The sequence below is a fragment of the Anolis carolinensis genome, unplaced genomic scaffold, assembly GCF_035594765.1.
Source record: "Anolis carolinensis isolate JA03-04 unplaced genomic scaffold, rAnoCar3.1.pri scaffold_23, whole genome shotgun sequence".
In the NCBI taxonomy this organism is placed as follows: domain Eukaryota; kingdom Metazoa; phylum Chordata; class Lepidosauria; order Squamata; family Dactyloidae; genus Anolis; species Anolis carolinensis.
In genome coordinates this window covers 757,023-901,201 of record NW_026943832.1, presented here as the reverse complement: position 1 = coordinate 901,201, position 144,179 = coordinate 757,023, and the positions used below count along the sequence as shown (strand labels likewise).

General features: G+C 42.2%; 4 protein-coding genes and 2 long non-coding RNA genes across 11 annotated transcripts in view; 3 read left to right on the top strand and 3 right to left on the bottom strand.

Annotated features, from left to right (window-relative positions):
• Window positions 1–11,444: 11,444 nt before the first annotated feature.
• Window positions 11,445–17,917, top strand: LOC134294811 (ectonucleoside triphosphate diphosphohydrolase 6-like). Its single transcript, XM_062966549.1, has 5 exons — window positions 11,445–11,762; window positions 12,728–12,804; window positions 14,608–14,751; window positions 15,653–15,728; window positions 17,652–17,917. Exons 1-5 carry the CDS (start codon window positions 11,546–11,548, stop codon window positions 17,708–17,710), a joined length of 573 nt encoding a protein of 190 aa, XP_062822619.1. The 5' UTR covers window positions 11,445–11,545; the 3' UTR covers window positions 17,711–17,917.
• A 16,568-nt stretch (window positions 17,918–34,485) lies between these two features.
• LOC134294786 (DNA excision repair protein ERCC-6-like) lies at window positions 34,486–66,891 on the bottom strand. Of its 3 annotated transcripts, none has more exons than XM_062966511.1 (3): window positions 66,576–66,891; window positions 38,693–40,798; window positions 34,486–37,319 (listed from the first exon to the last, which is right to left on the bottom strand). In XM_062966511.1, exons 2-3 carry the CDS (start codon window positions 40,783–40,785, stop codon window positions 35,213–35,215), a joined length of 4,200 nt encoding a protein of 1,399 aa, XP_062822581.1. In that variant the 5' UTR covers window positions 40,786–40,798; window positions 66,576–66,891; the 3' UTR covers window positions 34,486–35,212. The 3 variants fall into 3 exon arrangements, with proteins under 3 accessions (XP_062822581.1, XP_062822580.1, XP_062822579.1); XM_062966510.1 differs by lacking the exon at window positions 66,576–66,891 and adding an exon at window positions 47,918–48,107; XM_062966509.1 differs by lacking the exon at window positions 66,576–66,891 and adding an exon at window positions 45,353–45,426.
• On the top strand, window positions 60,830–91,136 carry LOC134294788 (uncharacterized). Of its 2 annotated transcripts, none has more exons than XR_010001487.1 (3): window positions 60,830–60,940; window positions 81,924–81,966; window positions 85,182–91,136. It is a non-coding gene; the product is annotated as an uncharacterized LOC134294788 (long non-coding RNA). The 2 variants fall into 2 exon arrangements; XR_010001486.1 differs by lacking the exon at window positions 60,830–60,940 and adding an exon at window positions 81,138–81,824.
• A 22,123-nt stretch (window positions 91,137–113,259) lies between these two features.
• LOC134294801 (dual specificity protein phosphatase 4-like) lies at window positions 113,260–119,046 on the bottom strand. The gene is made up of 2 exons (XM_062966530.1): window positions 118,024–119,046; window positions 113,260–116,216 (listed from the first exon to the last, which is right to left on the bottom strand). The coding sequence occupies exons 1-2, from the start codon at window positions 118,556–118,558 to the stop codon at window positions 115,831–115,833; spliced, it is 921 nt and encodes a 306-aa protein (XP_062822600.1). The 5' UTR covers window positions 118,559–119,046; the 3' UTR covers window positions 113,260–115,830.
• A 43-nt stretch (window positions 119,047–119,089) lies between these two features.
• LOC134294802 (uncharacterized) lies at window positions 119,090–125,259 on the top strand. The gene is made up of 2 exons (XR_010001491.1): window positions 119,090–121,201; window positions 122,190–125,259. It is a non-coding gene; the product is annotated as an uncharacterized LOC134294802 (long non-coding RNA).
• Window positions 125,260–142,064: 16,805 nt separating this feature from the next.
• Window positions 142,065–144,179, bottom strand: part of LOC134294808 (germ cell nuclear acidic protein-like) — a 16,238-nt gene continuing 14,123 nt past the window's right edge. For all 3 annotated transcript variants that reach the window (XM_062966545.1, XM_062966546.1, XM_062966547.1), the window contains one exon: window positions 142,065–143,751. In XM_062966545.1, coding sequence (XP_062822615.1) covers window positions 143,499–143,751 — 253 coding nt within the window. In that variant the 3' untranslated portion in view covers window positions 142,065–143,498. The remainder of the gene's footprint in view (window positions 143,752–144,179) is intronic.

Sequence of the window (144,179 nt, the reverse complement as noted above, 5' to 3'; positions counted from 1 at the left end):
GAGGATAAAAAAGCATCCGGTAGGGGAGGCGGAAGGAGTGACTGTGGTGCCTCCCTCACAGATCAGTTTTGCAATGCTGCAAAGCTGTATGGCTTGTGCAGAATTGCAAAATAAAATTTGGAAAAAGAGCAGTGTCAAATGTAGAAACTGAAAAAATACTTTAAAACTTATGGATGCAAGCTCATTTTCATAATTCGTCCTGCTCCTCGAAATATGAACTGGATTATATGGCAATGTAGATATAGACGGCAGGACTGTATACTTTCACCCTACATATTAAACTTGTATGCAGAATACATCATGTATTGAATAGGGCGCTCACTCTGCTCCCGGGATTTGAACCTGGGACCTTTCGGTCTGCACGTTCAACTCTAAATGTCAGAAACAGAATCCTATTTAATTATCTTACTACCGCAGCAAGAATGAATTTTGCCAAATACTGGAAAGACAAAGAAATACCGGAAGTAAGATGTTGGATAAATAAGATCTGGGAAATAATGATAAATTAACATATTTATTACAAAATAGCCAAGGCAGACCGAAAAAACAGACAGACTGGGAAATGGTTAAAAACTATTTGAAGGAAGAGGAAAACAAGGTGATTATTTAACCAAACTGTATTAGAAGATAAAGTCTGCAAAGCAACTGAGAATGTAAATAAAAGGCAATATGCAATATAGAGACACTAGATAGAGATGGTTGAGAAAAAGATTGTAAAACTGTTTTCATATAAGATACTGTGCAAAAGATGGAAGTCAATTTTGCCCGCCGGGTTTGGAAAATCCTCAAATTTTCCAGAAAAAGTGACCTCTGCCAAATCTGAAAAAACTTGCCAAATTTTCATTTTTCTGACCCGCCGGGTTTGGAAAATGATGAAATTTTCCAGAAAAAGTGACCTCTGCCAAATCTGAAAAACTTGCCAAATTTTCATTTTTCTGACCCGCCGGGTTTGGAAAATGATGAAATTTTCCAGAAAAAGTGACCTCTGCCAAATCTGGAAAACTTGCCAAATTTTCATTTATTAATAATTTAAGACTGTTCTTCAAGGTGAAATTATTCATCCTTTGTGTCCATCCTATAGACTACAAATTTTCCTCAGAAGGAGAAGATAACTGTCTGGATGCATGTAATATAAATTCAGAGCTTGGAAAAATTATTTTGAACAAATGATATTTACCATAATTCCCCTAGCTCCCTTCCTCCATAATATTTTCAAGCTCTGTCTAAATGCCATTTAGTGTCCCCTCACCTGAAGATACTGATTAATATGCCACATAAAAATGAAAGTTCATAAACATTTAGAGATTGCCAAAGACTTCTGGAGCTTGTTATTGTCCTGCTGCTTTTGTCAGCAGCTGTGTTCATGAGATATGTTATTTCAACACTGTAAACATTTTTTTAATTGTGGCAAACTAATAACATTTCTAGTATGGGCAGTGTAAAAATAAATCTGTGCATAAGAGTAATATAGCTACTTTCCCCCACTCAAATGACACCTGAAATCTTCCTTAACAAGAATGGCTTACAATTATTAGCATTTTGTGGAAAGAACTATACTAACTAAAACCTTTGATTATCATGCTTTATTTTTAAAAGACTTGTTCTGCTTTTTTAGGTGCACCATTGCAATGAGGGATAAAGAAGGCAAACAGGATTATCGGTAACTATATTTGGGTGAAGGAGCTCTACCTGCATATTTTAACAACTTAAATTACCACTGGAATAGGTAACCCACAGAAAGAATCTTCATAGTTCCCATATAGCAGTACCATTACACACCCTCCAGCTGTCCCAGTTGGTAGAGATCATCTCAATTCATCCTCTATCATCTCACCTTTTCAGCTGCTTTTAAAATATCCACGTTTCTTTTTCCTTTCCTTTTTACTCCTTCACCGCCATCATACTTCATTCTTCAAAAAAAGTTGAAAGTGTCAAAGTATTTTGCACTTAATTAATTCAGTTGAAGTGTCATAGAGGAAGGTGTGGACTCTTAACTTTCTGAGTAGGTTCAGGTTAAACAAAATAGCTACAACCTCTCCTAGCTATGTGTTTTCTTCCTCATTAAAAATGTTCACTCCCTTGACCACACTCTGATGTTATTTGACCATGTGTTTTCTAGCTCCATCTGTGCAATGATGGAACATATAGCATTTAGGAGCTCTGAAACATAACAGAACACAAGTAGCACCACATGGGCCAAAACTGGAATGTAGTGATTCCCGGCTACTCTGAAAATGGCCATAATGATCTAGCATCAGGAATTTATATAAGAAGAATACAGGATGGAAGAGGAAGGATTTCTGGGGTTAATGAAATTATCTGAGACATAAAGAAAAATAAAAAGAAGGGCAAGAAATAGTTTTGTCTCCTCATTTTGGCCTGAGGGTTCTGGAAGGTATATATAAAGAGATAGGGTCTTTCAGATAGTTTGGACCTAAACTGGACATTATGGGTCATGACCAGCACTTTGAATTGTGTTCTGGAAATGAGCCAGTAACCAATTCTGCTGTTTTAAGAAGGAAGTTCTCTGTACCTGACCTCGATCAGTCTTTTGGCCATAGCATTCTGGACCCGCTGTAGTTTCTGAAAAATTTCTAAAGACCTATGTAGAGTGCATTACAGAGATCCAAATGGAATACAATCAAAGAATGTGTCATGGTGGCCACCAGATTTTATAATGTCTCAAGAAATGAGTGCAACTGGCATACCAGTTGTAGTGGTGGTAATGCATTCCTGGGCACTGCTGAAACCTGGCCATTCAGGCTCAGAGCAGAGTCTGGGAAAACATCCAACCTATGGACCTAAGATTTCAAAGGGAGGGTAACCTCACCTAGCACAGACAGAATCCCTGTTTCTGATCTGCCTTTCAACTGACCAGCAGCATGTTCTTCAAAAGCAGAATATTGCCTCTGAGTATTAATGAACCAAAAGACAGGAGCACTGGAAATCACAGTTCAGTGCTATGAACTGTTTTTTTTACAGCCATGGATACTTTAAGGCCATGGAAATGGAATAACCCAAGTTCTAATGAACTGGGACTTAATTCTTTGAGGCTTTCACTTTCAAAAGATATAAACCTTTTGCATTGGACAACAACTGACAAGCTTTCTCTATATAGCATTTAAATTGTTTTTTAAAAAAATAGATGTAACAGTATAGAAATTTCTTGACAAATTAAATGTTCTCTGCTTACCAAAGGATCAGTTCACTTTGCAGAGACAGCTGGATTTCAAGGAAGGTTGTTGGTAATGTAGTTAAAATTTTATTACCTGCCTTTTACTGCCCTTTGTTGCTGGTTAAAATCATACAATCATATAGTTGGAAAAGACCACAAGGATCATCCAATACAACCCCCCCCCCCCCCCCCCAGCCATAAAGAAACACACAAAGCACTCCCTACAGGGTCAAGAAGGAGTGACTTCTGCTTGCACTGAAAACTTTCAATACCAACTTAACTACCAATAGAGTAACATCTGGGACAGAATGTAGGACTGTGACACTATTATCTTCACTTACCTTCTCTGTATATTTGTCTTTGTCTGATGAAGAAGCCAGTTAAACTTTAAAAGCTTATATGATGCATTTTCAGCATTTTGGTTGCCCAATAAAGGTAGCTCTCTTTTGTGGAGTTTATATTTTATTGTATTTTCCAGTTTTAACAGTGCTACTATGGTGGCTTTCAAGGTGATGGATGTAATGGTCATGCTAAGGTTGATAGGGAGTTATACTACTTTAACGTCTCTACATGAGCAACCCTATTCTTGATGATGAAGGAGCTCATTGTCATAATGCACTGTTGAAAGACTTCTGAAAAATGCTGATTTAGACAAGCTTTACTGTACACATTGATTTAGATAAAAGGTTTCATTAACCACATATTCATTGCATTGAAATGTGTGGCACATTTTACCAGATATCAGTGCAGATTCCATTACTTGGATGACATGTATATCAATCACCCTAATACTGCGGCATTTCATATTCAAAGAACTTTTAAAACATTCAATTAATTTTCAAAACTCCAGAGATTATGGTGGCAAGGTAAGTGAGAGATGTGACTTGACAACTGAATACTGGAGCCTAAGGATTCAGCAATATGCTGAATCACTTTTTAATTAAGATAAACAGGGTAAAAGTCCACACAGAATCTTTGAAAGGTTACTTCTTTGGACTTTAACTTCCAGAATCCTCCAGCCAACATCACTGCTACAAAAAATTCATTGTAAGTGATGAATATTTTTCCATAAAGAAGCACATCACAGTTTCAAACTTCCAACATCAAACTGCTTATTCAGCTTTCAAAGGCTGTGAGGATGAAGAGTTATCAGAATTCCATTCATTTCTCTGCATGTAGCTCAAAGCACAACTTTATTGTATTCAAATCTAATAAAAAAAAGTTCAGTGAAGCTTTTTCCTATGAAAGTTATGTATTATATGACAGTCAGATAGGCATCTGCTATGGATTGGAGTGAGCCCCCAGTGGCGCAGCATGTTAAAGCATTGAGATGCTTAACTTGTGGACCAAAAGGTTGCAGGTTCGAGTGAGCACTCACTGTTAGCCCCAGCTTCTGCCCACCTAGCAGTTTGAAAACATGCAAATGTGAGCAGATCAATAGGTACTGCTCCGGTGGGAAGGTAACAGTACTCCATGCAGTCATGCCGGCCACTTGACCTTGGAGGTGTCTACGGACAATGCCGGCCCTTCAACTTAGAAATGGAGATGAGCACCAACCCCCAGAGTCAGACATGAGTGGACTTAATGTCAGGGAGACACCTTTACTTTTACTATGGATTGGAGTGCCACTTTTGGCACTAGGCAACCCTGTCACTACATGTTATGATTTGGGTTGATCGAGTGATATTTATTTATTTCCAATATTTCTACCCCGCCCTTCTCCCTGAGGGGACTCATAGAGGGGATATACATAGAATCATAGATTGATAGAATCATTGAGTTGGAAAAGACCACATCGAATATCAAGTCCAACCCCCTGCCATGCAGGAAAAGCACAACCAAAGCACCCCAAACAGATAGCCATCCAGCCTCTGTTTGAAAGCCTCCAAAGAAGGAACTTCCACAACACTCGGAGTCAGAGAGTTCCACTTACAAATGGTTGCTTTGGGGACATCTCTGGGATTTTTCTTTGTTGTTTCAGGGTGACTCATCCAATAGTATTTTAGAACAAGAACTGTTCCCTGGGGACTTATTTTTCAACTGAGAAATTGTTTTTTATTGAAGTTGATTACTGGGCATTTTAGGAAGTCAATGGGAACCTGACGTACCAAGGGCTCACAAGATTCACCCAATGCTGCATCTGACCGATTAGTAGCATGATTCCCAATATAGAATTTAATATAAAATTGCCCTCTGAGTGATTTACCAAAAAAAAATTTTCAAGATATTTTGAAAAATGTTTTAAAAATATTTTCAAGGAAGTACAATTTCAAAATTACTAAAACAGAAAACTAACTTCTTCTAGTCACTGCTAGGCTAATTAGCCAATAATCTCAACCCTGATCTTTCTATATAGATATGCTAAATGTTGATCTAATATGATATATGCTATGTCATACAGCTTCATTTTCCCTTAGCTATGATTCCCTTTCCTGGAATATTAGTAGAATCAACTCTTCTAGAGTTATGAAACATAAGTAACAAGCAACTACTTAATGCCTTACACTGAATATGTCCTTACATTTGCATTGGTACCGTGAGAAGTTCCTTATACTGGTGAAAATCCACCATACTATCAATATCTTTAAGATATTAGCCCTGTGCACATGTTGATCAGGGAAATATGATAGTTGCAGTGACATAGAGAAATCTGCCTCAATTTGGGCACTCAGTTGGATTTTTACCTGAATATGAACTTCCCACTCTGAAAATAAGCAAGGTTTCCTCCCTGTTATGTTCACATACTTTAGGGACTTGTTCCCCAAATTGTCTTGAAGAGCTAAGAATATTTAAACTGCATATATATAATGGCCTGATTACACTGAATCTTGGGAGATGGGTAAAACTCCTCCTTGAAAGTATTGGCAGAAAACTTAAAGAGAATTCAGAGTTGTTCTCAATAAGAGAAAGAAATGTACTTTACAAAGATAGTAATGACTGGCCTGTGGATCTCTGTCAGAATTGCCCACCAGCAGTGACTTCTGATGTGGACATTATATTCTTCCTCAGAATGTGAAATTGCCCAAGATACTTATTTTAGTTTTTGAAATTAAGTGAAATTTCAGAGAGAATAGGCAATGCTGAGGATGCATTCAAAGGAACAATAAGGTACCCACCAGCCTACATTCTGCATGAGATTGGTCTAATGAAGCATCCTTGGCTATTCTGAGTAATTTTACTTTCTATCCCTTTGCTCACAGAGAAGTCAAAAGAATAATCAACCAACAGGCTGTCTGCTTTTCATTAAAATAATGGTTTTCTTGGTCAGTTAATAAATTTTCAACCTGTAATTTTATATTCTGTCACAAAGATTTTAATGAAATAAAAAGTCAGTGGTAGGATTGGGGACGAGAGGAGATAAGTATTTGCATTTGTGTCTGTAATCTTCATTTTTTTCTGCAGATACCGAATCTGGGAATTTAAGCCTTAATTCTGGAATATTTTCCACAGCAGTATTCTTTGCAATATGTTTAATTGTATAACCACAATGAAATAAAAAAGAAGCATTAATGTTAGTGTTAGCACTAGTAGTACAAGATAGCCGACCCCACCTAATAATAGGAAAGTCTGCTAATGTTAGCAGGAATCACTGTGGGTTGTTGTGATGTTGCTGATGAATAAAAAAGTGATGGAAAAATGTACTCCTGCTGCTTACTGGTTGGAAGGCACAAAATTTTCTTGATAATGGATGTTGGACAGAGAAATCCTAGCTGTCTATGCATCCAGTTTTTGAGCAGAATGTCTGGAGCAAATCAGGAAAAATGACAGGGGATAGAAATGATATTTTCAGGACTGTTTATTTATATTTATTTCTACTGTAGGGAAATTAGAAATATATTTCCCATATCTTTAGTCACAATAGTAAAATGTCACTTATTTAATGCAGGTAAGAAAAGAAATGATATCTTAGGGATACAGGTGGGAATAGGGGAGGAAGACTCATGACTTCTCCATTTGGCCATCCCATGCCAAACATTGCAAAACTGGACAGTGTTTTCCTTTTTCAAACCTTCATAAATGAGACATTGATACAGATTACTGTGACCTAAAGGGTAAACATTCTATGACAATGTCTCATAAACAGTTGTAAACTGCTTCCCCAAATTTTATCCAGTTCACGTGTACACTTTTTAGAAAATTTACCAAAACAAACAAAAACTTTTAAGACAAAGAAAAAGGCCCAACAAATTTATTTCTTTTTGCCACTGCAATACTTTTTTGTCCTAGTAATTGTTAAGAGATAAAGATAAATGCTTTTGGCAAACTGTGATGCAGGAAAACAGAAATGAAGGGGTTCATTGGTCATCTTCTCACTTAGGAGATAGAGGAATTCTCATTGAGTCAGGACACAGAAGTTTTCAATATCGCCTCCGTATCTATGGGGGATATATTTTAAGACCCTTCTCCTTTGTGGATGTCTGGAACCATGAATAATAGTGAACTCTATATTTTAACTTTACCTGAGCCAGAAGCATGTCATAGAATCACACTGGAGGACCTAGAGGGGTCTACAAATATTTCTGATGTATGGGTATTTAATTTGTGGATCAAGGAGTCATATTCTACACCAGTGGTTCTCAATCTTTGGCTCCCCAGATGTTTTGGCCTACAACTCCCAGAAATCCCAGCCAGTTTACCAGCTGTTAGGATTTTTGGGAGTTGAAGACCAAAACTTCTGGGGACCCACAAGTTGAGAACCACTGCTCTACACAGTCAATTTACTGAAATTCTCAATGGGATTAGAAAACCATGACTCACTCAATGCAAGTTTTTTTCTTATAATCTGAATCAGATTAACAATTTGATGCATGGATTCAGTGTCCATGTCTTTTGATGTTCATTATTAGGTTACCATGCCATTAGTTCTGATGTTTGTCAATAAGGCTTGCACCAACCAGTACAAGACACATGCAGAAATACACACAGCATGGTTTGCAAGACTGCCCTTCTGTGCAGCAAAGCAACACAATGTGTTTCTTTGAGAAAAATTCACAATAGAATTTAATTTTCCCACTTCAGTCCTCATGTCTGCTTTTTGTAAATATTTTCTGTCTTCAGTCATGAAAAAGGGCATCTCTTTGATATTTTGGGGACTGAAAATGTAAGACATAAAAAACAAATGGTAAGGTGTAACTACAGGTATCTCCACAGTTTCAGAAGATAATTCAAAGGTCAGTTAGATATGAATCAGTATTGAGCAGATTCCTTTGCAGATTCTGTAAAGGAAATATTTTTCCACTGACATCAACATCTTCTTTATGTGTCATTAAAAAGTTACTGACCTTGAGATGTCATGCTGACTTCTCTTAAGGTGCAAATATTTCTAAGATAGGCAATGTATTGTCAACATTAATGTTATTTTAAAGCCAGTATTCCAGCTAAATTTCTTATGGAGCTTGTCTATTCAGTTAGACTTTTGAATCTGAAATTGTCACAGTTTCAGGCAATCTGTGGTTATTACTCTCCAGTCACATGGATGTATTTCAGATTCAAGATATATACTTTCTTCCCTTGCATCCTAATCTCCTTGTTGCTACAAGAATGAATTTTTATGAGCTGCCGAACTTGCAAAGTGGACAGACGTTGTGTCATGGATCAACACCATCAACACAATTCTGTCACTTCAAGCAGTTCACTGCTATTTTCCCCCAACCTATTTTCTTTCTTCTTACTTTTGTAAGCTTCACAGTCATGCTCTCCTAGACAATTCATATTCTATTTAAGTTCGAAAAATAAGCTGCAGGGGAAAAAAATCATGTGATATCTGCAACTACACTTCATCAAGCTATACAACTTTGCTTCACAACTTTTGCTAGTATGAGAGTTAATAGTCTTGATGAAAATGATAATGTTGAGTGCTTTGAAATTCCTATGTTTTTATCATACCTTTCCTCGAAAGAACAAAGGGCAGTGTACATAATCTTCCTTATTTTAACCTCAGAAAGTGAAGTAGGTTATATTGACTCACCCACAAGTTACCAAGTCAGCAATGTTGCTAAGCAAATTAACCAAAAGGAACACTGTAGAAAGAAAATGCTATTTTTCCTATTTATACTTTTTTTTTCTCCTTGGTACTTTTTTGCTCTGGGAAGGACTGTAATGGCCATTGGAAATCATATAGCCCTGAAGATGTTCTTGGACTCCATGTCTAAGGAGACCAAACCATCACAGCCTACAGCAAAGAATGCTGGAAATTGTAGTCCATCAACATCTTGCGGACTGTATGAGTTTGAACTCAGATATCTCCCCTTCCCATCAAAACATGCTAAGAAACACTGTGCTAGATTCACCTTAGAATTTCCATAAATCAGAAATAGATTTTATATTGTTTTAATTTCAACTTAGTAATATTTTAACTATATGTTTTATTGTAATTTTATGCCTTTTGTAAGCCTCCTTGAATTCTAATAGGGGAAGAAAGGTGGGATATAAATGAGGACTTTGGTAAGTGTGGAGCTTAGAACAAAAAGTCAAATCTAGCAGAATTAATGGCATACCACTCCTTTAATGTCTTTCATTAAAAATCTTTCAGACAAAAAAAATCTTATAAATAAGTCTTAATTTTAAAGAAGTAATGTTGACATTGACTCCCAGGTTAGTAGTTTCTGATCATGCCATCCACTTCAGGTAAGCCTATTTCCCCCATTAATGGAAGCAGCAGTCTTGTTCAACACCCAAAGAAGAAATCCAGGAGACTTGCAAAACAAAACAAAACAACAACAATTTGGTGATGCTTTGAATATGACTCCCCAGGATGTTATGACAGCATCCATTTTCCCATCCCATCACTCTCCACTCTTCTCCCTATAGCCTTGCTATACTATTCAATTCTCTAAGCCTCCAGTGTAATTTCTACATTTTCATCAATCTCAAAGACAGCAAAGGCTCAGCCCATTTCTACCATACATCACACATGGGTTTTAATGGACATTGGTGATGCCATCAGAATATTTACTAGAACGCATTAGAGGTTTTTTTTTTAATGCATACTTAACTGTTGTTATACCATGGATGGATGGAGATTAATGACTGGCAAAAGCGAATTCAGCACATATTTGAACGGTATAATTGACTGACACAAGATGTAGTTAGTTACCAACAAGAGTAGTTGAAAAAAGGATTAGATTGCCAATTACTTTATTTGTACTATACCTTTCCTCCAAAATCTGAGACTCACAGTGGCTAAATTTACAGAGAAAATATAGTTATCCCAAGCCAATTGCCCGTCCCCTGAGGACAAGATTGAAAAGCCAACAGTTTATTAAGGAAACCTTGAAGTGTTATTTGACTCCTTGAAGATTTATTATTTGTTCATCAATAAAGACTTTGTTATTTCATTAAAGACTCAAAAGGCCATCCTTTTCAGGGAAATCCTTAAGAACCTCTCTTTAGGTGCCCTGGCTTCCCGCTGGGCATAAAGTATATGTCCTATACAAAAGACAATAGTTACAGGCCCAGCGCGTGACAGAACCTAGCCTATTCCTACTGATCAACTGTTGCTAAGAGTACAGAAACAATATACAGTAGAGTCTCACTTATCCAACATTCTGGATTATCCAACGTATTTTTGTAGTCAATGTTTTCAAAACATCGTGATATTTTGGTGCTAAATTCGTAAATACAGTAATTATTACATAGCATTACTGCGTACGTAATTCATTAATTCATAATGAGATTCTATACCCCGACGACCCGAAACAACTCCGATGGTCTGTCAGTTGCAGACGCTATGCGGGCAGTCGTGAAGGTCTTCCTGGCTGCCCGCAAAGCCGCGGAGTAGGCCCTAATAGCGGCTCTAGCCCGTGCACATTCACATTTGCCTCAAACAGACAAGAGTTCTTTCTCTCACCCTGGATATTCCACAGATATATAAACCCCACTTGCTTAGGTGAAATGTCAGAAGAGAATGCTTCCGGAACATGGCCATGCAGCCTGGAAAACTCACAGCAACCCAGTGATTCCGGCCGTGAAATCCTTCAACAACATATATGAAGGCCTTCTTTGTTACAGCTGCTATCTTTGTCCCATTTCCTTAATAGATAATGCTGTTTTATTTGATAAATACGCCTTTAAGGGTAATGATGTGTGGAAGACTAAGAGGTTGTTGTTAGTTAATTCACAATACGTGGTGACAGATTGGGTTGTGTTTGTACTGGTAACTATTTGGTAATGAACAGAAACTCTTAGCAGCTTCCTAATAATTTTAGGGAAATCTTAAGAGAAAGCTGTAGAAAGTTTCCACATCTTATTTCAACAGCCAAATGTTATTATTTTTGCACATTTGCTCATTTATCCGTTTTCTTTTTGTTTTAAATACAGAGGTGCCATGGGGAACTCTGGTTTGAAGTGAAAGGAGGATTATCAGAAGAAATGAAGATACCAAAACTGTTCTGGGTTTTTGCTGCTTTCATGTGTGCTGCTATGTTTGCTATATACATAAAATGGAATTTGAATGTCAAAACAAGAGATCTTCCTGATGACTTGAACAATCAGCTTGACGGCGAGACGATTTTCTACGGCATCATGTTCAATGCTGGAAGCACTGGGACACGCATACATGTATTTAAGTTCTCACAGAAACCAAAAGGTAGAATGACCTTTTTCAAATGAACATCCTTTGCTAACATTTACTAATTAGATGAAAATGTAGGTATGGCGGTCGCTTTTTTAAAAAATCATTGTGTACAGTGGGCATGGTCTAACTTCGGCCCTCTGAGTGTTTTGGACTCGAACTCCCACAATTCCTAACAGCCTACCGGCTGTTAGGAATTGTGGGAGTTGGAGTCCAAAACACCCGGAGGGCCGAAGTTAGAACATGCCTGTTGTACAATAATGGCAATGGCTACCTCTTGATATTTTGTAACTGCTTGAACTTGGTACACTATGAAAGCATTGAGATAAGTAATATTCTTCAATGTTCTGTATGCAATTAAAGGGAAGGAACACATTGGAGAATTTGATCTAGAAATAAAACTGGAGAACAACTTACAGAGTTTTGTCAACTCACTTTTTTTGTGCTGCAAGCACATTCTTCTGGCAGCTAAACAGAGGACTGCATATGTGAACCTCATTGAACAGCCAGTATATTTATATACACATAATAAGCGTGAAAGTGTGCATGTGTGTATGTGGCAGAGGTGTCCACTTACACAGACAGCCTCCCACCTCTACAAACAGCTACAACCCACAGTGCTGAGGAGCCAACAGAAGCACTCCCTCCTATCACATTGCAGGTTACAGTGAGCGCCACATCCCAGTGTTCCTTTCTCTCTCCATTGGTGTGGAATTTGCATGACCCTGCCCACTGCCTCTCCCTTAACCCTTTCCTACAGCAAACAGAGGAATTGATCAGCTTAAGCGGCTGAGGGGGAAAAGGAAGGGGCCTGAGGCTGTTAGGAATGATGGGAATTGAAGTCCAAAACACCTGGAGGGCCCAAGTTTGGCCGTGCCTTTCTAATTAGTATAGTTTTTCCATTTTGGTGTTTTCTAAATTTAGAAACCATTGGATTATATGTGGATTACTTTCATTAATATTTGTTTCCTTTTTAACAGAAATTCCCAGACTAATCCATACCACATTCAGAGCAATAAAACCAGGACTTTCTGCTTACGCTGACAATGTTGATAAGGTAATTTGAGTCATACAGTCCAGGAGGACATGCATTTGTGATTCTCTCTTTCTCTGCTCTATAAAATGAGCACTTTAAGCCATACTCCTGTGTACACTGACCTCTTGGGCACTGCGATAATTGTTTCTGAGTAAATATGTGTACGAATATAGTGTCAGATTACAGATTGCTTTCCAGTTGACATTAAAATTAATGTGCATTATGCTCTGTTGGATAATAGCTATTTCTGTAAGATGCTAAAGTCTTACGGTTTGTAAGGTTTCTAGAGATCCTGTGCTTTTCGAGACAAGGTGATATTATGCCAGATGGACAGAGTTGTGAGATCAACATTTTTATAACTCTTGAGACGTCACACAGTCTACCCCCATATTTGCTCTCCAGTCCTCAGCATCTATAAAAAGTTTAAAGCTGTCAGAAGATTGGTTTAAAAAAAATGTGATAATCTCAGGATAATATCTAGACCAGGGGTCCCCAAACTAAGGCCCGGGGGCCAGATGCGGCCCTCCAAGGTCATTTACCTGGCCCCTGTCCTGAACTTTAGACTTAGGGTTGACCTAAGTCTACCTGGTCTTTTGAGGTCTTTTTGCTTACCTATGGTCTTATGAGATTGTCTAGATGGTCTTTGAAGGTCTCTTTGCTTAGCTACGACCTTATGAGACCATCTAGCTGGCTTTTGGAGGTCACTTTCCTTACCTATGGTCCTATGAGACCATCTAGATGGCCTTTGAGGGTCCCTTTCCTTACCTATGGTTTTATGAGATTGTCTAGATGGCCTTTGGGGGGACCTTTCCTTACCTATGGTCTTATGAAACCATCTAGATGGTCTTTGAGGGCCCCTTTCCTTATCTATGGTCTTCTGATGGCCTGATGAGATCATCAACAATCTTAATTTTGGACTATTTCATCCTAGTCCGGCCCCCTAACATTCTGAGGGACTGTGAATCGGCCCTCCGCTTAAAAAGTTTGAGGACCCCTGATCTAGACTACTACCAAAAATTTTTTGAGAATGATTGGGGATATTTTGAATTGTATATGACAGGTCATTTAGATTATTTCTACCACACACTTTTGAATTGTATGACAGGAAATTTAGATGCATAGGAATTATTCTTATTCTTATTATTTACTTTATTTGTATCCTTTCTTTCTCCCATAGGGACTCAAGGTGGCTAACAATGACGTGACGCAATACAATTGAATTTAAAAACAAGGCAAATACACGCACACACACGTGTGTGTGTGTGTGTGTGTGCTGCCTCATGCAGCTATTTGTCCATCTGTGATATTATTGTGTGTTCTCATAGGTCTTGAGTGAAGTTTCTTTCCATCACTTGCAAACTCAGAGATGGGAGAACTTTGGGTTCTCCATGTGCTTTGGCTTGCAATACCCTTGAGTGCTAGTAAGCATAGCCAATTGTAATAAATTGTGAGAAGTATAATCTAAAACAGTGGTTCTCAACCTGGGGTCCCCAGAAGTTTTGGGCCTTCAACTCCCAGAAATCCTAACAGTTGGTAAACTGGCTGGGATTTCTGGGAGTGATAGGCCAAAACCATCTGAGGACCCCAGGTTGAGAACCACTGATCTAAAACATCTGGAAGGCCGGGTGTTGTTCAAACCTGTAGTACCTGAACTTTCTGCTTGGAGATGTTATATTCTCTCATATCATGTCCCTTCTTCCCAGATTATTTGAAATGAGTTCAAGCACAGCTCATATCAGGATTTGAATATTAGTGTATGCTCATCTTTTCCAAGTATGTTCTTCTCTTAAACTGCTAAAATACAGTCCTTTTTTGTCTCTCCAGAGTGCTGAAGGAATAAATGAGCTACTGGCGGTTGCTAAAGAGGATGTCCCTGAGAATTTGTGGAAGTCAACCCCTTTGGTCCTCAAAGCAACAGCTGGGTTAAAGCTTTTGCCAGGAGAAAAGGCTCAGGAACTGTTGGACAAGGTACTTTTTCTTTTTTTCTGTTATTGTCATATAATTTATGTAACTAGTGCACTTGTGATTTTGTTGAAACCGTTCTCATCAGAAATGTTGGGAATAAAAAATGATAGAAACATACAGATAGAAGCTGCATTAGAAATGTATTCTGATCTTAGAGGACACCATTCATATTCATATGCTATCCAAAATTTTGAAGTTGGGTAGTACAGTGTAATAGTAGGAATTTTGTCAGTAACTACAAAAAGACATTGGGGAAACAGCATTCATAGTCATGGCTAGCTGCTCTGTGGTTGTGGCTTAATGGTTCTTGTATCTTATAGATTCCAATCCAGATTAGCAATTGGTGTGCATCTGTACTGTACAATTAATGTAGTTCAACACACTACTTTAACTGCCATGGCTCAATGCTATGGAATACTGGGAGTTGTAATTTGGTGAGGCACACCAGCAGTCTTTGGCAGAAAAATCTGAAGACTTTGTAAAAGTATTCCATAGCCATGACAGTTAAAGTGGTGTCAAACAGCATTAATGCTGCCGTGTAGATGCATCCCTGGAGCATCATGTGAAGCAACATGGTGTCGCGTTACAGCTTTCCAAAAACGAAACACTCCTTGTCTTCAAATTTACATATAGAAAAAATAACAACAATGTAGCAATATAGGCTTGGCTGGTTTTTTTTCCTCTTAAAGATCATAGGTGCTCTTCTGAAAGATAAATCCATTTCCTGTGTACATGTGTAAGAGAATGTTTACTGTGTATCTGCATTTCAAAATAGGGAAGACCATCATAGTGTGAGAATATTTGCTAGAAGTCAAAAATCTAGCTGCAAAAGGTCATCGTATTTTCTGGGGGATGTTTCTGCTTTGCATAATATATTTCTAAATAAATCTTATTTTACATTTAGGTGAAGTCTGTTTTTCAACAATCTCCATTCTTAGTAGGGGATGATTGTGTCTCCATAATGGATGGAACGGATGAAGGTACGTGACTTTGTTTTCACACAGTTACTTTGATTCTACGGCCGCTGTAGCTCAATGGGTATAAACCCTTGTGCTGGTGAACTGCTGATCTGAAGGTTGGAAGTTCAAATTTGCGAGACAGGGTGAGATCCCCCTGTTAGCCCTAGCTCCTGCCAACCTAGCAGTTCAAAAATATGCAAATGTGAGTAGATCAATAGGTACCCCTCTGGCAAGAAAAAGCAAAAAAATGCCGTGATGCTGGCCACACAACCAGGAGGTGTCTACACATGCAGCCTCCTCAGCTTGGAAATGGAGAAAGAGCACCTCCCTCAGAGCCAGAGATGAGCATCGCCTCCAGAGAAAGAAATGAAAGGATAAGCCTTTGTCTGTGTATTTGTGTCTCATTGTATGTCATGTAACAAAGCATTGAATGTTTGCCTCCGTCTGTATATACTGTAATTCACTCTAAGTCCTTTCAGGGAGAAGGGCGTAATATAAATAAAGTATTATTATTATTATTATTATTATTATTATTATTATTATTATTATTATTATTATTGGCCCCTGGTGGCACAGCGGATTAAACTGCTGAACTGCTGAACTTGCTGACTGAAAGGTTGGTGGTTCAAATCCGGAGAGCGGGGTGAGGTCCCGCTGTTAGCCCCAGCTTCTGCCAACCTAGCAGTTCAAAAACATGCAAATGTGAGTAGATCAATAGGTACCGCTCCGGTGGAAAGCTAACAGCACTCCATACAGTCATGCTGACCGCATGACCTTGGACATGTCTACAAACTACCGATCCTTCAGCTTAAAAATGGAGAGGAGCACCACCCCCCCAGTCGGACACCAAGAGACTTAATGTCAGGAGAAAACCTTTACTACCTATTATTATTATTATTATTATTATTATTATTATTATTATTATTATTATTATTATATGGCAGGGACAGTTGTGTTCCTGCAAGTAGTTTCTGACTTATAGAAACCCTATTGTGGCATGATCTTGGCAAGATTTGTTCAGAGAAGGTTTTGTTTTTGCCTTCCTCTGAAGCAGAGAGAGTGAGATTTGGCCAAGGTGACCCAGTGGGTTTCCATGGCTGAGCAGGAATTTAAACCCTGGTTTCCAAAGCCATAGTCCAACACCCAAACTGCTTTACCATGTCAGCTTTCTCTTCTTGGGAGCTTTAGAGAGCAAATATGATTTTGTTGAAATAACTCCAATTTTTCTGGGATGGGGCGCATGCAGGTGTGTGTGTGTGTCTTTTCAAGATCCTATGATCTTCCCCTGATCTAATGCCAAACAAAGAAGGTGACTGAGTGAAAATGAGAAAGCTGCAAGTGACAAGAAAATAATGTGATCATTACTTTCCCAAATGCGGATAATCTGGTGTTCATGCCAGTTCATGTACAGCTTTCAGTAAATTGCCTCAGTACATAAGGGAAGGAAAGAGAGGCAGCATCCGGTAGATATGGTATCTTCTGTTTTATTTAAGGAGTTACTCAGCATAGTTTAACAAACAATAATTTCCTTATGCACATATCACTTGTGAGACAGAAAAAGTAGTTACACCCTTACTTTAGACAAATACGGCCTTGCATACATAAAAGCAGGATTCTTAGCTTGCATTCCTACCTATATAAAGAATCCTGTCATCAAAGAGCCCCCTGTGATGATTTTTTAAATAAACATTTCTTTTAGCTCACCAAAGTCTTCCTGGTCTAAGCATAGCCAATTTAGACTGCATATTTGGTGACTGACTTCCTGTATCTTTTGCTTGCAGTTGCTATCTAAAATGATTGCCAACTGAATTTTTAAATGTGCAGCAAAAACACAATTAGTTATACAAAATAAATCTGTAGCAAACCCAAATTATGATAAAAGAAAGGTTTGTATAAGTTGCAAAAGATTTTTTAAAATTTCCCTTGAATCTCTTTTTATACCAGGTATTTCTGCGTGGGTTACTGTCAACTTTTTAACAGGTATGTGCTTAAATAAACTGTAATATGTTGCTATTTTTCTGAAATATATATTGAATTGAAATAAACCTCAAGATTCATAGCACTATATGTACTTATTTAGATGTAAGTGCTATCTTTTCCTCAAGGACTGATGCTTAGATTGCATTTAATGAAATATCCTGTATTCACGTACCGGCTGTTAGGAATTGTAGAAATTGAATTCCAAAACACCTGGAGGTCTGAAGTTTGCCCAGAAGACAGGAGCAGAATTCAAAACGATCTTGACAGACTAGAGAGATGGGCCAAAGCTAACAAAATGAAGTTCAACAGGGACAAATGCAAGATACTTCACTTCGGCAGAAAAAATGGAAATCAAAGATACAGAATGGGGGACGATGCCTGGCTTGACAGCAGTGTGTGCGAAAAAGACCTTGGAGTCCTCGTGGGGAGGAAGATGAACATGAGCCAACAATGTGATGCGGCTGCTAAAAAAGCCAATGGGATTCTGGCCTGCATCAATAGGGGAATAGCGTCTAGATCCAGGGAAGTCCTGCTCCCATTATTCTATTCTGCCTTGGTCAGACCACACCTGGAATCACACTGAGTCCAATTTTGGGCACCACAGTTGAAGGGAGATGTTGACAAGCTGGAAAGCGTCCAGAGGAGGGCGACTAAAATGATTAAGGGTCTGGAGAACAAGCCCTATGAGGAGCGGCTTAAAGAGCTAGGCATGTTTAGCCTGCAGAAGAGAAGGCTGAAACATGATAGCTATGTATAAATATGTGAGGGGAAATCATAGGGAGGAGGGAGCAAGCTTGTTTTCTGCTGCCCTGCAGACTAGGACACGGAACAATGGCTTCAAACTACAGGAAAGGAGATTCCACCTGAACATCAGGAAGAACTTCCTCACTGTGAGAAGGGCTGTTCGGCAGTGGAACTCTCTCCCCCGGAATGTGGTGGAGGCTCCTTCTTTGGAAGCTTTTAAGCAGAGGCTGGATGGCCATCTGTCGGGGGTGCTTTGAATGCGATTTCCTGCTTCTTAGCGGGGGGTTGGACTAGATGGCCCTTGAGGTCTCTTCCAACTCTACTATTCTATGATTCTATGATTCTATGATTCTATAAAAATAGAAATAATATTTCCTATATGATGAGTATGTATGTGTATGGGGGTGGTGGAGGAAAATCTATTGTAAACAAAAGGCTGATCAAATTACTCCATGGATAAGTTCATGAGTCTGGTCTCATTATTTCAGGGTTAGTCTAAAGGCAGTCCTAAGCAAATAAACCTCTAGAATCAAGTTGGACAAACCCTTTTATCACCCCAGGTTTTTCTTTTTTAGCTAGCGAACCATGTACCCGTATTTATTTGAGCATAATATGCAATTGATTGTAATGCACACCTCAATTAACGTGTCAGGAGCAACTTGAGAAACTCAGATCAGCAAAGCCGGTGTAAAAAAAACCAGGCAGAACTGTGTGGCTATAGTTATAATGGGTAGGTAGAAGACAAAGGCTTCCCTTAGAAAAGACTGCCTGCTCATCAAGGAATAATAAATTAAATGGCAACGTGAGGACAAGGCTGATGTTAAACTTTCAATCTCAATCATGGCACAAGCCCCAGGATGACCAACAGCAATGTATTTACAGCTTCCCACAAGCTGGTGACTATAATGACTATGGTGATTATCTTTTCTCCCACTTTATTAAGCAGGTAATGGAGTAGGTTTGAACTGTAAGTGTAAAGAAGCAGTGTTGGCACACAAACATGAGTGGTGAGATGGCAGACTGGAAGTTAACTGCTTTCCAAAGGGAGGTACTTGAAGAGGTAGCTAATGCCTTCTCTTTCTTTCAACATTATAAAGCATATTTCATCATACAGTAGAGTCTCACTTATCCAACATAAACGGGCCAGCAGAATGTTGGATAAGCAAATATGTTGGATAATAAGGAGAGATTAAGATAGCAAACTTGCCCTCATTGACGTCTATCCAAATTTTAAAATGATAAGGGAATCAAAAGCAGGGGTTCTATATCTGGGTTCTACTCTGGGAAAAGGGTGGCATACAGTTGTAATAAAACAAATAACCAAACAAACAAATTGTATCAGGCCACAGTGGATATAGCCCGGTAGATATAGCCAAAGTAGATCTTTAGGTACTCTGGGCTTAGAAAGTTCAGGGCTTTAAAAAATATATAAATATTTTATTCTTTGGTAACAATATCAAACTTTTAAAATTTCAGAAATAATGTTGTGGGTGAAATTGAAAAGATTGTGTTGTCGAAGGCTTTCATGGCCGGGATCACAGGGTTGTTGTATGTCTTTCGGGCTGTGTGGCCATGTTCCAGAAGCATTCTCTCCTGACGTTTCGCCCACATCTATGGCAGGCATCCTCAGAGGATGGAGAAAACTAAGCAAAGAGGTTAATATATATCTGTGGAAAGTCTAGGGTGAGAGAGGTCAGTGTGAATGTTGTGTAGTTAATCACTTTAATTAGCATTGAAAAGCTTATCTGCTGTCTTCTTCCTGCCTCTGGGGCATCCTTTGTTTAGAGTCGTTAACTGCCCTTGGTTGATTCATGTCTGGAAATCCTCTGTTTTCAGAGTATTGCTTTTTATTTACTGTTCTGATTTTTGAGTTTTGTAATACTGGTAGCCAGATTTTGTTCATTTTCATGGTTTCTTCCTTTCTGTTGAAGTTGTCCACATGCTTGTGGATTTCAATGGCTTCTCTGTGTAGTCTGACATGATAGTTGTTAGAATGGTCCAGCATTTTTGTGTTCTCAAATAGTAATCTCTAAGAATGTCAGGTCTGCCATAATGCCCTCATCGCGCCAATCCCCTGGCCAGCTGCCAATCCTGTAAGTCTGACCTAATAGCCCTGGTGATTCTGATGTGGTGATGCATCCTAGTGGTGCCTGTTATGGCATCACATAGCCTCCTCAGGAAAGCCCTCCCTGGCGCTACAACCCGGCAAGAAAAGTTCAAAGGTAGGTAGGATAGGTGGTGAATGAGCCGATATTCTCCTGGGACCTTCCTGGGCACAATCTCTAATGGTGACACCCTCAGGTTGGGGGATGGAGGTGAAGAAAAGGGGCCTAAAACCCTACCTTCCTTAACCCCCTTCTCAATCTTATGTGTGACTATTGCCTCCATTCCAAGTGGACTTTAAATTTGTTGACCTGAAAGAGGTCCTAGGACCATGTGCTGGAATCCAAAAACCGTTGCTATAACCGTCAAGATACTCAGCTGCCGTGGTGTTTGGGTAAGTCCTCAGCCACTGGTCCAATTTTGGTATATTAATTGGGCTGGGTCCCTTTGGGAAGAAACTGGTTGTCTCTCCGGGCTGGCCGAAATGATCTAATTCTTCCACAGTTTTTTTATGGAATGGGCACCATTGCATATGGTACAGCTGTGCTGAAATCCACAGCCCTTGCGAGAACAAGCCCCATGCGAGGCAAATTCCCAGCATGGCGCTCGCTGCTGGTGTGATGCGCTGGCTCCCTGATGACAGGGCTGCCCTCCATTTGCACCGTGAATTGTGTGGCCACTGTCTGCTTTAACTCCTGTGAGTGCCCTAGCCTTGGACATGACCCACATCCATATCTGGTTGTCAATAACCTCCCAACGTATTGTGGGATCGGTTGCTGCCTCTGACCGAAAACACTTATCGTACTCCAACCAACCGTCACCCGAAAAGTTACGGTGGGCCGAATATATAATGTTCTGGTATTGGAAAAGAGAGGGGGCCCTAGCGGGGTACTTCCTGACAATTACCCCTGCATATATGGTGTAACAAGCTAACCAATTCTGGTCCACTTTCCTCTTCTTCATCCTCTCTTTATATTCCTCATCAACTCGTTCCTCAATATCTTATCGACTGTTTTTTGATTGAGGTGTGACCCCAAATGCATTGCCCGCATAGGAGGTGCAGAGCCACTTCTCTGTTCCCCAGTATTGGTTTTGCTCATCGTCAATGACTGACGACCCTGAAGTACCTGTGCTACTACTTGAAGTGGGTTGACTCGAGCTCTGTGCCTGGCTGTGCATGGGAGCAGGTGCCAATGAGGCTGGGAACTCCTCTAACTGAGTTTGAACTTGGGAACTCACTTGTGACCCTTGCTGGTCCCAAGGCCAGGTGCATCGTCATTACCAACCACTGGTCCCGGCCGTCTGTGTCTGCGCTGTCGTCTCGGGTTAGCCCGCCCCTGTCGGCTGGTTGGGTGGTGCTGCTGGCTGGATGCTAGGCTGCCTTCCATCACCTGTGCCAGAGACCCTGCGCTCGTTCTCTAGAGCGGAAACACAGGATAGCAAAACGTTAAACACATGCTCACTAGCCACGGTTGGTGGCGATGCCCTTCTCTCCTGCTCTCAGGCCTGCAGCGTAACATTATGTTCATTGCGGATCCTTATTTCATTGCAAACAGAACTACCATCACATTGCGTTCCAAACAGACCCACCATCACATTGGGATCCAAACAGACACACAATCACATTGGGATCCAAACAGACACAGCATCACATTGGGATCCAAAAGGCTATCACATTGGTATCCAAATAAACACACAATCACATGGGTTTCTGAACAAGCACACCATCTCATTGGGATCCAAACAGACACATCTTCAGATTTGGATCCAAATAGACCCATGATAACATTGCGTTCCAAACAGACCCAACAACACATTGGGATCCAAACAGACACACAATCACATTGGGATCCAAAAAGATTATCACATTATGGAATGCTGCGTACACAATGCTACGTACTGCGCTTTACAGAATGAACCAGTTGCAATGAAATAAGGGTCCACAATGAACATAATGCTATGTACTGGGCTTTACAAAGTGAACCACTTGCAATGACATAAGGGTCCACAATTGCGGAATGAACCAGTTGCAAAGAAATAAGGGTCCACAATGAAAACGATGCTATGTACCGGGTTTGCAGAATAAACTAGGCATGAAATAGGGGTCCACATTGAACATAATGATATCTACTGGGTTTATCGCATGAACCAGTTGCAATGAAATAAGGGTCCACAATGAACATAATGTTATGTACTGGGTTTGCAGAATAAACCAGTTGCAAAGAAATAAGGGTCCACAATGAAAACAATGCTATGTAACGGGTTTTCAGCATGAACCAGTTGTAATGAAATAAGGGTCCAAAATGAACACAATGCTACGTACTGGGCTTTGTAGAATGAATCAGTTGCAATGAAATAAGGGTCCACAAGCATCACAATGCTATGAACTGAGCATTACAGAATGAACCAGTTGAAATGAAATAAGGCTCCACAATGAACATAATGTTATGAACCAGTTGAAAAGAAATAAGGGTCTACAATGATCACAATGCTATGTACTGGGCTTTGCAGAATAACCCAGGGTTGCAATGAAATCAGGGTCCACAATGCACAAAATGTTATGTATTGGTTGATTCTGTAAAGCCCAGTACGTAGCTATGCGACCTTTGTGGAACCTTATTTGATTGCAACTGGTTCAATCCTCAAACCCCTTAAATACCCCTGTGATCATTAGGGACCCTTCTTCCATTGCAAGTGGTTGCTTCTGTAAAGCCCAGTTCAAATTATTATGTTCATTTGTGGATCTTGCTTTCATTGCAAGGGGTCATTCTATAAAGCCCAGTACTTACCATAGTGATTGCCAGTGGTTTCATTGCCAGTGGTTGATTCTGTAAAGCCCACTAGGTAGCATTGTGACCTTTGTGGAACCTTATTTCATTGCAACTGGTTAAATCTTCAAAGACCATTCAATACCATTGTGATAATTGTGGACCCTTGTTTCATTGCAATTGGTTCATTCTGTAAAGCCCAGTACGTAGCATGTGATCATTATGGACCCTTATTTCATTGCAAGTGGTTGATTCTGTAAAATCCAGGACATAGCATTGTGATCATTAGGGACCCTTCTCTCATTGCAAGTAGTTGCTTCTGTAAAGCCCAGTTCAAAGCATTATCTTCATTTGTGGATCTTGCTTTCCTTGCAAGAGGTTCATTCTGTAAAGACCAGTACATAGCATTTTGTTCATTGTGGATCCTGCTTTCATTGCAAGTGGTTCATTCTATAAAGCCAGTACTTACCATTGTGCTAATAATGGATCCTTATTACATTGCAATTGGTTCATTGTGCAAAGCCCAGTATGTAGCATGTGATCATTATGGACCCTTATTTCATTGCTAGTGGTTGATTCTGTAAAGCCCAGTACGTAGCAGTGTGACCTTTGTGGAACCTTATTTCATTGCAACTGGTTCAATCTTCAAAGACCATTCAATAGCATTGTGATAATTGTGGACCCTTATTTCATTGCAACGGGTTCATTCTGTAAAGCCCAGTACATAGCATTGTGATCATTTGTGGATCTTGCTTTCATTGCAATTGGTTCATTCTGTAAAGCCCAGTACGTAGCAGGTGATCATTATGGATCCTGCTTTCATTGCCAGTAGTTGATTCTGTAAAGCCCAGTAGGTAGCATTGTGACGTTTGTGGAACCTTATTTCATTGCAACTAGTTCAATCTTCAAAGACCATTCAATACCATTGTGATAATTGTTTCATTGCAACTGGTTCAGTCTTCAAACCCATTAAATACCATTGTGATCATTAGGGAACCCTCTTCCATTGCAACTGGTTGCTTCTGTAAAACCCAGTTCAAATCATTATGTTCATTTGTGGATCTTGGTTTCATTGCAGGGGGTCATTCTATAAAGCCCAGTACTTACCATTGTGCTAATTATGGTCCCTTCTTTCATTGCAATTGGTTCATTGTGCAAAGTCCAGTACGTAGCATGTGATCAGTATGGACCCATCTTTCATTGCTAGTGGTTGATTATGTAAAGCCCAGTACGTAGCAAGTGGTCATTATGGACCCTTCTTTCATTGTTAGTGGTTGATTCTCTAAAGCCCAGTACATGGCATTCTGACCTTTGTGGAACCTTATTACATTGCAACTGGTTCAATCTTCAACCCCTTAAATACCATTGTGATAATTAGGTACCCTTCTTACATTGCAAGTGGTTGCTTCTGTAAAGCCCAGTCCATAGGATTGTGCTCATTGTGGACTCTTGTGTCATTGCAAGTGCTTAATTCGATAAAGCCCAGCGCATGGCATTGTGTTCATTGTGGACCCTTTCATTGCAACTGGTTCATTCTGGAAAGTCCAGTACATAGGATCATGTTCCTTATGGACCCTTATTTCATTGCAACTAGTTCATTCTGTAAAGCCCAGTACATAGCATTGTGTTCATTATGTACGTTTAATTCATTGCAACTGGATCATACTACAACGCCCAGTACATAACATTTTGTTAATTGTGGATCTTGCTTTCATTGCAACTGGTTCATACTACAACGCCCAGTACATAACATTTTGTTCATTTTGGATCCTTATTTCATTGCAACTTGTTCAATCTTCAAAGACCATTCAATAACATTGTGATAATTGTGGACCCTTATTTCATTGCAACGGGTTCATTCTGTAAAGCCCCGTACGTAGCATGTGATCATTATGGACCCTTCTTACATTGCAAGTGGTTGCTTCTGTAAAGCCCAGTCCATAGGATTGTGCTCATTGTGGACCCTTATTTCATTGCAAGTGGTTCATTCTGTAAAGCCCAGTACATAGCATTGTGTTCATTATGTACGCTTAATTCATTGCAACTGGTTCATACTACAACACCCAGTACATAACATTTTGTTCATTTTGGATCCTTATTTCACTGCAAGTGGTTCATTCGATGAAGCCCAGTGCATGGCATTCTGTTCATTGTGGACCCTTCCTTTGCAACTGGTTCATTCTGTAAAGCCCAGTACTTATCATTGTGCTAATTATGGACCCTTATTTCATTGCAACTGGTTCATTCTGCAAAGCCCAGTACGTAGCATGTGATCACCCTTCTTTCATTGCTAGTGGTTGATTCTGTAAAGCCCAGTACGTAGCATTCTGACCTTTGTGTAACCTTATTTCATTGCAACTGGTTCATTCTGTAAAGCCCAGTACATAGGATTGTGCTAATTGTGGACCCTTATTTCATTGCAACTGGTTCATTCTGTAAAGCCCAGTACGTAGTATTGGGATGTGGTGGCAAATTATAGCCTCATTGCTGGGAAATAAATTAGATCTTTGCTCTTTGTATTGTGGCCAAACAGTGGCAAGATATTTGGGTGCATCTATGCTGCAGAATCAATGCATTTTGGCACCACTTGAACCCCAATTTGCCAAGTCCATGAACAATACAGCTTTTAAATGAAGAAGGCGAAGCAGATAGGATCGATCTGGTTGGAAGGAAGTAAACAACAGCCAAGCCCAGCGATGAATCACAAGGAAAGTGGGCACGGAAGCCTCCCAACCCAACCTTCAAGCTCCCTTTATGGGACTGAGTCAGCCTGGGATTTAAAAGCTTCGTTATGTTATGTTTTTCCTCGTTTGGTTGCATAAGACACCTGAGAAAAGGTGCCTCTCGTTTTGTTATCTGACAATAGCCTTGTGTTGCATGGCATAATGGGTAACGTAATACTTTGCGTTCAGGTTTATTATTCCAAAAAGGTGAGGCTACACTAGGCACGGGCAAACTTGGGCCCTCCAGGTGTTTTGGACTCCAACTCCCACAATTCCTAACAGCCTGTGATCCTGACCATGAAAGCCTTCGACAACACATATAAAGGAACTGTTTATTCCGCTGTTCTCTGTGTGAATTCAGAGAGACTGCTGTATATATTGTTGCCCTGTTTGACCTTTTGAACTGAAGTATTTATTTATTTATTTACCCTATTTATACCCCGCCTTTCTCACCCCGAAGGGGACTCAAGGCGGCTTACATATGGCAACAGTCCAATGCCTTAAAACATATATAAAATAGAAGCTTGAAATGTTTAAAGATTAAACATTTAAAACATATCGACATTTAAAACATTGCATTCAGTTAAAATCATGCCATCCAAAAATCATAGTCTAAAACCATTCCATGGTCATTATACATATTAAATATCTATTACTGCACTGCGCAATTAAGTTAATTAAATTAAGTAAAGTTACTGTTACTTGTTTCGCAAGCCTGAGTGACACTTTATTATACTGCAGGGTATATTTTGGTTCAGGAACTTTGGCAATGCTTCTATTTATTTATATCTACAAACTATAACACCCTAGTGCCTCACCATGCTATATCTCTTTAGGATACAGCCATGATGGTGGAAGTGCATTCAGACTGTTGCAATGGTCAATAATGAAAGAGACTATGGTTGGTTCCATATTGCAGAAAGAAAGAATGTGTTTGTTTTTTTTTGTGGTAAATTTTTATTAATAATAAATTTAAGGATAAAAATAAAAAAATTACATGGAAAGTGGGAGAACAATATGGGTGGAGAGAAAGAAAGAAAGAAAAATGAAGAAAAAGAATGAAAGTAAGAACAAGGAGGAAAAAAAAGTATGTGGGAGGGGTTGACTTCCATCTATTCCTTGGTGTTTGTATTGTGACTTTCTGTATTTTAGTATTTTATAGTCCAAACCGTCTTCTTCCCCTTTGTCTCTAATATTTTCTTGTTGTTCTTATCATTTCAAATTATAAGCTCCATTTTAAGTTGATTAAAATATTCTTTTACCGTGTCCCAGTTCGTTTGTTTTTTCGGTAATCCTTGATTCGGAGAGAGCCAGTAAGTTAATTTATCCATATTCATTATTTCTAGGACTTTATTTTGCCATTCTTCTCTTTTCGGTATTTCTTTTGATCTCCACTTCTTCGTATATGTTATTCTGGCTGCTATTGTCAGGTGGTTAAATAGAATCTCTTTGTCTTTGTCTTTATCCAAATCCAACATTCCTAGCAAGAAATATTCTGGCTCCTTTTTAATGTTAGTCTTTAATATTTTTTTGTATTTCTCCGTGTATATCTTTCCAAATTTTTTTAGCTTTTGGGCAGGTCCACCATGTATGAAAAAAGTACCTACCTGTTGTTCACATTTCCAACATTTGTTGGAGACATTTTTGTAAAATTTTGAAATTTTTTGTGGTGTAATATACCATCTATATATCACTAGCTGTGCCCGGCCATGTGTTGCTGTGGCAAAGTGGCGGTGGTATTGGTTAAAAATTGTTGTGTAATTTTTATTTGACGTTATTTGTATTTTTTTAATTAATTTTATTGTAAGTTATCTTTTTATTTATTATATTTTATTATTGTATTGTATTAATTTTTAGTGTCTTAAATTATTTTTTAGTGTTTTTTATTATTTTTTATTGGGTTGCTAGGAGACCAAGTTGGAGGAGCTTAGCCTTCTAACTGGCAGCAATTGGATAAAAGCAATTATTCCTCTCTCTCTAATTAGGACTTTATTTTTCTTTTCTTTTTGTTGTATCAACCTAGAGGCATGGATGATGGGTTGTGTTGTCAAATTTCGAGGTTGGGGGGCCGGAATTTTTGCTGTTTTGTGGGTCGCCGTGATGCCATCACTCTTTTATATATATAGATTTTATACCAGTTCTCTCTTAAGTCAAATGCATATGTGTATTTGGAATGTGGTTTGATGCCAGATTAACTACCGTGGCTCAGTGCTTTCTAATCCAGCACCTAGCCATACTATAAATCCCTGGATTCTAGAGTCATAGTTTGAACCACTTCCTTATGCTGCAAGAATGGCTTGCTTTTTTGTGCATGCGAAGATCCATGCTATGCAAACCCAATATCACATCTCGGCCCATGTGAATGCTGCTTAATCCTAGGCAAATAGTCTCATGTGGATTGTTCCAATGTCTCTCGGCTCGGCACGTGACAAAGACATACAAAGGATAAATTTTAATTCTGCTTATTTTTAGTGCACGGGTGCGGCATCACCGTACCACGCTCTCATGAGGCTTTTGTTTGTTGTTCTTCTGCAACGGGATTCATTGTGATGAGAGTCCAGGAAACGCGTGGCTGAGGATCTCTGACCCGGGACCCTGCCACACAAAAGGAGAATTTGTCAGAACTGAAGCTGACCTTCTCTGGGGTGTGTGTGTGTGTTTTATATAGAAAGGAATCAGCCAATAAAAGAGAAAGTCAAGCAGCCAATCAGGAAAGGATGCCAAGTGAGCTACGATCAATATCTGAAGCAGGAGCAAAATATGGGCATTTCCATTAACCATTTGCATGGGCAAACTTTGGCCCTCCAAGTGTTTTGCACTTCAACACCCACAATGGGTTGCTGTGAGTTTTTCAGGCTGTACAGCCATGTCCAAGCAGCATTCTCTCCTGACGTTTCGCCTGCATCTGTAGCTAATGGCATCTTCAAAGGTACAGCCATCTCCAAGCAGCATTCTCTCCTGACATTTTGCCTGCATCTATGGCTAATGGCACCTTCAGAGGTTTTGATTATTTATTTATTTGCAGTACAGTACAGTCTCATTTATCTAACATAAACTGGCCGGCAGAATGTTGGATAAGCGAATATGTTGGATAATAAGGAGGGATTAAGGAAAAGCCTATTAAACGTCAAATTACATTATGATTTTACAAATTAAGCACCAAAAAACATCATGTTTTACAACAAATCGACAGAAAAAGTAGTCCAAAAATGGTAACGTTATGTAGTAATGACTGTATTTATGAATTTAGAGCCAAAGCATTGCATTATATTGAAAACATTGACAACAAAAACATTGGCTACTAACAAATTGACTACAAATAAAGATAGGTAAAGGTAAAGGTTTTCCCCTGACGTTAAGTCCAGTCATGTCTGACTCTGGGAGTTGGTGCTCATCTCCATTTCTAAGCCCAAGAGCCGGTGTTGTCCATAGACACCTCCAAGGTTATGTGGCCACTGGCATGACTGCATGGAGCACCGTTACTTTCCCGCCGGAGAAGTACCTATTGATCTACTCACATTTGCATGTTTTCGAACTGCTAGGTTGGCAGGAGCTGGAGCTAACAGCGGGTGCTCAAGCCGCTCCCGGGATTTGAACCTGGGACCTTTCGATCTGCTAGTTCAGCAGCTCAGCGCTTTAACGCACTTTGCCATTGGGGCAAATTACATTATGATTTTACAAATTAAGCACCAAAAAACGTCATGTTTTACAACAAATCGACAGAAAAAGTAGTCCAAAACATGGTAACGTTATGTAGTAATGACTGTATTTATGAATTTAGCACCAAAGCATTGCATTATATTGAAAACACTGACTACAAAAGCATATGGCTACTAACAAATTGACTACAAAAAAGATAGAATTTCAAAAAAATGAACTTACAGTAGCAAGATTGTCAGAAATTAAATCCATAAAAATTTCAATCCTTGCTGTCTAGAGAAACAGCTGTGGATCGGGGCGGGAAGCAAACTGCATTGGATAATCCAGAACGTTGGATAAGCGAATGTTGGATAAGTGAGACTCTACTGTATTTATTATTCCACCCTTCTCACCGCAAAGGGAACTCAGGGCGGATCACAATGTACTTATACATGGCAAACATTCAATGCCATTAGACATACGACATATATAGACAGACACAGAGGCAATTTAACATTTTCCAGCTTCCGGCTTCATGAGGGTATGCTCGATTCCGGCCACAGGGGGAGCTGCTGCTCCATCGTCCACTTGTGACACCGAGTCCTTGATGGAGTACTTCCTCATTCCTTTCTGCATGCTGCTGGAAGTTTAATGGTGTCGTAAATTAGTTAAATTAGCCTCCCCCCTTAAAGTGGTACCTACAATTTCTACTTGACAGATTTATTTATTTATTTACAACATTTTTACCCCGCCTTTCTCACCTGTAGGGACTCAAGGCGGCTTTCTTTCGCTGTCTTTCGAGCTGCTTAGGTCAACAGCGAGCTAAGCTATTAATGGTTGGGCTTCGATCTCATGACCTCTTAATCATGAACAACCCGGGCTTCGATCTCATGACCTCTTGATCAGTAGTGATTGATTGCAGCTGGCTATAGCTCAAAAAAACTCACAGCAACCCCGTGGTTCCGGCCACGAGAGCCTTCAACAATACATATACACTCCACTTGCCAACAGAACCTCTGAGGACATTTGCCACAGATGCAGGCAAAACATCAGGAGGGACTGCTCCTGGAACATGGCCAGACAGCCTAATAAAACTCACAGCAACCCAGTGAAAGCCTTTAGAAACACAACTCCAACAATTCCTAACAGAAATTGTGGGAGCTGAAGTCCAAAAAACTTGGAGGGCCAAAGTTGGCCCATGCCTGGTGTATCTCCTTTGGTGCCTCTTGGGTGGGCGCACAGGCTTCTTTCTCCTCCTTGCGTGTTCCACTAAGCAAACATCAATTTGGAACGAATTAATTCTGTTTCTCCTCCGCACGCACACCAACACCTGAAATGCATTAGCCGGCCTGTGCGTCCACCTAAGTCAATTACGTTCTGGCCGGGAAGCAGCAAAACAGCACGTAGCCGGGGACGTAACCACATTAAAGTGAATATAACGAAATTTGAAGGAAAACCAGCAGAAGGGAGACGGCACAAAAGAACACGGACCCGGAACCAAGATGGCACACATACAAAGCAGGGCTCCTGGCCAGACTTGACCCCAAATTTCAGCTTTTGGTGACTATAACCGCCATCATCCCCAGCAAGCCAAAGTGGTGGCCTGTGTTCTGAATAATCTAGACTTATAGGTAGGTAAAGGTAAAGGTTTCCCCTGATGTTAACTTAAGGTTAACTTTGGCCCTCCAAGTGTTTTGCACTTCAACCCCCACAATGGGTTGCTGTGAGTTTTTCAGGCTGTACAGCCATGTCCAAGCAGCATTCTCTCCTGACGTTTTGTCTGCATCTATGGCAAATGGTACTTTCAGAGGTTTTGATTATTTATTTATTTGCAGTACAGTAGAAACTCACTTATCCAACATAAAATGGCCGGCAGAATGTTGGATAATGAGGGATTAAGGAAAAGCCTATTAAACATCAAATTACATTAAAGGTAAAGGTTTTCCCCTGACATTAAGTCCAGTCATGTCTGACTCTGGGAGTTGGTGCTCATCTCCATTTCTAAGCCAAAGAACCAGCGTTGTCCGTAGACACCTCCAAGGTCATGTGGCCGGCATGACTGCATGGAACACCGTTACCTTCCCGCCGGAGTGGTACCTGTTGATCTACTCACATTGGCCGGAGTGGTACCTATTGATCTACTCACATTTGCATGTTTTCGAACTGCTAGGTTGGCAGAAGCTGGGGCTAACAGCGGGCGCTCACTCCGCTCCTCGGATTTGAACCTGGGACCTTTTAGTCTGCAAGTTCAGCAGCTCAGTGCTTTAACACGCTGCACCACCTGGGGCTCCAATCTAGACTTATAGAGGGTGCAAAGTCTTCTGTGCCTTTAATTTAGGGATGTGTAGCTATTGGAAGGGGGAAAAGTGTGGGCAGACAAAGTGAAAACGCCCAACAACAAAAACAGCAACCAACCATTTTTCTACACTGTGGAGTTAATGCAGTTTGACTCTGCTTTGTACCTGCCATGGCTCAATGCTATGGGATCCTGGAAGCTGTAGTTTTACAAGGTCTTTAGTCTTTCTCTGCCCAAGAAGGCCTGTGAAGGTCTGTCTTTCCAAAGTGTATTCCTGTATGGCAGCGGGGAGGACTAGATGACCTTCGGGGGTCCCGATTCAGATTTTAATTCACTCAGTTACAACCTAGATGAAAGGCTTGATCTGCACAACATGCGCTTAACCCAGACAAGGTAAAATAGCCCACTGATGTATCTTTAAATCGACCTCATATCACCACTAAATTCACAGGTTTAGATGTGGATCATGGCCTCCGAAGAAAGCACAATCCCATATGAAACATTATATGCAAAACAGATGTACTGGTGGTGTGCTTTATCTCATTGCTGGCAAGCATTTGTGTTTTGTCTACGAATGTATCCCGGCCCTTTGTTCACCGGGGTGGTCGGCATTCAGACCCCAAAGGCGGTTTCTTTGCAAATGAAATTAATTTGAATAGGTTGCAGGGATGTGTCCTACCTATCAAATTCAAAACCAGAAGTAGACCGGGTTTCAATATGCTTATTGATATGGATGAATCCTTAGTTTCTAGAACCCTAGAGTTAGAAGAGACCTAAGGGCTATCCAGTCCACCCTTTCTGCCAGGCAGGAAGACACAATCCAAGCCCTCCTGACAGATGGCCATCCAGCCTCCATTATGTCAGTGCTAGTTGATTTCAATCAAGTTGTTGCAACTTGCAGAAACTTCAGGTGTACTGTGTGTTTACGTTGATTATCTAAGGACTTGGAGCCTCCGGTGGCCTAGGGGATAAAAGCCTTGTGACTTGAAGGTTGGGTTGCTGACCTCAAAGCTGCCAGGTTCGAATCCCACCCGGAGAGAGTGCGGATGAGCTCTCACTTTCAGCTCCAGCTCCATGCGGGGACATGAGAGAAGCCTCTCACAAGGATGGTAAAAACATCAAAACATCCGAGCATCCCCTGGGCAATGTCCTTGCAGACGGCCAATTCTCTCACTCCAGAAGCAACTCTGGTTGCTCCTGACACGAAAAAAAAATATCTAAGGACTTCATCACATGGGATATGTAAAGCATTTGGGATAGTTGGTTTTCCCTTAAGCTTCGCAATTTCATTTGGAAATTAAACAAATTATAACCCTACCCCTATCTCACCCTTCTCCTTCTCCGCTTTCTTTGGGATTTATCCGTTTGATTTGTCATCACATGGTAAAGACTCCCACTGTCCCTCCTTGTATTCTTTCTGTCCTTGTAATCTCAGGAGGTCAATTTACAGCCCCAAAAACTCACAACATATACAGAGGGGTTATTCTTAGGTTGCAGAATTGAGAACAGGAGGGAGGGGGGAAATGAAGCTTTAGCTCTCTTATATGTCTGTCTCTGCTAGCCTTTTGATAAGCAAAACAAAAGCCTGACAGCACAGCATGAGTTTCAGAAAGGCAATAGAGAAAATAGTAAGATGTCAAAAGGACTTTTATGAGAAGGAAAATAACACAGGAAGAGGGGGGAATGTTGAAAGAGGGGGCTCAGAAACAAGTGCAAAACAACTGAATGTTTTGAATATCTTTGAATGTTTGCTATACTTCCTCAATCCCAAAATGGTAATGGTGGAAGAAAGGTTTCAATACTGCCTATCTTAGCTCTTCCCTCCATAGTGACGTCATAGTTATGTTAACAAACAGGTGAGGAGGAATTCCCATCACATGTTAAATTGGGCATGCTAACACATCTCTACATAGGGAATTAAAGAATAAGTCACTTGCCAAACAGCTTGGAAATCGTCAGGAAAACCCACACTTTAGAAATGGCAAGATACCTCTACCCCACACTTGAAAATTGTGTCATGTGAAGGGCACCATCGGTTGCAGTTTCTTAAGTGTATAGAAACATTGATTTTATTGCATGTGATGAAGTCATAGGTTTCCTCTCTCCTCCTCATGTCATCACGAAGGGTCAGATTTTGGGACAGAATATCTCAACTCATAATTTGAAATAACCAGAGATGACAATGGGTGCATCTACACTATCACATTAATGCAGTTTGATGCCATTTTAACTACCATGGCTGAGAACTGTAATTTGATAAGGTACCATCACTCTTTGGCAGAGAGGACTAAACTCCTGTAGCATTAAACCATGGCAATTAAAGTGATACCAAACTGCATGAATTCTACAGTGCAGATGCACCCAATATCAAAGGTGGTTTATAGTAATTTTGATGAAATGTATAAGGAAGATTCCAGTACCCAATAGAGGTATCAAACCGCCTTAGTTCTACAGTGTAGATGCACCCATAGTAGCCTGTGGCATTATCCTACTAAGAAAACACAATAGATCAGAGAAGACACAAGTTTTTGAAAATAGGGAAAAACTTTACTAATAGTAGAAAAGACAGTAGGAAACATTAACCATATATAAATACTTGATTTTTCAAAAAGTTAAAGTGCAGGGAAGAAAAGAAACAATCTTGAGGAGCAACCAATTTCTTCCCTTCTGGGCTTCATTTCACAGACTTCCTCCCTAAATGGAGGAAGATAATATCAGACCACGATGCATAACAACTTCTTTAGCTTAATATCTTCCATTGGGTCCAATACAACTCTTGCGCCAGCTGCAAGCTTTCCTCATCACTTCACTTTTTGGAGCAAGAAATAGCGCTGGAGTATATACACAATCGTGCCATTATATTTAAGTAGAACTGTATCTTCTCCCTAAAGTCCACTTAGCCTTCGTCAAGGAACACCACAAAGCTCAAACCAAAAATGGTTCAGTCTTCTCAGCTACGGCTTTCCCAAATAAATGCAAAGGACATCCTATGGACCTTGTCACTGCCATGGCCAAAAGAAGGCCAATCCTAGTTCTAATAAAATCAGAGTGAAACTTGTCCTTGCTTAGTCTTTAAAAAAGGAGACCAAGCTGCTGAGCAAACAATAAACTGGATTATGAAGAACATCTTGAATAGATAATCGAGACAAAAAGCATCCAGATTGGTGTACTATGCAGTCACTGGGAACGATTTCTTCGGCAAGAAATGAAAACAGAGGTTAATTCCATTGGACTCGATGGGATACATGAGACTCACGAGTAGCGGGACTTCTGGTATTTTTTATCCTTGAGCTGCGACTCCAACTGGACCAACTCCTGGGCTTTCTTGACCCTGTGTTCAATGTACTGATGCGCCTCGTCATCTTCTGCTTCTTCTTCTTCCTCCTCTTGACCTGTTTCGCAGGTGTACATCAGGTCGTGGTCCGATATGCCAAACATCTCCAAGGTATGGAGATACGCAATGTGTTTGTCCAGTTCCAGGTCCGAATTCCTCTGTGTGGCATGCAAGGACTGGAGCTGCAGTTGTGTTGCAGAGCTTGTGGTGTCCTCCAGCGTGAAGAGCTCCCTCAGTTCCTGTTGGGTGAAATATCGATACGGGTTTTTCTTATCCCCGGTGCTTTGCTGGATCAACGAGTCCTTGAAGACTTGACGCCTGTAGATTTTCTCTTCCACTGTCCCGCAGGTGATGAGTCGGTAGATGACGACGTTCTCTTTTTGTCCAATCCGGTAGGCTCGGTCTACCGCTTGGGCATCAGTTGCAGGGTTACAGCTGGGATCAAAAATGACCACCCGGGTGGCCGAGGTCAAGGTCAGACCAACGCCTCCAACTTGGGTGGTCAGAAGGAAGACCGAATAGCTTTTGTCCATCTGAAACTGCCTGACCCTCTTCTCCCGTTCTGCTAAACACGTCACTGTCCCATCGACACGCATCATCCGGAAGCTCCGTTTGGTTAAGATGTGCTCTATGATGTCCAGCATTTTTCTCGACTGGGAGAAGACAAGGGTTTGGTGTCCTTCCTCCTGAAGTTTCTCCAACAATGCAACAAGGAAAACAAGCTTTCCCGACTCCTCGATGAGAAGTTTATCAGAAACCCGTTTGATGTCTTGGGTCATGCTCAAAGTCGATTGATCTGTTGGCTCAGAGTATTCCGACACCTCCAAACCAAGATTGGCACACGCTTGTGCGGACAACAACCTGGGGTGATCACAGAGTTTCTTCAAGACGGTCAACTCAGCTAATGGGGAACGCGTTGTCATGAGAAGCTCCTTGATATGATCCAAGGAGAGAAAATTCCTGTAGATGTCTTCTTGCATAGGGGCCAAGTACACCCAGACAATAAAGTCATTTTTCCTTGGTAGAGACGGCATTTCCAGAGCAATGTAGTCTCTCTCTTCACCGGTCAGGCAGACGGATCGCTCCAAATTCAGCTTCAGTATCTCCCCTTTACTCCGGCGCAAGAAATAGGGCTTGATCATTGCCATCAAGTTCTGTGAGATCTTCAGCCCAAGGGCTTTCTCGCCCAGAGTTGCATCCTTCTCTCTGGCCTTCATGATGGGACTCTCATATTCCATCTTGAAGGTTTTTGCGGTGCCAAGGAGGGACCCCTGACAAGCGAAATCAAAGAGAGCCCAAAGCTCTCTGAGGTTATTTTGCACCGGCGTCCCAGTGAGAAGGATACGATTGACAGCCGGGATGCCATACACAGACTTGGTGGTTTTTGCAGAAGGGCTTTTGATTTTGTGGGCCTCATCCAAGATGACGTAGTTCCAAACAAAAGGCTGCCCGTCGAGATTGGAGAGCTGTTCCCAGTTGGCCAGGACCATCTGGTAGGAGGTGAGCAAGACCCCAGTTCTCCTCTGGATCTGCTCAAGGTTTTGCTCTCGTTCCTTCTTGCTGGTCCCATGGAAGACCTTCACTCTAATTCCAGGGACCCAGTTGGCAAACTCCCGCATCCAGTTGTTAACAAGCGTAGCCGGCATGATGAGCAACACAGAACGGACGAGTCCAGCACCAAACATCCCCGAAAGGAAAGCGATGATCTGGATGGTCTTCCCGAGGCCCATGTCATCGGCCAAAATGCCGCCCTGTCTCTTCTTGTGATAGAGATTGTAAAGGAAGGCCACCCCTTCCTTCTGATGCTCGAATAGTTTGTCATGGAGCTCTCGACAGATCATAAGTCCACTCTGGCACACGTCCACAAATTCGTCTCCGTCCCCATCTTTATCCAAAGCCAGTGACATAAGCTTCTCCTCTGCATCTTGGACATCCTCCGTCGGGTGTTCTTTGGGTTGGATTTTGTGAACCTTGCTGGAACGTTTGCGGGTTTTCGGGGTTTTCTGCTCCATCTGCACCACAGCTCTGTGAAACATAGCACAACATGGCCAGTTAGTGGATGGAGAACTTCCCCAAAATAGGTCCTGTATCTTATAAAAATCGAAATTGTTCTACACTACAACCCCCAAATCTACAGGATAGGTAAATCTACAGGATATCTGACAAAATATGACCGCTGGAGTATATACACAATCGTGCCATTATATTTAAGTAGAACTGTATCTTCTCCCTAAAGTCCACTTAGCCTTCGTCAAGGAACACCACAAAGCTCAAACCAAAAATGGTTCAGTCTTCTCAGCTACGGCTTTCCCAAATAAATGCAAAGGACATCCTATGGACCTTGTCACTGCCATGGCCAAAAGAAAGGTTAAATCCAATCCTAGTTCTAATAAAATCAGAGCAGGGCCGGCCCCACTATTGAGGCCCCTGACGCCGCCGCCTCGGGCGCAGGCCCGGGGGGGCGCCGTCAGGCTGGGCGGGAGGCGGGGCACCGCCCTGACGGTGCCCCGCCTCCCGCCCAGTGCGCCCTGGCCCGTCTGGCCTTTCCTAGCTGGCCAGACTGCAGCGGAGGTCCCTGCAGGCCGCAATTGCGGCCTGCAGGGACCTCCGCTGCAGTCTGGCCTGCTACAAAAGGCCAGACGGGCGAGCGGGAGTAGCGTGGGAGGCGGGGCCAGCTCTGACGCCGCTCCCCCCCGCCCAGCGTGCCTTGGCCCTGCCTCCCACGCAGCGTGGGAGGCGGGGCCAAGGCACGCTGGGCGGGGGGGGGGAGCAGCCTCAGAGCTGGCCCCGCCTCCCCCGCTACCCCCGCTCGCCCGTCTGGCCTTTTGTAGCAGGCCAGACTTCAGCGGAGGAACCTCCGCTGAAGTCTGGCCTGCTACAAAAGGCCAGACGGGCGAGCGGGGGTAGCGTGGTGGGAGGCGGGGCCAGCTCTGAGGCCGCTCCCCCCCCGCCCAGCGTGCCCTGGCCCCGCCTCCCACGCTGCGTGGGAGGCGGGGCCAGGGCACGCTGGGCGGGGGCGGGGCCAACTCTGGCCCCGCCCCCCTCACTATTCTCCCTGGCCCCGCCTCCCACGCAGCGTGGGAGGCGGGGCCAGGGCACGCTGGGCGGGGCCATGGCGCCGGTGGCGGGGGCGCTTTTCAGCACCCCCGCTTCCCATCAAAAAATTTCTCCGGCCGGCCCTGAATCAGAGTGAAACTTGTCCTTGCTTAGGCTTTAAAAAAAGGAGACCAAGCTGCTGAGCAAACAATAAACTGGATTATGAAGAACATCTTGAATAGATAATCGAGACAAAAAGCATCCAGATTGGTGTACTATGCAGTCACTGGGAACGATTTCTTCGGCAAGAAATGAAAACAGAGGTTAATTCCATTGGACTTGATGGGATACATGAGACTCACGAGTAGCGGGACTTCTGGTATTTTTTATCCTTGAGCTGCGACTCCAACTGGACCAACTCCTGGGCTTTCTTGACCCTGTGTTCAATGTACTGATGCGCCTCGTCATCTTCTGCTTCTTCTTCTTCCTCCTCTTGACCTGTTTCGCAGGTGTACATCAGGTCGTGGTCCGATATGCCAAACATCTCCAAGGTATGGAGATACGCAATGTGTTTGTCCAGTTCCAGGTCCGAATTCCTCTGTGTGGCATGCAAGGACTGGAGCTGCAGTTGTGTTGCAGAGCTTGTGGTGTCCTCCAGCGTGAAGAGCTCCCTCAGTTCCTGTTGGGTGAAATATCGATACGGGTTTTTCTTATCCCCGGTGCTTTGCTGGATCAACGAGTCCTTGAAGACTTGACGCCTGTAGATTTTCTCTTCCACTGTCCCGCAGGTGATGAGTCGGTAGATGACGACGTTCTCTTTTTGTCCAATCCGGTAGGCTCGGTCTACCGCTTGGGCATCAGTTGCAGGGTTACAGCTGGGATCAAAAATGACCACCCGGGTGGCCGAGGTCAAGGTCAGACCAACGCCTCCAACTTGGGTGGTCAGAAGGAAGACCGAATAGCTTTTGTCCATCTGAAACTGCCTGACCCTCTTCTCCCGTTCTGCTAAACACGTCACTGTCCCATCGACACGCATCATCCGGAAGCTCCGTTTGGTTAAGATGTGCTCTATGATGTCCAGCATTTTTCTCGACTGGGAGAAGACAAGGGTTTGGTGTCCTTCCTCCTGAAGTTTCTCCAACAATGCAACAAGGAAAACAAGCTTTCCCGACTCCTCGATGAGAAGTTTATCAGAAACTTTTTTTTTGATGTCTTGGGTCATGCTCAAAGTTGATTGATCTGTTGGCTCAGAGTATTCCGACACCTCCAAACCAAGATTGGCACACGCTTGTGCGGACAACAACCTGGGGTGATCACAGAGTTTCTTCAAGACGGTCAACTCAGCTAATGGGGAACGCGTTGTCATGAGAAGCTCCTTGATATGATCCAAGGAGAGAAAATTCCTGTAGATGTCTTCTTGCATAGGGGCCAAGTACACCCAGACAATAAAGTCATTTTTCCTTGGTAGAGACGGCATTTCCAGAGCAATGTAGTCTCTCTCTTCACCGGTCAGGCAGACGGATCGCTCCAAATTCAGCTTCAGTATCTCCCCTTTACTCCGGCGCAAGAAATAGGGCTTGATCATTGCCATCAAGTTCTGTGAGATCTTCAGCCCAAGGGCTTTCTCGCCCAGAGTTGCATCCTTCTCTCTGGCCTTCATGATGGGACTCTCATATTCCATCTTGAAGGTTTTTGCGGTGCCAAGGAGGGACCCCTGACAAGCGAAATCAAAGAGAGCCCAAAGCTCTCTGAGGTTATTTTGCACCGGCGTCCCAGTGAGAAGGATACGATTGACAGCCGGGATGCCATACACAGACTTGGTGGTTTTTGCAGAAGGGCTTTTGATTTTGTGGGCCTCATCCAAGATGACGTAGTTCCAAACAAAAGGCTGCCCGTCGAGATTGGAGAGCTGTTCCCAGTTGGCCAGGACCATCTGGTAGGAGGTGAGCAAGACCCCAGTTCTCCTCTGGATCTGCTCAAGGTTTTGCTCTCGTTCCTTCTTGCTGGTCCCATGGAAGACCTTCACTCTAATTCCAGGGACCCAGTTGGCAAACTCCCGCATCCAGTTGTTAACAAGCGTAGCCGGCATGATGAGCAACACAGAACGGACGAGTCCAGCACCAAACATCCCCGAAAGGAAAGCGATGATCTGGATGGTCTTCCCGAGGCCCATGTCATCGGCCAAAATGCCGCCCTGTCTCTTCTTGTGATAGAGATTGTAAAGGAAGGCCACCCCTTCCTTCTGATGCTCGAATAGTTTGTCATGGAGCTCTCGACAGATCATAAGTCCACTCTGGCACACGTCCACAAATTCGTCTCCGTCCCCATCTTTATCCAAAGCCAGTGACATAAGCTTCTCCTCTGCATCTTGGACATCCTCCGTCGGGTGTTCTTTGGGTTGGATTTTGTGAACCTTGCTGGAACGTTTGCGGGTTTTCGGGGTTTTCTGCTCCATCTGCACCACAGCTCTGTGAAACATAGCACAACATGGCCAGTTAGTGGATGGAGAACTTCCCCAAAATAGGTCCTGTATCTTATAAAAATCGAAATTGTTCTACACTACAACCCCCAAATCTACAGGATAGGTATCCATATCTGACAAAATATGACCTCTCTAAGCATTTGCTAGATCTTTTAGAGAGTGTTTCCTAAATGGTGGTTCCTGACACAAAATGGGGACCCTTGAGTTCAATGTTGAGGTAAAAAAAAACAACTGGGTACAGTAAAATATTTCTAAATGCCATCAATTTATACAGATTTGCTAGCATCAATGTTTAGATTTGGCTGGCATGCATATTTATGGTATGACAAAGATAGAATTAACAAAGATTTCCTTAGATATTCCGTATTTATATTCCGCCCTTCTCCCCAGATTATAGTAGAGTCTCACTCATCCAACATAAACGGGCCAGCAGAACGTTGGATAAGCGAAAATGTTGGATAATAAGGAGGGATTAAGGAAAAGCCTTAAATTACGTTATGATTTCACAAATTAAGCACCAAAACATGTTTGACAACAAATTGACAGAAAAGGCAGTTTAATACACTGTAATGTTATGCAATAATTGCTGTATTTACAAATTTATCACCAAAGCATCGCAATGTATTGAAAATATTGGCTACAAAAACATTGACTGCTAAAAGGAAGATTACGTTGGATAATCCAGAACATTGGATAAGTAAATGTTGGATAAGTGAGACTCTACTGTATATATAGAGCAAAGAGAGGCAAACATTCAATCACATACAATGAGACACACAACGCAGTATGTATAATCACATACAATGAGACACACAACGCAGGCAAGGCAAAGGCTTCTCCTTTCATTTCCGGCTTTTGGAAGTGGTGCTCATCTCTAGCTCTGGGGAGGTGGTTCCTCTCCATTTTCAAGCTGAGGAGCCTGTGTTGTTACCTCTTGGTTGTGTGACCAGCGTGATAGCTTGGAGAGTGTTTTCCCGCCAGAGCGGTACCTATTTATCTACTTACATTTGCATGTTTTTGAACTGCTAGGTTGGTAGGAGCTAGGGCTGACAGCAGAAGCTCACCTGTCCCATGGATTCAAACTGCCAACCTTCAGGTGAGCAGCAGCAGCAGCACAAGGGTTTAACTCATTGCACCAACGTGACCCCATTGTCTTTGTGTATTGGTGTCTCACTGTATGTCATTGTCACAAGGCATTGAATGTTTGCCTGTATCTGTTTACATGCTGTAATCCGCCCTGAGTCCCCTCGGGGAGAAGTGAAGAGTATAAATAAAATATTATTATTATTATTATTTTATGACACAGCAAACAAGATAGACATGCTGGATTTCGTATCACAAAATCACAAGTCGAACACTTCCCAAGTGTCTAGGACTGTGTGATGTATTTTCGGATGATGTACGCAGATCTATTATTATTATTATTATTATTATTATTATTATTATTATTGGTGGCCTCTGGTGGCGAAGTGTGTTAAAGCGCTGCACTGCTGAACTTGCGGACCAAAAGGTTGCAGGTTCGAATTTGAGGAGCGGAATGAGCTCCTGCTGTTAGCCCCAGCTTCTGCCAACCTAACAGTTTGAAAACATGCAAATGTGAGTAGATCAATAGGTACCGCTCCAGCGGGAAGGTAACGGCGCTCCATGCAGTCATGCCGGCCACATGACCTTGGAGGTGTCTATGAACAATGCCGGCTCTTCGGCTTAGAAATGGAGATGAGCACCAACCCCGCAGAGTCGGACACGATTGGACTTAACGTCAGGGGAAAACCTTTACCATTATTATTATTATTATTATTATTATTATTATTATACCTTTTCATGCCTGGTGGACCTGCAAGTTGGTACAAATTTTGTAGGAAAAAGTGATTAAAGATGCAAATAATACGATAACTTAAAAGATTAGGCAAAAAAAAATCCAGAGATGTGCCTCTTAAGGCTATTTGATGAAAAAAAAATCAGTAAAGAAGATGAAGAAATCGGTCAATGCAGCTTTGTTTCAGCAAGAAGAAGCCATTAATTCACTTAATAAAAACTTATTTTGGAACAAGTAATTAATTTGCTTAACAAAAACTTATTTTGGAAAAAAAAACTTTCATTGTTTACAGTGGAGCCTGCAGAAGATGCTTCAGCTGTACTCCACAAAAAGGAAAATCTGCCTTGGGCCAGAAGACCTTCCTTTCAACAGGGTTTAATTTCAGATATCCACACAAAGTTTGGAGATATATCTCTTTGCAGATATGTGGAGTCATGTTGTATATACAGTAGAGTCACTTATCCAAGCTAAACGGGCTGGCAGAAGCTTGGATAAGCGAATACCTTGGATAATAAGGAGGGATTAAGGAAAAGCCTATTAAGCATCAAATTAGGTTATGATTTTACAAATTAAGCACCAAAACATCATGTTTTACAACAAATTTGACAGAAAAAGCAGTTCAATACATGGTAACGTTATGTTGTAATTACTGTATTTATGAGTTTAGCACCAAAATATCATGATATATTGAAAACATTGACTACAAAAATGGCTTGGATAATCCAGAAGCTTGGATAAGCGAGGCTTGGATTAGTGAGACTCTACTGTACTTGTATTTTATTGGTAAATGTTAAGCTGCATTTTACCCATGTGTATTTGTTATATGTATTTTAATAGTGCTTTGTTTTACCACTTCATTTTAATTTACCAAGGTTGAACCACAAAGCGAGGCAGGTAATAAATAATAATAATGTCAGGGGTAATTTGATTGTGCTTTTCCTGCATGGCAGGGTGTTGAACTAGAGGGTCCATATGGTCTCTTCTAACTCTATTATTCTAATAATAATAATAATAATAATAATAATAATAATAATAATAATAATAATAATACAGTATTCCTTGACAAAATTGAAGGAAAAGCTGATAAGGAGAAGACCTGGCTCTGGCTCACGAATGGGACCCTGAAGAAGGAGACAGAAGGCCTGATCCTTGCAGCCCAGGAGCAAGCCATCAGGACAAAGGCAATTAAGGCCAAGATTGAAAAATCAGCTGATGACCCAAAATGCAGACTGTGCAAGGAAACCGACGAAACCATTGATCATATCCTCAGCTGCTGTAAGAAAATCGCACAGACAGACTACAAACAGAGGCACAACTATGTGGCCCAAATGATTCATTGGAACTTATGCCTCAAGGACCACCTCCCTGCAGCAAAGAACTGGTGGGATCACAAACCTGCAAAAGTATTGGAAAATGAACATGCAAAGATACTGTGGGACTTCCGAATCCAGACTGACAAAGTTCTGGAACACAACACACCAGACATCACAGTTGTGGAAAAGAACAAGGTTTGGATCATTGATGTTGCCATCCCAGGTGACAGTCGCATAGATGAAAAACAGGAAAAACTCAGCCGCTATCAGGACCTCAAGATTGAACTTCAAAGACTCTGGCAGAAACCAGTACAGGTGGTCCCGGTGGTGATGGGCACACTGGGTGCCGTGCCAAAAGATCTCAGCCAGCATTTGGAAACAACAGACATTGACAAAATCACGATCTGCCAACTGCAAAAGGCCACCCTACTGGGATCTGCACACATCATCAGAAAATACATCACACAGTCCTAGACACTTGGGAAGTGTTCGACTTGTGGTTTTGCTAAACGAAATCCAGCATATCTATCTTGTTTGCTGTGCCATACAACGTCGTTGTGTTGATAATAATAATAATACAGTAGAGTCTCACTCATCCAAGCTAAACGGGCCGGCAGAAGCTTGGATAAGCGAATATCTTGGATAATAAAGAGGGATTAAGGAAAAGCCTATTAAACATCAAATTAGGTTATGATTTTACATATTAAGCACCAAAACATCATGTTATGCAACAAATTTGACAGAAAAAGTAGTTCAATACGCAGTAATGTTATGTTGTAATTACTGTATTTACGAATTTAGCACCAAAATATCACGATATATTGAAAACATTGACTACAAAAATGGCTTGGATTATCCAGAGGCTTGGATAAGCGAGGCTTGGATTAGTGAGACTCTACTGTAATAATAATAGTTCTTCAACTGATTAAACCAAGACTGATCTAAGATAGGATAAATATATTTGAATGGATTAATGAATGAATACTTTCCAACATTTAACTGACAATAACTAGGGATTCATCACTGTAGAATGAATGACATTGGATACTGAGCTGTCATGGACTCATGGGACTTGTAGTCTTATTAGATAACCTTCTCTGCCGGTGTCTCACCAAACTACAATTTTCAGGGTCCCATAGTATTCAGCCACGGCAATCAAAACGGTGCCAAACTGCATTAATTCTACAATGTAGACACACACAAGTTAGGAGCAAGCTGTTGCTTTTGCCTGAGTCTATTGAGATCGCCGTTCCATATAGGAAACCTGATATCAGCAAAAACAAATCAATAAATAAACTTATTGCCTGCATGAGGGATTTCTGTTCAAAATAAGAGACATTCAGTTTTACTGGAGAGGTAAAATCGGACACAGATTTGCTCCTTCAATGAGAACTTGCACTTTTTCTCTCACCTTTGACGCTGCTTCACCCGTCCAGGGCTTTTGGTTTTTGCTATTATGACCGCTGCCATACTATTAAGGGATTGGGAGACAGACTCACCAAGCCTGAAAAATAGCAAAGCTTTCTTATTACAATAGGAGATGTTGTTCGTTTAAGGTAGTGGAAGAAGGGAGCACATTTTAACAAAACATGGGCACAGTCAGCAGGGGAAACGGCAAGATGGTCATCTATGCTGACGATCGTGCCATCACCGCTCAAGCAGGGAGCTTTGAAAGGGTTGAACAGAAGCTCTCTGAAGCTTTAGGTGCTCTTATTGACTATTACAGAGAAACCCAACTCAGGGTGGATCACATTATATACATGTAGGGCAAACATTCAATGCCCATAAACACATAGAACCGAGACAGAGACAGACGCAGAGGCAATTTAACCTTCTCCTGAGGGGATGTTCAATTCTGGCCACAGGGGGGAACAGCTGCTTCATCATCCACTGTGACGGCACTTCCTCATTCCAACGTTGTAAATTAGTTAAACTTGTCTCCCCACTTTTATAAGTGGTACCTTATTTCCTACTTGATAGATGCAACTATCTTTCTGGTTGCTAGGTCAGCAACGAGCAGGGGCTATATATTTTTTTAATTGACGGGTGCTCACCTCGCCATGGGCTGGCCTCGAACTCATGACCTCGTGGTCAGAGTGATTTATTGCAGCAGGCTGCTCACCAGCCTGCGCCACAGCCACAGGCCATCCTCTGTTCGAATATCAGCCAGCAAGACAATGCCTTAAATCAAGAAATAGTTTTCTAAGATCTACTCACAGAATCGCCTCAGCAAGCAAGAGTCCAAAAGTGGCAGGTTAAAACCCAGAACCTCAATTTGTGGTTGAGAATGGATGAGAGACTCCCTCCTGGGCACACAGAAGATGATTTGGAAGGCACTAAACAGACTCTGCTTTGGCACCATGAGATGCAGAGCCAGTCGGAAGAAATGGGGCTTCAAAGTGGAGTCCACAACATGCAAGTGTGGAGGAGAGCAAACCACAGACCACTTACTACAATGCGGTCTGAGCCATGCCACATGCACCGTGGAGGACCTTCTTATAGCAACACCGTAGGCACTCCGAGTGGCCAGATTCTGGTCAAAGGATATTTAATATAATGCCAAGTTTTTAACTTTGTGTTTTTAAATACATTATACCTGCATCCTCAATTTGCTTCTGACAAGATAAATAAATAAATAGTTGCCAGTGGGGACACATTTTGTCAGATATGGATACATTTCTGGTTTTCTATATGGACCTGGGTTTACATTGCTCTTTTTGACCATTTCTTGGAACGTGTGTGCCAAGTGTGGTCAAGATGGCAAAGGGCACGTCATCTACACTATTGAATTGATGCAGTTCAATAATGCTTTAATTGCTGTGGTTCAATGCTATAGAATCTTGGGAATTGTAGTTTGGTGAGGCACCAGCATTCTTTGGCAGAGAAGGTTAAAGACCTTGTGAAACTACAAATCCCATGGGTCCATAGTACAAACTTCATTCATTTGTACTATAGTTACAAACATAGTTATAAACTTCATTCATTCTACAGTGTAGATGCATCCCTTGTTATTGTCTTTAAAATGTTGGAAAGTATTTGTTCATTCAACAAATCGCTCAGCAAACCGATATAATTACTACTATTATAGTTACCCCTATTTTCCCCTATTGGTCTAAAACTATTTAGCCATTTGTAATTCCTTTATTTTATTGCTTTTAAACTTATTTGTTATGCAATTCTTTTGACATGAAATAAATAAACCCCTATTTTCTCATTGACCAAACCGATACAACTTGTCTCATTATAATTACCTGATTCCTGTAGACCAAATTGGTACATTTACTCCCATTATAATTATCCCTATTTTCCCATTGGTTAAACTAATACAATTACTTCCATTACTGTTACCTTTGTTTTCCCATTGACCATACTGACACCATTACTCCCATTATAGTTACCCCAGTTTCCCCATTGACTAAACGGATACAACTACTTCCATTATAATTACTCCTGTTTCGCCATTGACTAGACTGAGACAATTACTCCCATTACAATTACCACTCATTTCCCATTGACCAAACCAATACAATTACTCTTAATATAGTTACACCACTCTCCCATTGACCAAACTGATACAATTACTTCCATTGTAGTTACCAATTTTCCCATTTACCAAACTTATACAGTTACTCATTATAATTCCCCTTCTCCCCATTGACCAAACTGATACAATTACTTCCATTGTAGTTACCAATTTTCCCATTTAGCAAACTTATACAATTACTCATTATAATTCCCCTTCTCCCCATTGACCAAACTGATACAATTACTCTTGCTATAGTTACACCATTGTCCCATTGACCAAACGGATATAATTACTTCCATTGTAGTTACCCTAGTTTTCCCATTTACCAAGCTGATAAAGTTACTTTCATTTTAACTATACCTGTTTCCCTATTGACCATTTTTGCAAAACCCAACCCAATGAGTCAACTTTAGGACACTTGCATCCACTTTTCTGCAAAGTGTAACTTACCAGAAAAAGGGATACTTGCAACCTCTTAAGTAGGTGAAGAAATCTGCTTAGAAAATTAGACTCAGAAACAAGAAAATATATAACAAATACACGTAAAAAGACCTCAAAACCTATAAACCAGTCTCACTTCCCAGCTCTTTCTTTCTCAAGCAGATAAGTAGAAACAATGGGTTCAATTTATCCTTTTTAGGGGGCCCAATTAGAGGCTGGAGGAGATCAGGGAGAGAGGATAGTCAATTAGCCAATTAATCAGGCAGCCAATCAACACGGAGAGAAACCTCTGAGCATCTGCACCAGTAGAGTAAATACTAGAGCCTGATATTAGGTGTATCTGCACTGTGGAATTAATGCAGTTTAATTAATGCGGTGGTGCAATGGGTTAAACCCTTGTGCCGGCTAAACTGCTGACCTGAAGGTTGGGTTACTAATCTGAAGGTTTGTTTATTTATTTGTTTGTTTACATTATTTATATTCTGCCCTTCTTTCTTGCCCTGAAAGGGACTCAGGGCTGATCACGATGTACACATACAAGGCAAACATTCAATGCCATATGAACATAAAGACAGAGACAGACACAGAGGCAATTTAACCTTCTCCAGCTTCCAGCTTCCTGAGGGGATCCTTGATTCCAGCCACAGGGGGAGCAGCTGCTTCATTATCCACTGTGACACCGAGTCCTTGAATACTTCCTCATTCTAAGCGGTGCTGGATGATATTTATGGTGTTGTAAATTAGTTAAATTAGCCTCCCCACATAAGTGGTACCTAAATTTCCTACTTGATAGATGCAACTATCTTTCGGATTGCTTAGGTCAACAACGGGCATGGCTATTTTTTATTTTAATGGTCGGGTGCGACACGGGTTGGCCTCGAACTCATGACCTCTTGGTCATAGTGGTTTATTGCTGCTGGCTACTAACCAGCCTGCGCCACAGGTTGCTGTTTGGAATTCGTGAGATGGGGTGAGCTCCCATCTGTCAGCTCTAGCTTGCAGGGACATGAGGGTTGTCCCTCCCAGCTAACACATCTGCACATCCACTGGGCAACGTCTCTGTAAACAGCCAATTCTCTCGCACCAGAAGTGACATATTCAAGTGACTTGAGTATGGTCTCAAGTCATTTCTGACACAACAAAAAAATCTTTGATACCAGAGCCTGACATAGGTGCATCTATACTGTGGAATTAATGCAGTTTAACACCACCTTAAGCAAATTGCTGGAGCTGGAAAATGTAGTTAGATATCAAGGAGTGCATCTACACTGTAGAATGGATGCAGTTTGGAACTACTTTAACTGGAGTCAATGCTATGGAAACTTTCGAGTTGTACAAAGTTTCTTTAGCAACTCATTCTTTATGACCCCATCAAACTACAACTCCCAGGTTTCCATAACATTGAGCCATGGCAGTTCAAGTGGGGTCAGAATGTATTTATTTACCAATTTAGATGCACTCAAGGATAACTACAGACAACTCTTCACATTTGCTGAGATTGTTTTCACGCTCCGTAGAGCGGATTCCTCCTTTACTAAACCCATTGACTTTGCTCTGGACTCGCTGATTTTTGCAGAAGTCGGCTGTTTATAATAATAATGCTGTGAAAGAGATTTATGATGAGTCCCCTATCCATCAGTATCTCACAATATCCCAGCCATAAAGAAAACAACAACAGTAGGGTCATTCGGTTTAAAGCTAATGGGGTGAGAACCTTATTTAAAGGCTACTCCAGTGCAAATGTGAGTAAGCATGTTTATTGGAAAAAGCATGCTTTCATTTTATTTTGATTAGGCAGGTAAGATACATTAAATCAGGGGTCCTCAAACTTTTTAAGTGGAGGGCCGGTTCACAGTCCCTCAGACTGTTGGGGGGCCAGACTAGGATGATATAGTCCAAAATTAGGATTGTTGCTGTTGTTGTGTGCCTTCAAGTCATTTCAGACTTAGGTCAACCCGAAGTCTAAAGTTTAGGTCAGAGGCCAGGTCAATGACCTTGGAGGGCTGCTCCCGGCCCATGGGCCTTAGTTTGGGGACTCCTGATCTAGACGATCTCATAAGACCATAGGTAAGGAAAGGGGCCCCCAAAGGCCATCTAGATGGTTTCATAAGACCATAGGTAAGGAAAGGGGCCCCCAAAGGCATCTAGATGGTTTCATAAGACCATAGGTAAGGAAAGGGGCCCCCAAAGGCCATCTAGATGGTTTCATAAGACCATAGGTAAGGAAAGGGGCCCCCAAAGGCCATCTAGATGGTTTCATAAGACCATAGGTAAGGAAAGGGGCCCCCAAAGGCCATCTAGATGGTTTCATAAGACCATAGGTAAGGAAAGGGGCCCCCAAAGGCCATCTAGATGGTTTCATAAGACCATAGGTAAGGAAAGGGGCCCCCAAAGGCCATCTAGATGGTTTCATAAGACCATAGGTAAGGAAAGGGGCCCCCAAAGGCCATCTAGATGGTTTCATAAGACCATAGGTAAGGAAAGGGGCCCCCAAAGGCCATCTAGATGGTTTCATAAGACCATAGGTAAGGAAAGGGGCCCCCAAAGGCCATCTAGATGGTTTCATAAGACCATAGGTAAGGAAAGGGGCCCCCAAAGGCCATCTAGATGGTTTCATAAGACCATAGGTAAGGAAAGGGGCCCCCAAAGGCCATCTAGATGGTTTCATAAGACCATAGGTAAGGAAAGGGGCCCCCAAAGGCCATCTAGATGGTTTCATAAGACCATAGGTAAGGAAAGGGGCCCCCAAAGGCCATCTAGATGGTTTCATAAGACCATAGGTAAGGAAAGGGGCCCCCAAAGGCCATCTAGATGGTTTCATAAGACCATAGGTAAGGAAAGGGGCCCCCAAAGGCCATCTAGATGGTTTCATAAGACCATAGGTAAGGAAAGGGGCCCCCAAAGGCCATCTAGATGGTTTCATAAGACCATAGGTAAGGAAAGGGGCCCCCAAAGGCCATCTAGATGGTTTCATAAGACCATAGGTAAGGAAAGGGGCCCCCAAAGGCCATCTAGATGGTTTCATAAGACCATAGGTAAGGAAAGGGGCCCCCAAAGGCCATCTAGATGGTTTCATAAGACCATAGGTAAGGAAAGGGGCCCCCAAAGGCCATCTAGATGGTTTCATAAGACCATAGGTAAGGAAAGGGGCCCCCAAAGGCCATCTAGATGGTTTCATAAGACCATAGGTAAGGAAAGGGGCCCCCAAAGGCCATCTAGATGGTTTCATAAGACCATAGGTAAGGAAAGGGGCCCCCAAAGGCCATCTAGATGGTTTCATAAGACCATAGGTAAGGAAAGGGGCCCCCAAAGGCCATCTAGATGGTTTCATAAGACCATAGGTAAGGAAAGGGGCCCCCAAAGGCCATCTAGATGGTTTCATAAGACCATAGGTAAGGAAAGGGGCCCCCAAAGGCCATCTAGATGGTTTCATAAGACCATAGGTAAGGAAAGGGGCCCCCAAAGGCCATCTAGATGGTTTCATAAGACCATAGGTAAGGAAAGGGGCCCCCAAAGGCCATCTAGATGGTTTCATAAGACCATAGGTAAGGAAAGGGGCCCCCAAAGGCCATCTAGATGGTTTCATAAGACCATAGGTAAGGAAAGGGGCCCCCAAAGGCCATCTAGATGGTTTCATAAGACCATAGGTAAGGAAAGGGGCCCCCAAAGGCCATCTAGATGGTTTCATAAGACCATAGGTAAGGAAAGGGGCCCCCAAAGGCCATCTAGATGGTTTCATAAGACCATAGGTAAGGAAAGGGGCCCCCAAAGGCCATCTAGATGGTTTCATAAGACCATAGGTAAGGAAAGGGGCCCCCAAAGGCCATCTAGATGGTTTCATAAGACCATAGGTAAGGAAAGGGGCCCCCAAAGGCCATCTAGATGGTTTCATAAGACCATAGGTAAGGAAAGGGGCCCCCAAAGGCCATCTAGATGGTTTCATAAGACCATAGGTAAGGAAAGGGGCCCCCAAAGGCCATCTAGATGGTTTCATAAGACCATAGGTAAGGAAAGGGGCCCCCAAAGGCCATCTAGATGGTTTCATAAGACCATAGGTAAGGAAAGGGGCCCCCAAAGGCCATCTAGATGGTTTCATAAGACCATAGGTAAGGAAAGGGGCCCCCAAAGGCATCTAGATGGTTTCATAAGACCATAGGTAAGGAAAGGGGCCCCCAAAGGCATCTAGATGGTTTCATAAGACCATAGGTAAGGAAAGGGGCCCCCAAAGGCCATCTAGATGGTTTCATAAGACCATAGGTAAGGAAAGGGGCCCCCAAAGGCCATCTAGATGGTTTCATAAGACCATAGGTAAGGAAAGGGGCCCCCAAAGGCCATCTAGATGGTTTCATAAGACCATAGGTAAGGAAAGGGGCCCCCAAAGGCCATCTAGATGGTTTCATAAGACCATAGGTAAGGAAAGGGGCCCCCAAAGGCCATCTAGATGGTTTCATAAGACCATAGGTAAGGAAAGGGGGCCCCAAAGGCCATCTAGATGGTTTCATAAGACCATAGGTAAGGAAAGGGGGCCCCAAAGGCATCTAGACCATCTCATAGGACCATAGGTAAGGAAAGGGACCTCCAAAAGCCATCTAGATGGCCTCATAAGGCCGTAGCTAAGCAAAGAGACCTTCAAAGACCATCTAGATGATCTCATAAGGCTATAATGGAGATGGAGGCGGGATATAAATAAACTTATTATTATTATTAGTAGTATTATTATTATTACTACTACTACTAAGCAAAGAGACCTCCAAAGACCAGGTGGACTTAGGTCAACCCTAAGTCTACAGTTTAGGACAGGGGCCAGGTAAATGACCTTGGAGGGCCGCATCTGGCCCCCGGGCCTTAGTTTGGGGACCCCTGCATTAAATGTTCTTTATCCTGTCTCCTTAAGTAAAGGAGAAGGAATTTCAGTAGGGCAGTCAAAAGAAACCCAAGTTGATATGTTTCATGATTGGCTGCACCTGTTGTGGAGTCTCTTTCTATGGAAGCTTTTAAAGAGAAGCTGCATGGCCATCTCTTGAGAGGGCTTAGACCAGGGGTCCCCAAACTTTTTAAATAGGGGGCCAGTTCATGATCCTTCGGACCGTTGGAGGGCCGGACTATAGTTGGCCACTGAGCAATAATAATAATAATTAATAATAACAACAATAATAATAAAAAAGAGGGTTGGAAGAGACCCTTTGGGACATTGAGTCCAATCCCCTTCTGCCTTTGTGCACCAAAAGCACAAGCAAAGCATCCCTGACAGATGGCCACCCAGCCTCAATGTTAATAATAATAATAAGAAATAATAATAAGAAAATTGCACAGACAGACTACAAACAGAGGCACAACTATGTGGCCCAAATGATTCATTGGAACTTATGCCTCAAGTACCACCTGCCAGCAGCAAAGAACTGGTGGGATCACAAACCTGCAAAAGTCTTGGAAAATGAGCACGCAAAGATACTGTGGGACTTCCGAATCCAGACTGACAAAGTTCTGGAACACAACACACCAGACATCACAGTTGTGGAAAAGAACAAGGTTTGGATCATTGATGTCGCCATCCCAGGTGACAGTCGCATTGAAGAAAAACAACAGGAAAAACTCAGCCGCTATCAATACCTCAAGATTGAACTTCAAAGACTCTGGCAGAAACCAGTGCAGGTGGTCCCGGTGGTGATGGGCACACTGGGTGCCGTGCCAAAAGATCTCAGCCGGCATTTGGAAACAATAGACATTGACAAAATTAGGATCTGCCAACTGCAAAAGGCCACCCTGCTGGGATCTGCGCGCATCATCCGAAAATACATCACACAGTCCTAGACACTTGGGAAGTGTTCGACTTGTGGTTTTGTGAAACAAAATCCAGCATAACTATCTTGTTTGCTGTGTCATACAACATCGTTGTGTCAATAATAATAATAATAATAATAATAATAATAATAATAATAATAAGGGTTGTAAGAGAAGAAGAGACCCCTTGGGTCATTTAGCCCAACCCCCTTCTGCCCTTGTGCTGTGGGGGCCGGATAAATGGCTTTGATGGGCTGCATCCGGCCCCCGGGCCTTAGTTTGGGGACCCCTGGCTTAGACTGTGTCTTAGCAGAATGGGGTTGGACTGGATGGTGCTTGAGGGTCTCTTCCAACACTATAACTATGTCTCACTTCATTCTTCTCCATGTGTCTCTTCTCCTTGCCCTTCACCTGACCTCCTGCCTTCCGGCAGATCCAGACTCGCTTATCTCTTCTCCCAGACCTGCATTTCCCTTTGCTTTTTTCCATGGGGGCCCAGTTTCCTTCATGGTTGAAATGGGAGCTCCTGCTCTCCCTCTGGCTTTGCATTCCACCTGCAGTTCAGGAATTTGACAAATGCAGACGAGCAAAGAGAACTTGACAGAGCTCAGAAATATGACCATAATCGTTCAGTTCTAAGATGCACTTCCCCCAGTGTAAACATCTCTAAAAACAGGCTGCATCTTAGAATTATAAAACCAAAGATTTGTTATCTGTTGGTGGTACTGCAGTTAGGGTGCCTTTTACAATCAATGGCTTCTTAGAATTCAAGAAACATGATACTTTCTTGATCTGTGGTCACCAAAAGTCTCTAGGCTGCGTGGTCAGTTAGGTGCACTGGCAAGAGGATTCTGGAGGTTGCTTCCCAAACTAACTTTTGGGAATTATTATTATTATTATTATTATTATTATTATTATTATTATTATTATTATTATGACACAGGAAACAAGATAGATATGCTGGATTTCATATCACAAAATCACAAGTCGAACACTTCCCAAGTGTCTAGGACTGTGTGATGTATTTTCGGATGATGCGTGCAGATCCCAGTAAGGTGGCCTTTTGCAGTTGGCAGATCGTAATTTTGTCAATGTCTATTGTTTCCAAATGCCGGCTGAGATCTTTTGGCACGGCACCCAGTGTGCCCATCACCACTGGGACCACCTGCACTGGTTTCTGCCAGAGTCTTTGCAGTTCAATCTTGAGGTCCTGATAGCGGCTGAGTTTTTCCTGTTGTTTTTCGTCAATGCGACTGTCACCTGGGATGGCAACATCAATGATCCAAACCTTTTTCTTTTCCACAACTGTGATGTCTGGTGTGTTGTGTTCCAGAACTTTGTCAGTCTGGATTCGGAAGTCCCACAGTATCTTTGCGTGCTCGTTTCCCAATACTTTTGCAGGTTTGTGATCCCACCAGTTCTTTGCTGCTGGGAGGTGGTACTTGAGGCATAAGTTCCAATGAATCATTTGGGCCACATAGTTTTTTAAAAATTATTATTGAATTATTATTATTATTATTATTGACACAACGATGTTGTATGACACAGCAAACAAGATAGATATGCTGGATTTCGTATCACAAAACCACAAGTCGAACACTTCCCAAGTGTCTAGGACTGTGTGATGTATTTTCGGATGATGCGTGCAGATCCCAGTAAGGTGGCCTTTTGCAGTTGGCAGATCGTAATTTTGTCAATGCCTATTGTTTCCAAATGCCAGCTGAGATCTTTTGGCACGGCACCCAGTGTGCCGATCACCACCGGGACCACCTGCACTGGTTTCTGCCAGAGTCTAGATAGGTCCTGATAGCAGCTGAATTTTTCCTGTTGTTTTTCATCAATGCGACTGTCACCTGGGATGGCAACATCAATGATCCAAACCTTGTTCTTTTCCACAACTGTGATGTCTGGTGTGTTGTGTTCCAGAACTTTGTCAGTCTGGATTTGGAAGTCCCACAGTATCTTTGCGTGTTCATTTTCCACAACCTTTGCAGGTTTGTGATCCCACCAGTTCTTAACTGCAGGGAGGTGATACTTGAGGCATAGGTTCCAATGAATCATTTGGGCCACATAGTTGTGCCTCTGTTTGTAGTCTGTCTGTGCAATTTTCTTACAGCAGCTGAGGATATGATCAATGGTTTCATCGGTTTCCTTGCACAGTCTGCACTTTGGGTCATCAGCTGATGACCCAAATAATAATAATAATTATTATTATTATTATTATATCAGCATTAGCGTTTTTATGATGCCTTTTTTCCAGAGTGGGACACAAGGTGGATCCCAAAACAATATTTACAGAATAAGAGGACTCGTGTTTGTGTGTTATATGAACATTTAGACCAGTCTGCCTTTCTGAAGTTGAATCTTCATTTAAATTGAACTTCCTGGGGCCTTATAGTTGGAAACAATTGGCATACTGTCGGTCAATGCTGTGTGTTTGGTATTGGTGGTCCCACTGATTTTGTGGATTGCTGCGCAATGCTGTCACTCACAAATAGGGGGTCGGGGTTATATCCTTCGTACCATCTCCCATTGTTGTAGGACGGTGGGAGTTTACTATCATGAATAAGCAATACCTTATGCAATTCAGCCCAGGAGAGATGGAGCCCCAGGTGGCACAATGGGTTAAACCGTTGTGCCAGCAGGACTGCTGACTTGAAGGAATCCAACCCGGGGAGAGCGCGGATGAGCTCTCTCTGTCAGTTCCAGCACCATGCAGGGACATGAAAGAAGCCTCCAACAAGGATGGTAAAAAATCAAATACCCAGGCACCCCCTGGGCGACATCTTTGCAGACAGCCAATTCTCTCACACCAGAAGCGACTTGGAGTTTCTCAAGTTGCTCCTGACACCAAAAAACAAAACAAAAACAGGAGTGGACAGCATCTCAATTTTTATCCTCCTGAGCATAGCATGGATATACATACCTCCATACCTCCATACCTCACATATACATACCTCCATATCTCACAACCTCTGAGGATGCCTGCCATAGATGTGAGCGAAACGTCAGGAGAGAATACTTCTGGAACATGGCCACACAGCCCGAAAGACATACAACAACCCTGTGATCCCGGCCATGAAAGCCTTCGACAACACATATAAATAAATAAATTATATATTTGTCTGTGTGTATGTGCATTAACCCTTCAATGACATCAAATGAAACATCTTCAAGGCTACGCCTCAGGGAGATAGGGCAGGTTACAAATAAAGTTTTATTATATTATTATATTACACCTGTAATTTGTAGAATTAATCCATCTTGACACCACTTTAACTGCCATGTTTCTTTTTCTTTTTTAATTTGTTTTTATTGTTGTTTTGTCGTTTTATCCCACTCCCAGCCTCCCACCCTCCCTTCCTTGTACATACACTTTATACAACAAACTACAGAAGTTATATTTGAAATATCAATCTCAATCTTAATTTTTCCACTCTACATCTTAGTACGTTCTCTAAATAGTTCTTAACTGGTTCCCACATCCCCTTGATTATTGCAATATTTTCCATTTTATCTATATTATTCCATTTGCAATTTGTGATTTCTACATTTAACATATCAACTATATACTTATACCAATTTGTCAGAGTCCATTTTCTTTTGTCTTTCCAACCCCTCACTAAAACCATTTGTGCACATGCTATTAATTTGTCAATCATTTTTTCTTTTTGTATATTTATTCATTACATTTATTTATTACATGCATTTATACTCCGCCCTTCTCCCCGTTATCCTTGCATGTAGTACATTTCTATTAACTATCACTATTTGTAGATTTAGCATTCTATTGATTTCTCCTTCAATCATTCTCCAGTATTCTTGCACCCGGTCGCACTCCCATATCATATGATTAAACACCCCTCTTTGTTCACAACCGTGCCAACACCTATCTTTCATCCCTGGTAAAAAACGTGAAAGTTGTGCAGGAGTTCTATACCATTTTTGTAACATTTTCCTTCTTGCTTCTCTTAATACATTGTACTTTTCTTTTGCTATATTACTTATTTCCCTTAACTGCCATGTTTCAATGCTATGGAATCCTGGGATTTATAGTTTGGTGCAGCACAAGCCCTCTTTAGCAGAGAAGACTAAAAACTTTGCAAAACTGCTATAAATTTCATGTTGAGCTTGTGGTCCACTAAGCAGATGATTTTCTGGTCAGAGGTATGATGAATCCATTCCAAGTTTTCTTTTTCAAAGGAGACACGCAAGATGCACAACTTCAATGTCTTGGGGAGCATCTTTGGAGTCTGACAGAAAACCAGGCATGGATTTCCTGCCCTAATGGCATGGAAGCATCTTTAATTTAACCTGCTGTTAAACTTTCAGAACCAAAGACAGAGCAAATGGAAAAATCCTTTGCAGATAAGTATCAAAGGCAGTGTTAGAGAAACTGGTTGAGTGAGTCAAGAGAGGAGCAAAACCTGCTCTTGAAACTCTCTCCTGGAGTGCAGTAAATGTTACCTTTACAGGATAATACTTTTGTATTTTTAAAAGATATGCATCCATCAGAAGCCTTGCTTCTTCATGCAGAAAAAATACTGGAGAAGAGAGTAAGAAACTGCTAGAGAGAGGAAGGTTCTCAAAACTCACTAAAGCACCTGGATCTTGGAATAATGTCCAAGGTGGGAGAAAGAACCCTTGCCTGTTTGAAGCAAGTGTGGATGTTGCAATTAGCAAGTTCAATTAGCATTGAGTAGCCATGAAGTTTGCAAAGTCAATCAGTGAGGGTATCTGCATAGAGAAAGTGAAGCAAGTGAAGTGTTTGTGGAATAGTGTCCACAAATAATAATACCACATGTGTGTTTGTGGAATAATGTCCAAGGTGGGAAAAGAACCCTTGCCTGTTTGAAGCAAGTGTGGATGTTGCAATTAGCAAGTTCAATTAGCATTGAGTAGCCATGAAGTTTGCAAAGTCAATCAGTGAGGGTATCTGCATAGAGAAAGTGAAGCAAGTGAAGTGTTTGTGGAATAGTGTCCACAAATAATAATACCACATGTGTGTTTGTGGAATAATGTCCAAGGTGGGAAAAGAACCCTTGCCTGTTTGAAGCAAGTGTGGATGTTGCAATTAGCAAGTTCAATTAGCATTGAGTAGCCATGAAGTTTGCAAAGTCAATCAGTGAGGGTATCTGCATAGAGAAAGTGAAGCAAGTGAAGTGTTTGTGGAATAGTGTCCACAAATAATAATACCACATGTGTGTTTGTGGAATAATGTCCAAGGTGGGAAAAGAACCCTTGTCTGTTTGAAGCAAGTGTGGATGTTGCAATTAGCAAGTTCAATTAGCATTGAGTAGCCATGAAGTTTGCAAAGTCAATCAGTGAGGGTATCTGCATAGAGAAAGTGAAGCAAGTGAAGTGTTTGTGGAATAGTGTCCACAAATAATAATACCACATGTGTGTTTGTGGAATAATGTCCAAGGTGGGAAAAGAACCCTTGTCTGTTTGAAGCAAGTGTGGATGTTGCAATTAGCAAGTTCAATTAGCATTGAGTAGCCATGAAGTTTGCAAAGTCAATCAGTGAGGGTATCTGCATAGAGAAAGTGAAGCAAGTGAAGTGTTTGTGGAATAGTGTCCACAAATAATAATACCACATGTGTGTTTGTGGAATAATGTCCAAGGTGGGAAAAGAACCCTTGCCTGTTTGAAGCAAGTGTGGATGTTGCAATTAGCAAGTTCAATTAGCATTGAGTAGCCATGAAGTTTGCAATGTCAATCAGTGAGGATATTTCCATAGAGGTAACCTGGCTGTTGTTTCCTGGAGGAATCTTCTGTTTGTTAGGTGTTAACTGGCACTTGATTGTTTGCTGTCTGGAATTCCTCTATTTCCGAGTGGTGTTCTTTATTTACTATCTTGATTCTGGTGTTTTTTTTTAATACTTGTAACAATGAAAATGAACAAAATCTGATTGGGAGGAAAGGAGAGAAGGGAGATCTGCCTTAAGATGCCGTCTGTGTCTCCTCATGAGTAAAGAAGGGCTATTCGTAGCAAAGGGGTTTAAAATAGCGTTGATCTATATGTCTGTATCTCTCGTAACAGGTGGATTTACCCTCTGTTTGGCTTGTAAAACTCAATGACTGTGCTGCGCAATGATCCCTGTCTAAAATGTGTGCAATGTTTGGAAAGCTCTGTTTTAAGGAGTAACTGCAAAGACAAATGTCGGTAATGACTTCTTTGCACCCGACGCAGCTGACGCATGGCAACCTTCCCGGATTCGAAAGGTCCCAAAGAAAGAACACGATCAAATGGCAGTCCATCAACAGGGCACAAAAGGCACTTTTGGAGGAGTATTGACATACTCTTTGAGTCATTAGAAGACAGAACTCACATGGTGGGTGCCCAGGGACGTAGCTATGGATGGGACAGAAGGAAGGCATAGGTGGAGTGTCCCTTCTCCAGAATTCCCCAATCTGAAAATACTTCTGAGATAGTGACATCTTTGCTTTCTGATGTTTCCATGTATACTATAGAGGTTTTTCTTTAAAATATAGAGGAATTTAGAGGAATTTTCAAATTGACAAAATTGCAAAAGCTTTAGGTTTCAGCTGCCGCCAAAGTATAGAGGATTTGAACTCGCTACCTCTACTAATGTTGCCACCAATGTTATATTCAGGAGCCTCTCCTATGTTAGGATATAGAGAGAATCACACAAGACACTTTATGTGAGGAAAAACAAGTTGTTGTTTATTTGTATTTGCACAGTAAAGATGTGTAGCGGTTTCGATAACAAGTTAGGCTCTTATCTTACAAACCATGGTTTTATAACTTGGATTCTGTGGAAATATGTTCCTTCACACAGGAAACACAAACAGGACAATTTAAACTTTCAAATCCACTTATCCTGGGATTTAACACCAACACTCTAGACTATAGAGTCACAATATAGTTCTCAGCGCTTCCTTTCCTGAAGGCTTTTAACTATATTCTGCAAAGAGGCTTCCTCTTAAAAGCACAGTTCCCAAAACCTATCCCTATCTTTGCACTTCAAAAACCAACTCTCTAACTGACTGAATTCCAACCTGAACTGAACTTTCTTCTCCTGCATAGCTCCAACTGTCATTTTGACTCTGCCCATCTCCAGTTACTAAGCAACTTCTCCCCATTTGCATTAGCCAATCAGACTGCACTTACAGTAATGGATGCCTGATCACTCCTCCTCCTTGCTCTGTTGAACTTTTGCAAGCAAGGCCTGCAAATGGACAGACACCAGCCCTGCAAGACAGGCCACTCACCATCAACCCTGTAAGGTAGGCAAGATCCATTACATATACACAGTTTGTCTCCTGCATAAAATTATTCAAAATATGGTGTGTAAAATTACCCCCAGTCTATGCATATAAGGCAGGCATGGCAAACTTGGGCCCTCCAGGTGTTTTGGACTTCAACTTCCACCATTCAACTGGAGATGGGTGGAGCCAAAGTGACAGTTGGAGCTATGCAGGAGAAGAAAGTTCAGTTCAGTTTGGAATTCAGTCAGTTAGAGTTGGTTTTTGAAGTGTGAAGATAGAGATAGGTTTTGGGAACTGTGCTTTTAAAAGGAAGCCTCTTTGAGGAATATAGTTAAAAGCCTTCAGGAAAGCAATGGCTGAGAACTATACTGTGACTCTATAGTCTAGAGTGTCTATGCGTATAAGGCAGGCATGGCAAACTTGGGCCCTCCAGTTGTTTTGGGCTTCAACTCCCACCATTCCTAACAGCCTCGGGTCCTTTTCTTTTCACCCTCAGCCGCTTAAGGACCAAGCCGGTGGAACACATCACAGCCAAAATATGGAGCTACATCATATTTGCAATTTTCCAAGGGTGTGGAATTAATACACTGGGTACCACTTGAACTATGGGATCCTGGGAGTTGTAGTTTCACAAGGTCTTGATTCTTCTCTTCTCAAACGTGCTCACCAAACATTTACTGTAAATACTCAAGTATAAGGCTAGTTTTTCAGCCCTTTTTTTAAGACTGAAAAAGCCCCCCTTGGCTTATACTCGGGTGAGGGTCCTGGTTGGCTTATATTTGGGTCATATATGGTACATTTATTTTTTTCTCTATTATTATTAGTATTATTACATTCATTATTTTTCTCTATTATTATTTGTGATGTCTCATGGGCCATGTAGTCCCGTTCCTAGTACTATTGTGGCAGACGAAGCGGAAAACTTAGGTTTCCCACCGATTCAGCCAGAATCGGAGCCCCTGCACCTGCAGGATGTTTGCCCTCAAGAAGTCAGCCAAACAAGTCTTGGGCAGAAATCTCCCCCGTTCTCTCGCCGGGATAATTATAATCGAGATAGAGGCACTAGGGAGGCGAATCGCCGAAGCGCCAGAATCGCTGCCAGACAATTAGCTGATTAAGCCTGTTTCCCTTGGGAAATCTTAAGGAGTCATGCATCTGGACACAGTTTGGGTTTCACTTCTTGTTCCCCAGGGAAAGTGTTCCTTGGCGGGAAAACAAGATCCTATATAGCTGTTTTACCGCAAGGGGATCCTTGCGGAGTCAATTCGTCAGCTTCAGGAATGAGATCGTGTGTGGACTATTCTATGACTATGCAACTCCAGTTCCTTGTTTCCAGGACCTTGTTCTTGTTCCAAGCCTGCCTTGTTCCTCGGACCTCGCCACGGACCTTGTTCTCGCTTCTTGCTTCTTGTTGCCTCGTATCAAGTCTTGTTTGCCAAGAATCTAGTTTGTTTTTCAGCCTTGTTGTCAAGCTCCATTGGACTAAAGGACCTTGTCATTTCCCCACACTTCGCTTGGCAAAGTGTGTGTTTCGGTTATTGGATTATAACTTTGGACTCTAATATCACATATTGGACATTGCTTTTCTGGTCTATATTTGACCTTTCCTGAAAGGTCTACTTCTGAACTTTATTCTTCACTTGTTTTTATTGACTTTATATATTCCTTTAATAAAGATATTAGATAGAATCTGGCCTCTGCGCATGGTTATTGGTGCTCCGTAGCCTGGGTCTTGACATTATTGCTACTATTACATTTATTTTACTTTATTATTATTATTAATACATTTATTATTTCACTCTGATATTATTATTGTTATTGCATTTATTATTTTACTCTATTTATTATTACTTGTATTATTTTCCTATATTTATTACTATTATTATTATTATTATTACATGTATTATTTTACTCTATTATTATTGAAAGGATACATAAGCACATTTACATTGAAGAAGATGAGAATAATGATTTGATCAGAGTTGGACAGTCTTATCTTAAATTTGAGCTTTCTGTAAATATTCAAAAACATTTAACCTACTGATGCCTCAATTAATGTGATTTTATTGGTATCTATTTTTATTTCTGAAATTTACCAACCTCGGCTTATACTGGAGTCAACGTTTTCCCAGTTTTTTTGTGGTAAAATAAGCTGCCTCGGCTTATATTCGGGTCGGCTTATACTCGAGTATATATGGTATATGGTTTTAAATATATTGCCATCTGCTTTGAACCCCGTTAATGGGAGATAGGTAGCATATATGTGAAAGGAGGAGAAGAGGAAAATTCCCCCAGCTAGGAAGCAGCTAGTTTTGGAAGCTGCAAGGCCATTCAAGGTGGCCAATTGCAACATTCACACTTGCCTCAAACAGAGAAGAGTTCTTTTTCCCATCCTGGATATTATTCCACTCAGATATATAAACCCCATTGGCCTAGTTTCCAACAGAGCTCACAACCTCTGAGGATACCTACCATAGATGTGGGAGAAACGTCAGAAGAAAATGTTTCTGGAACATGGCCAGAAAGCCCGGAAAACTCACAGCAACCCAATGATTTCGGCCATGAAAGCCTTCGACAGCACTATATCATGTTGAATCCTAGATACAAGCTGCTGCTTCTGGCTTCCATGTGCCCCACAGACTTCAGGGCCTCGCAACTTCGCAAGGAATGTTGCGGCACATGCGACTAAATGTCCGTCTCCGCCAGAGACGCACTGCCAGGCGCCAAGGCCCCATGCGCAGCGGTCTCCACACACGGGACTCCGCCGACACTCGAAACCCACAGGCGACTGCCATGGCAGAGCTGCACACTGGACACATTTGGATCAGGGGAACATTAATCACTTGCACATTCAATGCCTGGATAGTTGAAAAGCATGACATGAGAACATGTTTAATGTCTCAGCAAAGCAGGATCCCAGAAACCACACAGTTCTAGTCTTGGAACCTCTCCAGATTCCTTTTGGTGGAGTTGGTTGTTTGTTTTCAATTCCCCTTAAGCTATAAACAAGAGATCTTCATTGTCCAACTCATTGTCCTCTTCAGGTCTTGCAAATTCGTTTCTGGGACTCACAGGTGCAGAGTTGGTGCCGTCTGACACCACTTTAACGGTCTTGGCTCAATGCAATAAAATCCTGGGATTTGTAGTTTTCCAAGGTCTTGGATCTTCTCTAGCCAAAAGTGCTGGTGCCTTATCAAAATACAGCTCCCAGGGCTCCATACCTTTGAGCCATGGCAGTTTGACACTTGAGATGTCCTGCCACAATGCTATGGAACCCTGGGACTTGTAGCTTTCCAAGGTCTTGAATCTTCTCTAGCCAAAAGTGCTGGTGCCTTATCAAAATACAGCTCCCAGGGCTCCATATCTTTGAGTCACGGCAGTTTGACACTTGAGATGTCCTGCCACAATGCTATGGAATCCTGGGAGTTGCAGTTCTCCAAGGTCTTGAATCTTCTCTAGCCAAAAGTGCTGGTGCCTTATCAAAATACAGCTCCCAGGGCTCCATATCTTTGAGTCACGGCAGTTTGACACTTGAGATGTCCTGCCACAATGCTATGGAATCCTGGGAGTTGCAGTTCTCCAAGGTCTTGGATCTTCTCTAGCCAAAAGTGCTGGTGCCTTATCAAAATACAGCTCCCAGGGCTCCATACCTTTGAGCCATGGCAGTTTGACACTTGAGATGTCCTGCCACAATGCTATGGAACCCTGGGACTTGTAGCTTTCCAAGGCCTTGAATTTTCTCTAGCCAAAAGTGCTGGTGTCTCCTCAAAATACAGCTCCCAGAGCTCCATACCTTTGAGCCGTGGCAGTTGAAGTGGTCTCGAACGACATTAATTCCACAGTGCAGATGTGCCTTTGGTGCTTTTGGATGCTACTCAAAGCAGGTCCGTGAACTCTTTTGCCAATTAGACCCCTCCCAATTATTTTCCAAGCCAAAAAATGTGTGGAAAAAATGAATTACTTTTCCTGAAAGTCTCCAGTATGTTGCGCAATTCACTTCTCAAATATTTTACAGGTCCCCTCAGCACCATTGCAGCCTTTGAGACATTTGAAGTGGATTTCCAGGAGTTTGTGGTTTCTTTGTCCTTCTGATTTTCCACTCTTCTCCTGTCTGACTGACTCAGACAAAAACCTCCCTCTTTGGGTGCATCCACACCAGGCATAGGCAAACTTGGGCTCTCCAGGTGTTTTGGACTTCAACTACCACCATTCCTAACAGCCTCAGGCCTTTTCCTTCTCATCCTCAGCTGCTTAAGCTGCTTAGCAACTGGAGATGGGTGAAGCCAAAGTGACAGTTGGAGCTATGCAGCAGAAGAAAGTTCAGTTCAGTTTGGAATTCAGTCAGTTAGAGATATGGTTTTTGAAGTGTGAAGATAGAGATAGGTTTTGGGAACTGTGCTTTTAAAAGGAAGCTTCTTTGAGGAATATAGTTAAAAGCCTTCAGGAAAGGAAGGGCTGAGAACTATATTGTGACTCTATAGTCTAGAGCAGGGGTCTCCAAACTTTTTAAGAAGAGGGCCGGTCCACAATCCTTCAGACTCTGGAGGGGCTGAATTATCATTTGAAAAAAAATACAAACAAATTCCTATGCATACTGCACATGTCTTATTTGTAGTGCAACAACAACAACAACGAAAGAACAATACAATATTTAAAAATGAAAACAATTTTAACCAACATAAACCTATCAGGATTTCAATGGAAAGTGTAGGCCTGCTTCTGGCCAATGAGATAGTCAAGTTAATTAGGATTGTTGTTGCTGTGTGCTTCAAGTCATTTCAGACTTTGGGCGAGCCTAAGTCTAAAATTAATTACTTATTTACTGCATTTATTTACTACATTTATATCCCATCCTTCTCACCCCAAAGGGGACTCAGAGCAGCTGTATGTACATACAATATATTATATTATTAGCATAACACAATATTAGCATTATATATTACTATATTGAACTATACCACTATACTATTATATAATATGTAATATATAGCACATAATTAATATTATTATATGGTATTTCTATTAGTATTATATTGTATAACATAAGATTATTATCAATATTATATGTATATACAATATATTATATTATTAAAACTGATATAAAAATATTATATTATAAATTAGGGCGAGGGCCAGGTAAATGACCTTGGAGGGCCGCATCCGGCCCCCGGGCCTTAGTTTGGGGACCCCTGGTCTAGAGTGTCTATGCGTATAAGGCAGGCATGGCAAACTTGGGCCCTCCAGTTGTTTTGGACTTCAACTCCCACCATTCCTAACCGGCTTGGTGCTCTCGCTCAAATGCATTGCCTGTGGTTGGGTGTATTCTAGAGAATCCTACAATTGGAAGAAACCTCAAGGGCCATCCAGTCCGACCCCATTCTGCCAAGACAGGAAGACACAAAGCCCTCTCAACAGATGGCCATGCAGCCTAAGCTTAAGAAGCCAGCCAAAGATGGACACCTGTCTCTGCATTTCACGCATCTCGTCTCCTTTCCGGGCTTGAATAAGGAAGTCTTTCATGGAGGTCAACTTTCCAAATTGGCCTTGAATGAGCATGAAATGCCGGAATCGCCATGCCCAAACCATGACTAAACGGTGACAGAAGAGACCCAAAAAGGCCAACAAAGGGAGCGTGGAGAAGGCACTGGCTCACCTGTTGACAAAGATTAAACTCCAAACTCAAGGGTTGATCTGTGTGGGTCAATTATTATTATGGCATGGGGTGGGAGACCTTCCCGGATGTCTTGCAAACGCTTTTGACGCTTTTGACGAGAGAGAGACAGCTTCTGATGCAAACCCAGCAGGTGCCAGCTGTCTCTGGTGTCATTCGAACCCTGACTTTCTCCAAGGATGAATGACCACACAGGATTTGCTCACTTCCCAATGCACTTGTACTACTGGATGAGCATGAACCAAAGCAAGGGAATCCAGGGATTTCTAGTCTGGTTGGGCACAAGAGAGGGATAAAGACCGTGTCCAATTACAACTCCCATTGCTGCTGTTGGTATTGTTGTTATTATTTGGAGTTTAGTGAGACAATATCTTTCTTTGACAGAGAGAGTTAAAGGCTGTGTCTAAATACAACTTCCGTTGTTGTTGTTGTTTGGAGTTTGGAGAGACGCCAGCTTTCTTTGGCAAAGAAGGCTCAAGACCTCATCAGACTATAACTCCCATGATTTGTTGTTATTACTACTACTAAGATTTGTAGAAGGCAAAAGACCCCATCAAACTACAACTCCCAGAATTTGTTGTTATTACTACTACTAAGATTTGTAGAAGGCGAAAGACCCTATCAAACTACAACTCCCAGGATTTGTTGTTATTACTACTACTAAGATTTGTAGAAGGCAAAAGACCCCATCAAACTACAACTCCCAGAATTTGTTGTTATTACTACTACTAAGATTTGTAGAAGGCGAAAGACCCTATCAAACTACAACTCCCAGGATTTGTTGTTATTACTACTACTAAGATTTGTAGAAGGCGAAAGACCCTATCAAACTACAACTCCCAGGATTTGTTGTTATTACTACTACTAAGATTTGTAGAAGGCGAAAGACCCTATCAAACTACAACTCCCAGGATTTGTTGTTATTACTACTACTAAGATTTGTAGAAGGCGAAAGACCCCATCAAACTACAACTCCCAGGATTTGTTGTTATTACTACTACGAAGATTTGTAGAAGGTGAAAGACCTCATCAAACTACAACTCCCAGGATTAGTTGTTACTACTACTAAGATTTGTAGAAGGCGAAAGGCCCCATCAAACTACAACTCTCAGGATTTGTTGTTATTGCTACTACTAAGATTTGTAGAAGGCGAAAGACCTCACCAAACTACAACTCCCAGGATTTGTTGTTATTACTACTACTACTAAGATTTGCAGAAGGTTCAAGACCTCACCAAACTACAACTCCCAGGATTTGTTGTTATTGCTACTACTAAGATTTGTAGAAGGCTCAAGACCCCATCAAACTACAACTCCCGGGATTTGTTATTAGTATTATTGACATTTGTAGTTTGGTGAGGTACCAATCCTCTTTGGCAAAGAGGGATAAAAGCCTTGTGAAACTACAACTCCCAGGGTTCGCAATTCAGAGAAGCAATAATAATAATAATAATAATAATAATAATAATAATAATAATAATAATAATAATATATTTCTTTCAAGAGAGATAAAGTGAGGTGTAAATAAATAAATAAGCTTTCTGGCAGAGAAGGCTGAAGGCCTTGCAAAATTACATTAGCACTGAATCATGGCAGTTAAAGTAGTGCCGATTGAATTTATTCGACGGTGTAGCTGCACCTACAGACATACACAAACACACTTGTCCTTTTAATGCTGGAAAACAGGACCTCTGCCATGAAGACAGTGAAGAACTTCCGGGGCTTCAATGCATCTTACAACTGAGCCATTGGAAGTAGGAATATGCAAAAACAAACAAACAAAAAAGCAAAACTACCCAAACACCTCCAAGGGCCATAGACTACATTCATCTATCCAGAAGAATTATTATCATTGTATTTATTTTTATCCCACTAGAAAGACACCCAAAGTGGCTAAGAAGAAATAGAAATGCAGAAATGGGTTGCCTTCCAGCACCCCTTTTAATACCATTTCAGCTACATTCAGCAAAGGGCAAGAGGGATCCTCTCACCTCTGCAGGAGTCTACCGTAGACCAAGCAGCTGTGGACAAGTCTACAGAGATACAACAAAATGCAGCAGCATTGCCCAGGCACAAGTCAAAGAACATGAAAGGCACTGCGGACTCACTCAGCCAGAGAAATCAGCCATAGCAGAGCACTTGATGAACCAACCTGGACACAGCATATTATTTGAGAACACAGAAATGCTGGACCACTCCAACAACTATCATGTCAGACAACACAGAGAAGCCATTGAAATGCACAAGAAGCATGTGGACAATTTCAACAGAAAGGAGGAAACCATGAACATGAACACAATCTGGCTACCACTATTAAAAAACCCTCAAAAATCAGAACAGTAAATTAGAAGCAACACTCTGAAAACAGAAGAATTCCAGACATGAATCAATCGGGGCAGCTAACAACTCTGATCAAAGGATTTCCCCAGGCCAGGATGTGAGGCTGGGAAGGCCATTTAGGGCTAACAAAGGTGATTAATTACAACATTCACACTGGCCTCCAGCTGACAAGAGTTCTTCTCTCACCCTGGACTTTCCACAGATATATATAAACCTTCCTGTCTTTGTTTTTGCATATACCTCACAACCTCTAAGGATGCCTGCCATAGATGTGGGTGAAACGTCAGGAGAGAATACTTCTGGAACATGGTCATACAGCCCGGAAAACACACAGCAACCCTGAAAATGGATATTTCAGCACCGGAGAGCGAAAACAGATACCTGCCCTCCCGGTTTCGGGAGACTCTTAAAAAATGGATTGGGGCCTTGACCAAAGGCCGGGACATGAAACAGGTCAGGGTTTACCTCAAATGCACAACCCTACTTTTTTTTGCTCTTGTGGCCTTGGATAGCTTGCACCATACTTCTATTTGCACAGTTTTAAGTGCCTTGAATTATTGCAATTGAATTGCATTTTTAAATCTGTTTTAATATTTGTATGTTGTGGGTTTTAAATTGCATTGGTTGTTATTGATGTTGTGAGTATAGTAGTAGTAGCAGAAGTATTCGTAACAGCAACAAAATTAATAATCATATGTACAACCTTGAGACTGCCCTGGCCTTTCCTTTGCCATTCCGGTTGAATGTCCTCATTTGGGTTGAAGGGCAAAAACAACTCTGGAGGAAAAGGGAGCAGCTGCAGAGAAATAGAAAACAGTCCAATCCACAGACAGATCACTTGTTTTAAGGGAAAGGCAAGGAAGAATCCAAAGGAGAGATCAATGCCCTGGTTCCCCTTCAGCACCACAAAGGTCCATTCAGAGAATCAGAGAATCCCAGAATCCTAGAAGGAAGGGAAGCCCAAGGGCCATCCAACCCAATCCATCATCCAAGCCTTCCTGAACAGTTGGCCATCCGATTGTTGCTCAAACGCTTCCATAGGAGGAGACTCCATCATTCCTTCACTGTTTACAAGAGGAATGAAGACTGAGTCCTATATTGTGTAAATAGAGTAGTTGCATCACTCTGTCCTTCTTGGTCCTGGGCAGGTGATGTTGCATTTTCCATTGCCTATTGTCCCTATTGCAATGCTGGATGGACACCAGCTGCCTTCAGAATCCCATTGACTCAAATGGTCAATAGTTAGAGAGCATCAAGAAACTGGGTGAGTCCCTTCCAAGAGTGTGTCACTGTGCATGAAACACCATAATTGCGGAACTCTGCTTTCACACAAACATGCTGCACAGGGGCCCAAAAGGCACAATGACATGCAGAAGGAGACTTGTGAATGTGACAAAGATGGGAGTCAGTTCCATCAGAATGAATGGATCCATTTCCACGGAAGGTTCATCTAGGCCAATGATGGGCAACCTTTTGCACTTGGTGTGTCAAAATTCACCAAAAAACCTAGCATGACTTGGGTGGTGTGTCACTTCAAGAAAAAAACCATAATTTCACAATATATATAGTTTAAATAACAAAAATATATAATTGTAATATATAACTGTATTTAATAAATCAAAAACTATTTACTACCATTATTTCCATGTACAACAATCTATGCTACCTCTTGCAGTTTCCACACTGATTTCTCTCGGTTGTAGTTTCAATGTAATCATGAATAATGAATAATATAATAGTAATAATATAATAATATACTACAATAATAATAGAATTATATAAATATGTAATGTGCATGATTCCCATGGAGTAAACAACAAAACCACTAGACCAAATCACACCAAATTTGGCCACAAAATACATAGTCATCCAATCAATCTGCATGCGGCAGCGTGTCAGCAAAAATGGCTAGGCATGTCAGTGCTGACACGCGTGTCATAGGTTGGCCATCACTGATCTAGGCCTTGCCTTGGATGCTGTGCTCGCTCATTCTTCATCCCTTCCCAATTCTGGGAGGCTTCTGGTTGGAGATCCCGTGTGTTTCTCCTGCACAAACACGGAGAGAGAGAAAGAGATAATAAGTAATTGATGCCATCGCAAGATGACCTACTTCTTCTGTCCTGCAATGAGGCACAGCAGATCCCACCCACCTTCTGCAATTGCACCCTCCTCCTCGTCTTCCTCCTCCTCTGTGTAATCATGGGGTGTTGATGCACTGCAAAGCACAAGTGGAGACCAAGGCCCTTCAGCCCTCCTTGGAGGGAAACCCGGAGGCTGCTGGAGGAGAAAGGAAAGAGAACGAAGGAGGCTGCTAGAAGGAAATGGCCGGGAGAAAGGAGAAGCAGTGCAACATCAACCGGATGGTAGTGTCCAGATCAAGCAAAACCATCGTTCCACTGTATCTACTTGGGTCAGACCTCCTCACCTGGAATAACATCCCTGTGTCCAGTTCTGGGCAAAGCAAGTCAAGATGGAGTTGGACAAGATAGGAGGTGGCCAGAAGAAGGTGAGCAAAATGGTCCAAGGTCTTGAAATCATGAAGTAGTTGAAGAGGATGGGGATATTGAGCTTGGAGATAAGAAAGGGACATGAGAGCCATGTTTAAATATTGGAAAGGGTGTCCCATTGAGGAGGGTTCTGGGACACAATGGAGAAATGGGATTAAGTGGCAGGAAAAGAGATTCCACCTCAACATCAGGAAAAACCTCCTGAAGGTCAGAGTGGCTCAAGAGAGGAATGTTCTGCTCCAGAGTCTGGAGGAGTCTCCTTCCTTCTTTGGAGGGTTTTGAAGCAGAGTCTTAACAGGAAACATTCCTGACAGAGGGCCATCCAGACTCTGGGTTGCCATGGGTTTTTTGGGCTGCATAGCCATGTTCCAGTAGCAATATTTCCTGACGTTTTGCATGCATCTGTGGCTAATGGCATCTTCAGAGGTTTCTTCAGAGGTCTGTTGGCAATCAGGTCTGCTGGAAAGGATCCTTCCAGGCAACAACAATGAATGATTCTGCAGCTGAAAGGATCCTTTCCAGCAGACCTGATTGCCAACAGACCTCTGAAGAAACCTCTGAAGATGCCATTAGCCACAGATGCAGGTTGAGTACATGACTTGTACTACCTAACGGGTCTGGCATCCGTGGCTCAGGTTCCAGTATCCACGGCCTGGTTCTCACTATCCATGGTCATTCAAATGGTTTGATTTTACATCCTGCGGATTCAAACTGGCAACCCTCCCAACATGTATAGTTTCCCTACCAAATCCGGGTCTTATTGAATGCAGTCTCCATTTTGATTGATGAGTCTAAATATAGCATTTTTTTACTATTTCAATGTCTTCATTATCTGTTTTGAAGTTATATAAAAATCTGTTTTATTTTCTTAATCTTCAGCTGTAAACCTGCATTTGACTTCCCAAGTTCTAACCAGAGATGACCCCACACAGCTTTCTAGATGCCAGATTTTATCTGATCTAGAAAGCTGTGTGGGGTCATCTCTGGTTAGTATTTGGACACGCAAATCTCATAGCCTAAGGATATTACAATTTCCCCCTCTGAAATATAGCCTATAGTACCTAGCATTCATTTGCAGCACCCCATCCAAGTACTACCAACCAGTGCTAACCACAGCTTCCAAGATCAAATGGGATCTGCTGCCGTACATCTGTAGAAATCCAGTATCTCAAGGTGCTTCCAGATAGCCATATAATCCGGGAACCATTACTACACGGGTTTGACTTCTTTTCCATGGGGCCACCCTCTTCTGGTTCAAAAATATCAATGAGCAATTTCTTGTTTTGATGTGATATTCAAACATGTTGGAGAGGACTCTGTAGTGTCCTTTTAAAAGGATTTATTTGCAGAACTGGGTCGACACAGTTGTTATTGCAAACGTAATGCTTTGATTTGCTCTTGTCAGGACATGAGAAACAAATTGCAGCTTTTGCCAGAAAATGTTTACAAGGGAAAACACCCTCTTTGGTTCCTTCTAGAACAATACTGCCTAACCTAATTCCCTTGACTTGCTACTCTCTTGCTGGACTGGTTCAGGTGTTTTTATTTTTAACTCAAACATGGTTTGTCTTGCTAATCCTCAGATATTGTTTTTGTCTTAGAGCAATCCACAAAGAAAGTTGACTTAAAGGCTGACTGCATTTTTTTCTGTTCCATTGTTGCTGTGTACTTACAGTAAATGATTTTTTTTGTTGGCGTCATTTCATTAAAACCATTACTCATGAGAACAAGCATGAAAGCTTGTCTCAAAAACACAGTCAATCAAACAGAGCGGAATTACTCAGCAATCCTTTCAAAAGTGCTGCCCAAATATGACAGACCTGTGTGTCTGCTCAGTGGTGAGCATTAGCAATATCCAAAAGCTTGTCATCTCGAGCATTGCCTTACTGTTCAATTATTGCAGTTTGATAACAATAGTTAAGTGCTATGATTCTATCATATCGGAACCCCTGGGGTTTTTAGTCTGGTGAAATGCACCATCTTCCCTGAACTATAGCACTAAAGGTCTATGGCAGAGAATTCTTGATACGGTATATGACAAAACCCCACATCCCAGGTTTCCATGGGATTCAGTCAGAGCAATTCAAGAGGTATCAAATTGCTAGAGATCATACAATGTAAATAGTGATACACTCAAAATCAGCAAGCTTAACCAAAAGCTGCTTCAGAGCTGCATTTCCAGCCAGAAGGGGCTATAATTGAAAGGGAGAATTTGTCTCCCAGAAAATTACTTTCTCCCCTTCTCCTTGCTATAAAAATGCTGCTTTCTTTAATATATATTTTGAGGCATCCTAGGACCTGTGTGTTTACACATGTGCAGACCTTTCTCCAGCCAGCAGACACGTTGATGAGTGTTAGTAGGCGAGAAGGTGCCACTTTTCTTTACCTAGACTGCTACTTGGTTGAATGATCTCTGGAGGCTTTAAACAGAAGCTTGATGGTCATATGTCAGGTGTACTTTGATTGTTCTTTTCCTACATGGCAGAGGGTTGGACTAGATGGCCCAAATGGTCTCTCCCAACTTTATGATTCTATTATTCTAATATAATTAGAAGGTAATGGCGCTCCATGCAGTCATGCCGGCCACATGACCTGGAGATGTCTATGGACAACACTGGCTCTTCGGGTTAGAAATGGAGACGAGCACCAACCCCCAGAGTCGGTCACGACTGGACTTAATGTCAGGGGAAACCTTTACCTTTTAAAATATAATTTAAATACAAATAAATTGCAAACACCATTTAGCAATGCACAGAAGTAGGATTCAGTGTCCAATCTGTAAGTGGAATGGGGTGGGTGCATATTGTCCTTCCCCGTGGTTTTGCCTAGCCTTGGACCTCACATAGTTTCCTTGCTGGAATGGAGCCTGTCGTACTGCAATGCTAAAGTGAAAGCTAAGAATATGGAAACCAACCAAAAACATATCTAAAATGAGGAAAATTATGGAGACTCATTTCAGTTGAGGACATTCTTGTGGTTTTGAAAAAGGCTGCTATGTAATACAGAGATTGCCTTTGTAGGTAAATGTACTTCCTCTGATACTAGACTGTGGTTGATCTAAATGATTTGACTTTCCTGAGGAAGTGCACACTTCCTTCGATAGGCCATGCATAGTCCAAATGGCAGACGGAGAAAATATTTGGGCATGTCCTTCTGGGCTTATGGAATAAATCACAAGCCCTGGAGTATCGCCATCAAGATGTACCCAAAAAAACTAGGTTTACTACAACAAAATGCTTAAAAAGAGGGATTTTACCACAGCTAGTGGAGTATGAAATGAGGAAGGACATGTAACATGTCCAAATAGGGCTATCATAATACATTCAGGATTTCCCCCACATTTAATAAGCCTTGAGGTTTTCAGTTCCTTCAGAACTGAAACAGCTGATGGTGATTAACAAACATTTTTGTCTGCAAAGAAGGCCAGTGTGTCTGTGGTTGCCTCTGAGGCCCTTCCACACAGCTGAATAAAATCCCATATTTTCTGCTTTGACTAGAATATATGGCAGTGTGGACTCAGATAACCCAGTTCAAATCAGATATTGATATTCTGGGTTATATGGCTGTGAGGAAGGGTCCTGAATTTCATTAGTCAATCAATACTTATGGATTTCTTGGTGTAGGAGTCTACAGTTAAAGTAACACTAATAACCATCTAAGCTGTATTTAAAAACCACCAACAAAGAAGATCCAACACCTTCTTGAAATTCCCTATTTTCAGTCTCAAAATAGCTCTTACCATCAATAATTTCTTCTTAAGGTTTGGAATCCACTTTCTTGTACTTTGAATAGGTTCATGTTCTATACTCTAAGGTAAAAACAAGTTTGTCCCACTATCCATGTAACATCCCTTGAAACATTTGAAGGTGGCTATCATATCACCTCTTAGGCCCCTTCCACAGAGCTGTAGAAAATCCTCATTGAACTGAATTATATGGCAGTGTGGACTCAGATAACCCAGTTCACAGCAGATATTGTTGATTATCTACCTTGATATTCTGGGTGATATAGCTGTGTGGAAGGGTTACTGGGTTTTCTTGAAAGGAAGGGGCTATTTTTGGAGTAGGGGGAGTTGGGCAAGGAGAGATCACCAGGAGCAGTTTGAAAAGCTGGCTGAAACTTGGCTCTTCCAACAGGCCTTTGATGAAGGATCCTTGCCCTCATGTTAGGGTTCATCCTGGTGATCAATAACATATCTATTGCACTTTTTTCTACTCCTTCAGTTGGAAATAGTTTCTATGTTTACCTCATCCCAAGCCCCTTACCAATAATAACAGTCCCAGGTGACTTACTTCTTTCTCTAGTTTACATTCCTCACTGCATGCACTTTCTCGTTTTTTATGAACTTTCTCCGGTTTTTATCAAACCATGTTTTATTTCAATGTGATTTTATTATGTTTATTGACCTGTTTTTATACTGATGTGTTTTATCACTATGTCTGTAACCACTTGGGCTTGGCCCCATGTAAGCCGCCCCAAGTCCCTTTGGGGAGATGGAGACGGGGTATAAAAATGAAGTTGTTGTTGTTGTTATTATTATTATTCATATCTTCTAAATCAGATCTTTCCAAACATTTCATGCATCATTTACACATGCGCCATTTCGTGACACAGTAGCTCAGTGTGATTAGCCAATTGGTGATTAACCAATCCCTTATGAGAGAAAAGGATGCAGAAATTGTAATAATGAAATCTATGGAAACACATAGGAGCCCCCGATGGTGCAGCAGGTTAAAGCGCTGAGCTGCTGAACTTGCTGACTAAAAGATTGGCGGTTTGAATCCAGGGAGCAGGGTGAGCACCCGCTGTTAGCACCAGCTTCCGCCAGCCTAGCAGTTCAAAAACATGCAAATGTGAGTAAATCAATAGGTACCGCTCCAGCGGGAAAGCAACGGTGCTCCATGCATTCACATGACCTTGGAGATGTCTACGGATAATGCCGGCTCTTTGGCTTAGAAATGGAGATGAGCACCAACCTCCAGAGTTGGACACGACTAGACTTAATGTCAGGGGAAAACCTTTACCTTTACTATAGAAGCACAAAATACAGTATCTCATGAAAGCCTTTAAAAAAAACCCTGATTTTTAAAATATCAACTTACTTTCCCAAACTGTTTATCATTTACAAGTAGCAATATGTAAATATGTGCAAGAATTCTCTCTCTCTCTCTCTCTCTCTCTCTCTCGGACTGCTCCCTTGACGTATTCGTGACATCATAGACTTCTTATAAAGATCAGGAGACCTTTATGATCTCATAGAATTTCTCCATGCCTGATGTTCTCATATTGAAGCTTCTCTAACAGAAGTATTTCTGCTTGATTACCACACCGTCAGGATGTTTGCTTTTGCGCTTCTGTTGGGGTCCGTTGGGGTCTGCCTCTGTGACGAAACACCAGCCTGGGCAACCACTGGCTTTGATTTGCCACCAAAGGAATGGCAGCAGAGGGAACCTTCCAATGACTGCATTTTTGGTTTAGATAGATTTGGTTTAGAGATGCTTATTTGTGGTACATTGGTACTTGTTCCAGTGATTGACCTCGCTATCATTTACATTTTACGGAAACACAAGAAAAACATTAAGGTAAGATTTATATATCTGCATTATACAATGAACAGTATGGTCCACCCATTTGAGTGTCTGACATATTTTATTTTATTTGCATATTTCTAATGAAAATGTATTTGCATTGCTCTCTACTCCTGCAAGAACCACTTTCCAAAAAGGTTACAGCACTTTTTACAGGTCTCCTCCCTGTATTTAACAGCAGACTGACACTTTGAGAAAATGTCCCTTTAGTCTGTGCTTTCTATGCTTACACATCAGGCTTCTGTTAAGAGGCACAAAGATAGGGAGAGTAAAACAAAATGGTCATTTCGATAAACCTCTATTTCTTTTTTTCCATAAGTTGATACAATGATCTTGTTTTGTCATTTTTCTCAGGCCAATCAGGGGAAGACCGAGACTGCACCAGCTGCTGAAGAAGTGAAACCCAAATGGATCCAGAAGCATACAGAACTGCTTGAACAGTTGGTGAAAAACACCCACAAGCTCAACAAATACATGAAGTTGTATATCCTACGCCATCAGAGGAAAACTGAAATCAGAACAAGAAGAAAGATCTATGAAAATGAGAGCAAGGATTCGATTCCAATGTGTTCCTGCGCCAGTTCTGGTCAAGAAAAAGGAAGAGGGGGGGGGGGGGGGGGAGGGGAAAGGGGAGGGGGAAAAAGGGGAGGGGAGGAGGGAAAAATCAAAAAGGGGTTTAGGAAAGGTAAACGGGGATGGGAAAGAGGGGGATGGAGGGGTGGGGGTAGTATTTACTATAATTAGAGTCCCTATTCTTTACTTTCATTTGTTCAGTAATCTGTATATATAATAAAGTCAGTGTTTGTATATGTATACGGGCATGTATGTATGTATCTGTGTATATAACAGCTTTCTGATTGGCAGCCACTTTCACGGGCCACTATGAACGCCAGGAACGACGGACCTGGCCCACACTGCACACATAACCCCCATGACCCACATCACAGGTGCCGTTTGGGGGAGGAGGGACCATAGATGGTGGGATTTGCAGTACTTTCAATCACTTTGGTTCCCATGGACCACTGCGATGCCCACCAGTGACGGAACTGGACCAAACTTGGCAGATAGAACTCCCATGACCTTATTTATAACCTGGTGCAGTATGGGGAGGATGGACCATGGATGATGGGATTTGCAATACCTTCACTCACTTCCTGAGACAACTGCAACTGCCAGGAATGACAGGACTGGACCAAACTTGGCATATATATCTCAAATAACACACTTTACACGCTGCAGCAGTTTGGGAGAGGATGGACCAAGGATTATGGGATTTGTAGTACCTTCACCCAATTCACCTCCCACAGATCATTGCGACACCCATGAATGAGGGAACTGGACCAAACTTGGCACACAGATGCAATGTCTTTCACATAAGAAAGAACTTGCACACAAGGATATCTGTAACTGTTTGGACAAAACCTCTCAATGGGGGAGTCGTTCTGCAGGATGTTCAAAAGTTCACTGACTTCAACTTCAAAATGGAGACAAACCTACTTTTTTGTGCCTCACCTTTAGATTCTCCCTGGCAGCCCTTTTTACTAAGTGAAAATGTCGGGCTGTGATCTCATGTTCTTGGAAACTGTGAAGATGGCATGTAGAGAGCCTTGTGGCACCACCAGCATGTGCAGACATTTTGAACATACATTTTGTAGTTTTCAACAAAATACAAGAAAGGCATCTGTCACTCATACTATCCTTCACACCTTGCTTCCTCTCAATTCTTCTGGAGTCCCTGTGAAACATAAAGCAGCTTGAGGACACCCCGGCCACAGCCTTGCTCCTAGGTTTTCTCAGAGGATTTGCCTTTACCTTCCTCTTAAGTATAACTTGCCCAGCACCACACAGTGCAGTCCCAAGGTTGAATAGGTATGACATCCATTTAGAAACTGAATGTACTCTCATTTGTCCTTTGGCTTGGTATAATATAGAATGGGAATGAAGGCAAAGTACATTGTAGCTACAAATCAACTATTTTCCCTCGGTTTCTCCCTCTGTCTCTCCGGGCCCTTCCACACAACCATACAACCCAGAATATCAAGGTAGATACTGAACTATATCTACTTTGAACTGGATTATCTGAGTCCACACTGCCATATAATCCAGTTCAATGTGGATTTTATACAGCTGTGTGGAAGGGGCCTCTGACACGTGCATTAGTGAGGTGCATTAAAGAAGATGTATCAGGGAAACAGACAGCCACAGTGGACGATATGTATAGTGTTCTGTTCTAACTACCTGAAAATGAATATAACTACACAGAGCTACTTTGCAGCACTGCTTGAATTACAGCCGTTCCACGTGCAATGCGATAATAATAAATTTATCTGAATTGTCAGGATAATTTTGCCTTCACTGCAATCTTTTGCATTATGGTAGCATCTTTACTTTGCTCTTCAATCACAACTACTCTTAACAGTCTGAATTTCTGATTAGATTTTGGGAGGAATAATGTTAATTTCTCCATTAGGGAAGTTTTCCAAAATGGCTTTCAAATATATTTTTTCAAGTTTCTTCTTCAGACAACAAACATGTCAGCCATTGCCTGAATTTCATATATTGGATGGGCATTGAACTGTGGGTTGAGAATATGGGCTACTTTCCCATAAAAGAAATGGAGAAGCTAGTGTTTGCACATTTGGGTACTGCACAGCCTGGAATAGGAATGAGGAAACTGTGACTCCAACGTTTGTTGATGTGCATTTTGCAATATACAGGCAATCCCCAAGTTATGAACAAGATAGACCCTGTACTCACTTTCTGTACCTGTGATCATTGGATTTTGAATAAAATTGGCTTGCTGTGGAAACAACGATTGGTGAGACACCTTTTCCCCATGATAACTCTTCCAGGAGTGAATTTCTCTTTCTAGAGGTAGATTTCTCTCACTTTCTATTGTCTCGCCCCCGGTCTTTGAGTTGTATGTAAGTCAGCTGTTTGTAACTTATCTGCTTGTAGTTTTATCGTTGAGTCTGCTGCCTAGAGCTGATGGGAGCAGTAAATCAGCAAGGGCTTTGGTCAGTTATATAAGAAGATCGCCTTCAAAGATGAAGCCAAGGGCATCAAAGAACCAAAGAGCCTGCACTGAGCTCCCAAAAAGCACCCCCACCCCCGGTGCCAAATCTGATGGGAAGCCTGGCTGTGTGGAGCCAAAATCTCTCTCTGCTGAGAAATGAGTCTATGTCTTTTCTCGATGGACTAAAATGCAGCTGGGCTTCAGTCGCTTCCTTCCACCAAGGAAGACATGTGCTCATTTCTCGGTTGACAGAAATTCAACTGGACTGCCACCAAAGGATTCCCTCAGGCAGAAAGCAGCCAGGCTTTGGAGCTGCAAGGCCATTCAATGCTAATCAAGCTGGCCAATTGCAACATTCACACTTGCCTCAAGCAGACAAGAGTTCTTTGTCCCACCCTAGACATTCCATAGATACATAAACCCCACTTCCTTAGTTTCCAATAAATAAATAAATGGCATTCATTCTATAGTGTAGATAGATGTGCTCTATGTTCCTACCATACTTAACTCTTGTACCCGGCCTCCATCTCCCCGAAGAGACATGGGGCAGCTTACATATGGCACAAGGTGCCTAAAACAATGTATAAAATGAACACATATTACTTACTCCAGCCTCTATATTTTTTATTGGGAAAGGTTCCAGCACATAGGATAAGCATAGCAGCTTTCAGGGATTGCAACAAAACAAAATCAAAACTTACCTTGATGCTTAAGGTAAAGGTAAAGGTTTCCCCTGACGTTAAGTCCAGTCGTGTCCGACTCGGGGTTGGTGCTCATCTCCATTTCTAAGCCAAAGAGCCGGCGTTGTCCGAAGACACTTCCAAGGTCATGTGGCCGGCATTACTGCATGGAATGCCGTTACCTTCCCGCCAGAGCGGTACCTATTGATCTACTCACATTTTTTCTGACATTTTGCCTGTATCTTTGGCTGGCATCTTCAGATGCAGGCAAAATGTCAGGAGTAAATGCTGCTAGAACATGGCCATACAGCCTGGAAACCACACAACACCCAAGTGATTCCAGCTGTGAAAACCTTCAACATGGTTATTTATATTTACAGTCAAATTAGCATGCTCCATATTGTTACAACATCCTACCAATGTTCAAAAATGAAGGGCAGAGAGAGTAGTCGTTTTCCAGTGTTGCTTTATTTCCACATTTTTAGCTCAGGAACAGTACATGAGCTTTTTCAGGGCCAATTTTATCTTCAAAGAAGTAGCAAATTAGATTTAATGGTACTATAAGTGGTATTGAAAGTTGCTGAAGTTTTAGATTGTGAGCCTGCAGCCAGAGACAATCTAGTTATTACTAATCCTATGGAAGTAGTTTTGGATGGAAAGTTTTTTATGATTTACTTAAGTAGATAAAATGAAAAAATGGAAACATATGAAAAATGTTATCTATAACACTATGACATCTGTAAAAATTAAGAAATCGGCAATAATATCATCACTGCTAGAAATATTTAGACATGGAAGCTGTAGGATACACCATAGTTTTTATTGCAACACGCCTGTTTGAAGATGTGATAGACAGAGAAGTAAAGAATTAAACCAGTTGTATGAATTTTTAAAAGCTTTCAAAATGTCAATCCTCACCTTGCAAAAATTAGAAAATATATGCATTTTCTAATTTGTAGATGCTGAAGTTTCCTTAGTATTTTATATGTTCACGAAGTGCAGCTAAAATTTCCTTTTAGAATTCCTTCCTCCAAAGCATCCTAAGATCTGTACATTCTTCATGGAAACCATTTGGGTTGTGCTTTCTTCTAGGGCACAAAGGTTAGTTCATTCTTCTTTATACTGTTGATGCCAGAAGCCACTAACCACTTATGTGTCTAATCTAAAAAGAGTGTGACCTAGTATTTTTGTTTCTGACAGAAATTCCTGACATTGTGAACTGTAAGCACCTTAAGATGTTCAGGTGAGTTATTATCTCATCCTTCATCCAGCAACTATTTTAATAAAGATCAGGTACATAGTATTTGTCCAAGATAAATGTTTTATTAGATCTCTATGAGAATAGGATTTGATTTCTTTTTTCAAAGATAAGCTTAGAAGTGCTAAAATGTATTTTGGAATTGGAAATTGGTGTTATTTGGGATATTTTGCAATGTTCATGGTCAGGTGTAGCACCACAGTAGCCTTCCTCCATGTCCTTTATGTGTGTTGTGTTATGAGAACTGGATCTATGGTCTTGTTGGCTGAAGATGAGAGTTGTAGTCCCTTACATCAGAAAGGGGTGGGCTGGGAAAGATAGTGCTAATTATTGTTAACAATTCATGAACAAGCCTCAGGCTTGTTAGGCTTGTAAACTACTCCAGACATTTTCCCTCATCTCAAAATTTAGTGGCATTTTAGTTTTCCCAAACAACTTAGGACATATACTGCAGTTGATCTTAACCGAACTATAAACTTGACTACTGTGGATGTGTAACTTGACCCCCCATTTTTTTTGGTTGATGCTTTGCAATTAAACAAGCAAAAGTTGTTTTGCCAATACAGGCAGTCCCCCGAGTTACAAACATCCAACTTAGAAACAACACATTAGTTACAAATGGGGGTGAGTCAATAGGAAGTGAGAAGAATCTACCCCTTGGAAGGGAAATCCATGTCAGAAATATAAAAAATTAGCTAGGTATTTTTAATTACAAAAATGTGAGTCAAGCACTGAAAGGGTTAAATGGATGCAATGATTCAGCAAAAGTTCCAGTTCAATATAAGCAGGCGTGCCTGTATTTTGTATGACTCAGTGAGAAAAGGCCTCTGTGTGAGAGAAGGCCCAGTGAGAGAAGCCTCAGTGTTAGCAGTCCTCAGTATGAGAAGGCCTGGTGTGAGAAGCTTCGGTGAGAGAGGCCCCAGTGTGAAGGCTGCTGTGTGTAAAGCTACTGTGTGAAGCTCCTGTATAAGTTTGGTGTGAGAGGAGGTTCTGTGAGAGCGATGCTGTTTATCTGCATAAGAAAGAAGCCCAGTGTGGAAGCAAAGAAAGAAGTATAAAGAACTTTGTGTTATGGAAACCTTGTTTTTGTAAATAGTGCAACCATATAATTTTGCTACAAAGAAAAGCCTCCAAAGGAAGAGATAACATTGGTCTGTGTGTTTTTGTTCCTTTTATCACTTTTGGCTACTGGTGCTGGGTCACACTGCTGCTAATAAGTTACTCTGCTATACGTTTATGAGGAGGGTCATTTGTTAATAAGCCTAATCACCCAACAATCCACTCCTGAAAGAGTTATCATAGGGAACAGGAGTCTCCACTGAAGCTCCATCATCAATCCTTGTTTCCACAACAAGCCATTTTTTTTCAAGATCCACTTATCATAGGGACAGAATGTGAGGTAATTTATTTATTTTGTATCAAAAGCATTGCATAAATTAGTATAAAACTGATAAACATAGAAGAAACACAAGTGTCTAAATATCTTTTGACCAAAAATGGGCAATAGTGACCACATTGTTTATAGCCTCAAACAATTCTTTCTCTGTACATGAGGCAGGACATTGCAGACAGGCATACAGATACGGAGTTGTCTGTTCTGCTCCACAGTTACACAAGGTGGAGGATTCTTTTAGGTAGTGCAGGTATACTCAACAGTTGAGAAAGACAAGGCCAGAGCTAATGTTCTTACTAATTTTGGTTCTGCACCCCATGCGCTGCCAGTAGGTTTCTGCAGGATGTTATTGCATGCAGCTACTTTGTCCTTGGTGTTCATGCAGTGTTTCTGTATATTAGTGTACAATTTAAGGTGACGGCAAGATATTTAGGATGTGAGGTGAAATCTTCTGAACAGGAGCACAGACAGCAAAACAAACACCCTAGGGTGTAAATTCTTCTCTTTGTTATCCAAAGAGAAGCAATATATATTTTTGGCTGGTTTTACAGTTAAAAATGTATCTGTTTTGACTTACAAACAAATTCAACTTAAGTATAAACCTATAAAACCTATCTTTTTATAGGTTGCGGACTGCCTGTATACTAGCTTTATATTTCAAGAGCAGCATCCTTTCTCTGTTTACATTCTAAAGTGCCACATCCTAGAAACAGCTGCACTGTGTGGCACTCTGTTCTTGCTCATTTTGCTTTAGTCGAATTATAGTCTTTAAAAACAGTTTTCTTGGACACTTTTTATCGTGGACAAATTTCTCTCCAACACTATTTTTGTGTTTGGCTACAACTTGGAGATTCCCATGAGAATTTGATTGTATGCCAAAGCTATAAAGAAAAATCTCTCCATACAGGCACCCCACACTTTTTGATAACTTAGTTTGGACATTTTGTTGTTTCCGCCAATCTAAATTGTAGCCATGTTCTGCATTTTCAACATATAGTCAGCTTTTTCAACCACTCCTGCTGCTTTATTGATTACAGTTTTCTCAGTTGTCTTGCACCATCTAGTGTTTAGTCTTGCATTTGCAAGCTAAAAAAAGCACTGGCTTCCGCTTTTTAGTAGATTCCATTTTCACACAGCCCCTAACCTGTTGCGGTTTCCTCTATAGTCACTTCCCATACTTTATATACTACTGTTGCAAAACAATAGTAGTCTTTGAGGTACAAATTTACTAGGCCAATTCAGATAAAGGGTTTTTTTAGCCTGTTTTGCAGGTACCCATGCTAGAAAATTACAAATTAGAAGAATCAAAGTAGATGAGTACAGCCCAAAACAAGAACTGTAATACAAACCTTTCCTCAAGGCCCTTGCTGTAACGTCAATCTGCTAAATTTGCCAGAGGGAAAACTGGCATCAAGTAGTCTAAGCTTCACTATGAACCTTCTACACCTTTGTGCAGTCTTTTAAACCCAAGGTCGTGTCATTTTAGGAGAAACAGATCAGAGTTTATAATCAAGTAATAAGATTCCTCATTTGTTGTCTTGCTTGTTGGTAGGCTAAACAAGTTGAGTGTTGCCTTCAAGATTGTCTAGATTGGCAGAATGTCTAGAAAAATTTTCAAGTAGCAAGTTTTTTTTTGCATTTTTATTTTAAATATCAAAATACAGGGCAATGTTGGTTTGTTTTCAGGGAAATGTTTGGTCAATGGAAGACCTTCTCAAACTATGCATGTTTAGTAATGAATATTAATTTAAAAAATCAGTGTTAAAAAAGACATTGTCTAAATCGCTTGTTCCTTTTTCCTTCTAAGAGATTGGGATGGTGACCTGAAGAAACTGCCAAACATTAAAATGAGAAAGATAACAAGTCAAGATGCCTTGAACAGCATGATGGAGAAGACAAGTGAGGAAGCTGAAATGGACCTGAATGCAACAAAAAACACAGACTGAGGCATTCGCCTATACTATAGATAGATACCAGCTTCAGCAAATTGCAAATATGCTTTTTAATATATGGAAGCGAGGTTAAATCTCACTGTAAGATGCGACAAGTCTTGCCTCTTGGTGTGCCCAGCACTACACTTTGTTATTCAGGTAATGATGTGAGATTCTGGACATGGTATACTATATTGTATTTTGAAGCACAGTGTAAAGTTTATAAAGGTAAAAGTAATACTATTAAAATTCAAATTTGATGTTTCAGTGGCATAACCCTACCTACATTTGGTTAAGACATTTACAATCACTGAAGGAAGCAATGCAAATTGGCCGGAGAAGAGACTTGAACACCATAAGCAGGAACTGGAAACATTACTACTCTTTCATGTTTTGTAGTGTTCTATCAAAGACTATTTTAATATTTTTTCAAGGAAATTAATTAAAATCAGAAGCACTGTGAAAAAATTATATGCTTCACATTTAATTCTGCCACAGTTTAGTTTGTTCTTGAGAGGAATAAGTTGATAATAATAAAAAACCAAGAACAGCCCAATTCATACTGTTGTTTTCTGTAAATACATGGTTCCTTGAGTGCTCCTGGGATTCACAAGTTGATTTACTTGTGGGGAGCCTTCTGTGAAGTACGATCCCAGGATGTTTAAATATCACTTCAGCTGCATGATTCTGTCCATCTGTTTTAAGTGAAGATTTGTGCTGCCAAGTTTTGTTCTTGTTGTTCATCTTCTTGTTAGGTAGCGTACGATTTCTTCTACTTAACAAGGTAAATCACGTATTCAACTTACTTATATTGGAGGGGAGGGAATGGCTGAAGTTAGTGTGTTAAAGATAGTTAAACAGAATGCCCGCTTATTGAATAAAAACATTTGTATTTAGGAACACATGTTCCAAAAGGAATGCAGGAATCATGAGTTGAAACCCCTGTCATTAAGCATTATTTGCATACTAGCTGTGCCCGGCCACGCGTTGCTGTGGCTGATGGGAATCATTTGTTGACCAGGTGGTATAGCAGTGAATAGCCTTGCAGCCTTAAAGTCTGGGTGTTTTCTGCTTACGTGAATCCTTGTTTGGTGAGCTGGAATACAATGGAATAGGTTTGGTGCTTGGAAGGCTGGGTAGTTGCGTTGTAGGGAAATGGTTTTTTAGCCAATTTGAATTGCAGTGAATAGCCTCGGTGTTTGAAAGACTGACTGCTTTCTACATAGGGGCATCCTTTCTTGGGAAGTGTTAGCTGGCCCTGGTTGTTTCCTGTCTGGTATTCCCATTTTCAGAGTGTTGTTCTTTATGTAATGCCCTGATTTTAGAGATTATATTGTTTTGTATTATTACAGCACAGTAATTTTAGGTATTATATTTGTTGCCTGAGAGTACTGGCACGTGGCTCCTTTTTCCAATCCCTGGAAGAGAGACAGAGGCCCAGGCAGGTGAGGGTGGGAAGGTAGGGCCCTCCTTTGAAGAGGGGAAAAGGGGAGGGAGGGGGTGCAAGGAGCTAAGGCCCTGCTTCCGGGTGGCCCTGCCTAGGCCTTCACGGCCTTAGGCCGCCGTTTGACTCTGTAGGCCTGGCCCATGTGGCAGGCCTGGGCCCTTGCCGGCTCTTCAGGGCCTTCAGGACACGGTGTGTGTGTGTGGGGCTCTTCCCGGCTTTGCGGCCACCCCTGTCTCCGCCTCTGCAAGCCTCCATTTCAAAAAAAAAAAAAAAAAAAAAAAAAAACCTTGGGGCCTCACGGCCTCCCTCCAGCTGGTGAGGCGGCTCTTCGGGGGGGGGGGGGGCGGCCTCCCTCTGGCCTGTGGCGCATGGAGGAGGTCGCGGTGGCTCTTTGCAGGCGGGGTGGTGGTGGCCTGACTATTCTTACTCCGCGACCCTCCTCTTTGGCAGGCGTCACAGGCCCCGCCGCGTGGAGGCTCCTACTCCGACCACCATGGGGCCTTCCAGCCAGGCTGATGGGTGGGTTTTTAAGGCCCCGTGGAGGTTCTTGACGGGATTTTTTGTTGTATCAACCTAGAGGCGTGGATGATGGGTTGTGTTGTCAAATTTCGAGGTTGGGGGGCCTTTAGTTTTGTTGTTTTGCTCGGTGCCACGATTCCATCACTCTTTTATATATATAGATGTACACTCCATGCTCCGTCCCTGGCATCTTCTTTTTAAAAATGATTTAGGAGTAGGAAATACTGTAATTAGTGTATATTTTATGAGAATACACTGAGGTTAGGGGAAAATATGTGTATAAATATATTTGCTAAACACATTCCTTGGGAAAACAGTTATAACCCAACGCTGTTTAATCAGTAGTCTTAAGTACCTTGTACTGTCAGTACAGTGTCATTGATGCAGCATGTTGGCACTGAAAAGAATAAGATTGCTTGGAAAAACAAGAACATGTATATGTGCACTTTGGATTCAGAGAATATAGCAGTTGGCCATGGATTTCGGGCTTAAAAATAATATTTAAGTTGAAATAAATGTTGGACCTGTATGTTTGCTCCTCCCTTCATGCACAAGCATCAGTGCTTTGGTGCAGTCTTTATTATGTCCCAAACTTTGGTTTACTGTCAGTTTACTAATTGGGATCTTAAACCTTGATTTGTTCATGGTTAATAGCTGATGTATTTCATATGTATTTTTAAAGAATTATTGAGATTCTGGAGCTGGCATGGCATGTAAGAGAAAGAGAAAAGTGTCTGTGGCTACTGAGTCAGATCAAAACAGGTGTACATCCTTTTCTAGTTGTTTGCTCTCTGAAGCGGTCAAATACAAGTTGCTCATTTCATACTGTTAAGGCTGAACTTTAAAACAATTTTCACAAACAGCCGTACTGAAATTTAATCTTATAGAATAAAGTGTGTGCACATGTGTATCCACATAATGCTCATGCAATAAGATACACCATATATATGGAGACCCTTAAAAAAGGAACTGTGGGGCAATTTTAAACTTAGAAAATGATACACACAGTGCCTGGTAAAAATACTCTCAGCTTTTCTTGACCTCTTCATACTTTGTTGTATACGATCTGTAAGAATCACTTGGTTAACACAAGGTACTCATCACTGTGAAGGCACAAAATGATTTTAATGTACAAAAGGAAACAAAAACAATCTGACATTTATTGGTGGCATGGGTAGAATGGCTCCTTGGCTGTGGCATGCCTAAATAGGCTCTGGTGCAATGTACTGCCTCCAGAACTCAAGGTGGATGAACAGGCTCCATCTGGAAGCAGTTTTGGCATTAGATGTCCTCAGATAACATACTCCTGTATCTGAAAGGCACCGAGTTTATTGGAGGCTATACCTAAGCAAACCGTATCATGAAGACCAAGGAGCTACTATTTCTACAATTCTCTATGATAAGAGACCTTTACCCAGGAATACTCACAGCTATAATTGCTGCTGAAGGTGCTTTTACCAAATATTGCCCACTTACATGCCAGTTTATGTTTCCTTAATATCTCTGCCACAATAAAAGTAATTTACACCCTCACAGTGTTGAGTATACACCAAGGAGTAGCAATGCCACTTAAATCCATTTCAGTTCAAGGTTGCAATATAACAGAATTAGGAAAAAATCAAAGGGTGTGTATGTGTGTGAAGGCACTGTTGATATGTGTGTGTATATACACATACATACACACAGTTAAGACAGATAGTCTTGCAAGCTTAAAGTTCTTCCGCAGCAGGGTCTCCATCTATTGATGGCATGTAACTTCCCAAAAGAAATCTAAATACATGATGATTCCTCTTTGAAAAGAAATAATTACAGCTACCTTTGAGGCATCTGTTTAATACAAATACAAATTTGTTCCACAACAGTTAGTAATTATATTAAGTTTTCCCCCTTTCCCAAATACCCTTTTTAATACACGAGTCATCCACAAAAGCATCTAAGGTCTGTTGCAAAAGAGAATTGGGTCAAACAAGTAAGAAACCTGTCAGTCCAACAATTGTACAGAAAGAAAATATTTGCATCATAGATTGCATTGCAGTGCAAGATTCAGAATTTGACAGTTAATTTTGTAATGGATGTGTGTACCGATGTACATGTTTCAGAACCGTACTATCAATTGCTTTCCAGCTGTAGCAATAGCACCAGTAGACTGCTTAGGTATCCTCATAAAGCTAACTGAATAATCCAAAGGGGATAGCCTCTGACAGCCCCACAATTATTTAAGAAAATTGTTTTGGCATTCAACTTTACCTAATGTTAATTTTTTTCATCATATTTGTAGGAATCTTAGTTCACTATATAAAACACTTTTCTTTGATGTATCTTTTGGTTTCTCTGTCAGGTGATAACTAAAAAATATAACACTGCAATCTCTGTGTGACAAGTGCCATTTTAATGGTGTTTTCTTTAAAAAGGGATAACAATTCCTACAATGGCTGCTTTTCAACTATGTGCACTGAGTTTCAGAAGATGAATATCAAATACTTTTTTCCTTCTTAGCTTTTCAGTAATAAAACCAATATCACCATTTGCCTTGAAAATGTGGGCTGGCATACATTTATTCAATAAATTCCCTTTACCTTTTAAAATTGGGGGTTATACAGGTTATTTCCTTCAATGTGTGTCAAAGTATAGTCATGCCCAAATTTCCATGTTTTCAGACCACCACTGGCCTTGGACTAAGTAACTGACTTTTTCATATGCATAGCAACCTGCAGGTCAAAACATGCTGTGCCCTTTATACAATGGAGTTTGCTTTGGGCTGCACTGTATAGACACACTTCAAAATGATAATTTGGAAAACTAGTTGTCTGACTCCACATTTATACTATAATATTAGGCAATTTATATGGTATTAGTTTTCCTCATGCAACTGGTTGCTTTTTAAACCTTCTGCCTTCTGTGTCATTTGTTTATGCAAAGCAATGGTATTATGCTAAAAGTCTATAGCTGGGTAGAAGGAAGAAAAAAAAATCACAATTTACCTCAAACCATTATTGTATTGTTTCCACATCTGAGCAGGAAAACCACCCAGTTTGGAATTTATTTCAAACCGTGACCTTACTTTTTAGTGACTTGTGAACTTACTCAACATGCATCATGATCTAATCTCAAAGAGGTTGTGGGAGTAATTTCAACCAAACATTTAAATGTTAACTGGCCACTTCTCTTTTTTGTTTGAAATATGACAGGTTAGTTATACGTCTTGCATTTAAGACGTTTTGGCAAAATATCACCCTATAGAATTATTATTTGCTTTGTTGGTATACGTTTAACTAGGCCCTGGTTCCAATATGATAATAAATGATGTTACTTCCTGATACTAAGGGGCAATCTACTTTGCTGCAGTTACCCAGATGAGCTTTTCATCCTCTGCAATTTTCATAAAAGTCTGAGACATGAAATGTAGTCTTTTTTTAAAATGACAAACCACTGCAGTTTGCCCTCCAAGTCTCCCTTATTACTAATAACACTGTTCTTGTATAATTCACATTACTTGGGCACAACTCACAATATATTCAACAAGTGTAACTGTGGCATAAAAGAGAAACTTGATTCTCTTCAGAGTATCAGATTGTTTTGCCTTTTGAAACGGGATGCTAACATCCTTTTGTCCCATATGTTATGGCTGCCGAGTACACCATTATACTGATGTGTATCTTCTGTGTTTTATTTAATCACATTTCAGTTTTACATTACTATGCTAGAACAGCAGTATTAATATCTGAAGTATTGAACCTTTAATCATTATCTTTTCCATGTGTACATGAGAGAGATACTGGCATTATGTCTGTAAAGACTATCCTAGCAGCTTCAGAGTCATTCCTATCCTGATCTTCTAAAATAAATGAATGATTTCCATTTTCCATCCTTTTTGCATATTTCACACACTAATAAATAAGTACTGAAAGTGTTTCAAAGTCATCTGCATTAAGCTAATGCACTTATCTGGACTACAAGTACTTCTGTTTGCTGAACATGTTACCCTTTAAACAGAATCATTTTAGAGGTGGCAGGAATATTCTTCCCATCAGTGTTCTTAACTTTATTCTGCTTTAAAAAACAAACAGCACACTTGGTAAGTTGTTTCTCCAGATAACAGAACTTGGAAAACAACCTTGGGATGTAATTACCATCTACTGGGGATCATGGAAAATATTTTCCGCCTACCTAATTAACAGTTGCTCAATTTAAACTTAAATGTTTACTGTTCTGAGAAAGTTTTCTTTTACATAGATTTAAATCCTAGATGCTATATTGATTCATTGAGCCACCTCAGCATTTAAATTCTTGCATTATGAAATTTAGATAATTTGTGCTTTGATATATGTCTATTATATGATTTTTAAAGGTTAATATGAATCTTTAAAAATTTGCTTTAAAGTATTTCCCTTTCAAGATTACAATTATTAGCAAAAAGACCATAGTAGCAAATACATGTAAGGGTCCCCAACTTCCCCCCTCTCCCGCCCCGCCTTGTAAACAGAACATCAGTAGTACAACTGTAAGTGCAGGGCTTTTCCGCTATCAAAAGTGGTGCTGCTATGTTTGTTTGCCCCTTAGAAGTGGTCTCTGCTGTCTCTTCTTTTTTGTCACTTCTGACTACACTTAGCAAGAAAGGTGAAAAGCATAATGTGCACCTTCACTCGATCAGTTTTCCTGGTTATTCTCCTGTTGCTCTTCATTCAAAAATATGTAGCGTATTCTGACATTTTACTGTGGCGGAACAGTAGAAAGTACATTACTTTATTCTCCAGTGAAGAATAACAGATGCCGCTTCATCAAACTGGCATGCCGTCAGAAGCAGTTTCTTCTCCTGATGGTTGAGAGTTTGTACTTGTTTGTGATACTGGCACCACTACAGTGTCTTTGATTTCAGTGTTCTGAATGGAAGAAGAAATTTTCTCCTCTAGTTTTTTGGCCGTATCTGGGCAGTTCTGAACAAATATCACTCGGTTGTAAGCCTTCAGTCTTCGCCACAATTGAATGTAGACTTTACATTGTACATACATAAAAACGAGACCACCGGTGAATCCAATGGCTACTACAACCAACTTTGTCCAAAATGGCCACTCCAGGACTCCTTTCAGGAAGATTTTAAAAAAAGAATTAAAAGGTAGTTAGTATCAGTGCATCCTGAACCATTGCTCTTTCTTCAATATGCTTACAATTATTCAAACTTTATTCTCAACTTAATCTATCAGCTTGCTGCTGCCTTAATGTGAAGCTAGCAGTTACCTTGTAGTAGGAGCTACTATGAGCAAAATCAGGTTGGCGCAGCAGATTTTGATAGAACCAAGTGCTGGGTATTATTATTTTGCTTATTTTTACACCACTTTTTCTCTCCACAAGGAGACTGCTTAATGTTGCATTCAAATCTTTGAATGTCATGTTTGACAAGACTTCAAAACTGCCTTCAATCATAATAGGGACTACAAAAACATTCAAAATCCATAAAACAAAAAAACTTTTAATGGGTCAACAAAACTGCACAAAATACATTGTACAAACTTTTGAAGCTCCACTAGCTTTTTCATTAGACGAAAATGTTAAAAATCTACAGGAGAGAGGGAAATGAAAAAGCTAGTGGAGCTTCAAAAGTTTGTACAATGTATTTTGTGCAGTTTTGTTGACCCATTAAAAGTTTTTTTGTTTTATGGATTTTGAATGTTTTTGTTGACAAAGGAAGGCTTTGCTACTCTAATCAAGGACATGGACTTTATAATTCACATTTCAAACGTCATGAACCAGGACATCTTGGTGGTGTGTGTGTCTCAGGATGAAATAATACTAAATTTAAATGGAAATTCAAAAAGGATCTCAGTCAAGGGGCGCACTAACAATGGGTTTGTGAGTATTACACCATATTGCAAACCGAATATGTTATAAATTGGTGGTAAAAAGGAGGATACATCGCTTTCGTAAGCCAAATGAAAATTTATGTCGTATAGGTGGCCCGTATTTGTTAGCAGGACAAGAATATGAAAATGAGATGACACAAATGAAACTACACAAAATGAACAGCAAATCTATACAAATGCACACCTCTACTAGCCTCATCCAAAGGCTAATGTTTTGACCCAGCTTAGCTGCCAAGATCAGATGGAATCTGTTGCCTTCAGGGTATTTAGGCTTTTTACCTCAAAGTATAGTGCATTAAAATATTTTACAAAAAAGAAAAGGAAGAAATTAGTTCAATCAGATTTCATGGTTATTCCATAGATATAATTTTTATGGTTGTTATAGATATCACTGGATCCATGGGAATTTAGGAAGGTGGTTGGTGCATTTTAAATTTTCTCCCTTCTGGAGATCTCTAGTGTGTCCTTCTAGGTTAAAAGGTAAAGGTTTTCCCCTGACGTTAAGTCCAGTCGTGACCAACTCTGAGGGTTTGCGCTCATCTCAATTTCCATAAAACTGTTGCAATTCGCTTTCACTTCCTGCTTGCAAAAAGAGCTCTTTTTGCAAGCAGTCCCCACTAACCAAAATATCAATATAGATCCCCTCCCGAGTTGTGGATCTTCATGAGCTTGGACGAGGCGATCCGAGATCACCTCGTGAATGGGAAACTGAAGTTCTTTCAACCGCAGATTTTGGGAAACCCCCCCCCCCTTCGGATCTCAGTATCCACAACTTCACCGATTTGCTCTGGACCAATTTCATTCTGCTTAGGAGCCCTTTCTAAGTGTAACTGCTATCTCGATTTTTGCCACAATGGCCCCGATTCACCTCCTCATGCTCTGAGTGGTGTTTTTATGAATGAAGCTTTGCCTTTTATGAATGAGCAAAACAAAAGGTGCGTGTCTCCTTTGCTAGGAGGGACCCCCAAATCTTTGATCTCCACTTCACTATTGGATCCATAAAAGGAAAAAAGTGTGTGCTGAGAGATTATGGAGAAGGAAAAATTCTAGTACCAGCTCTGATACAGAATTATTTCATATTAACTTGTGTAGATATTCACCTACATTTTAGATTGTGATGTCAAGCTTACAGGTATTTATACACATTCAGTTGGGAGAGTGAGGTAGAGTACAATGAGATACAGAAATATGCAAATGGTAAGATTGCCCATCAATCTGTGTGAGATGATAGAGCTCTTTGAAGTAGTTGTCCATTAGTACTGATGATTCTTGAAATCAACAAATGTACATAATATTAATATCAAAAACAAAAAATGTTCAGATCAAAAATCAATTCATCTGAAATAAGTTGTTCGATTTTTGTGTGTGTCTACCACAAAGCTTTCTTCCCTCCTTTTTTCTTTCCCTTTCTGCTGAAACACATTCAACTACCTCTTTGAAAACTATTGAATCTGTGAAATTTATATCAGTGTTGATTCAAGAGATCCATTTAATATTGACTTTGATTAATATTGATCCAATGAGTCTACTCTATTTGGACATGGATTTGGATGTAGGTTTCTATCACAAAAGTATATAACAATAAAATCTAAAGATGCAATAATAATATACAATAAAGACCTCATGCTGGTTATGATCACTTGAACACTAAAACTTCCAGGATAATAAAACCACTAGAGATAGTAAGATGCCTGGGAAAGTAAAATATATTTGCTTGGTCGCTAGTAATGCTAACTTAGGTATATGTGTCTTTTCCTGACAAGGAATTCCTGGAATTTCTTCAGTCAATAGTGTTACCAGGTGAGTGTACAGCGGAATCAGCAGCGTCCAGTTAACACCATGTGCAAAAGACTCAGACCAGGCAGAGGAATTGAAAGAACAAAAGGAACTTTACTCTTGCTTGTTGAGTTGAAATATAAAACAGTTCTGCAATCGTACAATGTCCATGTAGTTACATAAAATCAATAACTAATCAATCAGCATTCAAATATATACAGCAAAGCATATTCAAATTACTACTTGACCATAGCTAGAGAGCATTTCTTTCCTGTGCTCTCTCTTGAAACTCAAATTCCCAACTGACAATCTCAGCCATCTGCCAGCAAACAGATACATTGTTTTAGGCGTGGCTTTGCCTCTGCAAAAAGGCTGAGCTCTTTTTCAGAGATCTTTTGCAAACCAACTTTGCAGGGATTTCTTTACACACACACATATAGCAATTTGGCACAATAAAAAGTAAACCCAATGAAACCATCAGGTCATAGAAATCTACCATACTTCTCTTGAGTACATTGCCAGTGCCACTCTTCTCAGATCATTTATTTAATCATGTATGCAGATTATTTCATATATAATTTCTGAAAATCCTGCAGATAATACCTTACAATACAAACCTTGATATCCTATAAATCAATGTAGATTACTATTTACAAAGTTTTAAAAAAAACTTAACTAGCCACTGAGATAATGAAGATAATGAAGAGATTATTCCTTTCTGTTGTCTTTGAACCAAACAGAAGACTGATATATGAAGCTGGCAGCACTAAGCCAGGCTTACAGGCATGATTGCAGTCCTGACTGTGGCTCAGGCCTTAAATCTCAGGTAGGAAAGTTCCAGCCTGCACCTCAGCCAGGGACCCAATTCTGTTGTCAGGTCCCTGGCATACTGAAGTGTAGGGAATCTGCTCCATCCTCAGGGTAGGTTAAGAACCAAGCCTAACAACTCCAGGGGTTCCTGGATGACACAGATTATCTAGATCCATCCCAATCTGGTGTCGGGTTATCTTTTCCCGTTGTGCTGTGGGTCAGTTTTCCACCAGAAAAAGTACCAAGACACACGCTGATAGATTCCAACAGATTTTATTGTACAGAATACCAGAACCTTCTCTTTAGCCCATTTATATAGGGGCTCTCAGATACCAGAGGGTAATTGAGGTTTTATGGCTGGCCCGTTTTATGGCTGGCATCTGTTCTTTGTCAGCCGACCGGAGATGTCAAAGATTGGAGATCATGACATCTGGGTTCAGCCCTGGTTATGGGACCAAGACCAGGGTCCCATTGGTCGCCTTGGTGGATGATAAATATACAGAACTAGATAGGGGGAGTGTGTGCCTTCTGATTCTCTTAGACCTCTCAGCAGCTTTCAGTACCCTCAACCATGGTATCCTTCTGGACCGCCTCGCAGGAATGGGACTTGGAAGCACTGTGCTACAGTGGTTCCGGTCCTTCCTAGAGGGTTGGGTTCAGAAGGTTGCGCAGGGGGACTTCTGCTTGACCTCATGGACTTTGTTTTGTGGGGTTCTGCAGGGTTTAGTTTTGTTCCCCATGTTGTTTAACATCTACATGCAACCACTGGGAAAGATTATCAGAAGTTTTGGAGTTTGGTGCTATCTGTAGGCAAATGGCACCCAACTCTACAATTTGTTTCCATCTCATGCCAAAGATGCTGTCCTGATCCTGAACCAGTTCCTGTCAGCTGTGATGGACTGGAGGAGGATGAACAAATTGAAAATGAAATCAGACAAGATAGAGATACTACTGGTCAGTTGGAGGACTGATCAGGGTATTAAGTTGCAACCTGTGCTGGATGGGGTCACACTCTCTCTGAAGGTGCAGGTTCACAGTCTGGGGGCCTCCTGGACTGGAGGCCCAGGTGTTGACGGTGGCCAGGGGGGCCTTCGCTTGTGTGTCAACTGTGCTTGTACCTTGAAAAGCCCAATCTGGCCATGGTGGTACACACCTTAGTCGCATCACACTCTATGTGGGGCAGCCCCAGAAGAGTGTTTGGGAACTTCAACTGGTCTGAAGGTCAGCTGCTAGACTGCTTATGGGAGTGGGATATAGAGAAATAACTACTTGGCTCCTAAAGCAGCTACACTGGCTTCCAGTTTGTTTCTGGATGCAATTAAAGGTGTTGGATTTAGCCTATAAAGCTCTAAACGGTTAGGGCCCAGCCTACTTGAGGGACTGTATCTCCTCCTACCAACCCACTCAAGCCCTGAGATCATCAGAAGAGGCTCTTCTCTCGGTCCCACTGCCGTCGCAGGTTGGTGGGAACAAGAGAGAGGGCCTTTTCAGTGATGCCCCACAGCTCTGGAACTCCCTTCCTAGAGAGGTATGATCAGCCCCTTCCTTACTTACTGGCCTTTCGGTCACAAATTAAAACCTTTTTGTGGAGCCCGGCCTTCTCCAATTAATGATAATAGGCACTGCTAGTAATATTTAACTCTGAATGCTTTACTGGTCCTGGCAACTGTAACATGGCCTAATGAAAAATAGAGTGTCTTAGGAGTTTGTATAACTTATTTTTACAAATAACCTCAGTGGCCAGAGGTTAGGGATATTTTTAATAGTATTGTTGTAAGTTATTCACGGTGCTCCATGCAGTCATGCCTGTGCCGTCCGCCGGACAATAAAAAACTATAAAACTGAAACGTGCTGTCCTTTATCCGGGCGAACTGCAAATCCCTATAAGCTGTCCTATAGATATTGAACGACTGAGTCTGGATAACTTCAAAAAAGGATGTTTATTCATACAAGGTTGTAAACCTGGCACAGATCTTAAAGTTGCAGAAAATGAAACAAATTTCTATAGGTTTTAGTCACAGAATTATCCCTGGTTCCAGAAGGCAAAAGTGATTATAAAACCACTATACCCTAATCACGCTGTCTATATTAGAAGGAGAAACTCTTTCCTTCCCTATCTTTACAGCAAAGATTAGTTCTAGAAGCGATGGAATAACCCTGCTCCTCTAACTAGAATTCCTATTCCAGATCAGTATAATTCAATACTTATCTAATTTGGATAGGCTTAGATTGGCCTGGTTTTGAGGATGATTTGTCCCAGTTAGCCTTGCACAGCTCCAGCACGTTGGAAAACTATAGCCAGAATGAAGCTCCAAAATGGAGACTAGACCCTGGTAAAAAGGGCGGTCCTAAGATGTTGCACTCTTTGACCAATCACTGCAAAGAAAACTGCAGCCAGCTTTTGCAGATTCCAAGCCACTTTTCCTGGGCTTTGCAGCCAGAGGCTGAAACAAGATGCAAAGGAGGGAAAACAAACAAACGACCAATAGGTAAGGCAAACCATCGTCCTGGGGGACGGAACACTCCCCGCTAAATTCCCAGGATGTGGGAATTTACCAATCAAAAACATACAAACACCTTTGTATACACAACAATAAAACAGTATAAAACTTACACACTTTGGACAGGCAACACGAAATTGCTGGTTGGTCTGTCCAGGACAGACATTTTGTCCTTACTATGAGTCTTTACCTGAACTTTTCTAACCTTACCGTCAGGGCAAGGAAAGGTCTTTAGTATAATGCCCATAGGCCAGGCATAGCGGGGCAAGTCTTTGTCCTTTAGCAACACAAGGTTTCCCACCTTGAAATTGTCCTCTGGGGTTTGCCAGAGTCTTCTGGTTGGAAGCTGGCTTAAGTATTCGGCCTTCCACCTCTTCCAGAAGTGGTTGGCTAAGGTCTGCACATGCAAAATTGGTGCCACAGTCCGATCGAATTGACTTAATTGGCCCACTGAGGGCTATGAACCTTTTCAATGCGTTTATGAATGATGAAGTGTCCATTCCCTCTGCAACCTCTATATGGACAGCTCGTACTGACAAACAAGTAAACAAAACCGCACATCTTTTGTTATTTACAACACCACCCCTGGTTTTCCTAGTGACAACCTCCCAAGGACCAAACACATCGATTCCCACATGGGAAAGGGGTGGGTCTGTCAAAGTCCTATCCTGAGGTAGTTCTGCCATTAACTGACTTTGACAGTTACGTCTGAGTCGCCGACATTTGACACACTTAAAAATAACACTGCTGACCAAACTTTTAGCATTTACCACCCACAGGCCTTCATTTCTAAGGGTCGCCTCAGTCAGAGTTCTACCCTGATGATGGATCCTTTCATGGTGATGCCGAACGAGCAGCAATGCAGTGTGACTATTAGGGGGTATGATGATGGGGTTTTTTATGCACGCCTTGAGTTTAGCTTTGGCTAACCTTCCTCCAACTCTCAAAATACCCTCCTTGCCTAGAAATGGGTTTAACTCACGCAAGAAACTCCGACTGGGGGTGTCAAGCCCTTGTTCTAACCTGGCTATTTCTAGACTAAACTCATGCCTCTGAACTGACCTGAATATTACTCCCTTAGCCTTCAACATGTCCTGAACTTGCAAAGGCTGACTATCTTTGCAGACTAAGCGATGTATAAGCCTAGCAACTGCTCTAAGAAGACTGTGCCACTCCGAAAAACATTCAAAACGGTGTGGTTCCAGGCAAGATCTTTGGCCCATCTTGATTTCTGTGGTTGATTTGCAGGCTTTCACCTCTGCACTTCGTGAGACTTGAGCATTCATAATGTCCGAAAACCTTTGCTCATCTTTCGAGAGCGCTGTGGCTTCGTCTCTCTCAGAGACTTTGAAGATGGAGGAATACTCTGGAGTTATTGCTTGGCAGTAGACCGAGATATGACTTAGGCAACTGCGCACAAGTGTAGGACGTCCACCTTTAAGCACCTGTGCTTGATTGGAGTCCAACGACGATGGTGGGTGCATCTTGTTTATGCACACTGGGCCTATGACTGTCCAGCCTAATGGCAATTGTTGTGCGATAGGTGCACCTGGAGGTCCTTTAACTTGGTCGTTCACACAGAACAAGCTCGGGCAGTCCGAGCCAAGCAAAAGGGCAATGTCCACATCTGGCCGAAAGGCTGGTATAGCATTCTTTAACCGTCGCAAATGTGGATGAGCCTCCACAACTTCTCTAGTTACAATTTGTTTTCTGTTCCGAGGGATGGAGGAACACTCAATCAGGTCTGGCAACTTGAACTGTCTCTTCTGGTCGCAAGAGGAGACAACAAAGCCAGATGCTATGCGACCCTGCAACTTCTTTTTTCCTGCACACGTAGTCATAGTGTAGTCGACCATCTTGGTTTTAAGGTCAAACATGCGGAAGAACTCTGGAGTAGCCAGGGAGGCGTCGCTCTGTGAATCCAGGGCCACATAGAGTCTCTTTCTAAGCCAAGGGCTCTTGGCTGGATATACATCCGCTAGGCAGATAGGATGACAAACTCTGTACTGGTGCGAGTCAGAACACAGCTCTGTACAGGCGACTGCTGAAACTTCCACCTGCATCTCTGGTGCGGCTGGCTTGTCAGTGTCTTCGACTGCTGACTTTTCTTTTGGTGAAGCGTTCTCTTTGGGGTGGGAGATGATATTGGAGTTGTGCATTGCGGTGCAATGCTTGAGGCTGTTGCATTTCTCACACTTGATGTTTTCTTTGCAGTTGGATGCAAAGTGTGGAGTTGCTCCACAGCACCTAAAACATATGCCCAGCTTCTGTACAATCTGTTGTCTTTCTTTATAAGGCTTCTTGCCAAATTCCCGGCAGTTGGCCAAACTGTGAGGCTTTTGGTGAATGGGGCAGAGCACCTCCTTCACCTCTGACTTGGATTCGTTGGCCCTGTGCTGAGTTTCAACAGCCTTAACACTTTTGGCCTCTCTAGGTGGTTTCTTGTCCACTTCAGGTGCCTTCTCTGGCTGGGTCCCTTGGTATAAGGTGGGGAGGCCCGTCTGCGGATCATTCCTTTCTCTGGCCGCCCTGGTGATGAACTGGACCAAATGAGAAAATGGAGGGTATGCCTGGGAGTGGGCCTCCTTGTAGTTGAAGACCTCCTGTCCCCAGCGTTCTTGCAAAGTGAAGGGCAGCTTGGTCAAGATCTGCCTCTGGGACAGGTGCTGATCGAGGCACTTCAAACCGGGCAGTTCTGGATTCTCCTTGGCCGACTCTAATTCCGCAAGGAGATCGCTGAGGTCCCACAAGAGTTTGAAGTCTTTGAGTTTTAAAGCTGGGAACCTTTGGAGCTTGTCCATAAGAGATGCTTCAATCTCTGTGCTGGCCCCATACCTCTGCTGCAACCTGGCCCAGGCCTTTTCCAGGGCTTTGTCGGGATCGGCTACGTGGGCTGCGTAGATCTTCTTAACTTGTGAGGATGAGGCTGGGCCCAACCATGCAGCCAGAAGAGTCAGTTCTTCCTCAGGCAATAACTTTAAGTCTCTGATTGCTCTCTGGAAGGTGGCCTTCCAGAGAAGAAATTCCTCAGGCTTGTCCGAAAACTTTTCGACACCCTTGTCCTTAAGATCTCTTCTGGGACTTCTGATGATGGAGACAAGCTGGGACTCCGGCGTCGAAGGGAACAATTGAGGAGTTTGCTGTTGTGGAGTGGACTCCCACCGTGTACCTTGCGTCAACCTTTGGCCTCTTGGAGGGATGACATCGACCTCTGACGAATCGATGGTTCCCTGTGCAGCTGTCTGTAGGGGCCAACTAGCGCTCGGCCTTGAGGCCCTGATTGACTGACCTAGGGTTTTAGCAGGAGGCACAGGTAGCTCGAGCAAGGGTGAGCTCCCCGCTATGACGCTCTGCTCTGCAGGAAACTCAAAAGTGACTTTGGGGCCCTGCTCTGGGTAAGGAGAGAAGTCTCCCTGTTCCTCATCCGAAAACTGGCTGTACATGCTGCCAAGGTGCGCAAACACTTTGGCAGAAGGGTCCTGTATTGGTAACTGGCTTACATTTTCTTCTGTGAGTGGCTCAATTAGGGCCTTGGCCAAAGTCTCAGCCCTTACCCTTTTGGCTGCGGCATCCATCTTTATTCTAAGCATCTCTATACGAGCCTGTTCTATTTGCATTTCGCTTTGTCTACGGGCCTGTTCTATTTGCAGTCGTTGCTCTTCTTCTTTAAAGGGAAGGGTGAGATCAGCTGCCTTAGCATCAGCCTCCGCCCCCGCTACTTTGCTCTTTAGCTCCAGACGTGCAGCCTCCTTAATGTGCAAGGCAGCTAGGGAAGAGATGGCACTCCCAGCAGCAGAAGACTTGCTAGAGTGGCTGTGTTTAGACGATGCACGCTCCCTTAGTTTAGATACCTGGCTAGAGCGGTTGGACTTAAGACTAAGTGCCACAGCAGGTGATTTCAAAAGATTGGTCTCATGGCTGCATAAGGAAGACTGATTTCCTTTTGGCTCAGACCTTAGATTAACAGGTGGAGAACTAAATTCCAAGGCATCTAGAATTGCCCTCACCTTATTTTCTTTCTCATTAGTGTCAGCTAAGACACTCACTATTTCTAACTCTGAATCCTTGGCGTTAATGCGCTCGAGGACCTGGACTATCTTAGACACCAAACCCGTCCAGAGACCGAAGGTCTCTTCAAGGTCTGTCTGTAATATGGATGGCACCCTTGTAATACCCAAGCTCTCAATTCTGTCCATCAATGTTACAATTCGCTCCCATGCCGAACCTAACCTCACATGGAGGAGCTCCTTTTCATCTATTAGATGGGCTAGCATCTTGGCTGAAGGGTGCTTTATCCTTTGGGGCCTTTCATTCCTACTTTCAGCCTCAGAAGGAGGTATACCATCTGTATCGTCTTGAAATTGCATAGACATTATGTATTCTTAATAGCAAGTAAATTTACAACAAAAGCAAATACAACATATAACACAATGCACAACACTTAACCATAGCAGTATATATCACTAAGTAACTATACTTTACAAAGATTGTGACCTTTGGCGCCAAACTTTGGTAGGCAAGCTGCAAAATGCCAACTGACAGCAACTTGCCACTTGATACCTCCCTTGCCCGAGTGACGTAAACTGCCAAAATGGCGACTTCGCCAAATTTTCAAGCACCTTGTGCTCCGCGGCTCGAGGCCTGCCGCCGAAGGAGCACCGAGGCTGGCTTTGGAAAGGAGGAGAGAAGAGATGCCTCCTCCCCGCTGTGAAGGGAGGTCACCACCGCAGGTCAATGAGGCAGGTCACCACCGCAGGACGATGAGGCAGGTCACCACCGCAGGACGATGAGGCAGGTCACCACCGCAGGACGATGAGGCAGGTCACCACCGCAGGACGATGAGGCAGGTCACCACCGCCAGGCGATGAGGCAGGTCACCACCGCAGGACGATGAGGCAGGTCACCACCGCAGGACGATGAGGCAGGTCGAAGCCGGCCGAGTGCTCCGGCCGAACTCGCAGCAGCGTTGCCAGGCCTGTCCAGGTTCTAGCCTGGTTCTGGTGGGCTTCACGCCTCAGAGCCAGCCAAAGAACTGTCGCTGGTGCTCCGCGGCTCGAGGTCTACCGCCGAGGGAGCCCTGGACGTTGCTGGGAACTGCACAGCCTGTGCAAACCCAGAAAGCCACTGGGCCACGTGCGCACACGCGAGCCAAATAGCAAGGAAATAGAGCCCCACTATTTGACTCCTTCAGGTCTGAGAGTGGGCTCCACTGCCTCAGACGCTGGTAGAGTCTTTAGGTATGCAGACTGAGCTCAGGCGGAAAAGCCGCAGCCTATACTAAAACTTCCTAAACTATAAAAAACTATAAAGCCGTGCAAGCTAGCTGAAGCGGAAAAACCGCTGATCTACCTCAAAACTGTGCCGTCCGCCGGACAATAAAAAACTATAAAACTGAAACGTGCTGTCCTTTATCCGGGCGAACTGCAAATCCCTATAAGCTGTCCTATAGATATTGAACGACTGAGTCTGGATAACTTCAAAAAAGGATGTTTATTCATACAAGGTTGTAAACCTGGCACAGATCTTAAAGTTGCAGAAAATGAAACAAATTTCTATAGGTTTTAGTCACAGAATTATCCCTGGTTCCAGAAGGCAAAAGTGATTATAAAACCACTATACCCTAATCACGCTGTCTATATTAGAAGGAGAAACTCTTTCCTTCCCTATCTTTACAGCAAAGATTAGTTCTAGAAGCGATGGAATAACCCTGCTCCTCTAACTAGAATTCCTATTCCAGATCAGTATAATTCAATACTTATCTAATTTGGATAGGCTTAGATTGGCCTGGTTTTGAGGATGATTTGTCCCAGTTAGCCTTGCACAGCTCCAGCACGTTGGAAAACTATAGCCAGAATGAAGCTCCAAAATGGAGACTAGACCCTGGTAAAAGGGGCGGTCCTAAGATGTTGCACTCTTTGACCAATCACTGCAAAGAAAACTGCAGCCAGCTTTTGCAGATTCCAAGCCACTTTTCCTGGGCTTTGCAGCCAGAGGCTGAAACAAGATGCAAAGGAGGGAAAACAAACAAACGACCAATAGGTAAGGCAAACCATCGTCCTGGGGGACGGAACAATGCCGACCACATGACTTTGGAGGTGTCTACAGACAACGCTGGGTCTTCGGCTTAGAAATGGAAATGAGCACCAACCCCCAGAGTCAGACATGACTGGACGTAATGTCAGGGGAAACCTTTACCTTACTTAAGTTATTAATTTGTTGTATATGTGGTGTTCAAATTGGGTTATTTCTTTAAATTGGTTTATGATGTTTTAGTTGATAATGTATTTTATGTATTGATGCCCAGGGCTGTAGCCAGAAAAAAAATGGGGAGGGGGTTGAAAATTTCAGGGGGGGGGGTTGAACCCCTAGCACCCCCCAGCCCCACTACAAACCTGTCAATATCTGCTTGAGATAGTGCCTGGAGGGACTCTTAATGTTTTGCGTCTCATAGATTTAGCATGGGGATTTGGTTAACCAGTTAAAATTCATGAGTAAACCAGGTTTTTTTTATAACCTGAAAAATTTCGGGGGGGGGGGGTTGAACCCCCCCCCCCTCTCGCTACAGGCCTGGATGTATATGTATTTGTATTTTCAAACTTTTGTACGCCACTTTGAATCCCTGGTGGCAAAGCGGATTAACCCACTGAGCTGCTGAACTTGCTGACCGAAAGGTCGGCGGTTTGAATCTGGGAAATGGGGTGTTAGCGACAGCTTCTGCCAACCTAGCAGTTTGAAAGCATGCAAATGTGAGTAGATCAATGGTTACCGCTTCGGTGGGAAGGTAACGGTGTTCCATGCAGTCATGCAAGCCTATGACATTGGAGGTGTCTACAGGCAATGCCAGCTCTTTAGCTTAGAAATGGAGATGCGCACCCACCCCCAGAGTCAGACACAACTAGACTTAATGTCAGGGGGAAACCTTTACCTTTACCTTTACCTTTACCTTTGAACCCACTCAAGGGAAAAAGTAGGATAGAAATGAATAAATCATAATAAAAATAATAAGGTGGAATTCAATGTTTTATTTTAGCTCTCACTGTAAAAACACTGCCTCCAAACATGAGGATAAGGACAAGGAATTCATGTCCTTTCAAAAGTTACAAGTGCCATCATTGCTCACCACAGGCTGAGATTGATTGAAGCTGTCCCAATAAAAATTGGAGAGGCAAGAGCACACTTTGAGGTCCCTTCCACACTGCCCCTATATCCCAGGATCTGATCCCAGATTATCTGTTTATCCCAGGTTATATAGCAGTGGATACTCAGTTTAAAGCAGATAATTTGGAATCAGATCCTGAGATAGAGGGGCAGTGTGGAAGAGGCCTGAGGGGAAGTGTGTTGTGCTTTTGTGAGAAGATAGGAGAAAGCTGTAGGGAGAGGAGAATGAGCACAACTACAATGTTTGCATTGGTTTCTTGTGCCCATTGCAAATTAAGCAAACTGACACATGGCTTCTGATATACTTTCATTTTTATAAAATATTTAGATACTTTGAAACTTTATTTATGATGGAAATAATAACATCTGATGAAATTGACAGTTCCCTATCCCCCCCCCCCCCCCCGCTCCTAAGCAGCTGTTGAGATTTTAATTACTGCTGGGCTGCTGGATAGCATCTCCTGTATGTAGCGATGGAGTTTTGGCCAGGAACCCAAATGAAGTCTGCTGCAGAAAATGTGGTATGTGCTGAACACATCCAAGTATGGAAATTGTCTTTCAGAGAAAAGTATCACTAAGGTATAAAATGTTTTCAGTGTCTCCTATGCTTTCCATTGACATTTAAGGATTTGTTTGAACTGTCTCTAAGAATCGACCTGCATTTTGTCTTTAGATTATTCTTTACTAGAGAATTATGTGTTTAGTTAAAGGAAAAAGAACTGCTTGGTTTAAGAATCAATATTGTTCTTGCTGTTTAGAGTCAGGGAACCAATGCTGACTGGATGAGGTCTGGGTATTCAATCTGGATCTCCTGTCTATCTTTTAGCATTCCAGAAAGCTTCCATGTGCCAAAAGCCACAACTCTTCCTGCACCTTAATCACTGCCCTCAGTCAGAAGTTAGGGTGAGACAAGACAAAGGTACCATATTATCATGCATTGCAGTTCTCCATTTTGAAAATAGACCTTTCCTTTTTTCTGTATTCTTCAGTATAGAGCTCATTTGTTCACATACAAATCCATTCATTTATAAACAAGTGTGTTATTTGTAACATATGTGATATAATAACAATTTTTTGAAGAGCAGTTATCTTTAAGCACGATCATCTAGAACCTATCTGAAAGATAGGACCAGAATTACTGAAGCACAGTGCCTCCAGTTTCCAAGCCCTTCAGGCACTAGAGTAGAATACCATAGTTGACAGTATAACAGGTACCAACAAGTACACATCCCCTATGCTGATACCCAGTTGAAGATGATCCAGTAAGAAGACCATAACTTGCTCTGAATCCAGTTTGTAATGAGTCTAGAAAACCTTTGTCAGACTGCCTGGAGGTGGAAGGAAATTGCTCTCTCCATCCTCATGCCCCAAAATGAAGATTAAGTACTGACTTTAATTTATTAATGTCCAGGGGTTCTAGAGAGCACTTTTCAAAAAAGCTTTGCACCATTGCTTCTTTTAAACAAAATGGAAAACTTCTGTCCCTAAGAGATGCACTATGTTGTTGGCCAAATTTCAACACATCTTATCTCTGGATGGCCAGCCAAGGATAACAGGGACTGAGAGAACATGTCCTCCTGACTTGTCCTAGCAGTTTGTTTATGTTTTCCAGAATTACCAGCTGAAAGGGATTGCCTGTAATCCTACTTAATGATTCGCTGAACACCCCATAATCAAATCTTGCTATGATAGATTTTATCTATGGAAATATTGTTAAAAGCATCACAGCAAAGTGCAAATGATTCCAAAACTGGATTCATGGGGGAAGGTTCCTCACCACCCTGAATAGTTCAGTTGGATGTAAAATCACCACAGTTCCAATATGTGCAAAGCACAAAGCTTGTTACCTGGGTTGGCAGGATGACATGAATGTAAGATAGGGATAAATCATCTCTCCTTCTACTGTAACAATATGGCCATATCTCTCTCTGATATGGAAAGTCATATTGTATCCCATTTCCTGTAAAACAAGGAAAACAATCCCTATAACAACTATAAATGTAAACAATATGATTAACAATTGTCACCGTTTAATAATTACCAACGATTCTCAATCTAGACATACTATTAAGGTGAAGTCTTGGAGTACTTCTGTGAGCCACCCTGAGTCCCTTCGGGGAGATGGTGGCAGGGTACAAATAAAGATTTATTATTATTATTATTATTATTATTATTATTATTATTATTATTATTATTAAGATTTATTATAGCAAACAAGATTGTGCCAGGCTTTGCGTTGACCACCACATGGTCTTACAGCTGCCACTCCTATGGCAAGTTAGATTCATCAGTGTTGTTATGATTGATATCCCTATATAAGTATACACACAGATAACATTCTCAAAGTATACTAACATACAACACTACATGGCACATGCAATGCAATACAAACACAATTGTCCACTCACTTCAGTTTTCTCACTCTTATTACTACCCCTTAGACCTCCACCTCAGTTTTTCTAATGAATTTGTTGCCCCTTGCTGCCAGCCTTCAATCAGTGTGCAATGCTTATTGGCAATAAGAACCCATCCAGACACCAAACCTTTGGCACTACCCTTGGGCCATTGCCCTATACAACTGCCTTGGGCCTTCTGATGATGATAAAAGAGAAAGGTGGCTAGTTGAAATTTACATTGGGTTTGCCAAGGTTGAACTACGCCAAGGACAACTAAAGTCGGAAGAAGAGAGAAAACTGGGAACGATGTGTTGTCGAAGGCTTTCATGGCCAGGATCACAGGGTTGTTGTGTGTCTTTCGGGCTGTGTGGCCATGTTCCAGAAGCATTCTCTCCTGACGTTTCGCCCACATCTATGGCAGGCATCCTCAGAGGTTGTGAGGTACCTCACAACCTCTGAGGATGCCTGCCATAGATGTGGGCGAAACGTCAGGAGAGAATGCTTCTGGAACATGGCCACACAGCCCGAAAGACACACAACAAAACTGGGAACATTTATGAGCATTTGTCGATGCCAAATTAAGATGCCAAATAGTTGGACAGAACTACAATGACCTATTTTGATCCCCCACTTTTGACAGCACAAGGCATCTTCTTAACTAAAAGAGATCCTTTGTGTTCTGGAGAACAGGTGGAACTCTTTCAACATAGTATGGATGCGAAGAAAGTATAAATAGGAAGGGTAGTAGGGAAGAATTGCTTTTGGGTGTGATTGGTATTATGGATTGATGGTGATAAATGGAAGCTCTTATGTGTGCCCGTGATCCAGAGTCATCCGCAGAACAATAACATGCCACTCAGGTTTGCAGAACAAAAATACAAGAAATTCACTGATTCCAAAAGATTTTTTTTTAAAAAAAACAGTAGTATTTACAATGGTCCCTCTTATCTCTAACAGAAGTTCGCGGTCATAAACAGTCCTTTCTCGGTCCACAAATCTGCTTCAGAGAAGAATACAGTCCTGGTTCTTCACCCTCCTTTCTCAGCAGCAAACAGGCCTCAAAATAGCAAAGCCTCTCTGAGTACACTGCTCTCTTCACCAGCAATAACCAGTCAGCACTGAAAAACTTGTCAAAACTGATTCTGCAGCAGCAGAACAGAAACAAATCAATCCTCAGGCTCAGCCAATCGGTTTGCAAAGGCACAGTGCCTTTGCAAACCATGACAATTGGTTAGGCAGGAAGACTTGGGAAGAAGACTGGCTTTTATGCATCACAGAATAAGATTACCGGGGATATTATATAATAGAGATGTGCATAACATTTTTTTCTTCGTTTTCTTCGTGCTATCGTTTTGTTTCGACCGTTCGTCTACACAAAACAAATGAAGACATTTGTGTAGGAAACGAAAGACGACACGAAAATGAAAGCCACACAGTCATCGTGCTTGCTTTTGTTTTCCTTTTGTTTTGGCCCCATAACAATAAACAGGTCCTGACAGAGGTCTGCTTTCCCATTACTGCTGATATGTACCAATGGGTGTTAATAATAATATGAATATAAATAACGATAGTTACTCTGGTACTCTGAGTCTGAAAGAGGTCTTCTTCCCCATTACATCTGATGTGTACCAATGGTTCTTAATAATAATATTAATATTAATAACAACAGTTATTCTGGGACCCTAAGCTGGGTCTGAGAGAGGCATGCCTCTCCATTACATCTGATGTGTACCAATGGGTCTTAATAATAATATTAATATTAAGAGCAACAGTTATTTTGGATCCTAAGCTGGGTCTGAGAGAGGAGTACCTCTCCATTACATCTGATGTGTACCAATGGGTCTTAATAATAATATTAATATTAAGAACAACAGTTATTCTGGGACCCTAAGCTGAGTCTGAGAGAGGGCTGCTTTCCCATGACAGCTGATGTGTGCCAATGGGTGTTGTTGTTATTATTATTATTATTATCAATAATAATAATAATAATAACAATAGTACTCTGGTGGGCTATAAGGGGTTGCAATGCCCTCCCTGTGTGGTGATTTTCACCCATCTAGCCCAAAAACCGAGCCGGGGGGGGGGGGGGGGAGCCTCGGAAGCCCTCCCATTGCAGCCAATATCTGAAAATTTTCATTTTTTGTAAGACAGACAAAAATTCTGTTTGTATAGTCGCCCCATTTTCATTAGTGGGAACAAATACGAAGATGAGATTAAACTAATGAAACTACACAAAGCGAACAGCAATTCCATACAAAAGCCCAACACTATTATATAAGTGATTGCCATACTCTTTCTATCATGGGAAAGAGGCATTGAAAGCTCTGGTGTGCACTCAAGATGAGATAACTGGGCAAATAGTTTTGGTGACTGCAATCTCTGGAATAAAGAGGCCTTGTCATCTTTCAAGTAGTTTTATTTGCATTGAAAATCATGATGGTGGCAGCTCTTTCCTTAACTTTGTCTGGAGTTTTGTATCTTGGTTCAGACACTATGATGTGAAATTACATTGGCGAGTGGATTTTCTAGTACAGCAACTTTCTGCTTTGGCTTTGAACATTCTTACACAGCAGGCAGATGGGAACAATTTCAGCAGATGACTGACAAAAGCTTTCATTTATCTATTTTCTTCAAGATCTCTTACAGAGATAGTTTTGATTCACAATGCATTCAATGCAAAGATATTGCTCCTTTTGGTCAATTTAATTAATGGTTTAATCCGACTAGGCAAAACTTGGCTAAGGGGAACACAGAGACCCCCGGGCTCCCTCATGGAAAAGGCAAGGCTCCTGCTTGTGAAATAAAAGCAAAATATAGGAATGAATTAAATGAGGCACTGTCAGCATGAACCCCGAATCAGTGGTGGAAAAGAAAGGAAAACAAATAAAAAAGACAGCTACAAGCAACTGCTTTCGAAAGCATGGAATAGTAATTCAGATGCCAACACAGGGTAATTCATAGTACAAAAAAGGGGGAAAAAGCTGCAGAACAACCTGAAGATATTGTGAATTCAAAGCTAAAGATATTTCATTCTCACTGGGAAATAGAATGTTGCTGTTGCTGCTACTGCTGCTAAAGCTGTATCCATGGAAACAGCTAATCGTGTCATGTCTGCAACTTCTGATGCTGAAAGAGTCAGGGGTTGAGGCAAGCAGAGGCCTATTCCCCAGCAGGAGGCTAGAGATGCTGAAGGCCCTTTGTCATCATTCATCAAGTGACAAAAGAGCCAAGGAGAGATTGTACCACTTCCAGCAATTATTAAGTAGGAGATGCTGACCTAAGTAGGCACTGATGTCTAAAGATAGCTGTCTATAAATCTTCATGTCAGTTTTGTTGCTTTCAGCCCTCCCTTTTTCACAACTAGTCATACGCTTTGGCATTAGTGATTTACTGATCTTGCTGCCTCATTTGGACTTACTGAGTAACTCCTGCATCAGCTGATGATCTCTCTTTTTCTTCCCTCTTTATCTTGCTGGATGTCTTGTGACTGACTTGGACTGAATTAACTACTTCACAGCTTTTGTTTTCTAACTACCTGTTTCCTGGAACAATTTCTGACTGAAACAGCAGACAAACCAGAAGTATTCACACTAGCCATTGAAGGAAAACAAATAAATAAAAAGCAAAATTTAAACAAGGAACAAATATTAATGGTGGTTGGTTACACCTTTGTCAGAGGGTGTTGCCCAGTTTCCTTATCTTCCGTAGGGTGTCCTGGTCAGCTCTTGAGAGTGAGGACTAGGAGTTGCTGGAAGGGACAGGGTGGAGTTGGAGATCAGCAGCTCCCAGCAGCCCCCTCCCCCTTAATCTAGCTTACCTATTAGAGGAAAGAAACCTTCAGTGGTAGCCACCACTTCCCAGCAGTTAGATCAAGCATCAGAACAGGCTGGTGAAGAGTTAAATGCAGCTTCCCTTTAAAAATGCAGGGAACAGCGTGCAGAGGCCTGCAGGTCTGCCCGATTAGCAGAAAAACGAGCTTTACACAGGCAACACCTGAAAGCATAGGATAAAAACCCTCAAAGTGAAGGCTTGTGGTGGAGACAACATTGTTGCTTTGTGGTGTGGAATCTTCTTATTCTGGTCTTTATCAGCTTGGTTGAACCTGGACTATGATCTTGACTACCATATTTTGGTTCCTGGCTTCAATTTCTCACTCTGGCGTTGTTGACCTGGGACTGTGATTGTGGCTTGTGTTTGTTTGTGATAGAACTCTGAAACTCCTCCGCATGACTATAGCAAATTGGATTCAGGAGTTTGGATTTATCTCAGCTTTATCAGCTTGTGTGTGTGTGCATACTCTAATACGGATCTACAGGAATTTGGGGCTTTTCTGTTAACAAATCATGGTTTTGTTTTGTTCTGTTGCACGTGAAACCTCTGGATAACCAGGATTTGGCAAAACATGATACGGAGAGAGATTTCCAAAATGGTTGTTTCAGATTCCACCTCTAAATTTACTCATCCTTGGCAAAGTCAGAGGTGCCAGCAAAGCTCTAAGCATATAAGGTTTTGGGTCTGGCTCCCAAAGTGGACTGCCAGGGCCGGCCGGAGATATTTTTTGATGTGAAGCGGGGGTGCTGAAAAGCGCCCCCGCCACCGGCGCCCTGGCCCCGCCCAGCTTGCCCTGGCCCCGCCTCCCACGCTGCGTGGGAGGCGGGGCCAGGGCGAATAGTGAGAGTTGGCCCCGCCTCCCACGCTACCCCCGCTCGCCCGTCTGGCCATTTCTAGCAGGCCAGAGTTCAGCGGAGGTCCCTCCAGGCCGCGATTGCGGCCTGGAGGGACCTCCGCTGAACTCTGGCCTGCTAGAAAAGGCCAGACGGGCGAGCGGGGGTAGCGTGGGAGGCGGGGCCAGCTCTGACGCCGCTCCCCCCCCCGCCCAGCGTGCCTTGGCCCCGCCTCCCACGCTGCGTGGGAGGCAGGGCCAAGGCACGCTGGGCGGGGGGGGGGGAGCGGCATCAGAGCTGGCCCCGCCTCCCACGCTACTCCCGCTCGCCCATCTGGCCTTTTCTAGCAGGCCAGACGGGCCAGGGCGCACTGGGCGGGAGGCGGGGCACCGTCAGGGCGGTGCCCCGCCTCCCGCCCAGCCTGACGGCGCCCCCCCGGGCCTGCGCCCGAGGCGGCGGCGTCAGGTGCCTCAATAGTGGGGCCGGCCCTGTGGACTGCCATACAACAGCCAGTCTGGTTAAGTATGAAAAGGCTCCTCTCCAGAGGTCCTTTCACATGACACCATTGTAGCACTATAATTCCATCTTAATTGCTATGGGTGCATCCCATGGAATCGTGAAGTTCATAGTCTTCTGAGGCATTGAAGTAATTTAATTAATAATTCTAAGTGTCCTTCCCACATTGCCATTCCAAAATTTCTACAGGACAGAAACAAAGCAGTTAAAGTAGAATCATAGAACTGTGTTGAGAGGGAGATCTCTGGTATAAAATAGTAGATATGCATGCAACAATTGCAGGCTGAATTGGGGAAAGGACTTCTTGCATCAGTGAGATCATATATTTAGAAGAAAAACAGTCAACATACAGGTACAACAATCAGATTGGCAAAAGCTGTCTATCAAGTCAGATTTGTTTCAGACCAACTTTCCCCTCCAAAATGTGAAAGAAGGAAAATAAATTTGCATTAAGATTTTATGAATGTATACAACTTATTTAATCACAGAGTTAGTGACCACCAAGTCCAACCCTCAGGCATGCAGGAGCACACAATCAAAGCATTCCAATAGATGGCCATCCAGCCTGTTAAAAAGCAGATTTCACAACGCTCAGAAGAAGCATGTTCCACCATTGAACAGCACTTGTTGATCCCTCTACAATGACAATTTAATGCAGTTTTAAATCTGTATTGAAGAAAGCAGTTTGACTTTGCAGATGATTACACATGAAATCCTAGGATCAGTTTGAAGCTCGAATGGTGATTGCACAAACTACAGAGCAATGATGTGCTTTAAGGGCGGAAAAAGTACTTCTCGTACTTTTGAGACGCAATAGTTAAGCAAAGCACATATCCATGTTCTCTAGGCCATAATGCAGCAATGAAGCTTTGTGGCACATTTGGGGAAATACATGTGAAATACACATGACCATATGTGCCACAAAGTTGCATTGTTGCATGTGGGGAAAAAATTGGGACATTCTTTCATCAGTGGTGGACCTGTGAGAAATTAAAAGAATTTTGGAAGACAATACATCAAATAACACAGGAAATCATAGGAATCAAATTTAAATTAGATCCTGAAATGTTTTTACTAAGCTTTAAAAATTAAAAATTAAAAAAATGAAGACAGAATATTTTTCTACATAATCACAGCGACAATAGCGAAAGTCTGGAAAGGGAAAAAACTTCCCACTCCCGAGGAATGGTTAATCAGAATTTTGGACATTATACAAATGGATAAGCTAACACAAAAAAATAAGAGAGAGCAAAAATAAAACAGACTGGACAAAATTCACAAAATTCTTAATAAAAAGAATGGATTTCACAATAGACTTTTCTATAATATAAAATGGTTTAAAGGAAAAGAGACTAAGGGAAAATACAAATATGTAGTAAACGAAAGAGAAAACTCCGAAGTCAAGATGGGAAGCCAACCAATTTGGTTGTTTGTTTGTTTTTTTTACTGTCTTTTCTTTACTTTTTTTTTCTTTCTTCTGTTTTCTTTCCTTGCCTATCTTCAGAACTCCTTCACCCCACAATCTCCCCACTCACTTTCCTATCATTATATTGTTCCATCACTTTTGATGTATTATGTTTTCTTTATAAAATAAAAAATAATACGCATTATGGCCTAGTGAATATGGAGATGTGCTTTGCTTAACTATTGTGCCTCAAAAGTACGAGAAGCAGAGGCTGCTCCTGCTTGATACACCTCTATTCTGTTTGCTGTATTTTGCAACACTGGTGATAAGCTGTTGCCAAGCAACAGTGCAGTCTTTCTTCTCTTTCTATTTGGTGTTGCAGCCAAGCAGCCTACTAAGGGAGGAGAACTACTGCACAGTTGCATGGGCAATGCAAGGATGCCTGCCTCTCTAACTATTTGAGGCAGAAACAATTTGATTGCTATCCATTTGTGTAAAAGAAGCAAAACAAAATACTGAGGTGCCATTTTCAGGAACCCTTTGGCCCTTGTTTTCTTCTCTTTTTTCTGTCAACCATTAGCTTGAAAAATTCAACATTAATGAACTAAATATTATATTGTAGACCAATGTTTTTCTGGCTTTGGAGGGAAAGATGATTTGCAGGGAATTTATTTAGCAGGTGACTACTGCAATAATGTCAGTAAAATTAACTAGTAACCAGGATGGATTGATATGACAGTTTCCTACAGTGTTTCTCACTAAGTTTCAGAGATCCCATTTGAATTCTGATGTTAATAGAATCAAGAACAGCAGTGGTGAGGGTGAGTCTACACCAGCCAAAAGAATTGGGGTGCAGTGGAACTACAGGTGGTGGATAGTGAGGAAGTGGCAGTTTAGAATCTGTAACACAATCCACCAAGAAATCAAAAACCAGGCACTTTGGGAAACAGTGGCCCCAATCCAGCTGAAGCTGCAGTCAGCAACGCGTTGACAACCAACCGTTCCAGACATAGGAGTACATCCCAATTTACACACGCACAACCTACCGTTCTCTTATGCACACGCCCAGGCTCAGGAGAACATAATGACATGCAACTGCTTTGGCAATTTTCAAAACTTTCTCCAGTTCCAACAAGGCAATTATCTTTCATTCCCTAACCCCAATGGACAGACAGATTGACACATAGAGCTAATTCTAAAAAACTATTAAAATTTCACAACATTTTTTATATTATTTATACATATATTAAAAATGAGGTAAGACATCTTGCCCGGAGGAGGCATTCTGGACCCTCCATCTCCCCAGCTCCCAAAGGTTCATTTCCAGCTGCAGTGCAGCCATTATTGCTCTGTCTTTGGATAGATTCTGTCTGGCTGCAAGATAGGCAGAGTCATTTTGTTATTGCCTTTAATAGTGGCCAACAGGCTTGCAGGATTTTGCTCCTTATCCCAGGGTGCAACCCTTGGAGGCCAGTCTAGCAAGTGGGAGAGGTGGTGATGGGGCTGTGAAGATACGGAAGGCTGCCGGGAGTTGAACACATGGTCACGGAGACAGGGAAGCTGAAGACAAACTGGGAAGTCGGAGTGGAAGTGGTCTTCCCTCTCTCTCTTAGTGTTCCCGAGGGGCTGGCAGCCTCAGCGGCACACGAAGTAGCCAGTACCTGGGACTCAAACTGAAGAAGCTGTCCCATGAAGCTGAAGTTGGGAGAGATGATGCTCCGGCGTTGCTTGACAAACTCAAAGGCCTCCTCGAGTTTCACACACTTCTTCATGATCAGGTAAGCTAAGCAGATGGTGGCCGATCGGGAGATGCCAGCTTGGCAGTGCACAAGAACCCGGCCTTGGCACATCTTCACAGAATCTGGGAAGAGCACAGCAGAGCCAAAGCATCAGCATACACAACAGGTAAAGGCAAGGCCAGAGAAATCTGACTGTAACCTAGGCTTTGTGGTCACACATCACCAGCCGTTAAAATCATTCATACTTCTCAGGGTAGTTCTGTGAGTTTTTGAAGCCAATTTACTCCCATTATTGAGATAGTCTCAACAGTGTGTGAACAATGCTCAGAAATGTGTTTGATTTCTCTGCCAATAGTAAGAGATGCACTGAACTTTAGTTCTTCAAAAGTATTATTATTATTATTAATCATCACCATCATCATCATTATTATTATTATTTATTACTACAGACGTGCATATACAGACATGCATGCCGAATTATCGACCTGCACAGGTGTCAGAATTCAATTTTTGTTGTCCAATGAAACTATTTTATTTTATGTCTAGGTTTTTAAAGCATTTGATGCGTTTTATATTGTTTTATATTTATTTTATCATATTGTTTTAATTCATGGATTGTGTTTTAACTTTTGTTGATGTTGGGCTTGTCCCCATGTAAGCTGCCCCAAGTCTCTTCGGGGAGATGGAGGAGGGATATAAAAATAAAGTTGTTGTTGTTATATAAACTAGGGACCACACAGCTTTGTCAATAGCTAGGTATAAATATTAACAATTATTTCATTTGCACTCTATTATTGTTGGAGTGCACAACCTAATTATGCTTCTCGGTTCAATGCAAAAACCAAATATCTTTTACGAATGGTCTTTGATTTAAGCATCAATGTGTGGCAACTCCTTCACAGATGGAAATCGCCCCTTCATTTGATGCCACGGGAATAATGCAAGATAAACATACATATGCAAAGTAGCTCTAGGGAATCTGCTGCCTGTCTACTGTTTTGCAAAAACCATTCATGCTGCAGGAGCTATAGCAATAGTAAGCAATGCTAAACACTTCTTTCATCAGGCTTCTAAATGGGAAACTGCTTCATTTATGCACATTATTTGGAACCTAATGCTGACCCACAGACACATGCCACACGGCTACATTTATGTGACATGCACCAGCAGCTCTGGGAAATGTATTTCCCAAGACTATTGTCAGGTGCCAGTAGTTCTCAAATAATGTTTTCCACAGTGGTCCTGTTGCCATAGCAATGCACCAGGCATCTGGGCAGAGGTTTCTCTTTCTGTTCCAGCCAAAGCAGAAAAGGGTAAGGATAGAGGGGAGGGAAATCAAATTCTTCTATGCCTCCAATTTTAACTCAAGTCTGATCAGAGTTGGGACCACAATGCACAGAATAATTCAAGCATTACTTAGTAATTCCCACCTGAAAGCAAGAGAGACTAGACCTAGGGATTTCATTACAAAAAACAGGTGCTTAGGCAGAAAGTGGGTACATTTTGTATTACATAATACCATGTTGCATACATATAATGGGGCTCGGTGGCTTCCACTATAAGCAAATAAAGGTATAAAAGCTGTATTGTGAGCATGTCCAGGTGCCATGGCCTGCTGGAAGGGAATGGGCCCAGGTAGGAAGATACACAAATGACTTACTCAGCCCAAAGTGAACCACAAGGTGTAGCTTAGCGTGAGATGAAGGCTTACTTTAAGGCAGGTGTCTTCAATCTCCAGCCCTCCAGCTGTGTGGGCCTCTAACTCCTAAAAGTCCTAAGCAGCTTGTCAAAGTTGAGGGGCCAAACATCTGGAGAGCCACAAGTTGAAGAGACCTGCTTTAAGATCTTCCTCTAGTACTCATTTGCTTCAGAATTCAGAACTGGATTCCCCCGCCATCCAAGCTTTAGCCCGAAAAGGTTCACACGTACCAATGTATTCAATTGCTTCCATGAACCAGGAGCTGATGTCAGTCTTGTGGTTATCTTCCACCGGAATACATTTGTACTGAAAGTGTCCTTCAAAGTGGTTTGGGCAGTCTGACGAGACATTCAACAAAGCTGTAATCCCCAACGCATCCAGCATGTCCCTCCTAGCGGCGTGATGAGCGCTGCCGAGGAAGAGGAAAGGAAGGATTTCCACTGGGCCACCCTGATCATGGGAAGGAAGACAGAAACAGACATCACTATGAGACAAAGAGGGATATAGGAGTTTCTGGGTGAGAAGAAACTTGGGGAAAAAATCAGATGAAAGAGCTACAGTGCTGTCCCCTTTCCTCATTTTTCTTTCAAGGAGGGCTTTTGCTAAGAACATTTTTAGGATGTTTTGTAGAAGCTGAAAAAGAAATCTAAAATTCAGCAGCAAGGCCGTTTGCTGGGACAAGAAATGCTGAGGTATGTGTCCATCTTGTATTATAAACAATAAGACAATCTGCCCATTTTGAGAGCTCATATGGATAAACTCCATGCAGTCATGCCGGCCACATGACCTTGGAGGTGTCTACGGACAACGCCGGCTCTTCGGCTTAGAAATGTAGATGAGCACCAACCCCCAGTCGGTCACGACTAGACTTAACGTCAGGGGAAATCCTTTACCTTTTATGGATAAGCTGGTGGAAAAGCAAGGAATTTTTTTATTATTTACCCTCCATGACTCAATGCCATAAAGGCACCAGCACTCTCTGGAAAACAACACTAAAGACCCACTAAGAAAATCCATTACATAAATAGGTCGAAAATTGCCCCACCAAGCTGCAAATCCCAGGAATCTACAAGATGCAGCCATGACAGTTAAAGTAGGATAATTGTCAAAAGTCAGATGCCAATTAGAGAGCAAAATAGAGTTTATTAAAGCAACAGTCCAAAAAATAGCTCAACAAACTAAAAAGACTTAAAACACTTAACTTTCAGTGTTATTAAGTAGAACAAGCGGGAAAAACCCCAAAAAACAAGAATTGGCAAATAATCTGGATTAGCCAGAGATATAATCCAGGTTAAACTTAAAGTTCTAGAACTTGATCCAAAAGTTCACAATGGGCTGAAAAACAGAGGCATGAACTAAAGCTAGTAGTATGGAAGCCCACAAACCTTTCCCAAAACTCAAAAGTACAAAAAGGAGTTCAAAATAAACAAACGCCCAAACTGCGCTAGGGAACTCCCAGTTGAGAGCAGCAAACTGCAGCATTAAGTAACAGATTATTTGGATTTGCCTAAATTTATATTTAGTAATTTATAGGTATACAGAGAAGAACTTAGGAAGAAATGCTGTGCCTGCTCAGTCTCTTGAACAGGGGCCCATTTTTCGACTTTAAACTGTTATGGTTCCATCCTATGGAATCCTGGGTTTGTAGTGTGGAGAGGCACTAGAACCCTCTGGCTGAGAATTCCAGATGTGCCCAGGATTCCATGGGATATTGCCATAAGAGTTAAAGTGACAGTCTAATTGTGGAGGGTGAATGGGCCCTCAGGAGCTCACTCAATGATTGGCAACTTTGAGGCCCTGGTTCTTCCTTATGAAATTTCCTTGGTTTTCAACGGGACATGGTCTGAGCAGTTATAGGAATTCTACAACTCTCCAGATGGCGCTGGACTGAAACTCCCAGCAACACTAGCCAGCATAGGAGTTGTGAAGTCCAACAACATCTGGAAACATATATGAATCCCAATCCTGATGTACAGCTGAAACATGTGGCTGTGTGTCATATACTTTGAAAAGGTACAACCTGCAATCTCTTCTTTAAGAATGTTAACTAATTCTGTAGCCCAGTATGCTTTTTAATTAGTTTTAAGGAACTTTGCAGTTTCTGCACATTCTAATGTTTTTTTTAATTGAAAATGACTCTAGGGTTACATTGGAAGATCTAGCCAATGTCTCTGACGCATTGGAAGACCGAACTAATGACTTTAGAGTCCAACTGGAGGACCTAGTCAATGACCATGAACTTCCTTTGGAGGACCCTACCAATCTTTAGAGCAGTGGTTCTCAACCTGTGGATCCCCAGAAGATTTGGCCTTCATCTCCCAGAAATCCTAACAGCTGGAAAACTGGCTGGGATTTCTGGGAGTTGTAGGCCAAAACATCTGGGGACCCACAAGTTGAAAACCACTCATCTAGAGGATGCTGCTAGGAATCTCTAGGTCCTTCAGCACAACTCTGGTAATTTCCTGGTGTTCCATTGCAACCATGGTTTCAGGTAAGCCAAGAATGTTTCTTCCATAGAGACAGGGTGTGACTGTATACCATTTTTGAGTCTAAGTCATCTATAATAATTTATGAACGCACCTGTCCTTCATTTCCATTTATCCTCCCTTTCCAGGTTTTCATCCTCTGCCCACCTTTTTCAAAGAAAGATTAACCAAAGCAGCTGATGTTCTGATTATCTCTCAGACAAGGCAGTCTGTGTGATCTGTGGAGGCTCAAGCAGAGCATGTCCTCAAATTAGAAGATCTTGATCTGAACCTGGGGACCCAGTGTGTGCTTCCCTCTTCCACTTGCCTTCTCCTTGACATCTCAGGGGGTGTCTTTCCTGTGGGATGATTGTAGTTTGACTACACTTGAGCTGCCATGGTTCTAAGCAGCTTAAGGGGCTTAAATTGGGTATTCCTGCCTAGCAAAAGGGAACTGGAATGGATTGGCTTTGAGGTGCCCCTTTCAAACACCATAATTCATCCATGCCCTGCTGCCTAGGAGTCCAGTGGAGTCACCTTCTTCACCAGACTCCCAGGATGGCCATCTGTCGGGAGGGGTCGGATGTGTCTAACTTGATAGAACAAGGGGGTAGGACCGGATGGCCTTTGGAGTACCGCCCAGCTTGAGGACTGATCCTTCTGCACACTCAACCCCCGTACTCTCTATCTCTCTCTTGCTGTTTTCTTGCTTTGGGAATTGGCCCGTTTCCCTGTGTGGTCCTCCCACATTGGGCTCTGTGGAGATAAAAAGTAGATCGCTGCAAAGGGACGGAGGCCGGAGCAATGAAGCTTTCCCCTTTGGTGATTCTCTTTCATTTCGCTGCAACAGGGTCGAAAGGCAAGATTTTCTCGAGATGCCATTTGGCCCATATTCTGCACAATGCTAAGGTGGACGGATACGAGGGCGTCCGCTTGGCTGACTGTGAGTTCCTTCTTTCTTTCTTTCTTCGTTGAGTTCCTTCCTTGAATCCTGGGTACGGAATCCGTCCCTTCTTCTCTTAAGCATTAATGTTGGTGTTCCCCTTGCTCCCTCCAAAGGCGGGGGGTATATTTGGCCGACCATTGCAGGTCAGCATGGCACCCCCACCCCTTTCCAGGAGGGAATCTTGCCCCAGCTGAAGAAAAGGGGAGGGAGGCAGGACCTCTTCTACCATAGATCGACTGGCTTTTCTAAAAACGTACAGTGGCACCAGCTTTCCAAAAATCTGTAGTCTAGAATATAACTTTCTTTCTGAGGGTTGTTGTTTCTGGCCATTAACAGGCAAATATCTTGCCTTCAGCAAGGACGAGATTCACTGGCCTTCAGGCACCTTTGCAATTTTGATTGGTGGTGGCCTTACCACTGTCCTCCTGACCAATAGCCACAAGCTACTGCCAATGAATACACGATACAACTATGTGCTGCAGCTGCTGTGTGTTGTTTACTCTCGGGTGGGGAGAGATCCTTTGAGGTGTCAAGTTGTGTGTGGTGCATCTCGGAGCCATTTGGAGCTCCATTCCCGTCTTTTACCGGCCATACGCCACCTTCCTGTGCTGGGGAGGCCTTCTGATGCCTCTGGCCCTCTTCTTCTTGCCACGGGTGCTCTCTCCTGAGGGAGAAATGGGGTGGGGAAAGGGAAGAAAGCCTTGCCATCAGCATGCAGTGGCCATTGGAGCCCCTCCCACCTGGCTAACATCACCAAGTTTCATCCAAGATCAAATTTTAGATCATACATGGCATATTTCTACTCTTATCTCTTGGGAAGAAAAAAGTTTTCAGAATACTTCAGGTTGATTATTTCCATTATTCCATAATGCTGATCTGAGTAATTCAATAAACTATTACACCATTGTATCTGAAATATAAATGTAATAAAAGAAACAAAATACTGATCAATCATAGACAAAATTCTATACGACTTCCTCTTCAGTTTACATCAGGTTAAAGAACATGCAGTCCTTCAGAAGTTGTTGGGTTGTAACTCCCATTGGCTACATTGGTCAACAACATCTGAAGGTAAGTATATATTAATTATATTAATCTATATGACTTGGTGGATCTGGACCAAATTTGGTACACAAGACCCATCATATATTTATTTCATGTCAAAAGCATTGCATAACAAATACATTTTAAAATGATGAAGAAAAAAAATAGAGGAAATCACAAACAACTAAATAGTTTTAGACCAGAAACGGGCAACAGCAACCGCATTGTCCGTAGCTTTAAACAACTCCTCCTCCATGCATGAGGCAGGGCATTGTGGGCAAGCATACATATGCTGAGTTGTTTGTTCTGCTCCACAGTCACACAAGGTGGAGGATTCCTCCAGGTAGTGCCACCTCGCCAAGTTGTCTTTAGATCTGCCCACTCCACTTCTGAGTCTGTTCAGGGACTTCCAAGTTGCGCATTCTTGGTTTGCCCCTGGAGGAAGACCCTCTTGGGGGGCCATCCAGTTAGAATTGCCAGGTTTTAGCTGCCCAGAGGGACACCCTTGCTGCTGCTGGAGGAACATCAAGAGGAGTGGTGGTTCTCATGAAGCCCTTCCTTGATTTGAGTCTGGTGGGCGGAGGCTGATAGTCATGCAGTGGGTGGCTTTCACAATGTTCAACCTTATTTCTCTCACCGTTAGCAGCAACTTCCCGTCGCACGTCAGGAGGGGCAATGCCAGCTAACTTGTAGAGTTTATCAACAGGTGTAGGTTTAAGGCATCCTGTGATTATTCTGCATGTTTCGTTTAGTGCTATGTCCACTTGCTTTGCATGGGCAGACTTGTGCCAAACAGCACTACTACGTTTGTTGTAATGTTGAGGTCAGATTTGCCCTCCGCGACTTGCCGGATCCGGCGGGTTACCCACCCTTCGGTGGAACCTCGGATCGACAGCAGTCCACTCGGTGGGGTGTCTCTTCCTTATTCATTTGTGGGTTTGATTTCTGTGCCACCATGTCTAAAATAACACACATGTGTGAACAAAGAGATTCTAATTTCGTGTTTGTCAATCCTAATAGGTATAATTCTGGTCTCATTTGGAGTTTCTTTTTCATTATTTTTCCGCATTCTTTGTGTATTTCTTTCCAATATTTCTTTGACTTAGTGCATGACCACCACATATGAAAGAATTTGCCCTCTTGCTCCTGGCATTTCCAGCACTTTGTTCGTATGTCTTTATTGTAGTGTCCTAATTTTTCCGAGGTGATGTACCATCTGTATTGCATTTTATATTGGTTTTCTTTTAGGTCCGAGGCGTAGGTGAATTTTATGTTTTTGTTCCATATCTTTTCCCATTCCTCATACCTGATTGGTCTTCCAATGTCTCTGGCCCAATGAGTCATGCATTCCTTGACATGTTCTGTTTCGGTATTCCATTCCAATAGTTTTTTGTATGAGTATGATTCTTATGGTTACCACGGAGGTGCTAGTCGCCTTTGCCCACACAACTTATAAGTTTGGTTGAGCAATTAAAAAACGGTTTAACTACACACACACACACACACACACACATATATATATATATAAAGAAAGGGAACATCCACAGGGGGTACATTCCTGAACTTACCACGTGGATATGAAAGTATGGAAAATAGTGAACCTTATTCAAATGGCTGATTTCTGCTAGAAGTTACCATAGAGGTATCCACTCTAGGATTTTGCACTAGGGAAACTCTGTGGTAATTTCAGGCTTCAATCTGATGTTTGGATTAACTCAGAAATACACAGAGCCAATATGATTTAGAAGAGGAATGATTTCTGAGAGACTCAGCTCAGGTAAGATAACCTAAAGGCACAGGTAACTGATCCCATTTGATCTTGAAAATGAAACAGGGATAGCTCTGGTTAGTATTTATTTATATATTTATTTATTTACAGTATTTATATTCCGCCCTTCTCACCCCGAAGGGGACTCAGTGCGGATCACATTACACATATAAGGCAAACATTCAATGCCTTAGCATAGAACAAAGACAGGGACAAACGCGGGCTCTGAGTTGGCCTCGAACTCATGACCTCTTGGTCAGAGTGATTTGTTGCAGCTGGCTGCAGCTGGCTGCTCACCAGCCTGCGCCACAGCCACAGGTCACTAATAAATACTGACAAAGGAACTGGCAAAACTACTTCTGAGTAGTCCTTGCCTAAGAAAATCCTATGAAAATCATGGGGTCATCATAACAGCCAACTTGAAGGCATAAACTTGTATAGAATTGAAGACTGACTGCTCCAAAATGTATTCAGCAACTTGAACCCTGATAGGTGTCAAAGGACAACCTGGAACTTTAGCACTCATTGCAGAATGCATCAAAGGGCATCACTTTGAGATAGTGTAGAAAATCTAAGAAGAAGCAGAGAGGATAAAGAAAAAGGGAAAGATGAAGAGAAAAACAGTTCACTGAAGCATGGATTTTTCCCATTTAGAGGTTATGTTCTCTGGACTCAGTCTGCTGGGCTCCTTTGTCCTCCTGCATTTAAACTCATGGCAGCTAGTTGAGCATTAAGCATAAAAGAAGAAACTTTTTGAAGGTTTTAAAAGCCTGGAAGGTTTATGTGACAAAGAGCAGGAGGCTAAACATAAGCGATACCAGTGTATTAAGCTAGCCTCTCAAAAGAGACAAGGCTACCTTTAAATTGTTTAGGGCTCAACTGGATGGGGGCTTCAGGTAGCTCTTGCCATCTATCTGGCTGATGGATCACAGTGGCTCAGTTGCCTTGGATATTTGGTTTCAAAAAAGAAAGGATTAATGTATTTTTTCAATCTTCATAATATGCTGGAATTTGAGCTGGAGTCTTTCTTATCCAAGATTGTGTTTCATAAAAAAAGGCACCTTCTCTTTAGCTATCCAAGGCAAGGGGTAGCTAAGGAAAATGGGATACACATAAAATCACAGGTTTTAGACTTTATAAAGTATTTTCTATCTAAATGCAGATTTCTGGAAAATGTCCTAGAAAATTTTACACCCAGCATGCAAATCAGGACTCCACAGAGAATTTCCACTAGGAGCTTCTTCTTACAAAAAAGAAAGAAAAGAAAGGGGGAGATAGACATTAGGTTTTGATCTGGGTTTCAGGAGGACAGAGTACTGGATATATATATGGGGGAAGTGCCTGGTGCGGATGGCGTGGCTCGTTTCAGGCGGGGAGTGTGCCCTCTGCATTGGCAATACGCACCCATCCTTTCCCTCCTCTCCCCATCCTCATCATCAGGCTGTCACTGTGAAATATGGATCCCTGAAGGCAGGTATGGGGAAACTTGGTTCTTCTAGGTGTTTTGGACTGCAACTCTATCCGCTCCTGGGATTTGATTTGAACTTGGGACCTTTTAGTCCGCAAGTTCAGCAGCTCAGCACTTTAACACACTGTGCCACCAGGGATCCCTAACATCTCTTTTTCCAAACATCAGCACTTTCTCTCAAACGTAGGCCTCTCTCAAACATAGGCCTATGCAACTTAGATGAATCAAAACATATGGGAATTCTTTTTTTAAAAAACCCACGTCCCCCTCACAGGAAACAAACAGACACATTATAAAACAGACAAACATTAATTAGAGGAGGCTTGAGAAGGTTCCTATCTCCAACAAGGAGTGTTTGATTGATTGATTCATGGATTTTGGAATACCTGTATTTGCTTATACCTGTAACATGAGATCGCTTGAAAATCGGATGCAAGTCTAAACATAACATTTATTTATGTTTCATATAAATATATATACTCTGTGTGTGTGTGTGTGTGTGTGTGTATGCATTGCTTTTAATAATTGTGTGCATGAAACAAAGTTTGTGTCCATTGAACCATCAGAAAGCAAAAGTGACACTTTTTCAGCTGCCCAATTTTGGACAGTTCTGTATTTTGTAATCAGAATTCCAGATAAGAAATGCTCTACTCATACTACAGTATTCCCTCCCCTGCCAAATACAATTGCTGTTTTATGGACACACCTTAATCAACAAGGAAATATCTACTGTGTTTAGAACATAATTGACATGCCAAAGCATAATCACATAATTGGAGGAGAAAGTCTGAAAGGTCGCATGTGCTTCATAACTTATAGTTAGAATGTAGGCACATACCACAAGCCACAGCAATGTAAGGCAACTGCCAAAGAAATGGGAGGACATATTCAAGTTTCAAGATGCTTAAACAATCTTTTATAGTTCACAACTTTTTAGGAATTCAAGTTTTAAAATTAAATTATTTGATTATTGATAATTTTGTATCATGGAAAATAGCTGCCCAAACCCAACCATGTTAATAATGGCTATCCAACTCAGTCTACAAAAGAAAAGGAAATGAATAAAACCTGTTGATTTCCTGCCTGGAAATTCTTGACTCTTTCCTAAAGTGAAAGAAAAAGGTGGAGAAAAATTGCAGAACTAGTTCTACAGTTTTGAAGCCACTCCTACAGTTAAGAGTTATAATATCACAAACAACGTGGTAGAGTATGCAAACTGCAGTCACTGTAAAAACATCATATAAATGATCTGAAGGAAAATCAAACATTGAAGGAGTAATGTGGTCATGAAAATGGGTTAGGGGGTGTATTATGCTGGTTGTCCCTCCATGTCCATGAGTTCTGCATCCATGGATTCAACTAACCATGGGTTGAAAAAAATTGTAAAAAAAAATAAAAACGGACTTTGCTGTATTCCATGTTATAAAAGTAATACCATTTTACTGTTGTATATAATGCAACTTGAGCATCTATAGATTTTGTTATCCATGGGAGAAGCAAACTCAAGTGAATGCTAAGGGCCCATTGTGAAACACAAACAAAATGCTAAGATAAGTTCTGGTCTACCTAGATCCATTGCCATTTATTTCTTACTAGCTTGGGTACCTGGCATTACCCAGTGTAACGGGAAACCTTATTTATTGGGGATTTTTGTATATGTTATTAATGTTGGTTTAATGGTAAAGGTAGGCAGGAGATAGCTACTTCTGATTGGCTGTGCGTCGCCATGGTAACATAGCTACTGCTGTAGATATGTAACTATTTGGAGAGGCTAGCAAGAAAGGGGCAGAGCTAGCTGAAAGGAAAAAGGAGGCCCCGCCTCCTGTGCCACGCACCCTGGCCCTGCCTCCCGCACCGCACAGCCCAGCCAGGCTGCAGCGGGAGTCCTTCCAGGCCGCGGCGAAGGCCCTATAAATCCAGGTCAATGGCCCCCAAACCTCTTGAGTATTTTTTGTTGGTCATGGTGGTTCTGTGTGCCAAATCTGGCCCAGGTACATTGCTGGTGGGGGTCACAGTGCTCTGTCTTGATGCAGGGTGAACTACAACTTCCATCATGTTGAGTCAGTCCCCCAAGTCCTTTCATTATGTTTAGTTGCTGATCAGTTCTGCTCTGTTTGCTGTGCACCATAGAAAAGGGTAGGAAAGGGTTATGGGCCAGGCTGTGAAGCAGCTGGTTAGTAGCCAACAGCAATAAATCACCACTGATTGTGAGATCATTGATTCAAAGCCCGGGTCGGGGTTAAAGCTCCCGACCATTAATAGTCTAGCTTGCTGCCAACCTAACCAGCTCGAAAACAGATGTGTCTGTAAGTAAGGAATTCTAGGCACCGCTTAATGTGGGGAGACTAATTTAACTTAACTTATGACACCATAAAACTGCCAGCAGTGTGCAAAGAACATGAGGAAGTACTACCATCAAAAAGGACTCTGCGTCACAGTGGATGATGAAACGGTAGTTCCCCCTGTGGCCGGAACCAAGCATACCCTCATGAACCCTCATTGAATGTGATTTCCTGCTTCTTAGCGGGGGGTTGGACTGGATGGCCCATGAGGTCTCTTCCAACTCTACTATTCTATGATTCTATGATTCTAAGCCAGAAGCTGGAAAAATGTTAAATAGCCTCTATTGTCTGTCTGTATATGTGGTATGTCTGATAGTGGCATTTAATGTTTGTATATGTGCATTGTAATTCGCCCTGAGTCCTCTTCGGGGTGAGAAAGGTGGAATATAAATGCAATAAATAAATAAATAAATAAATAATGATCGGGATCAGGCAAATTCCACACCAATTGAGAGACTCAGAAACACTGGGATGTCTGCGGTGGAGGAAACATAAAATCTAGGATGCAATTGTCCCCGTATGAAAGCATTCACTAGGGTGATGGGCAGTTTTGTGTTTGTGGAGGACACTGGCAGGGGCTGTACATGTTCACAGTGCCCACTATATCTGCAATGTTATTGGAGGGAGGGCCGTTGGTGTCTCTTGCATAGTGGGAGCTATAGCTATTTGTGGAAGTGGGAGCCTCTCTGCGTAAGTGGACACCTCAGCCTCATACACACATACATATTTTTACTTTTATTATGTGTATAGATAGATAGATGAGGCATAAGATGGGGAAGCTCACACTCTTGCATCTTATATGATGTAGATATGCAAAAAATGACACAATGTTAAAATGGAGGAATATTGGAACTATACTGACACTATGAATTTCTGTAATCTTCTGATGTGTCCTTTCTCCATATTTTTAGTAGGGAGTAAGTAACATTTAGTTGGTATCATGTGACAGTGGTTTATGTCTAATCCACAAATAAAATAAAGAATGATGTTACCATGCATTGGATTTCTCATGACACCTGTTGGTTATGGTGTACCTTAACTTAGAAAAGCCACAGGCAAAAAAAGAATGTGATTGTTTTTATGGTTTTCACTGTTTTACGAGTTGTATAGGTTTTTAATTTTGTTTTAATAATGTGTGTATTGTGCTGCTTATGTAATGTATGTTGCTGTTTTTATGCTTGTAAACCGCCCTGAGTCCCTTCGAGGAGAGAGGGCGGTATGTAAATAAAGTTTTACTTACTTACATAATTACTAATAATGATGTTTCAGTGCTAACTTACAGTCATCTGTCCAGATTGCCTGGGCCTTAAAAATGAGGAACCTTTCTCTGACAGTTTGTCCTCCCTGCCATGGCTGTTTTAAAAATTAAACCATATGTCCATTGAAAAACCTCTGTGTACATTGGTCTAATTTACAAACTTATAAAACACACACACATATTTGGGCTCTTTCACACTACACAACTATAGAATCATAGGATTAGAAGAGACCAGAAGGGCCATCCAGTCTTGTCCTCTGCCATGAAATCACATGGTGCTGTTTCATTTTAAATGTTATGTTTCCTTCCTATGGAATCCCAGGATTTGTAGTTTGGGGAAGTTCAGTCAAAGAGTTCTACTGCCTCAATGAACCCATTATCTCATAGGGCAGAAACAAGGAAGTTAAAGTAGGCTATAGCGTTGCAAATGTGTTATTGAGCCATGGTAACCCTTTCCCCACCACAAATATATTAAAGACCTTTCCTGGGCATCCGGAGTTGTGCAAGTTTGAAGCTTTAGAAGATTAGGAAGAGGCATAGCAGCCACTATACCCTATGAACTATATATTGTGTCTAACCCTTCAATAAATTGTATCAATTTGATTATTTCTATGTAACTTGTATCTTTTCAGCTGTGTACAGTGTTACCTCACTACTTCGCGGTTCACTTTTCGCAGATTTGCTGTTTCACGGTTTTTCAATAGACTCTAAAAGAGTATTATAAATAATAAAAAAATTACTATTTACAGCCTAAGAATGGGAGGGATGTGAAGCCAAACGGAGAGAAAAGAAGCCCAAGCAGCAACGGGAGGAGAAGGAGGTGATTTATCCGCACACAATTGGTTGATAAAGACTTAAAATAGTGTATAACTACTAAAATAATGTATAAATATTAAAATATAGTGTCCCTACTTCGCGGTTTTTCACTTATTGCGGGTGGTCCTGGAACCTAACCCCAGCAATAAGTGAGGGAACACTGTACTGTATTTTATATGAAGTGCATATCAACTGCTTCTTAATGTATCAAAATGTAACCTAGAGACAGTTGCCCCTCTGTGACCCCGTTAAGATAATCTCCTGGGGATGGAAAGCTTGAGCAAATCCCTCTAGTTATTTCCCAAGTCAGATAATCATCAGATTCCTTGTGTGTATGCAAGGATAGGTAATTTAAGGTGAAATCATTACAAATGTGTATTGTGAAAGGGCCCATGTTCAGTTGGCTGTGATAATTTCTATTTATGCATTTTTCCCCATGCTAGAATTCTGTTTAATCCAGTGTCAGATAGAGTATATATTTTATAACTTGGTTGATTGAAAACATGTAAAAGAAGGGTGAGGAACCTCTTTCAACCTGAGGATCAAATTCGATTCCAGATAGGTTTTCAAGGCAGATGACACATTCTATGGTTGAGAAGGGCCAAAGGCAAAAACAAATGGGCAAAAAAGATCAGCATGCAGTTTATAGGTCTTATATTGCCTAGGAGAGGCCTCAACCTTTTGGAATGGGGTTGAGATGAAGGAGAAGCTCTGTTTAAGGGTCTAAAAAGAAGTGTTTCCTGTTTGTGAAGAGGCTCTCCCATCCAGAACCGTGCTTTGGGGATCATGAAGAAAACTCTTGAGATTGTTACTCTTCATAAGGAGGAGGATGACAGAGCAGGTGGGGCAACTGTGATCCCCTCCTTATATGTATTTTTATAACACCTTAATAGTTTGTGTAGTTGGATACAGACTGCTAATCTGTACATACATTGGAGATTACATATGAATAACTATGAGTTCCGACTGACAAACTACACATTTATGGATCCACTTTATATGCAGTTTCTGCCTCCTGCAGAATTCTGGGATTTGTAGTTTTGTGAGGCCCAGGACCTGTCTGGCTGAGCAATTTAAAGGCCCCTCTGTAAACTACAAGCCCCAGAATTCTGCAGGAGCCAGAAACTGGATTTAAAGTGGATCCATGCTCTAGTATGATGAGATCCTGTATTTACATAGATGACACTTATGGGTTTTCATGAACTCTCTGTATGCCTCTACTTAGGCAGGTTTGAATGTTGATGGAGCCAAAGTCACTGGATCTGTTCAAGATGTGTTGTTGCTGACTAGAGTTGTATCTGGAGTATAGAATTAATGCAATTTGAACTTAAAGAGATGCAAAATTGTATTAATTTTGCAGTGTAAATGCACTCCTGGGCCACAATGGCTTATAGGTTGAAAATAAAAGGAGAAGTGACTTTGGCTCCATCAACATTCAAACCTGCCTAAGTAGGTAACATTAATAACATTTTGCGTTATTAAATTACATGAAGTCATTCATGAGGGAGAGTGTGTATGCGGCTGCATGCAGAAGAGAAAATAAAAGGGGGATTGCTTCTCTTTTCATAAATACGGGATTTCTTCCCATTGCTACGTGAGTGAATGTGCCAAGAAATTCAAGGATTGGATCTGCCCACTTGAATACCTTGTCTAAATTTGGAGAAAAACCTTTGTAGGCCAGCTGCCCAGACAGCAGCTAGAGACCCTCATTAGGTGTCATTTGCATCCTATTAACCACAGAGCTGTGGGTCATTCACTGCCTGTCAAGCAGACAAGCCATTCCTTTTGTGTTAATTAGTAGAGAAATAAGGAGTTAATGAAGATGATCTGTGATGATTCATCTTTGTTGTTTCAAATGAATCCGTGCTCTCTAAACACTCCGGTGAGCTCCTACATGGTACTCTTACAAATGATCCAAACCTTTTTCTTTTCCACAACTGTGATGTCTTGTGTGTTGTGCTCCAGAACTTTGTCAGTCTGGATTATTATTATTATTATTATTATTATTATTATTATTATTATTATTATTATTATTATCAACACAACAACGTTGTATGGCACAGCAAACAAGATAGATATGCTGGATTTCGTTTCGCAAAACCACAAGTCGAACACTTCCCAAGTGTCTAGGACTGTGTGATGTATTTTCTGATGATGTGTGCAGATCCCAGTAGGGTGGCCTTTTGCAGTTGGCAGATGGTGATTTTGTCAATGTCTATTGTTTCCAAATGCCGGCTGAGATCTTTTGGCACAGCACCCAGTGTGCCCATCACCACCGGGACCACCTGTACTGGTTTCTGCCAGAGTCTTTGAAGTTCAATCTTGAGGTCCTGATAGCGGCTGAGTTTTTCCTGTTGTTTTTCATCTATGCGACTGTCACCTGGGATGGCAACATCAATGATCCAAACCTTGTTCTTTTCCACAACTGTGATGTCTGGTGTGTTGTGTTCCAGAACTTTGTCAGTCTGGATTCGGAAGTCCCACAGTATCTTTGCGTGCTCATTTTCCAATACTTTTGCAGGTTTGTGATCCCACCAGTTCTTTGCTGCTGGCAGGTGGTACTTGAGGCATAAGTTCCAATGAATCATTTGGGCCACATAGTTGTGCCTCTGTTTGTAGTCTGTCTGTGCGATTTTCTTACAGCAGCTGAGGATATGATCAATGGTTTCGTCGGTTTCCTTGCACAGTCTGTATTTTGGGTCATCAGCTGATTTTTCAATCTTGGCCTTAATTGCATTTGTTCTGATGTCTTGCTCCTGGGCTGCAAGGATCAGGCATTCTGTCTCCTTCTTCAGGGTCCCATTTGTGAGCCATAGCCAGGTCTTCTCCTTATCAGCTTTTCCTTCAATTTTGTCAAGGAACTTTCCATGCAGTGTTTTGTTGTGCCAGCTGTCAGCTCTAGTTTGTAGTGCGGTTTTCTTGTACTGGTTTTTTGTCTGCTGTGTTTTGAGGAGTTTCTGATTTTTGACTTCAATCAAAGCAGGTTCTTCACTTTGCTTGACATATTCTGCCAGGGCATGTTCTTCTTCTTTGACTGCTTGCTTTACTTGTAAGAGTCCTCTGCCCCCTGATCTTCTAGGCAGATATAGCCGGTCAACATCACTGCGAGGGTGCAGTGAATGATGAATGGTCATGAGTTTTCTTGTTTTTCTGTCCAAATTGTCCAGTTCCACCTGTGTCCAATTTAGAATGCCAGCAGTATATCTTATGACAGGTATGGCCCAGGTGTTTATGGCCTTGATGGTGTTGCCTCCATTGAGCTTGCTTTTGAGAATTTTTCTGACCCTTTGTGTGTATTCTTTGCTGACCACAGTTTTCACATGTTCATGCTTGATGTTGTCCAGCTGTAGTATGCCCAGATATTTATAGGCCTCTGGCTGGTGACACTTTATTGTTTGGCCATTGGGCATATTTATGCCCTCACTTTCAATGATTTTTCCCTTCTTCAATTATTATTATTATTATTATTATTATTATTATTATTATTATTATTATTATTATTATCTATACCCCGCTTTTTCTCTTCCCAAGTAGACTCATAGCCACACATCCCTAATACACTCTCCACCAGCCACAACATGGCCACGAGGGATGGATGTAGTGATTTAACTATACATCTGGGGATACTGGATGGCCATCAGTAGCTTAGTTTTGCATGTGTAATTTTTATGCTGTACTATGCCATGCAGAAATTTGATTCAAATTTCCTAATGATAGCCCTCAGAAAAAGCAGCCTCCTATAAAATGTAATAGGAAGGCGTGTTGGCTATTTGTTTTCCTGAAAATAAGATATGAAGTATCCCAGACATTTAACAAATGAATGCTCTAACATCACAACAAAAGCTTGTTTAACCCAGTATTCTGCTTGTACAGTAGCTAGCAGTGACAGACTTTGTATTTCTAGGCTCGAAGATTACTGCAGACGCAGAATGCAGCCAGAAAATTAGAAGACGTTTCCTTCTTGGGAGGAAAGCAATGGCCAACCTTGATAAAATAGTGAAGAGCAGAGACATCACACTGGCAACGAAGGTCTGCATAGTTAAATCAATGGTATTCCCCATAGTAACGTATGGATGCAAGAGCTGGACCATAAGGAAGGCTGAGCGAAGGAAGTTAGATGCATTCGGTATTAATGTTTGCAAGTGCGGCAATGTTTTCTTGCTGAGTCGAGATCACAAGCAAAAGAGGCTGCCATTGTTTACACCAGGCTGACAGCTATTAAGGTAAGCTGATATGCAGGAGAAGCAGAGGAGGGAGGTTTTGGAAAAGAAAACATACAGTACTGTGGCCTCCTGGCTCCGCTGCTGGCTTGACCTTGACCCGAATATAAGCCGGGGGAGGCGTTTTCAGCTCATAAATAAGGACTGAAAAACTCGGCTTATCTTCGAGTATATACGGTAATTAAATTATTTTCAATAGTCATGTAAGGCAGTGGTTCTCAACCTGTGGGTCCCCCTATTAACCACTAGCCATGGTTTTGTCATCATTGAAGTCCATTATGATGCGATATTGAAAGGTGTTGAGCAGTTAAAGAGTGATAGTTGACCAACTAGTGTCCTTTCGAATGAGAGAAACAAGGAAGGCATCGTGGCAAGTGACATTTTTAGGGCTGAGCCTTTACAGGACGAGAAAATGAAACTTCATGTGAAGGCTGAGGGTCCTCTCAAAAAACCAAACCCAAAGAAGTCATATAACTAAATGCTTGGTAAGCCTTTGGTTTAAATAGCCTAATCTTTTTGGTAAACTTTCCTACAAGAAGACTTCAGCTGGACTTCTCTTATAAATTGCCTGCAGTAATCTTTGCACCTAGAAATACAAAGGCTGTCACTGCTCCACGTTTTCTCCCTCTATTTCCCAGTATTTGAGTGTTAACCTACTGAAAGCGGGTGGGTGAAACCGTTGTTTGTATAGTGCCCCAAGAGACGAGGAGAGAGAAAGCTAGTTAGACTGTTGCAGGCCGTCAACCGGCAGGTACTTTGAGACGATGAATCACAACTGCGACTATCATGTGATAATAGCAAAAATACCCATTTGAGGGGGCAAAAGGGGGGGGTGCAATTATGTAAAGGTAAAGGTAAAGGTTTCCCCCTGAGATTAAATCTAATCTTGTCCGACTCTTGAGGGTTGGTGCTCATCTTCATTTCTAAGCCAAAGAGCCAGCGTTGTCCATAGACACCTCCTAGGTCATGTGGCCGGCATGACAGCAAAGAACGCCGCTACCTTCCTGTCAGAGCTGTACCTATTGATCTACTCACATTTGCATATTTTCAAGCTGCTATTGCAATTATTATGCGGTGAAATATTGCATGCTGCAAAATATTTTAAAGTAATGAGTAGCGTTCAGAACACTGCTGGTCACTCAGGGAGTGTGAAGAATGAATGTTGAGTTGGGATGGCAGTTAATAATAATAGTTCTTTTTAAAGAACTATCTTCAATCTTGTGTAAAATGCACCAGATAATTTCCTGCAATGTCTCTGCATGTGTCTGTTTAAAAACAGCTGGTTTCAGTGAGCAAAAAGCCTTTTAGACTAAGTATAGTTATTAAATCAATACTTTATTGTCAGCTCACCACAGCCGCTCCTGAATGAACACACAAGACTCTCTGTGATATCACCAGAAACTTTTACTGTAGGAAACATGAACATCAGAAAAGCCAAGAATGGGATACTACGGCCAACCCTCCTTTATATACCCTCCCCCTCATTTGAACAGTCTCTTCCCGCTCAGTAAAACCCCGCGCAAATTCCCCGCCAAGTCCAGCAGCCGTTTCTTCTCCAAGTCCTGAGCCGCAGGTGTCTTATCAATGTCAGTGACCCTGAAACTCAGAGCCACATCCAGGCTCTAGTAGCAGGGTTCTGACATGGCGTCCTCCTCCCCTTCATCCTGGAAGGAAAAGATTAAACACAACTATTGTTCTCCGCCGTCCAGAGTTCCTTTATACTTTTTTAACAGGCTGCAATGGAATACCGGGTGTACCTTTCCTAGGTCCTTGGGTAGCCTCAGCTCATAGGTCACTTCGTTTATTCTTTTTGCTACCCTGAATGGTCCTATATAGCGTGGAGCCAATTTCTTGGATGGGAATCCCAATTTCAGGTTTTTTGTGCTCAGCCAAACCAGATCTCCTTCGCCCAATTTGTCCCCCTCTCGGCGCCTACGATCCGCAAAGAGCTTGTACTTCTTTTGTGTTTCCCGCAATGCCTCTACCACGGTTTGCCACCCTTGCTTGATTTTGGCCGGCCATTCCTCGTCGGTCTGGCCCTCCCCTTCCTTCCACTCGGGTAGCCTGGGGAAAGGTGCCACCTCCTGTCCGTATACTATTTCGAATGGGGCACGACCTGTGGCCGAATGTACGGCCCCGTTAAAAGCCATCTCAGCAAACGGAAGAAGGTCCGCCCAATCGTCCTGTCTATAATTGGTGTACATCCTCAAGAATTGGCACAGTGTCTGTTGGGTACGTTCGACCCCCCCGTTGGTCGCGGGATGAAAGGCCGAGCTCAGGTTCCTTTCTGCTCCTAACAGCTGTAAGAATTTTCCCCAAAATTTTGCAGTAAATTGGACTCCCCGGTCGCTAATTATTTTGTCGGGACACCCATGTAGGCGATATACATGCTTCACATACAAATCAGCAAGTTTTTCAGCTGAAGGGAGTTTTGGCAGGGCCACAAAGTGTGCCTGTTTTGAGAATAGGTCCAATATTGTCCAAATGTATCTGTGGCCTCTGCTGGGGGGTAGTTCGCCTACAAAATCCATGGCTACGCATTCCCATGGCCTCATGGGCTCCACCACCTTCTGCAATAGCCCCTGGGGCTTCCCCGGTGGTGTTTTTCCCTCTGCACATAATTCACACTGCGTGACGTACCCCCTGGCGTCTTTCCTCATTCCGGGCCACCAGCATTGTTTGGCCAACAGTTTAATAGTCCTGGTGGGGCCTAGATGACCCGCACCTTTGTTATCATGGTACTTCCTTAACATTTCTCGTCTTAAACATTCAGGGATATACAATTTCTTATTTACAAACACCAAATCCCCACACAATTCTCCCTTTTCTTTGTTAGTTTGTAACCATTTGTCCATTCCATATGCTCGCTTCAACTCTTCCTCCCATATTTCTCCTCCCCCCGTGGAAATGGCAGTACGTTTGTTTTCTTTGGCCGCTTGTGCTCGAGTTAGTACTGCCAGGCCCCATTGCTTATCTAGGAATAGGCTCCCTTCAGATTCCTGAATTCCTCCCCCGTGCTGAGGCATCCGAGAGAGAGCGTCAGCGAGTATGTTATGTTTCCCCTGGAAGAATCTGAGTCTGAAATCAAAACGGCTGAAATATTGGGCCCATCTAATTTGCTTCGCCGATAGTTTACGAGGGGATCTTAGATACTGTAAATTTCTATGATCAGTCCACACCTCAAACGGTGTTCCACTTCCTTCCAGAAAGTGTCTCCAGCACTCTAGTGCTTTTAGAATAGCTAAGGCTTCTCTCTCCCAAATTGGCCAGTTTTTTTCTGTATCGCTAAACTTTTTTGACAGATAGCCACATGGCTTCAGGTTCCCCCCCTCGTCTTTCTGTAGCAGAACTGCCCCATATGCCCGGTCTGACGCATCGCAATGTAATACAAAGGCTTTAGACATATCAGGGTGCTGTAGGACAGGCTCCTCAGTAAAACGCTTTTTAAGGGCTTCGAAAGCTTCCTGGCATTCTATTGTCCAGGTCAGTTTGGCCCCTGGGGCCTTCACTTTGGCTGTTTCTCCCCTGCCTTTAGTCTTTAACAAATCCGTTAATGGCAAAGTGAGGCGCGCAAAGTCCTTGATAAATGTTCTATAGAAGTTTGCGAACCCTAGGAAGGATTGCAGCTGCTTCCGTGTTTTGGGGGCTTCCCACCCCCTCACGTCTTCTACCTTCGCAGGGTCCATCGCCACTCCCTGGGAGGAAATCCTATACCCCAGAAAGTCTATCTGGTCTTTATTGAACTCGCACTTGGCAAGCTTCGCATACAGTTTCGCTTCTCTCAACTTTTGCAGGACTTCCCTGACTAGTTCTATGTGTTGCTCCTTAGTCCGAGATATTATCAATATGTCATCTAAAAAAAACAAAGACTCCCTTGTACAACAATGGATGCAACACTTCGTTGATTAATTGCATGAACGCGGCACCTCCGCCGCACAAACCGAAGGGGAGCACACGATAATTGAATAATCCGAATGCACAGGAGAAGGCCGTCTTCCACCTGTCCTCTGGTTTGATCTGCAATTTATGGTACGCTTCAATTAAGTCCAATTTAGTGAATATCTGTCCCTCCGATAACTGGGCGATCAAGTCCTTCACTAAGGGTAAGGGGTATTTATTTACAGAACTGATTGCATTCAGGCCCCTGTAGTCGATGCAGAGCCTCAGCGTTTGGTCCTTTTTCCGCCTGAACAACACAGGCGCCCCTAAAGGGGAATTTGAAGGCTCTATGAAACCCCTCGCTAGGTTTTTATCAATGTATTTTCTCAGTTCCTCCTTTTCCCTAGCCGACATTGGGTATATTTTTGCCTTGGGAAGCTCTGCTCCTGGGACTAGCTCTATCTTCACTTCAACTCTCCGCTTCGGTGGGAAACTGTCTGCTTCCTTCTCATCAAATACGTCCACAAAATCCCGATACTCTGGGGGTAATTTATCTGCCAGTTCTGCTATCCTGATAGAGTCTTCCTCCCCCCTTTTCCCCGGCTCCCTCTCCACTTCCTGGCTCCCTTCTTCCAACTTCATCCTGAAGATCATGCTCTTATCCTCCCAGTTGATTTGCGGGTTGGCCTGCCCCAGCCATGGCATGCCTAGTATAACATTATAGCTGGCTATTTGTGATATCACAAATGATACCTTTCCTTCCCAACTCCCTATCTTACACTTTACATCTTCGGCACTGTACTTAGCTAATGATCCCGATGCTGTGGATCCGTCCAACTGCGAAAAAGCTATTGGGGATTCTAGGTTCGCTCTTTCGCATCCCAATCCCTCGGCTAATTCAGGGGAGATGATGTTCCTGGAACATCCACAATCCACAAATGCTTTGCAGGTTGCTTGTTTGCTGCCACTTTCAAGCTGAATGGGGATCACTATCATGGCTTTGTCCTGACTTACCAACCCCCCCGAGTGGTGCCTCATCGGTGGTTCTTCCTCGGCGCGTTTCCCTGCCACGGCTCTTGGTTTGGGCGGGCCTCCGCCTTCCCCTTTTCTCTGCCAGCACTCGGCAGCCCTGTGGCCCAAACGGCCGCACCCGAAGCAGCCCCTCCTGCTGGTGCTCACGTTCCCTGTCGGCTCCGTTCTCCTCCCGGCTGGGGTTGATCCCTCCTTCCGGCTCCCCTCTTTCATCTGCGGCCGCTGCTGTAGCCCTCCTCGGTGCCTCCTCGCCTGGGCCAGCGATGTCTCGACGCGCCCCGCCAGCTGAATCCATCCGCGCAGTGTGTCAGGCTCATCACGATGCACCGCCCAGGAGAGGATCTCCCGCCTGAGCCCCTCTTTGAAGAGTTCTATCTTTGTTACTGCAGACCATTCCGGCACCTTTTCGGCGAGGCATTGGAACTCCTCCGCATACTCAGATACCGACCTCTGCCCCTGGGAGACGGTCTTCAACTTCTCCCTCGCCCGGATCTGCTCCAGTGGATCTCGGAAACGGGTCTCCAGGGCCCCCATAAAGCGTCGGAGTGACCCCAGACATGGGTCGCGCCGCGCGTGCAGTTGAACGTACCAGCTGGCCGCTCCCCTCTTCAACACTGCACCAATGGCCCGTACCCGGCTGGATTCCGTTCTAAAAGTGTGAGCATTGTCCTCCATATAGCCCCTCACCGTGGTCAGGAAAAAATCCAGTTCAGAGGACTCTCCCCCAAACTCGATCCTTAGTTCCTCTCGTCTCGGTAGGGGTCCCTGTGGTGGCAATCCCCAATTCTCCGCCCGTCGCAAGCCCCCTTGCGGACCAGTGGGCCCCGCTGCTGCTTCTCTTGGCCCTGTGCCACGCCCGGCATTCGCCAGGGGCACCAGGGTCTCAGCTGGGAGCGTAGCCGGGATTCTCGGAGGCTTTTCCCCTTCGTCGTCACTCTCCTCCACCCGCGTCAGGCTTGTTTGGATCTTGGGCCGGGCACCGGGCTCCTTTCGCATTTCCCTTCCCTTCGGTGCTGGGAGGTCTGCAAAGCCCTGGCTGCTTCCCATGCTCACGTCCCACATTGAGCTAGCCCGAAGTTCCCTTCCTCTCTCCGGCTCCGCCAAAACTGCCAGGCGCTCCATCGCCCTCGACATCACTGCCAGGGTGGTCTCCATCGCCGACATCCTCTCCTCCAGAAACACCATCCTTTGTGGGCCTGGGGAAGGTGAACCTTCCTCTCCTCCGGTGCTGTCTCCCCGCACCACTCCGCGCCTCTGGGTTACCCCATTTGGCTGGGCATAAGCGGTGGATGACGCCAGGGCCGCCAGCTGGTGGAACCCAGCGTCCGGCTCGGGAGTGGCCCTTTCCGACCTTCCTCCTCCTGCGCCCAAGAGCTCTTCATCCTCCACTTGCATGTTACACCTCACCGCTACAGCGGGATGGTGTCCGTTTTCTTGGCTTAGTGTCAGCTCACCACAGCCGCTCCTGAATGAACACACAAGACTCTCTGTGATATCACCAGAAACTTTTACTGTAGGAAACATGAACATCAGAAAAGCCAAGAATGGGATACTACGGCCAACCCTCCTTTATATACCCTCCCCCTCATTTGAACAGTCTCTTCCCGCTCAGTAAAACCCCGCGCAAATTCCCCGCCAAGTCCAGCAGCCGTTTCTTCTCCAAGTCCTGAGCCGCAGGTGTCTTATCAATGTCAGTGACCCTGAAACTCAGAGCCACATCCAGGCTCTAGTAGCAGGGTTCTGACACTTTATCATCACTTTACTCTTGTTTACCTGCCTGTGGTCGATTTATTAAAGACAGAGCTTGAAAGTAAAGCATTATAGGTAACAGTATTACTTCGAACATATTACTACAGGTGTTCTGGACTTCAACTCCCAGAAATCCCAGCCAATTTACCAGCTGTTAGGAACTGTGGGAGCTGAAGTCCAAAACACCTGTAGTAATATGTTCGAAGTAATACTGTGAACCAAGATAACATTACCTACAATAGCAAATAATAGTTTTTGTAGCCTGGTTCGTATTTCGAGGAGGCAGCCTGGAATTTAAATGCTGGGCTCGGTGCGCCTTTTGTGCTCCTTTGTTCTTAAGTGCCTCCCGACTGAATCTGAGGAGCGCAAACAGCTCACATTTTCCCAATGTCCCTGGACTGCAGTCCCCCAACAGCGATGGAGAATGCTGAAAGTTGCAGTGCAGAGGGCTGTATGATATTCATCCTTGTGCTATGAGACTTGTTCTGTAATGTGAGATACCTTTTTGGCTGGTATACACTTAATGCCACATGCTATGCTTTCTGCTTTTTTGTGAATAGTGCTTTAAGTTAGTCTTTGTTTATAGCTACAATAGCAAAGAGTTTTCTGCAGCTGAGCAATCAGGCTGGTGAAAAGAGGAATCAGTCAGTCTGTGCCCCGTTGCCAACTTCTCTATTGGCAGTAAAGGGAAGAGCTCTGCTTCCTCCACAGTCATGGTGGAAAGTGAAAAATCTTGCAAATAAGAAACTGGTGGATGTGTTTTCCTTTGGTCAGCCCACCTGGGGAAGAAGGGACTTCCCTTCATGCCAAGCAGGAGGGCAAAGGATAAAGAAACAGAGCAATTTTCTATCTCTGCCAGCTCACCTCACTTTACCCTGTCACAATTTTTATTAATAACTTTTACCCTTCAGTAGGATCCCTTCTTCTAAAAAACTAAGGACACGTCCACATTAGACCAAAATGCAGGTCCTATCTCGCTTTTAACGGAGGTGTCCAAAGGAAAGCCTGGGGTTGTGGAAGGGGGTGAGGACTGAAACCCAGGAGGAAGCGGGTTATTTTAACCCGCTTCCTCCTGGATTTTTGGGCCGTGTAAAAGGGCCCTAAAGAAGACAATTTTGTTCACAGATCTGTAACGTTGGTGGCCATAATAACAAGTCTATTTTAAGCAAATCCGTTTAACATGGATAGATCCCAAAGACAATTTCAACTGTAGTTTCAACTTTAGTGAAAATGCAAGGTCAAAGGCTTTTTCTAAGAAATATTTCAGAGGTAAAGCTGTGACACTTTTCATTTTTATAAAATAATCTTTATTAGAGATTTGTTAGTACATGTTGAAGAAGCAAGAAAGGGGAAGTTGGATAAGGGTAGGTGTTGGGTATGGCTGGGTTAGGGTTGGTGTATTGGGGATGGGGGGGTTTCAGGTAAATGGGGGAGGCTCATAGGGTAGGGAAGTTGAGGGATGGGGGTTAAAACATTGACTTCCAAGTCACTACCGAGGAGGTATTCTTGGAGTTCGGTGTCTTCCTTCGTTGTCCTCATTCGTTTCTTCAGTTTCTTTTTTTCATATTCTTTTCCCCTTATATCTGGGGGTGGTTCTTTTTCTTTTAAATCTTATTGTTCACTTCAAGTCTACTCTAGATTTTCCTATATCACTTATAGTTAATTATTTCTCCACCTGTTGCCAATTTGTCTTCTTCCTTGGCTTCCCCTGATCTTTAGCTGTTAGGTAGGTTAGTCTATCCATATTTTTTATTTCTAATACTTTAATTAACCACTCCATCCTGGAGGGTATATCTATTTGTCTCCAGCATCTGGCATATGTAATTCTTGCTGCTGTTGTGAGATATGTCATTATTTTTTCCTCGTTTGACCCCAGGGGAATTTTGGAGATGCCCAGTAAGTATGTTTCTGGCAGTTTAATAAATTTATTGTCTAAAATTGTCTGGATGCAGTCATGAATCATAGACCAATACTCTTTTGCTTTTTTGCACCTCCACCAAATATGGTAGTAGGTTCCTTCCTCTTCTCCACATTTCCAGCATTTTGTATTCATACTTTTATTTATAAATCCTATTTTTTGGGGTGTTATATGCCATCTGTGGAGCATTTTCATCCAATTTTCTTTTAATTCAAAAGCATATGTGAACTTCAGCTTTCTGCTCCAACATGCTTCCCATTCCTCCATTTGAATTGGTCTGCCAATATCTTTGGCCCATTTGACCATACAATTTTTAATTAACTCAGTTTCAGTGTCCCATTCTAATAATATTTTATAGATTTTTGCAATTATCTTTCCTTCTGTAAACAGTACTCTATCCCATAAGCTATTTTTCTCCATGAAACCCACTGTCTTGTCCTTTTTATAATATTCTTTAAGTTGACCGTATTGTAACCATATGTTTATGTGGTCTTCTTTTATTTCTTGTTGTGTTTTTAATATATACTCTAAACCCTGTTTCTTTATTACTTCTTCATAGTTAGGCCAATTGGTCCACCCTAGGAGCCTTCTTTGTGCTGCCTCCAGAGGGGAGATCCAGCTGTGACACTTTTCAGATTATGATGATAGTGGTGGAGTTCTTGCTTTGCACAATCCCTACTTTGGATTGACTCTTGGTTGAGTTTTACAGTCTTCTATATTCCTTGGCTTTGCATTTTATTGCGGCCGGCGTGCCGTCTTTCCTCGTGGGCTGGCACAGCGTCCGTCTGTCCTTCCCTCCATCAAAAGTTGAGCGCACGCTCCCGGGAGGAGGCAAAGTCCGCACTGAGCTTCTTCATGACGTCCGCGTGGCTGAGTCCCTGCTGTGAGCGCTTTGCCGAGCCGTAGTTCTCCTTCACGAACTTTGCAAACGGAGTCAGCGCCCTTGCGGCCGGCGTGCCGTCTTTCCTCGTGGGCTGGCACAGCGCGAGCGGGCCCCGGCACAGGGCGCAGACAAAGCGCTGCGTGTCCAAGGACTTGGAATGGCGGCCGATCCTGAAAGCCAAGCACAAGAGAGAGGCCGTGGTGTCACAGAGGAGGAGGAGGAGGAGGAAGAAGGGCGGCTCGCCTGCGTCTCCCTCCTCAGAGGGGCAACAAGGAGGAGCCAGACCCCCGGCGCCCCCAAGGCCAAACCGGGTGGGCAATGGCCTTCAGACAGGCATGGGAAGGAGCACCAAGAGTGGAAGGAGTTTCAGGAGTCAAGGGTCAGGCCTGGGAGAGAGAGGAATCCTTTGTCCTGGTGATCAATGACATCTCTGTTGCACTTTATTCCACCCCTTCAGTTAGAAATAGTTCCTATGTTTACCTCATCCCAATCCCCTTACCAATAATAATAGTCCCGGGTTACTCACTTCTTTCTCTAGTTTACATTCTTCACTATATGCACTTTCTTCGGCCAAAGTCATTTTTTATGAATCTTTTCA

Coding starts and splice junctions, on each gene's coding strand:
- LOC134294811 (XM_062966549.1), top strand. CDS start 11,546: ATGAAGATACCAAAACTGTTCTGGGTTTTTGCTGCTTTCATGTGTGCT. Junction 11,763..12,727: donor GTTCTCACAGAAACCAAAAG/GTAGAATGACCT, acceptor CCTTTTTAACAG/AAATTCCCAGACTAATCCAT. Junction 15,729..17,651: donor AATGGATGGAACGGATGAAG/GTACGTGACTTT, acceptor TTTTTATACCAG/GTATTTCTGCGTGGGTTACT.
- LOC134294801 (XM_062966530.1), bottom strand. CDS start 118,558: ATGGAGTTTATCCATATGAGCTCTCAAAATGGGCAGATTGTCTTATTG. Junction 116,217..118,023: donor GGAAGCAATTGAATACATTG/GTACGTGTGAAC, acceptor TGCTCTTCCCAG/ATTCTGTGAAGATGTGCCAA.
- LOC134294786 (XM_062966509.1), bottom strand. CDS start 45,411: ATGGCAGCGGTCATAATAGCAAAAACCAAAAGCCCTGGACGGGTGAAG. Junction 40,799..45,352: donor CGGGTGAAGCAGCGTCAAAG/GTGAGAGAAAAA, acceptor TATGTTTCACAG/AGCTGTGGTGCAGATGGAGC. Junction 37,320..38,692: donor TACCAGAAGTCCCGCTACTC/GTGAGTCTCATG, acceptor TATGTTTCACAG/AGCTGTGGTGCAGATGGAGC.